The following is a 144,179-nucleotide window of genomic DNA, read 5'->3' as shown; positions in this document are numbered from 1 at the left end:
ATTTTTTCCAGTCAAGGACATGACTTGGATGAGTTTGATTCAGAATAATTACAGAATTCCCTTTCAAGCAGAGCTGGGAACAAAATACTCTTTTCATCTAAGGGGGGATCACCTGATGGAGATGACATGGCCAACGGTTAAATTAACCTGAACTGTTTCATATTTCTCCAAAAACCCTCTTTACCTCCTCTCTGACCCCTCTTTCTCTTCCCTTTTTATCTACGAAGCCAAAGCTGAGAGCAGGCAGAGTTCACATTCAATTTGATTCAATATATTTAATTCCATCTCTTCTGTCTCTGTTGTTTTTCTCTGTGCCTTCTCTTCCCTCAGCCCCCTCTCTCTGTCCAGACCCAGATCAGAGGTGGGACCGTCCACGTCAGGCCTTATGACTTTTAAAACTGAATTGTACAACTAATTTAGTTCAGAGCTGGGGGGGGCTATAACTTGGTTGAGATTGAGAGTCATAACAGTTCTAAATCATGGAGACAACCAAGGAACAACACATTACATGAGCATTCTTATTCCATCAAGGGATTATTGATAATGTCCAAAATAACTGGGCACAGACACAGAGGTGGGGGCTATAGTTTAGAAAAGAGGGAAAGAGAAGGGGGAATGGAGAGAAAGGGAGGGCGAGGTAGAGAGAGAGAGGAAGGGGATGGAAAGAGTGGGAGAGAAGAGAGTTGAAGAGAGATAAAAGGACAGATGGGAGAGTGTGGTAGAGAGGGAGAAAAAGGGAGTGAGAGAAGAGGGCCGTAAATAGAAAGAGCGGTGGAGAGGAGGAAAGGTTAGAGAAACAAAGGAAAGTAGAGGAGGATAGTTGAGAAGAGAGCAGCATGAAGCTAAATAGAGAGAAAGAGAGAGAAAGAAAGGGATAAATAGCAGCTTTTGTTCTGAGGCCTTTTAGAGGAAATCAATGATACTCTGTCGCCATGACTCACAAAGTCACTCCACAAGAGACCCTCCGAGAGGGAGAGAGAGACAGAGACAGAGACAGAGAGAGAGAGAGACAGAGAGAGACAGCGAGAGAGAGGGGGGGGAAGAGAGAGTTATGGGTGTAACTATACACCTATTTGTACCAAATTGTGGGAACCCGAATGAACACATAAAACAATTATGTGCAAAATAAAAACACTAGGCCTAAAGGCTACACTTCATTGTATGCCTAGAGTAAATCTGAGCTGAAAAACATTTCAGGCTATTCCGTTACAACTAGAGCCTATGTGCACGTTGTAATCAAACTTCATATCTTAATTGGCACATTTCAAATTATAATTTTGTGAGGCGTAGGTGTGAACGAGTTCTGTACAATGGCAAGTAGTGGGGTCGATAAACCAGGAGGATTCTCCATCATTGTTTAAATCTCCAGTTTGGGAAAGTTTTTAGCTTCGCAGTAAATTACAGAGAGTATGTCGCCCCTACTCAATAATAATAGGCGATGCAACTGCCAACACCTCAAACATGTTGACATATTTATGCCGACATCATCCCAGTATTCCTACTACCAACAGAAATGCCCAAAAATGTCAAACACAACTTTGTCTCCCCTCTGCATTCAAGCAGCCCTTTGTGTGACCGCAAAACCACAACACATACCGAACCGTGGGTTTGGTGAACCATTGCACCCCTAGTGTGTGTGTGTCAGAGAGAGAGAGAGAGTGAACGCTTTAAAGTTTGTGGCATTTGCCCTTCATGTCACACCCTGGTCTGTTTCACCTGTCTTTGATTGTCTCCACCCCCCTCCAGGTATCGCCCATGTTCCCAATTATTCCCTGTGTATTTATACCTGTGTTCTCTGTTTGTCTGTGCCAGTTCATCTTGTTTGTCAAGTCAACCAGCGTTTTTGTGTCAGCGCCTGCTTTTCCCCAGTCTCGCTTTTCTCGTTCTCCTGGTTTTTGACACTTGCCTGTCCTGTCCCTGCCCACCTGACCACTCTGCCTGCCTCTGACCCTGAGCCTGTCGTCCTGTACCTTTGCCCCACCTCTGGATTACAGACCTCTGCAGGCCTGACCCTGATTATGCCTGCAGTTCTGTACCTTTGCCCCTGTTGCTGTAATAAACATTGTTACTTCAACACGGTCTGCATCTGGGTCTTACCTTGATACCTGATAGTACGAATTGGCCATGACTGACCCAGCACACCCGGGCCAGCTGAGCAATGCCATCTCCACCCAGGGAGCCACCATCGGTATGCACAAGGAATTGCTTCGTGGCCTTGTGGAGGGGGTCCAAACATTGGCTGAACACCATGACCAGGTGTTGGACAGTTTGCTGGAGCAATTCCACAGGTTGTCTGGGAGGCCGCCAACCACGGTGGAAACCCCACAGCGCAGTCTCATCGGTCACTCTACCTTCTCGGGAGCCACACTTACCTCTTTCGCTCGCACGCCTATGGATCCCACCTTGCCTCAGAGTCATCCCGGAAGCTCCCGATGGTCTCGTTGCCAGGAGAATCCGAGGCTTCCTGACCTGCCGCGAGGGCTGCCCGAAGACGGCCGAGTCACCGCTTCCTGAGCCTATGCCACTAGGCAGAGCTGGGTTGTCGCCAGCGGAACGGCAATACAGGATCGACACGAAGAGTTGTCTGTATTGCGGGACTCTTGGTCATTTCGTGTCCTCTTGTCCATTAAAGAAACCAGGCTCACTGGTAGGAGCAAGGACGGGCCATTTGAGCCTGGTGGGCATTTGGAGAACGTTCCTGCTTTCCCTACTCGCACCCCTTTTCATGACATTCTGCTGTGAGGAGACCAGTCCAAATCTCTCCGGGTTGTCATTGACTTTGGGACTGACAAGAGCTTTTTGGACGCTACCTTGGCATCAGAGCTGAACATCCCCACTCAGCCCTTCTCCGTTCCCATGGACGGTAGAGCACTGGATGGGTGCTCTATAGGCCGAGGCACCCACAACACCACTCCCATCAACCTACAGGTGTCATGGAACCACAGCGAGAATATCCAGTTCCTGCTCATCAAATCCCCTCTGATTCCCGTGGTATTGGGATTCTCCTGGCTCCAACAACACAATCCCCTCATTAACTTGTCTACTGATGCCATCATGGGCTGGACCCCGTTCTGCCATGCCCATTGCCTGAAGTCAGCACAACCTGTCTCCAAGAGGTGTTCAGAAAGGCCCGGGCCACGTATCTTCCGCCGCACCGACCCTATGACTGTGGGATTGACCTTCTCCCTAGCACCATGCCGCTGTACTCCTGTCGGGACCGGAGACCAAGGCTATGGATACCTATATTGGGGACTCCCTAGCTGCTGGATTTATCTGTCCCTCATCCTCTCCCTGCCGCCGCAGGGTTCGTCTGTGTGGAGATAAAGAACAAGACCCTGCGACCGTGCATTGACTACCAGGGATTCAATGACATTACATTTGAGAACCGTTACCCCACTACCTCATCTCCTCGGCCTTCGAGCCGCTCCAGGGGGCCACTGTGTTTTCCAAGCTGGATTTACTGAAGGCCTACCACCTGTTGCAGATACGAGAGGGGGATGAGTGGAAGACCGACCACCTTCAACACAGCCAGTAGCCACTAGGAGAATTGGGTCATGCCCTTTGGCCTCACCAACACCCCTGCTGTGTTCCAGGCTCTGGTGAATGATGTTCTCCACAACATGTTGAACCAGTTCGTCTTCGTCTACATTGATGACATCCTCATCTTCTCCCACTCCCCTCAAGAACACTTCCTCCATCTCTGGCAGGTCTTTCAATGCCACTTGGAGAATCAGCAGTTTGTGAAGATGGAGAAGTGCGAGTTTCTTCGCTCCACCATTGCCTTTCTGGGTTACATCATCTCTGCTGGGAGTGTTCAGATGGATCCCGGGAAGGTGAGAGCAGTGATGGATTGGCCTCAGCCTATGACCAGGGTGCAGCTGCAAAGTTTCCTGGGGTTTCAACTTTTATCGCCATTTTATCCGGGGTTACAGCACCCTGGCTTCCTCCGTCAGCATTTACCTCGCCCAAGGTTCGATTCATGTAGTCTCCAGCTGCTGACCGGGCATTTCGGAACCTTAAACATCGCTTCACAACAGCTCCCATCCTGGTTCATCCTGACCCATCTCGTCAGTTCGTGGTGGAGGCCAATACTTCGGATGTCGGAGTGGGGGCTGTCCTGTCCCAACATTCTGCCCTTAACCTCAAGCTACATCCGTGCACCTTTCATCGCTTCAACGCCACAGAAAGGAACTACGATGTGGGGAATCGTGAGCTTCTCACTGTGAAGATGGCGTTGGAGGAATGGAGGTACTGGTTGGAGGGGGGTGGAACATCCATTCATCGTGTGGATGAATGGACCTTTCATCGCTTCAACGCTAAAACCTACACACTATTTTTGTTTGTTTATTTGGCTAGCTAAGTTAACATTGTTTTGTTCTTTTTGTTTCTCTGCCTGCAAACACGCTGGATGATTCCGAATCCATTGAAGAGCTTGAACGATTTATTGACGAGAGATACTTACGAACTCAAAGAAACATGTCGCTGGTTTCGGAGGATTCAAGCATTGTGAAGGACAACAAACCCAATCAACAAAACAAACCAAAGTCAAGTTGGCCAAGCGGTATCAACGATGAAACCAAAACAACCCCAAGGAAGGTGCACGTGGCAAGTGGTTTACTGATATGGATGTTGGCTTGTTAAAATCCATCAATGAAAGGCTTGCCAAACTTGATATCTTGGATATATTACGAGAGGACATCAATACATTATGTGCCAGTCTAGAATTCAGCCAATGTCAGATGATCTAAGGAAAGAGAACACAGAGCTGAAGGTTACTGTAGACTCTATTCAAGGCAAGGTGGAGGTGGTGCTAAGGGAAAACTACTAAAAGAAACATTGCTTGATGTACAGTGTTGATCAAGTCGGGACAATCTAATATTTTCAGGGATACCGGAGAATGACAACAGCAGAGGCTGTGAGGACACTGTCCAAGACTTTGTCAATTCAACTGAACCTGCCCACTGATGTTGTGCATAATGTCACTTTCTCCAGAGTCCTCTGGAGCCTGTGGCTTCTGGAAATAGGCCATGGGCTATCATTGCATGTTTTGACAAATTTAAGCAAAAGGAAATGACGAAGAGCAGGGGCAGAGAAAGAAGCACTGATTTTGGAATGAATGATCACTTCCCCACCAAGATCAATGAAAGGATAAACATTTTTTTTTATCCCATCATGAAGGAAAAGCGTTGTCTGAATCAACGAGTCTCCATGGTGATGGATAAACTTTACATCAACGGTCAATTGTATCGGGAATCTAGAGTAACTCCCTGGCTATTTTAATTCAATGTTCAAATCTGAGTTTGTGTTGTAGTGTATCATGACAACTTCAACTATCACCAATACATGCTCTATTGATCTCCACTTGACAAGGAAAGGGTTGCATATACCTCAGGCTAATGTATGTGGCCTTACTGTTACGAATCGCTTTTGGCCCGACAGTCTAGGGGGGGGGATGGTAATGAGACCCGTAACATAACTCAGGCAAATTATAATAGTGGCAAAGTAAAAGTGTGAACGAAATAACCAGGACAACAGAAATCACCATCAAACTCAAGGTTTATTTGAAAACACACAGTAATGGGGGGGGGGGGGGGGGGGGAGCAGGAAAAGGGGCTGAGCTGGACCCAAGGAAAGAAACAATAAGCATCCAAAACACCCCTAAGCTAGACTAGCCTATTTTAACAGCAGCTAACTAACTAACCAAAAATACAGTGGGTGGTCCGCCCAGTTCTAACTAGTGTATTTAGCAAAGTCCACCTACGGGTAGTGTATGCCCATGGGCGACATGTCTTGGTTCCCCCTTTTCCCACCAGCAAACACCATAACCAAAAACAATACTCACAGGTGATGAAAGTGCTATGGAGGTGCTCAAACAAAAGAAAGGTTAATACACAGCGAGTGAAACACAGCGACCTACAGACATGGCATTTACAGAGAGATTGAGCTCTAGAGCAAACAACTGACAGGGTTTTTAAACCAAGGGAAAGGAACTGTGATAGGGTAGGAAACAGGAGGAGGTGTGTCTTCTGATTGATGATTGGATTGGTGACTGATTGGGGAGTGATGATTTTCACCTGTGAGGGGAGAAGGAGAGAAAAGAACACAGGATACACACACACACACACAGGATACACACACAGGATACTGGTATCCGTAACACTAACAAAATACATGAGTTTTTTAACTTGGTCAACATAAATAATATTCATATTTTGGCTCTGACCGAAACGCATTTAGATGCATCTGTAAATGATGGGCAAATTAACATTCAAGGATATAGTCTACTTAGAAGAGACGGGAATAGGAATGGTGGGGGTGCAGTACTGTACATTCAGAATCATATACCGTAATTTCTGGACTATTAAGCGCACCTGAATATAAACCGCACCCACTGAATTATTAAAAAATATGTATTTTGTACATAAATAAGCCGCACATGTCTATAAGCCGCAGGTGCCTACCGGTACAAAAATAAATAGGCTTTAACGAAACACGGCTTGTAACAAAAATAAATAGGCTATAATGTTAAGGATATGGCAGACATATGCCCCCTTTGGAGAGATTGGGTACCCCTAGTAAACTGAAAAAAAAATCTGTCAAAAATTGCTAATATATGCATATAATAATTATTATTGGATAGAAAACACTCTAAAGCTTCTAAAACTGTTGGAATTATGTCTGTAAGTATAGCAGAACTCACAGGGCAGGCATTCTTCCAAACTAGTTTTTGTGGTCATGAAAGTTGGAGCACCCCCACCCTTCCCAACCAGTTATGATTCTGATGACTTTCTATCTCTTCCGCTAGACGTCCTCTTTCAGTAGAGCTTTGAATCGTTCAAATCCCGCGAGAATTGACCCTATGGGAGTGAAGTTAGTGCGTGCCACGAGAAAATAGGTTGTGCGTTGTGGCGTGAATTGGTCCCAGCCATTCCTTTGTTCCAGCACTCAAGAGAAGGGCAGACGATGGCCGATTGAATTGAAGTTTGTTTTGTGTGTCTAAAACATCATAAAGCTTGCTTCTGCACTTAGTTTGACCTGTTTAGTCGACATATAATATGTAATTTTGAAGTTTTGATGCGCAACTTTTCCGGACCAGAGGACATTTTGGGTGCATTTCAGCTGATGTTATTAGCAGTAGCTAATACAAAGACGCAAGACTTGAAACCAAACGATGTATTGGGTAAGTATGAACCCTTCCAGAACATTCTGAACGAAGACCATTGAAGGTAAGGGAATATTTATGCTTAAATCTGTGTTTCTGTTGACTCCAACATTACGTAGAAATGTAGCTTGTATCTGAGCGCCGTCTCAGCATATTGAATAGTGTGCGATTTCTGTAACGTTAAAAATAAATCTAACAAAGCGGTTGCATAAAGAAGCAGTGTATCTTTCTAACCATATGTAGAACATGTATATTTAGTCAAAGTTTATGATGTCTATTTACGTTATCTTGCCGCGCTACCTAGATTTCCTGCGGACATTTTTGAGTAATTTCTGAACGTGAACTCACTGTAAATGGACATTTATGGATATAAATGGCATATTATTGAAAAAAAAAATGTACTGTGTAACATGTCCTATTACTGTCATCTGATGAAGATTTTCAAAAGGTTAGTGAACGATTTATTTTTTAATCCTGCGTTTGTTGATTGCATGTTTTGGCTATTCAAATGAGCTGTGTCTGGTGGTGGTTTGACATATATATGTGCTATGTTTTCGCCGTAAAACATTTTAGAAATCTGACTTGCTGGCTAGATGAACAAGGTGTTTATCTTTCATTTGAGCTATTGGACTTGTTAATGTGTGGAGGTTAAATATTTTTAAGAATATTTTTGCGTTCCATGTGCCACCGTTTCAGCTGAACGTGGGAGGGTTGATCCCCAATTGGGAACCAATATCTTAGACAGGTTAACGAAACACGGCTTGTAACAAGAATTAAAACAGTAGCCTACCAAGAAAGTCATTGGTCACTATCTTCCTCCTCCTGTGCACTGAAACCACTGAAGTCATCTCCTTCGGCGTCGGAGTTAAATAGCCTCAGGTCAACGATGTTGGATCGTTTTCATCGTCGTCACTTTCATCCGCTGAGCTCATGCTGCCCCTTCAACACGCAGCAGTCCAGCCTTTCGAAACCCGTTGATGATAGTGGATTTTTTGATAATGCTCCATGCTGTCAGGACCCACTGGCAGACTTGACCATAAGATGCTCTTTGCCTGCGGCCCGTTTTAGTGTAGGATTTCTCCCCACTTGTCATCCAAGCCTCCCACTGAACAAGGAGCGCCACCTTAAATGCACGATTTACAATGATGTCGAGTGGCTGCAAATACTTTGGGCCATCTGCTTTTCTTCCCTCTGAAAGCTTTTGTTGTCTTTCTGCACTGAGTCAGTTCCTCACGCTGCTGTTTCCAACGTCTTATCATCGACTCATTAAGGGCAAGCTCCCATGCAGCAGCTCTATTTCCTTTTCCAACAGCCAGATCGATCGCCTTCAACTTGAAAGCTGCATCATATGCATTGCTCTGTGTCTTTGCCATGATGAGGGTGACAAAATTACTACCGTAATCAGAATGATGGGTAGTTTGAGCGCGCTCGATTTACGTCACATTTTGTGACGGTGCTCAGTTTTTTGGCGGCATGAATCTTGTGAAAGCGGGAAAAATCCATCCAAATCCAAATCAACTAAGTTTGGTCATTGTTCAAACACATGCATTGATCTGATCTTCTGTAATATACCATTGCAATGTTTAAAAGCCAGATCAATGCCAGTGGGCTAGACAGACCATAATATTGTGACCATAACCATGAACACCAAGGTTCCAAAGAAACCCCCTAGGATTGTGGTCAAGAGACATTTTAAAACATTTAATCATGAGCTATTTTTAAATGATTTGGCTGCTGTCCCATTGGAGCTGATTTATCGAGAGGATGATTTAAATCACGCTACAGAATGTTTTATTGATTTGCTCACTGAGGTAATGGACCACCATGTCCCAGTAAGAAAGAGTTGTTGGGGCTTGTCCATCTCCATGGATTGATGATGAACTGGGTGAGGCTTTTTCTCAAAGAAATATGTCAAAAGTCTTAGCAGCCAAATCAGAACTAGAAATTGATGAACAGAATTATAGAACATTACGTAATTATGCAGTTAAATTGAATCGTAAGAAAAAAAACGTTATTTTACCAAAATGCTTTTATTGATTGTAAAAATGATTCTAAAAAGGTATGGAATACAGTTAAGGGCCTACTTGGTACATTTATCTCATCATGCCCATCTAGTGTAGAGGTTGGCGGGAGAACAATAACAAAACAAGCTGATATTGCCAATCATTTTGCAGAATTTTTTACAAAGAAAATTCATTTACTGAGCATTAATGCAAACATACATTCTTTCAAACAAGCTATTGTCCAAAGGATTGATGATCATATTATGAGCAACAAGCCCTGTTCTTTTAGTCTACAAATGGTGTCAGTAGAGGAGGTGTTAAACCTATTGAAGTCATTACCCAATGGTAAATCTACAGGTTATGATCTTATGGGCAATGTTTTACTTCGCTCTGCTGCTCCCCAGATTGCAGCTCCACTGAAATATATATTTAATTGGTCACTGGAAAAGGGGATGTTTGCAAATGTATGGAACCATGAGAAACTGTGTCCTATTCCGAAAGACAGCAAAGAACCCATTACTCCTGCCAATTAGTCTACTCCCTTCACTAAGGAAGATATTGGAGGGTATTGTCAGTAGACAAATATGAGTACATGGAAAAGAATGATCTGATTACAGTCAATCAGCATGCTTATCGCAAAAAACATTCCACTACCACTGCATTGGTTGACATGACTGACCAGTGGCTCAATGCTATGGATAATGACAGATTTGTGGGTGTATTATTTTTAGATTTTAGTCCAGCATTTGATTTAGTGGATCATGAAATCATTTTGACTAAATTAATGCTTTATGGTTTTAAGGAGGTAGCATTGAATTGGGTATAGTCATATCTAACTGACAGGAAACAGTCCGCCTATATCAATGGTTCATTTAATTCCCCTCATGCTTTAAACTGTGGAATACCACAGGGCAGTTGCCTTGGGCCTCTTCTTTATTTAATATATACCAACGACCTTCCTTATGCCTTATCTGTAACTCAAGCTACTATATTTGCAGATGATACTACAATTTATACAGCAAGACAATCGGTTCAACAGGTACAGCAAGCTTTACAAGAAGGTTTGGAGAATATCATGGAGTTGGTTTGCCGGAACTAACTTGTTTTAAACACCAAGAAAACCAAAGTTATGTTGGTCTGTTCCACTAAGAAAAGGCCAACAGAGCATGGGATACAATTAAGTATGAGGGGAGTACAAATTGAGGAAGTGGCAGAAACCAAACTACTGGGAGTGCAGCCAGAAAACTGCCTATCATGGTCGTCTCAAATTACTAATCTATATAAAAAATAATAAAAAATAAACAGCATGCATGAGCAGAAGGATAGCTAAATATTTACCAGGAAAGATTCTTAAGCAAATAACACAAGCATTAATTGAGTCAGGTGAACTACTGTTCTGTGGTCTGTGGAAATGCATCAATCAGTAAGTGAAATTAGGAGGCTGCAGATTGCACAGAACAAAGCAGCAAGGATTGTTTTAAGGTGGAGATATGGTTCTTCTGTTGTAGTCATGGACAATGTTCTTGGTTGGTCATCAATGAACAAGATAATTGAAAAAACATGCTTATTTTGTTTCATAATATGCGCCATTTAAAACGGACAAACTCTATTCACAACGGTATTCAGTTGGTAAGAGACAGACATTCAGTAAATACTAGGAATAGATTGTCCACTATCTATGTGTTATCCAGACAGAAAAGAGAAATAGGCAAAATAACATTTCGATTTAGAGCAATAACGAAATTGAATAATTTAACTGAGGAAACCAGAAACCTCTCAATATATAAATTTAAACAATACTTTAAAGCCATTTAAATATAATACATAGAAATGTTGTGTTTGACTATAGTAGATGAAGAATCAATATCTTTTTAGACTGAGTATTTATCGGGTAAATATGTTAGTGTATTATGTCTGTTTGTAACACTGTGTTTATATGTGAAAATGTGATCGTATTATAAATTGTATTTTAATGTTTAAGGACTCTTGGAAGATTAATCCAAATGAGGACTAAAAGAGATCTAAATAAAAATCAATTCAAACCACAAGAACCTGGAGTATCTCCTCACCACCAACCGCCTCAACTCCAGGCAAGCCAGATGGGCCCTGCTGTTCACACGATTCAACTTCATGGGATCCAAGAATGTCAAGCCGGATGCATCATCCCGTCGCATTTGTGCAACAGCGCTTTTGATGGCCTGCTACGGTCCCTGATGTGTTCGCATTTGCTGCCGCTTGCACTGTGTGCACAGAACAAGACTCCTCTGCCAGCTCCGGCTGGTCTCCTCCAACCTCTGCCTGTCCCCACCGTCCCCGGTCTCACATCTCCCTGGACATTGTAACAGGTCTTCCCTCGTCTGATGGCTACACCACCATCCTGACCGTGGTGGATCTGTTTTCCAAAGCCGCCCACTTCATTCCTCTCCGCAAACTACCCCCTGCCAAAAAGATGGCCCAGCTCATGGTGCGGCACGTTTTCCGGATCTAGGGACTGCCCGTAGACATGGTCTCCTACTGGGGTCCTCAATTCTCGTCCCACCCTCATTGGGTTGTCGGCCAGCCTGTCCTCCGGGTTCCACACACAGTTCAACGGCCAGTCGGAGCTAGCTAACCAGGACCTCGAAACTACCCTGTGCAGCCTGGTCTCCGCCAACCCCACCACCTGGAGCCAGTAGCTTGTGTGGGTCAAATACACCTGCAACACCCTTCCCTGCTCTGCCACGGACCTATCAGCCTCCACTCTTCCCTGAGCAGGAAGAGGAGGTCGGCATCCCTTCTGCCCAGCTGTTTGTCCGCCGCTGTCATCATACCTGGCGGAGAGCCCAGTCGGCCCTCCTCAAGACCAACTCCAGGTATCGACGACAAGCGGATTGCCATCTGACCCCGGCTTCCCGGTATTGTCTCGGGCAGAAGGTATAGCTGTCCACCCGGGATCTGCCCCTCCGGCTGGAGTCTCGAAACTGTCCCCCTGGTTTATCGGCACTTTCTCCATCTCCAAGATCATTAGCCTCTCTGCTGTTCGCCTTCTGTTGCCACGTGCCCTTCGTTTTCATCCTACATTCCATGTGTCTAGAATTAAGCATTTGTCTCACGGCCCTTTGTCTTCTATTTCAAGGCCCACCCCTCCTCCCCATGTCGTCGATGGCCATCCGGCATACACAGTGAGACACCTCCTGAGGGTTCGACCCCGTGGCAGGGGTTTCCAGTACCTGGTTGATTGAGAGGGTTATGGCCCAGAGGAGAAGTGCTAGAGACATCCTGGACCTAGCCCTCATTGCCGACTCGGCACCCCGGTCAACCAGGTATGCTCCCAGGTAGGACACCCGGTGATTGTCTCCACCCCCCTCCAGGTGTCGCCCATATTCCCCGGTGTATTTATACCTGTGTTCTCTGTTTATCTGTGCCAGTTTGTCTTATTTGTCGAGTCAACCAGCATTTTTGTGTCAGTTCCTGCTTTTCCCCAGTCTCTCTTTTCTTGTTCTCCTGGTTTTTGACCCTTGCCTGTCCTGACCCTGTACCCGCCAGTCTGACCACTCTGCCTGCCCCTGAGCCTGCCTGCCGTCCTGTACCTTTGCCCCACCTCTGGATTACTGACCTCTGCCTGACCTGATCATGAGCCTGCTTGCCATCCTGTACCTTTGTCCCTGTTGCTGTAATAAACATTGTTAATTCGACACTGCATCTGGGTCTTACCTTCATACCAGATACATCAGTCTGTGACGTTATCTATTTGCTCACTCATCTCATCTCATCTAATTGGCCCATCCCAGAGAGTTCATTAGCAAGTCAAAACCAGCTCTAAACGGCAGCACTTAGCACACATCACATTAGTCATTCAATTACTTATATATTTGTTTATGTCTTCTAAATTTATACAAGTGATCCTTTCTGAGAATGGTAGCTTATTGTGAGAGCTGTCCTGAAAGTGCTGAAAACATTTACACATCATAGGCTGGCTGTTTGTGTAAATAATTGATCAATCAATCAATTAAGCATTCAAACCATCTAATTTTCCTTTGAGGGTCCTGAGAGGTGAGTGTCAGTGTTCCCTCAGTCATTGTTGTTTAGAATGGAACGTTACAACTGGCTGATTGCACTGAGCCTTTTTCTAGAGCTGCTATGTTAGAAAACAAGGTATAGTATTACCATTTAAAGAATAGTATCTACTTGTGAACATCAAGGTCAGACTGCATAGTGTGTGTGTGCGCTGATTGATTGCTTTTATTTGACAGTTAAAAAAAATACATACTCACAGTACATTTTTAGACTAGGATAACAAAGTAAATTACTTATTTCCATTGTGGTCCCTTAAAGTGCATGGTGTAATACACAGTGTGTGTGACTCGTGAGAATCATGTGATTAACAACTGATGGGGTTGCCATGTCGTCAAACATTGAAAATTGATGCCTTTCTGTAGATTTCCCCCTTCACTTCAAAGAGGGAGCTATCCAATCTGAGCAGCAGAAAATAGTAGCTAACTACATTTGTTTATCTAAACCAAAATCTAGATAGCTTTCATAATATGCTGGCTAGCTTCTTATGGAGGTGGTCCCTGCACAGGGACAGCTCAGCGGAAATTTCAGAGTGCCACCTATAGTACTTGAGTATAGTACTCAATAAATCTCAAACTTTCATAAAAATACACATGCAAGGTACTGAATTAAAGCTACACTCGTTGTGAATCTAGCCACCAAGTCAGATTTGTAAAATGCTTTTCGGCTAAAGCATGAGAAGCTATTATCTGATAGCATGCACCCCCCAAAATACCAGCACGACACGTAAACAACAGATTTTGCGGTAGCCGGCGCTACCCAAAACGCAGAAATAAAATATAAAACATTCATTACCTTGGACGAGCTTCTTTGTTGGCACTCCTTTATGTCCCATAAACATCACAATTGGGTCTTTTTCCCGATTAATTCCGTCATTGTATACCCAAAATGTAATTTGCTGAAGGCCAGTCTGATGCTGCAAAAAGCCCATTTACAAGACGCAACGTCACTTTTTAAAATTACAAAAGTCGCCTATAAACTTTTACAAATCACTTCAAACGACTTTTCTAAACCAACTTTAGGTATTAATAAACGTTAATGATGTATCAAATTGATCACGGGGCGATCTGTATTCGATAGCTGCAAGTCTGGAAATCATCGTCCATTTTTTCAGTTTCACAACATACTGTGGTGCGCCTCAAGAAAGGAGGGGCTTATTCGTGTTGTAACCAAGGATAAATCAGAAAATGACAGCAATGGCGACATCGTGTGGAAGCTGTAGGCGTTTACAGGGGGTCCTCATTTATTTTAGGTCGCCTTTAACAATACATTGAATGGCGGACGAATATTTTTGTTTTTGTTTTTGGTAAACAGTTTTACCAGGGATTTTTACTCCTAAACACGTTCTGTTATAGCCACAGACCCGATTTAACCAGTTTTAGAAACTTCAGAGTGTTTTCTATCCACACATACTTATCATATGCATATACTATATTCCTGGCATGAGTAGCAGGACTTTGAAATGTTGCGCGATTTTTAACAAAAAGCTGCGAAAATTCGCATCATCCATAACAGGCTAGACATTCTAAAGCATTTCAATGTAATTAGGCAGCTGCTCTCTGCCGATGTGATTTGTAACGTTGCAAGCTAGTGTTAGCTTTGTTAGGTTACATTAGCTAACCAATAGCTAACGTTAACTCACTTTGGTACATTGCGCTGGTCCGTACAATTGACCTTATTTTAGCGGCCAAAAAACGTAACACTTCCAGATCAACTGTAATATCATTGTAAAGCACAATTACTCCCCTTTCCAACAAAATCAGTGATGAGACCTTCATGATGCCCATCTTTGCATGATTCAAGAAGGCAATGAGCTCTGTGGGTTCTTCTTTAAAATGGCAGGTGGTGAAGCGAAACCTATTGCGTGATAGTGAGAAGGAGAGATGTCGTGTGGGAAAAAAGCTTTTTTCACTCGATCTGTCCAACTTATCACCTTATCACCTCAAAAATGTAAATAAAACACTATAAAGAGTTTATATAATGTGTCATTACATACCTATTTGAAGGTTTGTGTCAAATTTGAATCGGGTTTTAGGGAAGTGCTAAAGTGATCTTCAGAAGTAAACAGCAGCGTTTGAGAGTCTGTTGAATCTGACAATTAATCTTAATGGTTGTACAGTCGTCTCAAATAAAACTGTGAAGGACCTCGGCGTTACTCTGGACCCTGATCTCTCTTTTGAAGAACATATCAAGACCATTTCAAGGACAGCTTTTTTCCATCTACGTAACATTGCAAAAATCAGAAACTTTCTGTCCAAAAATGATGCAGAAAAATTAATCCATGCTTTTGTCACTTCTAGGTTAGACTACTGCAATGCTCTACTTTCCGGCTACCCGGATAAAGCACTAAATAAACTTCAGTTAGTGCTAAATACGGCTGCTAGAATCCTGACTAGAACCAAAAAATTTGATCATATTACTCCAGTGCTAGCCTCTCTACACTGGCTTCCTTGCTGTCTTTGCCTGGCCGGTTCCTCTCTTTCCACTGGGATTCTCTGCCTCTAACCCTATTACAGTGGCTGAGTCACTGGCTTTACTGGGGCTCTCTCATGCCGTCCCTGGAGGGGGTGCGTCACCTGAGTGGGTTGAGTCACTGATGTGGTCATCCTGTCTGGGTTGGCGCCCCCCCCCCCCTTGGGTTGTGCCGTGGCGGAGGTCTTTGTGGGCTATACTCAGCCTTGTCTCAGGATGGTAAGTTGGTGGTTGAAGATATCCCTCTAGTGGTGTGGGGGCTGTGCTTTGGCAAAGTGGGTGGGGTTATATCCTTCCTGTTTGGCCCTGTCCGGGGGTGTCCTCGGAGTGGGCCACAGTGTCTCCTGACCCCTCCTGTCTCAGCCTCCAGTATTTATGCTGCAGTAGTTTATGTGTCGGGGGGCTAGGGTCAGTTTGTTATATCTGGAGTACTTCTCCTGTCCTATTTGGTGTCCTGTGTGAATCTAAGTGTGCGTTCTCTAATTCTCTCCTTCTCTCTTTCTCTCTCTCGGAGGACCTGAGCCCTAGGACCATGCCCCAGGACTACCTGACATGATGACTCCTTGCTGTCCCCAGTCCACCTGGCTGTGCTGCTGCTCCAGTTTCAACTGTTCTGCCTTATTATTATTCGACCATGCTGGTCATTTCTGAACGTTTGAACATCTTGGCCATGTTCTGTTATAATCTCCACCCGGCACAGCCAGAAGAGGACTGGCCATCCCACATATGCTCTCTCTAATTCTCTCTTTCTTTCTCTCTCTCGGAGGACCTGAGCCCTAGGACTATGCCCCAGGAATACCTGACATGATGACTCCTTGCTGTCCCCAGTCCACCTGACTGTGCTGCTGCTCCAGTTTCAACTATTCTGCCTTATTATTATTCGACCATGCTGGTCATTTATGAACATTTGAACATCTTGACCATGTTTTGTTATAATCTCCACCCGGCACAGCCAGAAGAGGACTGGCCACCCCACATAGCCTGGTTCCTCTCTAGGTTTCTTCCTAGGTTTTGGCCTTTCTAGGGAGTTTTTCCTAGCCACCGTGCTTCTACACCTGCATTGCTTGCTGTTTGGGGTTTTAGGCTGGGTTTCTGTACAGCACTTTGAGATATCAGCTGATGTACGAAGGGCTATATAAATACATTTGATTTGATTTGATAGCTTGCAGTGATGACGCAAAAAATGACTCGGTATCCCCATTACCCTGTCCCTTTCTTGTTTTTAAACGGCGAGAGAAGTGCTACACCTAGTGGAGAGAGGCTGTAAGACAGAATTAGATGCTTCATGCGTGCTGTACGTTACGTCATGACACGTCACAATTTAACGTACAACGTCAGAGGGGGTCAGTTTTTTCAACTTTTGTCCAATAATATTGAGCCATTACCATGTCAATCAACACTTGAATAGAAATGTAGTTCACACCCCAGATTTTGATGTCAACACTGTCGCTACAGTCCTATTAGTTTTCATTGCAGCCTCGTTTGAATGTCGCTATTGTGCAAATTTGTAGCAAACTAACTACCTCAGAGGCTAACATGACTGTTCTATTTAGAGTCTAATCCCATCAACATCTGCAGAGGCATCAACATCAAGCTCAGCACCCGGAATTAGTGTAAGTCACCTTCTAAAATCTTACTAAAATCTACTAAATCTGTCCATGACTCCATGATGAGCAAATACATTTAATGGAGCCAGACATAAACATGATCCATGCGTGTCTTGTTGTCATAATTAGTGTGTTTACAAGTAGGCTACAGCTTCTACAGTACATTCGTTATCTCTGTATTATGGAGGCTTAGTTGAATGGTCATGCAAGGCTTGAAGTCTAAATTGGAGAAAAATAAGTATTAGTAAGGAGGGGATGGTGTGGGTGACTGACTGGGGTGGTGTCACGCCCTGGTCTTAGTATTTTGTGTTTTCTTTATTATTTTGATCAGGCCAGGGTGTGACATGGGTTAATTATGTGGTGTGTTTTGTCTTGTTTTTTTTGTAGGTATTGGGATTGTGGTATAGTGGGGTTATCTAGAAAAGTCTATGGTTGCCTGAAGTCGTTCTCAATCAGAGGCAGGTGTTTATCGTTGTCTCTGATTGGGAACCATATTTAGGCAGCCATATTCTTTGAGTGTTTAGTGGGTGATTGTTCCTGTCTCTGTGTTTGTTTGCACCAGATAGGCTCAGTCATTTGTTTTTTTCTTTTCACTTGTTTTGGAAGAGAAGAGAACGAGCGCCATTCTCCTTGCGGAGATGGTGCTAAATACATCAACACGGTCGGTCCCTGGGATTGGGCTGGCTAACACGATTAGGTTTGCTTGGAAGGAAAAGGAGATGGAGCCTTTAGGACGGGAATCTTTTGGAAGGATAATATTGATGGGGATTCTAAAGCTGACGGTGAAGGACGTGTTTTGTTTCCAAGGCAACTCGTTGGAGGGAGCATACGACGTGGCACTATATACAGAGGCAAAACACGATGATATCCTGAGAAGGGCAAGAGCAGTGGGAGGTGAGAGGCCGATGTGCCACTACGAAATAACAAGCCTGGCGAAGAATAATTTTAGGGTTGTAACTGTCAACATTTACAACCCTTACGTTAAGGACGAAGAGGTGAGGGCTTTTCTGGGGAGATATATGGATAACGTCTCCTCAGCAAGGCACCTCAAAGACTCCCTTGGGTTTTGGAATGGGAGGAGAGGTTTCCAGGCCCTCCTCAGAGAGGACCCAAAGGGACATGGTGGCTACCTCCATCCTCCTGCTATGTTCTCCCTAGGGGCTGACAGGGGGACGTTGTTTTATGCACGTCAGCCCCCATTTTGCAGACGCTGTATGGCCTACGGTCACATATTCGCCTCATGCAGTACAAGAAAATGCAGATTTTGTGCATCTGAGGATCATGAGGCGAGGGATTGTGACAAGCCTAAGACGTGCCATTGGTGTGGCTCGTCAGCACACCTGTGGTGGGGGTGCCCGGCCCGTCAGCGGTCATATGCGTCTGCGGCTGGGGGGGAGCAGGGGCGGGGGATGGGGGAAGAAGAGGAGGGGAAGGAAGCACGCCTCATGATCAGAGTACAGGTCCAGAGGGGAAGGCCACAAGGAAGGAGGAGGAGCAAGAAGCGGCGGAAGGAAGAGAGAAGGAAACGGAAGGCACGGGAGTAGGAGAACCAGGAAAAGCGGCGGAAGACGGCAACCGAGTGGAGGAGCATGAGAGAGAAGAAAGCGATGGAGGAGTGGTGGAGAAGGAGACGGTGGAAGAGCAAGTGGACTGGGGGGAATGTGCCCTGGTGGAAGAGATGAGGGGTATGGTGGAGGAGCTGGCGGGGGGGGGGGTTGGTATCTCTCCACTGCCGTCATCACCAAAGAAGAGAATGAAGAGGAGGGAGCGATTGGCCGACAGTGAGAGGGAGGGGATGGCCAAGAGAGTGATGGGGGTGGGAGAAACCTCTGGGTTGCTGCTGGTTTCAAAGGCTCTCAATATCTGTTGGGTGGGGACACACCTAACAGGACTCAGGACTGGGTACAGGAGGAGGTGGGGAGTTTTTTGTTTGGGGACTCAGCCTCCCCGAATTTTTTCCAATCCAGCTGCAGCACTGGGGAGGGGGAGGATTGTGGGGGTAGACCCAGGGTGCAGGGCACCCCGGAGCCAAACACTATTCCTGCATCCTGGGTTGGTGAGATGGAGGAAGAGGGGGGATGTTGGGAGTACAGATGGTGTCATCACCGGTAGATATGGAGCAGGGGAGCATCGGGTGAGTCTCCTGTTTTTGTTTTTTTCTGTCTGGGTTTAGAATTTGAGTGTATTACATGTTTTTATTTTATTCTTTCATGGGGTCTGATTTTACTTTTGTTAGTTTAAATGTAAGGGGTTTACGGGATTGTGTTAAGAGGAGGGCGGTTTTTAGTTATTTGGAGGGTGTGGGGTTTGATTTTTGTTTTTTACAGGAGGTTCACCTGAGGGATGGAGGGGATGTTAATAGGTTTAAGAGGGAGTGGGACAAGGGGAGTCGGTTTGGGGTGTTGGGGGGGTGCACTCATCGGGGGTAGGGATTTTGTGTGGGCACAGGGAGGTTAAAGTGGAGGATTCTTTTGTGGTAATGCAGGGGAGGGTTATAGGGGTGGATGTCACGATAAGGGATTGTAATTTTAGATTAGTGGTGGTGTATGGACCACAGGTGGTGGCAGACAGGAGGGAGATGGTGGACTGTCTGACGCCCCTGTGTGTCACAAATAGGAAATTAGTGATAGGGGGGGATTTTAATACAGATTTAGGAAGAGGGGGGGATAGCAGTGCAGGCACCATTGCCAGGCTAATGGCTTGCCATGGTCTGGTAGATGGTGGTCTGCACACTACTCCGAAAATGGACGGTCCTACATGGCGCAACTCCAGGGGGGTTGAGCGGAGGCTCGACTATATTTTGGGTAAGTTGTCTGGGCGGCTGTTGCCTGTTTTCTTTTCGGATCACAACGGGGTGCTCCTGCAGGTGGGGTCGCCAGTCTGCCTCTTTGGTAGGGGGTACTGGAAGCTAGATCGGGATGTGCTGGAGGAGCAGGCTTTTGTTGACGGGTTTTATGGTTTCTTTTGGAGGCTTGAGGGTCTCCGGTCCATGTGCGAGGGGGTGTTAGAGTGGTGGGAATTAGTTAAGGTGAGGATTAGGGCTTTTATAATAGGGTATTGCAAGAGGAAAAAAAGGGAGGAGAGGAGGGAGGTGGATCGTATCCAAAGGTTAATTGAACTTGAGTACGAGGCAGGCAACCTCGGCGGGTCGTTTGACTGGGAGAGATCCGCAACCCTAAAGGCGCAGCTCAGGGAGTTGCAGGAGCGGAAGGCTCGAGCTTTCCTGGAGCGTGCGCATAGTGGCTTTCTAGAACACAATGAGACTTGTTCTGCTATGTTCTTTAAGTCGGTTAGGGCCAGACAGAGTAGGAAGGTAATGCATGGCGTTAGGGAAGAAAATGGTAGTATAGTTAGAGAACCAGAGGATATGGTCAGGGTGACAACTGATCATTTCCAAGGTTTATTTAAGGAAAGGGAAATAGATGTAGAGCAGGGAAATGTGTTTTTAGAACACTTGTCCAGGCGGTTGCCGGAGGACATTAGAGAAGTGATGGAGGCCCAGATCTCACTAGAAGAGGTTGAGAGCGCTCTTAGGAGGATGGGAAAAGGGAAGGTGCCTGGGATAGATGGGCTGCCGGCTGAGTTTTATCTCAAGTTTTGGGGTATACTTGGACCAGTGGTCCTCGAAGTCTTGAAGGCCATCCTTGAGACGGGGGTCCCGGGGGGATCAATGGCTGTTGGTGTGCTGTCACTTTTATATAAGAAGGGGGAAGTAACAGACCTTGGCAACTGGCGGCCGTTGACCATGCTGTGTGTAGATTACAAGCTACTTGCAAAGGTTTTAGCAGACCGGTTGCGCACAGCCCTTCCCTACGTCGTCCATGAGGATCAGACGTGCGGGGTAGAGGGCCGCTCTATTAGATGGAACCTACAGTTAATCAGGGACTCCATCGCTTGGGTTGAAGATAGAGGACTGCCTTTAATGGTAGTAGCGCTAGATCAGGCGAAAGCCTTTGATCGTGTGAATAGATCATTTTTATTCAGAGTGTTAGGTCGATTAGGATTTGGGGAGAAGTTCATAGGATGGATTCGTACATTATATGTCGGAGCGGGGTGCCGAGTTAGTGTAAATAGTCACTTGGGTGACGTTTTTGACCTCTCGTCTGGGGTCAGGCAGGGGTGCCCACTCTCGGCTCTCCTCTTCGTTCTGTACATGGAGCCTCTGGGGGCTGCCATTAGGGCAGACACAGGGGTGGAAGGCTTGTTGATCCCTGGAAGTGGTGGGCTGCGTGTTAAGATGACGCAGTACGCCGACGACACTTCCTTGCTGCTGTGCAAGGACTCGTGCCTGACAAGGTCCCTTGCCATCTTTGGGGATTTCACCCGAGCGTCGGGAGCAGTTCTGAACCATGCAAAGTCTTCCGTCAAGTTTTTCGGAAGATGGCGCGGTAGAACGGATGTGCCCGGGGGGTTATCTCTCTGTGAGGGGGCCCTGAGGATTCTCGGGGTCCATTTTGAGACCTCCGGCTCAGCGACGCTAAACTGGAACATGCGTATCGCAGTGGTACAGAGGAAGCTAGCAATGTGGAAGGCTAGGTATTTGTCTTTTATGGGCAAAGTCCTGGTTCTAAAGGTGGATGTGTTGCCGTCTCTTTTGTATTTGGCGTACATCTACCCATTGCCGGCTAGTCTGAGGAGGCCTCTAGTGAGGCTTGTGTTTCAGTTCATGTGGAGTGGCAGGTGCGAGTGGGTCGCCAGGGCACGCATGCTTTGTCCCATCGGGGAGGGAGGTAGGGGGGTACCACATTTCCCCCTCAAGCTGGACGCAATTTTTGTTTCTTTCTTGTTAACGGAGCTTGCTCATCCAGTGATACACCCGTCCGGTTACCTCCTGCGGGTGTTCTTCTCGTATCAGGCGAGAAGCGTAATGGTGTGGTCTAACACGGGTCCTCGGGCGGAACAGCTGCCGTGGCACTTTGGTCATGCGGCCAAGTGGCTGCGTGAGCACCCTGAGGTTGAAGTTGCCCGAGTAGGTTTAGATCACAGGCACCTGTACGAGGAGGTCAGAAAGGCAGGGAGTCCGGCGCCTGTAGTGGGCATCTCGGAAGTGGTCTGGGAGGGAGTGCAGGCGCGGGGTCTGGACAACAGGCTCAAGGACCTGAATTGGTTGAGCCTCCATAAGTGCTTGCCGGTATGTTCCATCATGTACCGGTATAGTTTGGTGCAATCCCCCACCTGTCCAAGATATTCTTGTGGCAGGGAGGAGACTGTGCGCCATGTCTTTTGGGACTGTGCCTTTGCCGGAGTAGTATGGGCTAGGGCACGGGTGTTGTTAGGTTTGGTAAGGGGGGATTTTGTATTGACGTGGGCCAGGTTAGAGAGAGGTGTAGGGAGAGCGAGAGGGACGGATAGGGACAGGTTTCTGCTCTGGCTTCTCATGAGTCTCTTTAAACGGGGGCTGTGGGAAGCCACGCAGAACATGGTGAAGACAGGGAGAGATTGGGGGGTGGAAGGGATAGTGAGGAGGGTGGAAGGAGATTTGAGGGGGAGGATGAAGAGGGAGGAGAGGAAGTGGGGGCAGCATGCTGCCCGGGAGAGGTGGAAGGGGGGTTTAGGGCTGGGTGTCATTTAGATTTGTAAGGGGATAGATTAGGGACGGGGAGATAGGGAAAGGTAGTTTGTAGGATGACGGGGAGGGAAGATGCTCCCCTGAGGTTTTGTTTGGGGTTTTTGTTTTGTTTAAATTAAAATACCACTATTTGAGTTTGTATGGAAATTATGAGTTGTACAGAATGAATGGTATTGATGATAATAAATTATTTTTATTAAAAAATAATTTAAAAAATAGGGCTGTTTTTGGTTTTCCACGTTTATTGTTTTGTAGTGTTCATGTATCTGTTTTTATTAAACATGAATCAATATAAAAATAAATAAATAAGGCTGTTTAGTTTTTCACGTTATTGTTTGTGTTTATCTTTCTATTAAACATGAATTGAAATAACCATGCTGCATTTTGGTCCTCCTCTCCTTCACCGGAAGAAAACTAACAGGTGAGCATTGCGTGTGAAGCTTAGTATGCATGCTGTATTGACATGAGGGGGATGGGTGGATATAGTACGTTATTTGAGTGTGTATTGATGAGGGCAAAGTGGTACAATGTTGGCTAATCACTGACTACTGTGTGTCCTACAGATTAACCCTGCTACTGATGACGATGACCTTGACTCAGCTTTTGTAGTACAGCGCCTGTAGACCCATTGGATGAAAGCTTCCAGCCTGGAATAAGCTCAAGCTTAAATAACATCATCTGACTTTGAAACAAGCCAGGACAGCCAACATGTATGCATAAAAGCCCCTATATCCTCTTGAGAAAACAAATTTACCAATACACTAAATTGTCTGCAAGACAAGTGCTCCTCAAACTTTTCACACCCTTGCAGTCAGTTATTTGGCATGGTGAGAGGGGCTGTTAGAGTATACTCTTCTAGCCTAATCATTCTATTGTTGGCAGTGCTTGTCTACTCAACAGCACAACTGTAGGTGCTCGTACACAACAATACACGACTAGACTGTCTACAAGTCAAGCACGCCTCAAACTTTTCACGTCTTTGCTAACAGCCCATATCAATGCCCCATTAGTGTAACAAAACAGTTTAAAAAAAAAGTCAACAAAAAAAAGTCTACTGTACCCATTTTTGCTTACAAACAAGGTTTATTATGTAGTTACACATCATCATGATCACTCTGTCTTTCCAGGAGACTTCCAGTACAAACAAATCTTCTGCAAGCGGTCAATGTAGTGGGTGGTGAAGAAAGTGTATGAGAGGCTTGTCCACCTTGGCTGTGGTGTGAAGAAAGGACTAGACGGTTGTCTACAAGGAGCAAGCGTCACGGCCCCCCAAACTCAACATCCCCTGCCAACATTGACACAGGGCCAAAGCTTGCTAAACCAGCTGCCGTTACCCATCACAAGATGAGGTTAACCAGCTGAATAACATTCTGGAACCTGCCTGGAACATTCAAGTAATACAACGTCCATATTCAGAGTCATGTTTTAGCATAACATACAATGAACTAGTATGCTCACAACTGCGTTGTGGTATAGCTATTGCTAGCTGCTGTACATAAAGTACCAGTCAAAAGTTTGGACACACTTACTCATTCAAGGGTTTTTATTTTTGACTATTTTCTACATCTACAAACTATGAAATAATACATTTGGAATCATGTAGTAACCCGAAAAGTGTTAAACAAGCAGCAACCCTTTTGCCTTTGACAGCTTGGCACACTTAGCATTCTTTCAACCAGCTTCACCTGGAAATTTTCCAACAGTCTTGAAGGAGTACCAACAAATGTTGCAGACTTGGATGCTTTTCCTTCACTCTACGGTCCAACTCACCCCAAACCATCTCAACTGGGTTGAGGTCAGGTGACTGTGGAGACCAGGTCATCTGAATTGAATTCTAAATAAATCAGACAGTGTCACCAGCAAAGCACCCCCACACCACCTCCTCCATGCTTCACGGTGGGAACCACACATGCGGAGACCAGCCGTTCACCTTCTCTGCATCTCACAAGACATGGAGGTTGGAAACAAAAATCTCAAATTTGGACTCATCAAACTAAAGGACAGATTTACACCGGTCTAATGTCCATTGCACGTGTTTCTTGGCCCAAGCAAGTCTCTTCTTATTGGTGTCCTTTAGTGGTTTCTTTGCAGCAATTTTACCATGAATGCCTGATTCACGCAATCGCCTCTGAACAGTTGATGTATTTAATATTTAATATCGGATCCCAGCAGGCGACCCAAAAAAAAGGTGCTGCAGAAGGGGCAGACGGAGCTGTCTTCTGGTCAGGCTCCGTAGATGGTAAAATCGCCCACTGCTCCCGAGTATACTACCGGCCAATGTCCAATCTCTTGACAACAAGGTAGACGAAATTCGTGCAAGGGTTGCCTCCCAGAGAGACATCAGAGATTGTAAAATTCTCTGTTTCACGGAAACATGGCTCACTCGGGATAAGTTATCAGAGTCAGTACAGCCACCTGGTTTCTTCACGCATCGTTCCGACAGAAACAAACATCTCTCTGGTAAGAAGGGCGGGAGTGTAAGCCTTATGATTAACGAGTCGTGGTCCTTTTGTTCACCCGACCTAGAATTCCTTACAATCAAATACTGACCGCATTATCTACCAAGATAATTCTCTTCCATTACAATCACAGCCGTGTATATCCCCCCCGTGCATTTATTGTAGCTGGGGATTTTAACAAGGCAAATCTGAAAACAAGGCTCCCTAAAATTTATCAGCATAACAAATGCGCAACCCAGGCTGGCAAAATTCTGGATCATTGTTACTCTAACTTCCGCAACGCATACAAAGCCCTCCCTCGCCCTCCTTTTGGCAAATCTGACCATGACTCCATTTTGTTGCTCCCAGCCTATAGACAGAAACTAAAACAGGAAACGTCCCATGCTCAGGTCTGTTCAACGCTGGTCCGAACAATCTGATTGCACGCTTCAAAATTGCTTCGATCACGTGGACTGGGATATGTTCCGGATAGCGTCGGACAACGGTGAGCGAGTTTATTAGCAAGTGCATTGGTGATGTCGTACCCACAGCGACTATTAAAACCTTCCCCAACCAGAAACCATGGATTGATGGCAGCATTCACGCAAAAAAGTGTGAACCACTACTTTTAATCAGGGCAAGGCGACCGGAAACATGACCGAATACAAACAGTGTAGCTATTCTAAGTCTCCGTATAAATGCACCTGCACTGTGATAGTCTCAGAGGTCCGTCAAAAGCGCAGAGAGCATCATGAAGAACAAGGAACACACCAGGCAGGTCCGAGATACTGTTGTGAAGAAGTTTAAAGCCGGATTTGGATACAAAAAGATTTCCCAAGCTTTAAACATCCCAAGGAGCACTGTGCAAGCGATAATATTGAAATGGAAGGAGTATCAGACCACTGCAAATCTACCAAGACCTGGCCGTCCCTCTAAACTTTCAGCTCATACAAGGAGAAGACTGATCAGAGATGCAGCCAAGAGGCCCATGATCACTCTGGATGAACTGCAGAGATCTACAGATGAGGTGGGAGAGTCTGTCCATAGAGCAACAATCAGTCGTATATTGCACAAATCTGGCCTTTATGGAAGAGTGGCAAGAAGAAAGCCATTTCTTAAAGATATCCATAAAAAGTGTCGTTTAAAGTTTGCCACAAGCCACCTGGGAGACACACCAAACATGTGGAAGAAGGTGCTCTGGTCAGATGAAACCAAAATTGAACTTTTTGGCAACAATGCAAAATGTTATGTTTGGCGTAAAAGCAACACAGCTGAACACACCATCCCCACTGTCAAACATGGTGGTGGCAGCATCATGGTTTGGGCCTGCTTTTCTTCAGCAGGGACAGGGAAGATGGTTAAAATTGATGGGAAGATGGATGGAACCAAATACAGGACCATTCTGGAAGAAAACCTGATGGAGTCTGCAAGAGACCTGAGACTGGGACGGAGATTTGTCTTCCAACAAGACAATGATCCAAAACATAAAGCAAAATCTACAATGGAATGGTTCAAAAATAAACATATCCAGGTGTTAGAATGGCCAAGTCAAAGTCCAGACCTGAATCCAATCGAGAATCTGTGGAAAGAACTGAAAACTGCTGTTCACAAATGCTCTCCATCCAACCTCACTGAGCTTGAGCTGTTTTGCAAGGAGGAATGGGAAAAAATGTCAGTCTCTCGATGTGCAAAACTGATAGAGACATACCCCAAGCGACTTACAGCTGTAATCGCAGCAAAAGGTGGCGCTACAAAGTATTAACTTAAGGGGGCTGAATCATTTTGCACACCCAATTTTTCAGTTTTTGATTTGTTCAAGTTTGAAATATCCAATAAATGTCGTTCCATTTCATGATTGTGTCCCACTTGTTGTTGATTCTTCACAAAAAAATACAGTTTTATATCTTTATGTTTGAAGCCTGAAATGTGGCAAAAGGTCGCAAAGTTCAAGGGGGCCGAATACTTTCGCAAGGCACTTTAATTTGATATAATTCGGCGTTGTCGTGACCGCTATTTCCGGTGGATTTCTGAACATAAAGTGACAAACAAACGGAGGTATTTTGGGTATAAAAATTATTTTTATGGAACAAAAGAAACATTTGCTGTCTAACTGGGAGTCTCGTCAGTGAAAACATCCGAAGATCATCAAAGGTAAACGGTTAATTTGATTTCTGATTTTCGTGACCAAGCTTCCTGCTGCTAGCTGGACATAATGCTATGCTAGGCTATCGATAAACTTACACAAACGCTTGTCTTGCTTTGGCTGTAAAGCATAATTTCAAAATCTGAGATGACGGGGTGATTAACAAAAGGCTAAGCTGTGTGTCACTTTCATGAATATGAATATTTTCTAGTATTGTTTTTTGACCGTTGCGCTATGCTAATTAGTGTAGTTGATGACAATTCTCCCGGATCCGGGATGGGTAGTTCCAAGAGTTAACTAACTTGCCAAGTTAAATAAAGGTTAAATAAAATAAAATAGTACCACTCTCATTTTGAAAAGCCTGCCTTCTAGGATGGGAACAAGGAAGTATTACTTCCGTCAGGCAGTAGTCTTTACAAAGCCAAGGCAAATGGCTCAACCTAAATATCCTGCAATGTCCAAGCAGATAGGAATATAGTGGAGTAAAATGCCTCTATTGAACAAGGACAACCATACTTACTCATGAGACCATGAGACATTCATGACTATAACATTTTCTGACAAGATAGAACTGCCAAAGGGGACGGAGTTGCAATCAACTGCAGGGATAGCCTGCAGAGTTCTGTCTTACTATCCAGTTCTGTGCCCATACAATTTGAGCTTGCTATAGACCACCCACTGCCCCCAGCTGTGCCCTGAACACCATATGCGAATTGATTGACCCCCCATCTATCTTCAGAGCTTGTGCTGCTAGGTGATCTAAACTGGGACATGCTTAACCTCTCTAGGGTATGTGGGACGCTAGCGTCCCATCTGGCCAACATCCAGTGAGGTTGCAGAGCGCCAAATCCAATTACAGAAATGCTCATTATAAAAATTCAGAAAACAAAACATATTTTACATAGGTTTAAAGATTAACTTCTTGTTAAACCAACCACAGTGTCATATTTATAAAATGCTTTTCGGTGAAAGCATACCAAGCCCAGAACATACCTAGCCCAGAACATAGCCCAGTTGACAAATTATTACAAACAATAACCAGCCAAGCAGAAGCGTTACAAAACTCAGGAATAGAGATAAAATTAATCCCTTACCTTTGATGATCTTCATATGGTGGCACTCAGAAGACATTAATTTAATCAATAAATGTTCCTTTTGTTCGATGAAGTCTTTTATATCCAAAAACCTCAGTTTTGTTAGGCCGTTTTCTTTCAGTAATCCACAGGCTCAAACTCAATCAAAACAATCAGACAGAAAATCGAAATTGTATCCGTAAAGTTCATAGAAACATGTCAAACGATGTTTATATTCAATCCTCAGGTTGTTTTTTAGCCTAAATGATCTATAATATTTCAACCGGACAATAACGTCGTCAATATAAAAGGTAAACAAGAAATGCACATGCGCCTGAAAAAACTCTGCGTCACGTTAGGGTCCACTCGTTCAGACTGGTCTTACTCCCTCATTTATAAGAATACAAGCCTGAAATGATTTCTAAAGATGCTTGACATCTAGTGGAAGGCATAGGAACTGTTAAATGGAGTCCTAAGTCAATGGATACTGTAATGGCATTGAATAGAAAACTACAAAAACAAAACAAAAACTACTTCCTGAATGGATTTTTCTCAGGTTTTCTCCTGCTAAATCAGTTCTGTTATACTCACAGACATTATTTTAACATTTTTGGAAACTTCAGAGTGTTTTCTATCCAAATCTAACAGTTATATGCATATATCTTCTGCAGCAGGCCGTTTAATTTGGGAATGCTTTTCATTCAAAATTCTGAATGCTGCCCCCTACCCTAGAGAGGTTAACACCCCGGCCATCCTACAATCTAAGCTTGATGCTCTCAATCTCACACAAATTATCAATGAACCCACCAGGTACAAACCCAAATCCGTAAACACGGGCACCCTCATATCATCCTAACCAACCTGCCCTCCAAATACACCTCTGCTGTCTTCAACCAGGATCTCAGCAATAACTGCCTCGTTGCCTGCGTCCGTAATGGGTCTGTGGTCAAGGGACCACCCCTCATCACTGTCAAACGCTCCCTAAAACACTTCAGCGAGCAGGCATTTCTAATCAACCTGGCCCGGGTATCCTGGAAGGATATTGACCTCATTCCTTCAGTAGAGGATGCCTTTAAAACTGTTTTCCTGGGGGCCTCCCGGGTGGCGCTGTGGTTAAGGATGCTGTACTGCAGCGCCAGCTGTGCCACCAGAGACTCTGGGTTCGCGCCCAGGCGAACCGCGACCGGGAGGTCCGTGGGGCGACGCACAATTGGCCTAGTGTCATCTGGGTTAGGGAGGGTTTGCCAGGTGCACAGCGTTTCCTCCGACACATTGGTGCGGCTGGCTTGCAGGTTGGATGCGCGCTGTGTTAAGAAGCAGTGAGGCTTGGTTGGGTTGTGTATCGGAGGATGCATGACTTTCAACCTTCGTCTCTCCCGAGCCCGTATGGGAGTTGTAGCGATGAGACAAGATAGTAGCTACTAACAATTGGATACTACGAAATTGGGGTAAAAAAAATAATTTAAAAGGGCTTTCCTCACCATCTTAAATAAGCATGCCCCTTTCAAAAAATGTAGAACCAGGAACAGATATAGCCCTTGGTTCACTCCAGACCTGACTGCCCTTGACCAGCACAAACACATCCTGTGGCGTACTGCATTAACATGGAATAGCCCCCTCGATATGCAACTTTTCAGGGAAGTTAGGAACCAATATCAGGAAAGGCAGTTAGGAAAGCAAAGGCTAGCTTTTTCAAACAGAAATTTGCATCCTGTAACACTAACTCCAAAAAGTTCTGGGACACTGTAAAGTCTATGGAGATTAAGAGCACCTCCTCCCAGATGCCCACTGCACTGAGGCTAGGGGAGGGTCTGGGTGGGTGTCTGTCCGCGGTGGCGGCTCTGGCGCAGGACGTGGACCCCACTCCACCATAGTCCTTGTCTGCCTCTTAGCCCGACTCTGTGGCCTCTTTAGAGTGGCGACCCTCGCCGCCGACCTCGGACTGGCCATGCTCTCCACCTGGCTACCCCGACCTCGGTCAACAACCCTGCACCCCTCACTGCAACTTGCCCAAGCCTCCCCATTTCTCCTTCACCCAAATCCAGATAGCTGATGTTCTGAAAGAGCTGCAAAATCTGGACCCCTACAAATCAGCAGGGCTAGACAATCTGGACCCTCTCTTCCTAAAATTATCCGCCAAAATTGTTGCAACCCCTATTACTAGCTTGTTCAACCTCTCTTTCGTGTCGTCTGAGATCCCCAAAGATTGGAAAGCTGCTGTGGTCATCCCCCTCTTCAAAGGGGGAGACACTCTAGACCCAAACTGCTACAGACCTATATCTATCCTACCCTGCCTTTCTAAGGTATTTGAAAGCCAAGTTAACAAACAGATAGCCAACCATTTCGAATCCCATCGTACCTTCTCCACTATGCAATCTGGTTTCCGAGCTGGTCACGGGTACACCTCAGCCATGCTCAAAGTCCTAAACGATATCACAACCGCCATCAATAAGAGACAATACTGTGCAGCTGTCTTCATCACCCTGGCCAAGGCTTTTGACTCTGTCAATCACCATATTCTTGGTGATCGGCAGACTCAACACCCTCAAATGACTGCCTCACCTGGTTCACCAACTACTTCTCTGACAGAGTTCAGTGTGTCAAATCGGAGGGTCTGTTGTCCGGACCTCTGACAGTCTCTATGGGGGTGCCACATGGTTCAATCCTCGGGCCGACTAATTTCTCTGTATACATCAATGATGTCGCTCTTGCGGTTGGTGATTCTCTGATCCACCTCTACGCAGACGACACCATTCTGTATACTTCTGGTCTGTCACGTTCTGACCTTAGTTCTTTTGTTATGTCTTTGTTTTAGTTGGGTGCATTTTCTATGTTAGTTTTTCTATGATTTGCTATTTCTGTGTTTGGCCTGGTATGGTTCTCAATCAGAGGCAGCTGTCAATTGTTTTCCCTGATTGAGAACCATATTTAGGGAGCCTGTTTTCTATTGTGTTTCGTGGGTGATTGTTTTCTGTTGTGTGTCTGCACCAGCCAGAACTGTTTTCGGTCGTTTCTCTTTGGTATTTTTGTTATTTCCGTGTTCATTTTAATAAATATGGACACATATCACGCTGCGCCTTGGTCCTCACCTTCTTCCACCAACAACGGCCATTACAGAATCACCGACCACCAAAGGACCAAGCAGCATGGTAAGGAGCAGAGCTATCTGGAGGAGGTTACAACATGGGATGAAATAGAGAGGTGGTCCGTCGACCCAGAGAGAGTGCCGGAGCCCGCCTGGGATTCTCTGGAACAATGTGAGGAGGGATACCGGAGAATGGAGTTGGCACGGCGGTCAAGGAAGCCCGAGAGGCAGCCCCAAAAATGTCTTGGTGGGAGGCACACGGGGAGTGTGGCTAAGTCAGGTAGGAGACCTGAGCCAACTCCTCGTACTTATCGTGGAGAGAGGTGGACCAGGCAGGCACCGTGTTATGCCGCGAGGCGCACGGTGTCCCCGATGCGCAGGCATAACCCGGTGCGGTACATAGCAGCGCCTCGTATCGGCTGGGCTAGAGTGGGCATCGAGCCAGGTGCCATGAAGCCGGCTCAGTGCATCTGGTCTCCAGTACATCTCCTCGGGCCGGGGTACATGGCACCAGCCCTACGCATGGTGTCCCTGGTTTGCTAGCACAGCCCAGTGCGGGCTATTCCACCTCGCCGCACTGGCCTGGCTACAGGGAGTATTCAGCCAGGTAGGGTTGGGCAGGCTCGGTGCTCGAGAGCTCCAGTGCGCCTTCATTTTAATAAATATGGACACATACCACGCTGCATCTTGGTCCTCACCTTCTTCCACCAACGGCCGTTTCATGGTCCATCTTTATACACTGTGTTATCTAACCTTCAGATGAGCTTCAATGCCATACAACTCTCCTTCCGTGGCCAACTGCTCTTAAATGCAAGCTCTTCAACCGATCGCTGCCCACACCTACCCACCTGTCCAGCATCACTACTCTGGAAGGTTCTGACTTAGAATATGTGGACAACTACAAATACCTAGGTGTCTGGTTAGACTGTAAACTCTCCTTCCAGACTCACATTAAGTATCTCCAATCCAAAATTAAATCTAGAATCTGCTTCCTATTTCGCAACAAAGCATCCTTCACTCATGTTGCCAAACATACCCTCGTAAGCTGGAGATTCTTATCTCCCTCACTAGCTTTAGGCACCAGCTGTCAGAGCAGCTCCCAGATCACTGCACCTGTACATAGCCAACTACCTCATCACCTGTAGCCATCCAACTACCTCATCACCATATTGTTATTTATTTTGCTCCTTTGCACCCCAGTACCGCTACTTGCACACTCATCTTCTGCACATCACCCCAGTGTTTAATTTGCCATACTGTAATAATTTCGCCACTATGGCGTATTTATTGCCTCACCCCCCACATCCTACCTTGTTTGCAACACTGTATATGGACTTTCTCTATTGTATTATCGTGTAAGGGTTTTCCTGTGGTGAAGGAGAAGCGGACCAAAACGCAGCGTGGTTATATTGATTCATGTTTAATAAAGAAAAATAAACACGAACACTACAAAACAATAAACGTGGAAAACCAAAAACAGCCCTATCTGGTGCAAAACACAGACAGGAACAATCACCCACAAACCCACAGTGAAACCCAGGCTACCTAAGTATGATTCTCAATCAGAGACTAATGACTAATGACTAATAACTAATGACACCTGCCTCTAATTGAGAACAATACTAGGCCGAAACATAGAAAAACAAACAGACTGCCCACCCAACTCACGCCCTGACCATACTAAATAAATACTAAACAAAGGAAATAAAGGTCAGACGTGACAGTACACCCCCCCCAAAGGTGCGGACTCCGGCCGCAAAACCTTAACCTATAGGGGAGGGTCTGGGTGGGCGTCTGTCCGCGGTGGCGGCTCTGGCGCGGGACGCGCACCCTACTCCACCATTGTCTTAGTCCGCCTTATTGTCTGCTTCCGTGGCCTCCTAACCACGGCGACCCCTCTAAATGACCCCACTGGACAGAGGGGCGGAAGCTCGGGACAGAGGGGCAGAAGCTCGGGGCTGAGGGGCTCTGGCGCCTCTGGGCTGAGGGGCTCTGGCGCCTCTGGGCTGAGGGGCTCTGGCGCCTCTGGGCTGAGGGGCTCTGGCGCCTCTGGGCTGAGGGGCTCTGGCGCCTCTGGGCTGAGGGGCTCTGGCGCCTCTGGGCTGAGGGGCTCTGGCGGCCCCTGGCTGACTGGCGGCACTGGCGGCCCCTGGCTGACTGGCGGCCCCTGGCGGCCCCTGGCTGACTGGCGGCACTGGCGGCCCCTGGCTGACGGGCGGCACTGGCGGCGCTGGGCAGACGGGCGGCTCAGGCGGCGCTGGGCAGACGGGCGGCTCAGGCGGCGCTGGGCAGACGGGCGGCTCAGGCGGCGCTGGGCAGACGGGCGGCTCAGGCGGCGCTGGGCAGACGGGCGGCTCAGGCGGCGCTGGGCAGACGGGCGGCTCAGGCGGCGCTGGGCAGACGGGCGGCTCAGGCGGCGCTGGGCAGACGGGTGGCTCAGATGGCGCTGGGCAGACGGGAAGCTCCGGCAATGCTGGAGAGGAAGACTCTGGCAGCGCTGGAGAGGCGGGAGACTCCGACAGCGCTGGAGAGGAGGAAGGCTCCGGCAGCGCTGGACAGGCGGGAGCCTCTGTAAGGATGAGCCGGAGAGACAGCCTGGTGCGGGGGGCTGCCACCGAAGGGCTGGTACGTGGAGGTGCGTGGAGGTGGTGACGGATAGACCGGACCGCACTGGAGCTCTTGAGCACCGAGCCTGCCCAACCTTACCCGGTTGAATGGTCCCGGTCGCCCTGCCAGTGCGGCGAGGTGGAATAGCCCGCACTGGGCTATGCAGGCGAACCGGGGACACCGTGCGCAAGGCTGGTGCCATGTAAGCCGGCCCAAGGAGACGCACTGGAGACCAGATGCGTAGAGCCGGCTTCATGGCACTTGGCTCGATGCCCACTCTAGCCCGGCCGATACGCGGAGCTGGAATGTACCGCACCGGGCTATGCACCAGCACTGGGGACACCGTGCGCTTCACAGCATAACACGGTGCCTGCCCGGTCTCTCCAGCCCCCCGGTAAGCACAGGAAGTTGGCGCAGGTCTCCTACCTGGCTTCACCACACTTCCTGTGTGTGTCCCCCCCAATAAATTTTTTGGGCTGACTCTCTGGCTTCCATCCACACCGCCGTGCTGCCTCCTCATACCAGCGCCTCTCCGGCTTCGCCGCCTCCAGCTCTTCTTTGGGGCGGCGATATTCTCCAGGCTGTGCCCAGGGTCCTTTACCATCCAACTCATCCTCCCATGTCCATTCCTCTTTTCGCTGCTGTTGCCCGTTACCGCGCTGCTTGGTCCTGTTGTGGTGGGTGATTCTGTAAGGGTTTTCCTGTGGTGAAGGAGAAGCAGACCAAAACGCAGCGTGGTTATATTGATTCATGTTTAATAAAGAAAGATGAACACTACAAAACAATAAACGTGGCAAACCAAAAACAGCCCTATCTGGTGCAAAACACAGAGACAGGAACAATCACTCACAAACACACAGTGAAACCCAGGCTACCTAAGTATGATTCTCAATCAGAGACAACTAATGACACCTGCCTCTGATTGAGAACCATACTAGGCCGAAACATAGAAATACCCCAAAACATAGAAAAACAAACATAGACTGCCCACCCAACTCATGCCCTGACCATACTAAATAAATACAAAACAAAGGAAATAAAGGTCAGAACGTGACCTTTACATCAGTATGTTTGTTTATTCCATGTGTAACTCTGTATTGTTGTTTGTGTCGCACTACTTTGTTTTATCTTGGCCAGGTCGCAGTTGTAAATGAGAACTTGTTCTCAACTAGCCTACCTGGTTAAATAAAGGTGAAATAATTCATTTTTTAAATCATGCAATCGCCTTATCACTAAGGCCTTATCACTAAGGCCTTATCACTAAGGCCACAATAATTTCTATGAAACATGACTCATGTAATGAGTGCGTTGAGAGTCGGGGAGCAAGTACAGGGAGCAAGTGTTAATAAATAAACAAATAATAAACACAAACAACACACTGAAATGAAACAGAGCCAATAACTCCAGAGGAAAGAACCAAGGGGAGCGACAGATATAGGGAAGATAATTCAAGGAGGTGATGGAGTCCAGGTGAGTGTCATGAGGCGCTGGTGCGCGAGATGATGGTGACAGGTGTGTGGGATAATCAGCAGCCTGATGACCTAGAGGCCGGAGAGGGAGTATACGTGTGTAACGGCTTTCGTCGTCTGAAGAAGAGGAAGAGGAATCATCGGACCAAAGTGCAGCGTGGTAAGTGTTCATGCTTTTATTTTAACTGAACACTATAACAAAAATAACAAAGAGAATAACCGAATCAGTCCTGGAAGGTGCAAAACACTAAACAGAAATTAACTACCCACAAAAACCATGTGGGAAAAAGCTACCTAATAAGTATGGTTCCCAATCAGAGACAACGATAGACGGCCAAAACAAAGAAATACAAAAACATAGAAAAGGGAACATAGAATGCCCACCCAAATCACACCCTGACCAAACCAAAATAGAGACACAAAAAGCTCTAAGGTCAGGGTGTGACAACGTGACAACTTCATTGATTTTTAGATCAGACAGCAGGATCAATCGACCAATCACGTCGTTGGTTGAAATCTCATGGCATGAATATAAAAAAATACAGCTATTCTTGCCATTCTCCTTAGACCTCTCATCAACGACCTGTTTTCGCCCACAGGACTACCACTGACTGGATGTTTTTTGGGAAATGGCAAGCATGAAAAGCCCAGGAGGCCGTCCGTTTCTGAGATACTGGAACCGGCGCGCCAGGCACCGATGATCATATCGTGCTCAAAGTCGCTTGGTTACCTGTTTCGCCCATTCTAACATTAAATCGAACAGTAACTGAATGCCTCGATGCCTGGGTGCCTGCTTCATATAGTAAGCCACGGCCACATGACATCACTCACTGTCTGTAGAAGCGAACCATTTTCGTGAACGGGGTGGTGTACCACTGAGTGTATATCTGCTGGCCCCAGTGGTTTCAATTCATGTGGCCTTGTTTAGAGAGAGAGAGGCGGTTTTGGTACATAGCTAGTATAGGGCTGACCTACCTATATATGTATATGCTGATTCTGTGTGGCCTTCCCCTGTAGAGATTTTATACAACCCTACTACAGCCTATCACTCTGATACATGCTGATTACTGACATCCTTAATCCACAAATGAACACCCTTCCTCTCTTTCCCTCCCCTCTCCCATCTTCCTCCTCCTCTACCTCCTCTCTCCCTTCTTCCTCCTCCCTTGTTGGAGGAAACCGAGGGGCCCTGGTAACCTCTGATTGATGCCTGGTGTTCCCACGGGGAAGATAATAAATGTGGGAACCGGAGCCAGTTGAAGTGGAGCACCTCCCCAAAGAAGGGAATGGATTGGTTTTAATTAGCCAACTTTAATGGGGCAGGAGGGAGAGAAAGTGGGATGAGGGAGAGGGAGAGTGATGGAGAGAGACATAGGGAGAGAGAGAGAGATACAGGCTTTAAGTCTCTTTGTGGCAGGTTTAGTATTGAACTCACTAGTACGTGAACTCTACTCTACTACAGAAGCATATATCAAAGGAATTGCCTGTGGAAACCTGCTTGTCGAGCAACAACACAGTACTCAGTCATTAAAACTAGCTTTCCTTGGCTTCGCTCACACTGAAGATTTATTTGGCAAAAATACCCCAGCTACTGTAGTTGTGTGAAATGAAGTAAAATAATGTTTCCTAAGGCCCTATATAGCTGTGAGCCACTCGGTTTCAAACTAACCTAGATTGATGTTGGTGTTGGGGAACAGGGTTGCATAAGCAGTGTTAAATACCTGAAGCCTGCAACCATTAAATAATCCATCTAGTGTAATGCTGCCTCCCAGGCACTCCCAGTCCCCCTCTGTCTCTTCTCCAGTCTCCACCACACTGGTCTAACAGCCACACTGACTGACCAAACATATAAACCTACCAAGACAGTTACTGGCAACTTTAACATGCTGCCAACTTTTTGCCACCTTTTCTTTCTGTCTGAAAGGTAGGGGGCCTGGACAAAGGCCGGCCAGGGGCCGTATGCAGCCCACGACCTGATTCAATACGTCCGCGAAATCAGATCAAGGAATTTGCCATAGTAAAGTTTTGAAAAACGTATTTGTTATTCAAATTAGTGATGGGTTATTCGCTCTAAGTGTCAAGCCAACTCACTCAGTCACACACTTTAGCAGCCGAGGAGAGAGAGGAAGGACAGCTGTGAAAACAACAGCTGGGAAATGAGTCGGAAGTACAGTAGCATTTGGATGCATTTTAATAATGTAAACAATGTTAGAGCATAGTGATAGTGGTGGAGCCAGCACCTCCACACGTGGAGATGTAGCCACTCAGTCAAGTAGACCTACTCCGCGACCCACAGCAACGCAGTCTTCTATGGACCAGTTTATGCCAAAGTCTATGTCTGTAGAAAAACAAGGCCAAATTGATATTGCATTGGCTAAAATGATTGCCACTGATTTCCAGCCATTTTCGATCGTGGAGGATAGAGGTTTTAAAAATTATAGCAATAGTCTAAATTCAATGTACACAATTCCAAGCAGGAAAACCCTTTCAAAATCCCTTATTCCACAACTGTACGAGAGCACACAGGCTTCAGTGTGGGAAAGAGTCCAAAAAGCTACTGCAGTTTGCCTTACCACTGACTGCTGGACATCAAGAGCAACCACGTCTTACATGTTGGTTATATGTCACTTCATTGAAGATTTTTCAATGTCTAGCTGTCTTCTGGACTGCTTTAAGTTCAGCGACAGACACACCTCAGAGAACTTGGCAGAGGAACTGTTGAGAGTGGCCAGAGAATGGCAAGTAGACGGAAAAGTGGTCTGACAATGCAGCTAACATAACCAAAGCCATGACAATTTTAAAATGAACCCATCATCCATGTCTTGCCCACACAATCAACCTGATTCTAAGAGATGCTCTGAAGGTGATGAAGCCCCCTGTGGACAAAGTGAAAGCAGCTGTAGAATACTTCCACAGGAGCACAGTAGGTGCTGTAAAACTAAAGTCTACACAATGAAAGATGGGGACGCCTGAGCTGAGGCTTAAACAAGACTGCACTACAAGGTAGAATTCAACATTTTATATGTTGAAGCGGTTTCTTGAGTCAAAGGATGCCATCATCTCTACCCTGGCCATCGTCAATGCACCTGTTGACGCTCTGACCCAAGAGGAATGGGAGGTGGTTGAGGAGGTGTGCAGAGTCCTGGAACCTTTTGAGCAGGTCCCTGTGGAGATCAGTGGAGAGAGGTACAGTAAGCAGTTATTACTACCTCATTATTTAATCCAGTATTATATATGTACAGTTGAAGTCGGAAGTTTACATACAATTTAGCCAAATACAGTTAAACTCAGTTTTTCACAATTCCTGACATTTAATCTGAGTAAAAATTCCCTGTCTTAGGTCAATTAGGATCACCACTTATTTTAAGAATGTGAAATGTCAGAATAATAGTAGAGATAATAGTAGAGAGAATTATTTATTTAAGCTTTTTATTTATTTCAACACATTCCCACTGGGACAGAAGTTTACATACACTCAGTTAGTATTTGGTAGCATTGCCTTTAAATTGTTTAACTTGGGTCAAACGTTTCAGGTAGCCTTCCACAAGCTTCCCAGAATAAATTGGGTGGATTTTGGCCCATTTCTTCTGACAGAGCTGGTGTAACTGAGTCCGTTTGTAGGCCTCCTTGCTCTCACATGCTTTTTCAGTTGTGCCCACAAAGTTTCTCTAGGAATGAGGTCAGGGCTTTGTGATGGCCACTCCAATAACTTGACTTTGTTGTCATTGAGCCATTTTGCCACAACTTTGGAAGTATGCTTGGGCTCATTGTCCATTTGGAAGACCCATTTGCGACCAAACTTTAACTGATGTCTTGAGATGTTGCTTCAATATATCAACATAATTTTCCTACCTCATGATGTCATCTATTTTGTGAAGTGCACCAGACCCTCCTGCAGCAAAGCACCCCCACAACATGATGCTGCCATCCCCGTGCTTCACGGTTGGGATGGTGTTCACCGGCTTGCAAGCACCCCCCTTTTTCCTCCAAACATAACGATGGTCATTATGGCCAAACAGTTATATTTCTGTTTCATCAGACCAGAGGACATTTGTCCAAAAAGTACGATCTTTGTCCCCATGTGCAGTTGCAAACCGTATTCTGTTTTTTTTTATGGCGGTTTTGGAGCAGTGGCTTCTTCCTTGCTGAGCGGCCTTTTCAGGTTATGTCGACATATGACTCGTTTTACTGTGGATATAGATACTTTTGTACTTATTTCCTCCAGCATCTTCACAAGGTCCTTTGCTGTTGTTCTGGGATTGATTTACACTTTTCACACCAAAGTACGTTCATCTATAGGAGACAGAACACGTCACCTTCCTGAGTGGTATAACGGCTGCATGGTCCCATGGTGTTTATACTTGGGTACTATACTATACTTGTACAGATGAACGTGGTACCTTCAGGCATTTGGAAATTACTCCCAAGGATGAACCAGACTTGTGGAGGTCTACAATTTTTTTTGAGGTCTTGGCTGATTTCTTTTGATTTTCCCATGATGTCAAGCAAAGAGGCACTGTGTTTGAATGTAGGTCTTGAAATACATCCACAGGTACACCTCCAATTGACTCAAATGATGTCAGTTAGCCTATCAGAAGCTTCCAAAGCCATGATATCATTTTCTGGAATTTTCCAAGCTGTTCAAAGGCACAGTCAACTTAGTGTATGTACACTTCTAACCCAATGGAATTGTGATACAGTGAAATAATCTGTCTGTAAACAATGACTTGTGTCATGCACAAAGTAGATGTCCTAACCGACTTGCCAAAACTATAGTTTGTTAACAAGAAATGTGTGGAGTGGTTGAAAAGTTTGTTTTAATAACTCCAACCTAAGTGTATGTAAACTTCCAACTTCAACTGTATATGAGCAGTATATGAGAATGTAGTATCAGTAGACAAAACATGAACCTGTTGAACTAATAAGTTACTGTTCTCTCTTTTCAGCTATGTGATAGGCTCAAAAATGATACTCCTGTGTAAAGGTCTGCAGCGAATCATAGCCAGCCGCCACAGAGAAGCAAATGTAACCACAGGACATGTGACAGAGTTGATGGACACCCTATGTTCATCAATGGACAGAAAGTTCCACAGAATGGAATATAATCAGAAACTGCTGCACTTGACCCCAGGTTTAAGAAGTTAGACTTCAGTGATGCCAGAGCGATTGATGAGGCTCTTCAAAGAATAACCTCAGCTGCAGGTAGGGACAGCCCCAGCAGTCAGCTGGCTCAGGCACCAGGGCAACAGGAAGAAGAGGGATCTGATGGAGCAGAAGCACCAGCAGTAGTGCCACAAACGTCTGCTTTTTGGATGCTGTTCGACGAGAGAGCAACTGGGGATGCAGCACAAATAAATTCCTCAGCAGATCTCATAATGGAGGTCTGATCCTATTTGGAGGAGCCCCTCCTGCAGATCCTCTGAGCTGGTGGAATAATAAGGCCTCTGTGTACCCACGGCTTACTAAAGTCATGACAGGGAGACTCTGTATAGTGGCCACATCAGTTCCCTCTGAGAGGGTCTTCTCAAAAACTGAACAAATAATTACTGAGAGAAGAAACCGCATCAGCCCCTCAAAAGTGAGGCCGCTTGCATTTCTGAATGCAAATCTCTCATAAAAGCAACATATGGTCGGCATTGCTGTGTGCTTCTGGTTATAACATGGTGTTGTGACGTTGTATTAGTTAATGTGACGACTGTTGCTCATCGAATGATTACAAGTTTCTAATTGCGTGATTAACTGAATCAAGCAATTATTAACTCATTAACCTGGGGCACCATGGGAAAACTAGTTTTTAATTGAGTTTCTATTTCCCAAATTAACTCAAAGAATATCAGAATATCGATTTTACAACAGCCGCTAATTTACCAGTTACCTCTACCAATCTAGTTCTGAACGTCGTATAGCCCGTGAATCTGCATGGACCCGGGTCTCACCAATGAGTTCGTACCACACCAATCTTAGTTGAATATTTACTTACTAAAAAGCTAAAATTATGATAAAAGATGCACATAGACAAAACACATTATAGGCTATTGATTAGAACTTAGTATAACGGGCCAACACACTATGGCGCGTGTTACCCACAATGAGGATTTCAAAAGAGAGAGAAAATAAAGAGAAATATACATTTGGGTGAATTTGTCAGCTATGCTATTCTAACCCTAGCCTTTCCCCAAACTGCCACTCTTATGGGTCAGAATTAAATGATGTAATTACGTGGGGATGATTTCCAAGGATTCTCTGCGTGGACCGTTCCGCTGTTCGATGACGCACTTCTCCTGCGCACCTCCCTGCTCGTCCTCCCGATGTCAGTGTCCTTTTTGGCTTAGGAGTCTGTTCCCTCACCCTTTTCTCTGGAAGGGGTCTTCTGAGGACAGACAGCTCTGTAGCTCAGAGCTCACAGCATAGGAATGAAACCCTTTAGATACCACGATTCGATGGGAGATGGAGGCTAGGTGGTTCGACTTGAATTCACCCGCTTAGACACAGCTACTCATCTGTAACTTGGGTAGAAAAGTTTGTCTTCAAACTTGCGTTGCGTTCTGGGTTCGTTGGCTTTTTTAGACCTTGCTGCAGCTGGGGTCACGTAGTCCTGTCGTAGATTCTATACTCACAGGTTTTATACCCTTGGGTCAGAAGTGGGCGTAACCGCCTTTAGGGCAATTCTCTGGGCGTACCAAGTTAATGAGGCAAGGTCTAAGGCTCAGCTCACCAAAAAGAGACAGCTCTTTTGGCTCCCAAACGGTTCTTTAAAAAATATATGTTTTGTATTTTTCAAGTCAAACAGTCTGCAATAGTTTGACTTTGATTGGTGTTAAAACAATTATAATTAAATTATTACATGAAATCATACTCTACCTTAACCACAATGTATTTAAAAATGCATTGGTTTGTTATGAAAAAGGATGCTATTAAACATTTGCATTTAAAGTATAACTTTTTAATGTATGTAAACAAAGTGCATATAAATCTCATTGAAAAGAGCCGGAATGCCCATCACTAATTCAAATTAAAAGCCCATTGAATACTCGCCTTTGTGTAATGATCCCACCGCTTGTGTGACATTTATTTTGAAGGCACCTACAAATAACAACTGCACTAGAACAGACAGTAACTGACAGGCTGACACAAAAGTCACAGTTATAAATAATAGTTAGCTAGAAATTGCGCAAAAATAGTTTTCAAGGAAAAGGAAAGTAGACAATGAATGTAGGATGTTCCAGCAAGAGTGGACATTGAAATATGTCTTTATTGAGGTATCAGGGAAAGCTGTGTGCAAAGAGATTATTGCAGTCTTGAAATACTTCAACTTGTCCCGACACTTCCAAACGAAGCATACAGAGAACTGTAGGAATATGTCTTCTGAGCAGCGGGCAAGTGCATCGAAAGAGTTGCTTTCTCAGTTGCAAAAGCAGCCAAGACTTTTCACAAAACTGCATTCATCAAACGACGGAATTGCGAGAGCCAGCTATGTACTGTCCCACAAAATTGCTAAACATAACAAGACATTCGCTGAGAGCGAATTCATTAAATAATTTCTAATTGACTCTGCAGCAATACTTTGCCCCAACAATAAAGAGCTGTTTGGAAATGTTTCCCTGTCAAGACGAATAGTGACACGGCGTGTTGAGGACATCGCAGAGAATATGGAACAACAGTTGAAAGACAAGGTAACGGATTTCTCCTTGGCCCTGGATGAGAGCAGTGATGCTCGTGACAAGGTGGAGTTGTTGATATTATTACGAGGCATAACCCCATACTCTGAAATTATGGAGGCTTGCTTTAGTGCAGTCAACGAAGAGCAAAACCACAGGGAAATGTTTATTGAAGGAGGTTAATATGTGTGTGGCAAAGCTGGGACTGAGTTTTGAAAAGTTATCCAGTGTGACCACTGATGGGTGCCCAAACTTGACAGAAAAAAACATTGGCCTTTTGAAAAGGATGAAGTAGCTGAGCTGAACCCAGATCAGAAAATAATTTTCCTGCGTTGCATTACTCATCAGGAGGTGCTCTGTAAATGTGTTCTGAAAATGAGTCATGTTGTGGACACAGTCACTAAAGTGGTAAACTTCATAAGAGCTAAATATTTAAACCACAGACAGTTTGTCTCACAGTTGGAAGTTGCAAATCTCCCCTACCACACAAACGTGAGATGGCTGAGTTTGGGGAAGGTTCTTAAAATGGTGTGGGACCTGAAGTCGGAGATTGCTGAGTTTGGGGAAGGTTCTTAAAATGGTGTGGGACCTGAAGTAGGAGATTGCAGAGTTTTTGCAAATGAAAGGAAAATATGTGGATTTCCCTCAACTGCAAGATAAAGAATGGTTGGCTGATTTTGCCTTCACCGTGGACATCATGGCCCTCGTGAATTAAATTAATTCCAAACTACAAGGGAAGGGCCCTTTTGCACATCAGATGTACAGCCTTGTCAAAGCCTTCAAGGGAAATTGACTCCTCCTGACCCGCCAAGTAGAAGTCAACAATCTCAACCACCTTCTGACACTACTAATTTGTTCCTTTTCAGAGGACTAGCGGGAGAAGTATACATCTCTGCTGTGTGCTTTGAATGGTGAGTTTTCTCTCGTTTTGAGGACTTCAAAGTGTTGGAACATTTAATGCTGTTGGTTTCCTCTCCTTTCACCTTCAATGTGCATAACGCTCCCACTTACCTGCAACTTGAGCTTATCAATCTTCAGTCTGGTGCAGTGATTGGAGAACTACTCAAAACAATGTCACTGACGAGGTTCTATGCATCTCTCGATAAATAAAACTTTCCAAAGATTAGGGGTCATGCTCAGAAGATGTTTGTACTGTTTGGGTCAACCTATGTATGTGAACAGACATTTTCAGTGACGAAATATAACAAGTCAAGGCACAGATCATCTCTTACTGACTCTCACCTCTCAGCAATCCTGCTCATAGCGACGTCAGAAACTATACCTGACTTCACTGCTCTAGTCAATGTCAATCAGAGACTTCACTCCTCACACTGATTGAGTAGTTTAAATGTAATGTTGAGCTCTCTCTTTCTTGTGTTTTTGTGCATACCCGCTAACAAGAGTTCTGTCCGTGGTGCTGTATGTGCAGTGTACTTTCCCTCCGTGTAGTCCATTGCATGTTTAATAATGACTACCAAGAGGAGAACATGGATATGGTTTATTTCTGTGCATGTTAAAAAAGTAAAATAAGTAGTATGTATGTAATATGATTCTGGCCCGCAATGGCAAAAATATATTCTAATGTGGCCCTCCATGGAAAATACATACAATCATCATACAATCATCAAACCAGGTGGATAGGCTAGGGCCTGGGGAGGTACAGGGAGGCTAGAGGCTGTGTGTGGTCAATCAGACCAGGCCTGACCTGGTTTTACTGACCACACACAGCCTCTAGACTCCCTGTACCTCTCTAGGCTCTAGCCTATCTACCTAGTCTGACTGACTGATCACACGCAGCCAATAGGACAACCTATGAGGCGTCTCAAATGGCACCCTATTCCCCAGTGCACTACTTAAAAAATGATATATATATTTATTTTTACCCCATTTTTCTCCCCAATTTCGTGGTATGCAATTGTCTCAACGCTACAACTCCCATACGGGCTCGGGAGAGACGAAGGTCGAGAGCCATGCGTCCTCCGAAACACAACCCAACCAAGCCGTACTGCTTCTTAACACAGTGCACATCCAACCCGGAAACCAGCCGCACCAATGTGTCGGAGGAAACACTGTACACCTAGCGACCTGGTCAGCGTGCATTGTGCCCGGCCCGCCACAGGAGTCACTAGTGCGCGATGAGACAAGGATATCTCTACCGGCCAAGCCCTCCCAAACCCGGACGATGCTAGGCCAATTGTGCGTCACCCCATGGACCTCCCGGTCGCGGCCGGGTGCGACAGAGCCTGGGCTTGAACCCAGAGCCTCTGGTGGCCCAGCCTTAGAGAGAGAGGCCGCACCTGTGCACTACTTTTTAAATGTAGTGCACTATGGGGAATATGGTGCCATTTAGGACAGACGGTAGACAGTCAGAACTCTCTTCTGCAGATCAGTGATACAGGGAACAATACAAGCACAGTCTCTTACTAACAGAGGTGTTCTGCTTCTGTTGCTTTCTCGCTGTCCATCTTTCTTTTTGGTTTGTCGGCTCACACTCTCTCATGTAATCGCTGTCTCCCTCTCTAGACTGCATTTCCAGCCCTGCGGTGTGATGTGAATACCAGAGTTGATGATAGTGTGAGTGACAGTGTTAAGTGGTTGCAAATGCAACCATGGTTACGCCAGTCTCCTCTTCTCACTGAGAGTCCCTCATGATCTCCCAATCCCAGCCCACTACAGCACTATGACCACTAGAGGCCAAACAATAAATCAGTTTAGCGATATTTTTGGCCAATATTGGCCTTATATACATATGTATCGGCATTCACTTATAAAAACGCTGATATTATATTAACAAATGAACAAACAAATGTGCTAATCTTGTCTTTATTTTTGGCCTGAAGGGGGCGCTCCAAGCTTACTACACGCCTCTCAGTAGGATTGTCACTAGTTACCGCAGTCATAAACTCTGTCTATTTCTACAATTTATTTTCATTCATGTGATTTTTAAACCTAACCTTAACACTAATATTAACCATACTGTTAACCTTATGCCTAACCTTAAATTAAGACCCAAAAGTAAGTGTTTGTTTTCATGAATTTTTACGATATAGACAATTTTGACTTTGTGGCCGGATGTTCTGGTGTTCAGGGGAAATGGAAAGAGAGCCTGTGACACGACTTCCACTGTGGACGTTATCAAGGTGACAACTTTGGCGACACTCCATTTTAACTCCTCCCCTAACAGTTATTTTCCCTTCTTGTCAAGAACAGTATGTAGAGCAGTGGTTCTCAACTGGTTTTTCTTCGGGACCCAAATTGAACCAGGTTGTCTCAGTCGCTATCCAATATTTTTATTTTATTTTATTTTATTTCACCTTTATTTAACCAGGTAGGCAAGTTGAGAACAAGTTCTCATTTACAATTTCAACCTGGCCAAGATAAAGCAAAGCAGTTCGACACATACAACAACACAGAATTACACATGGAGTAAAACAAACATACAGTCAATAATACAGTAGAAAAATAAGTCTATAAACGATGTGAGCAAATGAGGTGAGATAAGGGAGGTAAAGGCAAAAAAAAGGCCATGGTGGCGAAGTAAATACAATATAGCAAGTAAAACACTGGAATGGTAGATTTGCAGTGGAAGAATGTGCAAAGTAGAAATAGACATAATGGGGTGCAAAGGAGCAAAATAAATAAATACAGTAGGGGAAGAGGTAGTGTCACGCCCTGACCTTAGATATCTCTGTTTTCTATATAATTTGGTTAGGTCAGGGTGTGACTAGGTTGGGTACTCTAGTGTTGTATGTCTAGTGTTTTGTATGTTTAGGGTTTTGTATGTCTAGGGTTGTTGTAGGTCTAGGGGGTTTTGTCTTTCTATGTTGGCCATAAAGATCATCAAGGACAACAACCACCCGAGCCACTGCCTGTTCACCCCGCTATCATCCAGAAGGCGAGGTCAGTACAGGTGCATCAAAGCTGGGACCGAGAGACTGAAAAACAGCTTCTATCTCAAGGCCATCAGACTGTTAAACAGCCACCACTAACATTGAGTGGCTGCTGCCAACACACTGACTCAACTCCAGCCACTTTAATAATGGGAATTTATGTAAAATATATCACTAGCCACTTTAAACAATGCTACTTAATATAATGTTTACATACCCTACATTATTCATCTCATATGTCTACGTATATACTGTACTCTATATCATCTACTGCATCTTTATGTAATACATGTATCACTAGCCACTTTAAACTATGCCACTTTGTTTACATACTCATCTCATATGTATATACTGTACTCGATACCATCTACTGCATCTTGCCTATGCCGTTCTGTGACATCACTCATTCACATATCTTTATGTACATATTCTTTATCCCTTTACACTTGTGTGTATAAGGTAGTAGTTTTGGAATTGTTAGTTAGATTACTCGTTGGTTATTACTGCATTGTCGGAACTAGAAGCACAAGCATTTCGCTACACTCGCATTAACATCTGCTAACCATGTGTATGTGACTAGATTAGATTAGATTTGATATGGTTCCCAATCAGAGACAGCTGTTTATCGTTGTCTCTGATTGGGGATCATATTTAGGCAGCCCTGTTTCCCACTTTCTGGTGTGGGTTCTTGTCTACAGTTAGGTGCCTGTGTGCACACTGGTCGCCAGCCAACGAACCTGGTCGCAACCCACCAGTTGAGAATCACTGATGTAGAGGATCTAGTATCAGGTGTTTATTTTACGCTTTCTATGTTAGGTTAGACTCTCAGTGATTGAACATCATAAGTACTGCCAGCAGACAGAAGATCACAACGTGAGAAGCAAATACTGTTTTGCAAGCACATTTGAAAAATGTATTAATCAAAACAACTCAAATTTGCAATGTACACTTTACCCAAACAAGTAACGTTAGCCATGTCCTTGTCACTTTTCCTCCCTTGGGTAAATGCATACGTGGAGTGTGTCTGGAAGTGGGTGTGTCAACAGAAGTTGGAGGATCAGCAGCGATAGGCGTTACACCAGCGTTCTGTAATTGGTTAGACTGTTTTGATTGAGCGTGTTTTTATTGGTCAGTTCCTGAAAGTGTGAAACAAGACTGGGAGGGGTAACAGCCGCTTTATTCTTGATAGAAAATCATACTATGCCATTTTAATGTTAACAAAACACATAACAAACACCTCTCTTATAGCTTATACAGTATATGAAAATAAATGTTGATGTCAGTTATTAGTCTTCCAGTTTTTCACGTATTACCAATAATAATTACTCTTGTATAATTGGGCAGCAAACAGTCTACTGTTTTTTTCCATTTACCAATAAATCTGTTTTATTATAACTTATGGCATCTATATATTTTACTATCAGATGATGATAATAAAATTGTTTGGCTCAATATAATTACTCTTAGACTTGTGCAGCAAACCAGCTTAGAATGAAGAGTATTCAAGGACAAAGGTTAACAATAAAAGCCATCACTAATATAACTCCCACCAGAAAACCACTGTACACAACAGATGAAAAGAAAATAGCAAATTAACTTAATGACGTCTACATCAAATTTGACATCACTCCTCTGCCAAGTGTGTTAACATGGTCAACACCAGTCAGGGTCACTGTCTTTTAGATACCTGTACATTCCCACACGGTTCCACCTCGGTGGAAGATGGCAATCATCACCCGTCTTCCTCAGAAGCCTTCTCCCAAAGATAAGACTTTTGACCTGTTGCTCTGACCTCCATTGTAATGAAGTGTATTGAAAATATCATTCAGTCAGACTAAACACACTGTTGGACCTGTATCAGTTGGCTAACAAATACAAATGTGGCACAGATTAAGCAATCCTCAGTATAGTGCATCTCATCCTGCAACATCTGGAGAACCCCAAGGCCTATCTATGCTCTACTGCTATTTGTGGATTTTAGTTCAGTATTTAACGTTGAAATTACTTTTATTTTCATATATAGGCAATAAGTGAGGTGTTTGTTGTGTGTTTTGTTAACATTCAAATGGCACAGTATTATTCTCTATCAAGAACAGAGTGCATTTTAGCACCCAGTCTTGGTTCACACGGTGGGGAACTGACCAATTAAAACGTGGAAACTAAAAACAACACGCACAATCAAAACGGTCTGTTGATCCTCCTACTTCTGTTGACACGCCCACTTCTAGACGGAACGTATGCAATTACCCATACTTAGAGCTAGCCAGCAAATTGGCTAGTTACATAAACTAGCTGTGCAGGATAAGCGGTCATACGTATCATAGTGTAGCGTTGAACAACTTCAGAGGAGAATAGAAAAGGCGTTAATAAGAGAGAAAGAGCAAAGACAGGTAGGTTTATGTTGTGGCTCTGCCTAGTTTACGTTACAAACTAATTCCTGTCCACTCTGTCTTCTACCATTTGATGTTTAGCTAATGATGCTTAGCCAGAGATGTACCTATGGAGGTGAATGGGAGAAAAAGGAAAAGACTGAGAGAGCAGGAATCAGGCACGTGCATAGATGGTCTTTCTGGGCACCTGCCCTTTTGCCCTCCTATAAGAAAAGTGCCCTTTAAGATTGGTGGCGTTTAACTTTTTTTATTTCACTTAGTCCATTTTCTCTCTTATTTGAGTTCACCTTCAAACCAGCTCATTGCTAATTTTTGAATCTTGAAACTCCCTCCTCCTTCGCACCAACCCGTGCGCGTACTGTACTTCTCCTTGTTACTTGTCCTGCAGGCAGAAGCTATCGGCGCCGAACGGTAGTGTAGGCTACTAGTGGCTCCCTTTTGATTTGCCTGTCATCTCACGGTCAGGAACAGGGAAGGCTTCAATTCGACTGTCAGTAGGCCTAAAAGGCAGATAACAACTCCAATCACAGGTAAAGACTAGTTAGATTGTTTCAACAGAATAGCAAGATAATTAGCTGCATTACATAATCTATACTGAACAAAATTACAAATGCAACATATAGAGTAAAGGTTTCATGAGTTGAATTAAAAGATCTGAGCCATTTTCCATAAGCAGACAGAGCTTATTTCTCTCAAATGTTGTGCAGAAATGTGTTTAGTGAGCATTCCTCCTTTGCCAAGATAATCCATCCACCTGACAGGTGTGGCATATCAAGAAGCTGATTAAACATGATCATTACACAGGTGCACCTTGTGCTGGGGACAAAAGGCCACTCTAAAATGTGCAGTTTTGTCACACAACACAATGCCACAGATGTCAACATTTTTGAGGGTGCATGCAATTGACATGCTGACTGCAGGAATGTCCACCAGAGCTGTTGCGAGAGAATTTAATGTTAATTTCTCTACCATAAGCCGCTGTCATTTTTGAGAATTTGGCAGTACATCCAACTGGTCTCACAACCACGGACCATGTGTAACCACACCAGCCCTTGACCTCCACATCCAGCTTCTTCACCTGTGGGATCATCTGAGACCAGCCACCCAGACAGCTGATGAAACTGTGGCTTTGCATAACTGAAGAATTTCTGCACAAACTGTCAGAAAACGCCTCAGGGAAGCTCGTCATCCTCACCAGGGTCTTGACCTGACTGCAGTTCGGTGTCGTAACTGACTTAAGTGGCAAATGCTCACTTTCGATGGCCATTGGCATCACTTAGTGTGCTCTTTATGAATTAATCCCAGTTTCAACTGTACCGGGCAAATGGCAGACATGTGGGTGAGCAGTTTTCTGTTGTCAATGTTGGGAACAAAGTGCTTCATGGTGCGGTTATAGTACGGGCAGGCATAAGCTACAGGCAACAAAAAAATACATTTTATCGATGTCAATTTGAATGCACAGAGATACCGTGACGAGATCCTGAGGCCCATTGTTGTGCCGTTCATCTGTCGCCGTCACCTCATGTTTCAGCATTATAATGCATGGCTCCATGTCACAAGGATCTGTACATAATTCCTGGAAGCTGAAAATGTCCCAGTTCTTCCGTGGCCTGCATACTCACCAGACATGTCACCCATTGAGCATGTTTGGGATGCTCTGGATGTACGACAGCATGTTCCAGTTCCCGCCAATATCCAGAAACTTCGCACAGCCATTAAAGAGTGGGACAACATGCCATAGGCCACAATCAAGTCTGATCAACTCTATGTGAAGGAGATGTGTTGTGCTGCATGATGCAAATGGTTGTCACACCAGATACTGACTGGTTTTCTGATCCATGCCCCTACCTTGTTCTGTAAGGTATCTGTGACCAAGTGATGTATATCTGTATTCCCAGTCATGTGAAATCCATAGATTAGGGCCTAATGAATTTATTTCAATTGACTGATTTCCTTATATGAACTGTAACTCAGTAATATCTTTGAAATTGTTGCATGTTGCGTTTTATATTTTTGTTCAGTGTAGATTCGCTATGATCAGCTGATAGCCCACCCCTCTTTGCCCTCTCTGAGCATTAAGTTAGGCTATACGCTTGCTAGAAAGGAGAGTTAATTCAGGACGTGAGTAAAGTTAGTAATAAGGAAGTGAGAGTGAAATGTGGTGTGGAGAGATGCAGAAGGAGGATGAGTAATTGTAGCTATGGGCTCAGGTTGATAGATGGTTGACTTTTGCCAACACTCCCTGGCCAGGACTGGGTGAGTAAATTTGTTTTGGGGGAAAGGTGTGTGTGTGTGTGTTAAGACTTTAGCTGTAATTGAAGTGATAAAGCACAGTCTGTGCATTTCAATCACAATCCTCTTCTGTTTGTTTTGTGCAGTGTCCAGCACATTACTGTTATGTATTCATAAAGCGTGCATGCATGCTTATGGGTGTTTGTGCAAAATAAAGCATATGCTTGTGTGTCAAGCTAGATTGGCTTCTAGGGTTACTATGGTTACAGCTTCACCCTAGAATAACCCCCATTCCCATGGAAAAGTCTGTATGAAACGGTGCATGTGCGTGTGATGCTTTCAGGTGTATTATCAGCTACAGAGGATGACTGGGTTGGCCACATGCTCTGGCTCTGTCAGCTCTCTCCTATTATGGAAGTCTGGCCTTATTATGTGATACTGAGAGGTTGGGGGAGATGTCAGTGATACTGATAGATGTTAGATGCATCAGTGCACTCACTCATACTGTTTCTCTTGACTGTTGTCTTGTTTACCAGTGAGTCTGCGTTATCTGTCTCTGAATGTTTTCACCAGAACACCATTTTTGTATTGATAACAGATGAACAGGAAGGCATACATCTCTAATAAAAGTCTAATTGTAATGGCAGTTAAGAACAGAAACAGCCTCTTGTGTTTGAGCACCATTGTTTCAGCCTGTGAACTAACAAGTTGCTCTTCTGGTTAATGAATAGGTCTTTATGTTGGCTAGGCCTTCTAAGTCAATAAATTCACCTTATTAGCGTAACATAAGTATGCTATGGGCTATGCAGAACATGGTCAGGTCCACTCGGGTCAGTAAGCTGTAGTTACATAGACCCGATGACAATCAAACAGGATCCAGCTCAGACCCGAGGGACAAGTTTGAATTTCAAACACAAACCCGATCTGTTCGGGTCTCGGGTATATCGTGTCCACCCGGAACCGTGAACAGCTCTACAGTGTATGTGTGTGAAGTAAACCTGCTCTTACCCTGCCACCCTCTTTGTGCCTATAGGTCCCTGAGAGAGTGACACACCTGTGGAACGAACCACCATGGCGCAGGAGAGTGGGTATGGCTTTACTGAAGCCCTCATCTCCCAGGGCACTCAACAGAAGAGACCAGCAGTAAGAACACCCTTCTGCCTACAGAACACCCACCTACCTACCCACCAGGGGTTCCGTTAGGAAAATTTGGCGCCGGACATTTGACCGGCAACATTTTAATTTACCTGACATTTGAGAAATTTACCGGACCCATATGCATTGGGTATGTAACCTGATTAGGGCATCCAACCACAGTGCTCAGAATGACAAATCACATTTTGTTTATGGTAATTAAATGTTAAATGGACATGCAAGTCCAGGATGCAACGATGTGCGGATCTTCTTACTGAATTCAGATGTGCACTTCGAAGATGTTAGAATAACTGTCCACATGTACTTTTCCTCAGCCAACAAGACGAGTAACAAACAGAAAATCACTAGCCTATGTCAATCTACTATACCCCATAGTACAAACGTTTACCTATTCTATTGGTCAGCTTGTCGAGAAATAATTTTCCTATTCCAAACAGACTGGGACAGTTGTGGGATGATAGATCCCCAATTCATACAACCAGTAGGCTACGTAAAAAATAAAAATAAATGATACTTTAAAAGGCAATGAGTGATGAAACCGATCAGAACGTTTAGCTTAAAATGTTGAAAAACAATTATTTATTCACATAATAAGCGCAGCAAAGCAGTAGGTTACGTGCAACGTTTCGTTCCAGAATGCAATTAGTGGGAAACCGCCTATTGTCAAAAGCGCAATGCACATGCGAGTGGTTTCATGTAACAGAGATGAACATTTCCTTAAACATTTAGAAAGGGGGGTGATCTAATATACAACAACTAGCATGGGTTGTGCCTTTGGCTACTGGACAATAAAAAAAAGTTCATATAAAACAATTGCCTCCACGGATATGGTCTGAATTTTGACGAGGTGGGACAGTTGCGTCCCACTTGGGCAAAAAACAGGGAAAATGCAGCGCGGCAAATTATTATTTTTTTTATATAAAATACAACCTTCATTAAATCACACATGTAAGATACTCAATTAAAGCTGCACTCGTTGTGAATCCAGCCAACATGTCAGATTTTAAAAATGCTTTTCGGCGAAAGCATAAGAAGCTATTATCTGATTATCGCACCAGCAGTAAACAAAGGGGGTAGCATATTTCAACCCTGCAGGCGCTACACAAATGCAGAAATAAAATATAAAACATGCATTACCTTTGACAAGCTTCTTTTGTTGGCACTCCAATATGTCCCATAAACATCACAATTGGTCCTTTTGTTCGATTAATTCCGTCCATATATATCCAAAATGTCCATTTATAAAGCTCGTTTGATCCGGAAAAAAACACCTTCCAAAAAACGCAACGTCACTACAAAATATTTCAAAAGTTGCCTATAAACTTTGCCAAAATATTTCAAACTACTTTTGTAATACAACTTTAGGTATTTTTAAACGTTAATAATCGATCAAATTGTAGACTGGTCTTTCTGTGTTCAATACAGGAATGAAAACAAACCAGAGAACTCAATGAACAGACAGACCTAAAAAAAAAAAAAAATTCTGAACGGTTAGTCCTCGGGGTTTTGCCTGCTACATAAGTTCTGTTATACTCACAGACATGATTCAAACAGTTTTAGAAACTTCAGTGTTTTCTACCCAAATCTATGAATAATATGCGTATCTTATATTCTTGGCATGAGTAGCAGGAAGTTGAAATTGGGCACGCTATTTATCCAAAAGTGAAAATTCTGCCCCCTAGCCCCAAGAGGTTAATTAAAGCAAGGTAAGACATGCCTCATAATGTAGTAAAACGATTAAGTAGGCTGTTTTCAAAATGCATACGGCCTCCATCTCATTGAAAGTGGTGTGTGACACGCTGATGAGGCCTGCCTTCCGTTGCAAATGCATTTGCTGTTTTGAGATGTATGACGCTACAAGCTTGGCACACTTCTCCCATTCTTTTCCGCAGATCATCTCAAGCCCTGTCAGGTTGGATGGGCAGTGTCGCTGCACAGCTATTTTCAGGCATCTCCAGAGACGTATGATCGAGTTCAGATCCGGGCTCTAGCTGGGCCATTCAAGGACATTCAGAGACTTGTCCCAGGCGGCAAACTCTATGAAGAGTCTTGGTGGTTCCAAACTTCTTCCATTTTTAAGAATGATGGAGGCCACTGTGTTTTTTGGGACCTTCAATGCTGCAGACATTTTTTGGTACCTTTCCCCAGATCTGTGCCTCGACACAATTCTGTCTTGGAGCTCTACGGACAATTACTTCAACCTCATGGCTTGGTTTTTGCTTTGACATGCACTGGCAACTGTGGGACCTTATATTGACAGCTGTGCCATGTACATTGCAAAATAGTTGGGGAGATTTTCGATGTACCGATTACATGGTTTATGAATTGACACGCAAAAGTCATATATATATATTTGGTTTGGAGAGTTGCTTTCAACATGTCAGCACTTTAGATTTTTTCACAATGTGTTCTTACTGTAGTGAAAACTTACTGGCTCATTTATCAGTGTCATACTGCAGGCTCTCTATTAAAGTGGATTGTCCCTGGCCCTGCTCAGCCTGTGGAGGATTTGCTAATATTTGAAAAGGCCTACCTGTGATTGGCTGGAGGAATGAGAGGAAGGAATATATGTACATCAGTGGAGGCTGCTGAAAGGAGTATGGCTCATAATGATGGCTGGAACGGCGCAAATGGAATGGCATCAAGCACACAGAAACCATGTGTTTGATATCATTCCGCTCCAGCCATTACCACTAGCCTGTCCTCCCCAATTAAGGTGCCAACAACCTCCTGTGATATACATGCATAATGATCTGCATGTCATTGTGTCACCTTCTGTCTCCCTCACTCTCATAAAACACACACACACCACTCTCTCCCACAAACACACACTACTCCCAACTTTTAAAATTATAGGCACCAAACAGAATTGAAGGAGCACCATAAATGAATTATTCCTTTTGAAATACCCCTCATGAGTAGCAGACTCTTTTCCTTTCTTCCTGTGCCAATTCAATTTGCCTAAACCTACTGTCAAGTTACCAGGTTGTTAGCTAGCTGGGTAATATGACTGAACAATGTTGTCTGTTACCAAACTCCTAATCAGCGACCCAGGATGAGTGTAAAAGGCCCGTGACATGGTTTATGAAATTATAGCAAATGTGCGCGAATCCTGATAGGTAGAATGAAAGGCGTCTCTGGTAATATGGGTCATATTGTTGTCACTGGTTAGATTAGAGACAAGATGTTTTCTCTGCTCCATTTTCCCTCTCTGGCACTCAGAGGCTACATGTCAGGGAACTTTTAAAGTCGACTCAGAAATTATTATTATTAAATTATTAAATTATACAATGTATCACTTGCTCGCTGCTCCAATGTAACAAATATACAACTCTAACAACATAAGACTCGTCTGGGTCTGCATCCCCGCTCGCATCACAGTTAAATTATATATTTTTTTAAACAAAGTGAAGTGGATATTATTGCCTGCTGATTCAAGAGACTATTGGCTGTTGCTTAAATTCAACTGAATTCATAAACAAAACTGACTTGAGAAACATTTTAGAACAGGCGCACGCAGGTTCTTTAGATCGGTCGGGCTGAAAAAATCGCTAGTATTGTATGCTAAAATCTTCGTATCATGACATTTTGGTAACGTTATATTACCGTGGTACCGGTAAGCAAGCCTTTGTCTGTTACACATGCGCACACACATAGCACAATACTTGTGTTTTGCGAGTAGACAGAATAATAATGGATTTGGTCTCACTGATAGGGATGTCATGTAAACGCATTCTACTGCCACTAGTTTGAAAGTCACCGCTCAAAAGTCCTATACAGTGACAATCCGGTTTGTGTTAGACATGTTGACATGTTTATGACATGTTGATATAAGATCATGTGTTTGTGCCGGACAATATAAGAACAATACCAAATATGAAGCATGTTGACTCAGAGTTGATGCTGTCGTCAATTTACATGGTGATTTTGTGTGTATGTTAATGCCATATCCCTGCATTCTCTCCCTGTTAGTTGTCGTGGGGGTCGAAGATCAAGAAGAAGCTGAAGACTGTAGCTCCCTACCTCGGCAAATTCAGACCATCTGTAGGACAATGTTGCCACCAGTGTACCCCTGACAGCCTGGTAAGTAGGGGGATGGAGAGCGAGGTGGGTACTTAAGCAATAAGGCCCGAGGAGGAGTAGTAGTGCGTTGCTAGGTAACAACATAAACAATGGTACTTTTTATGAATGTACAGGCCATGTGTATGTTGTCTCCAGTAGACGCTGCTGAGGGGAGAACGTTTCATAATAATGTCCGGAACGGAGCAAATGGCATCAAACACCTGGAAACCATTTGTTTTATGTTATTGATACCATTCCATTAAGTCCGCGCCAGTCATTACCACAAGCCCGTTCTCCCAAATGAAGGTGCCACCAACCTCCTGTTTTCGTCTCGTATATCATGGGCAGGATAGGCTCTAACAATGGGAATTCCAAACCACCCGTTGTATAATTAAGCAATACGACCTCAGGGGGTTGTGGTATATGTCTAATATTCCACAGCTAAGGGCTGTTCTTAAGGACGACGCAACGCAGAGTGCCTGAACACGGCCTTTATCCGTGGTATATTGACCATATACCACAAACCCCTGAGGTGGCCTATTGCTATTATAAAGTGGTTACCAACGTAATTAGAAGACTAAGTAGTTATTTTTTGTCATAGCCATTGTAGATGGTCTGATATACTGTAGCTTTCGGCCAATCAGCATTCAGGGCTCGAACCACCGAGTTTATAAAGTAGATTGTGTCTCAATAGTGTCTTCCTCCATTTTAACACCTAACTACTGTTTTCAGACTAATGCAAATCAAAGATGACGTAGCAGATTAAATCCAAGATGGTGTAGCAGTGTCTGTCTTTATCCCATGTAAATACCCGGCTTTTTATTTTCTTGTATACATTTTAATCTCACTTTCTGTTTACTTTATATACACTGCTCAAAAAAATAAAGGGAACACTAAAATAACACATCCTAGAACTGAATGAATGAAATATTCTTATTAAATACTTTTTTCTTTACATAGTTGAATGTGCTGACAACAAAATCACACAAATGATCAATGGAAATCAAATTTATCAACCCATGGAGGTCTGGATTTGGAGTCACACTCAAAATTAAAGTGGAAAACCACACTACAGGCTGATCCAACTTTGATGTAATGACCTTAAAACAAGTCAAAATGAGGCTCAGTAGTGTGTGTGGCCTCCACGTGCCTGTATGACCTCCCTACAACGCCTGGGCATGCTCCTGATGAGGTGGCGGATGGTCTCCTGAGGGATCTCCTCCCAGACCTGGACTAAAGCATCCGCCAACTCCTGGACAGTCTGTGGTGCAACGTGGCGTTGGTGGATGGAGCGAGACATGATGTTCCAGATGTGCTCAGTTGGATTCAGGTCTGGGGAACGGGCGGGCCAGTCTATAGCATCAATGCTTTCCTCTTGCAGGAACTGCTGACACACTCCAGCGACATGAGGTCTAGCATTGTCTTGCATTAGAAGGAACCCAGGGCCAACCGCACCTCACAAGGGGTCTGAGGATCTCATCTCGGTACCTAATGGCAGTCAGGCTACCTCTGGCGAGCACATGGAGGGCTGTGCGGCCCCCTAAAGAAATGCCACCCCACACCATGACTGACCCACTGCCAAACCGGTCATGCTGGAGGATGTTGCAGGCAGCAGAACGTTCTCCACGGCGTCTCCAGACTCTGTCACGTCTGTCACATGTGCTCAGTGTGAACCTGCTTTCACCTGTGCAGAGCACAGGGCGCCAGTGGCGAATTTGCCAATCTTGGTGTTCTCTGGCAAATGCCAAACGTCCTGCACGGTGTTGGGCTGTAAGCACAACCCCACCTGTGAACGTCGGGCCCTCATACCACCCTCATGGAGTCTGTTTCTGACCGTTTGAGCAGACACATGCACATTTGTGGCCTGCTGAAGGTCATTTTGCAGGGCTCTGGCAGTGCTCCTCCTGCTCTTTCTTGCGCAAAGGCGGAGGTAGCGGTCCTGCTGCTGGGTTGTTGCCCTCCTACGGCCTCCTCCACGTCTCCTGATGTACTGGCCTGTCTCCTGGTAGCGCCTCCATGCTCTGGACACTAAGCTGACAGACACAGCAAACCTTCTTGCCACAGCTCGCATTGATGTGCCATCCTGGATGAGCTGCACTACCTGAGCTACTTGTGTGGGTTGTAGACTCCGTCTCATGCTACCACTAGAGTGAAAGCACCGCCAGCATTCAAAAGTGACCAAAACATCAGCCAGGAAGCATAGCAACTGAGAAGTGGTCTGTGGTCACCACCTGCAGAACCACTCCTTTATTGGGGTTGTCTTGCTAATTGCCTATAATTTCCACCTGTTGTCTATTCCATTTGCACAACAGCATGTGAAATTTATTGTCAATCAGTGTTGCTTCCTAAGTGGACAGTTTGATTTCACAGAAGTGTGATTGACTTGGAGTTACATTTGTGTTGTTTAAGTGTTCCCTTTATTTTTTTGAGCAGGGTACTTTCCTGCAACCCGCCTCACCCATCTGCTATTTTTCTTCCTTATAACTAGCTACTAGTCTTTGTTAGCCACTGCTAGCGATCTTCACCTTTTAGCTCGGACACCGCCAGCTTTAGCTCGGACAATACATGCCAGTCTGCACAGCGCGATATCAACCCCAGAGCATATCGAACTGATTCCCCCTACCACATCACCGGATTCCTGCCTCTCTGGGTCATTACACCGGATCATTGCAGCTAGCTAGCTGCTACCGAGTGGCTACTGTTAGCTAACGAAGCAAGCACCAGTTAGCCTTGAGTTAGCCACGAGCTAGGCCCATATACCAGCTAATTCTAGGGCTACAATACCTCTTTTGCCAATTGGCCTGGACGCTTTGTTGTCGATACGGAACCCCGCCGATCCATCACAACTGGTCTGCCGACGTGGTCACCCAATGTGGTCTCAACTGGCTTTTCCGTTGCGATGTCGCCGAAGACCCTTCTTCTTACCCCGGCCCGCTAGCTTTCTAAGCGCTATGTCTCCCACTCACCTAGCATAGTACTGACTACTGAATGGCTCCCTGACTAACCTATTGCTGTTCTTTGGACCCTATGATCACTCGGCTACACAGCTGATACCCCCTGGACTGTTACAATAATACGGTACCCCATTTTGTTTAAATGTTGGCCCCAGCCTCGAATTCAGGTTCTGTATGTACCTAACTGACCTGCTCTGCCCATTCATCACCATTTACCCGTTGTTGTCTTAGCTCTCCCGATCAACACCTATGACTGCTTTATGCCTCCCTCGGCTAGTCCTTATTGTTTCAGTCCCACTCACCTTACCTTAGATATATATTTTGTCCCACCCCCCACATATGCGGAGTCCTCACCTGGCTTAACTGGTCCCACCAGAGACGAAACCTCTCATCGTCACTCAACGCCTAGGTTTACTCACATCCTACCATACCCTTGTCTGTACATTATGCCCTGAATCTTTTCTACAACGCCCAGAAATCTTCTCCTTTTATTCCCTGTTCCCATTGCACTAGACGACCAGTTCTTATAGCCTTTAGCCGTACCCTTATCCTACTCCTACTCTGTTCCTCTGGTGATGTAGAGCTTAACCCAGGCCCTGTAGACCCCAGTACCACTCCTATTCCCCAGGCGCTATCATTTGTTGACTTCTGTAACCGTAAAGGCCTTGGTTTCATGCATGTTAACATCAGAAGCCTCATCCCTAAGTTTGTTTTATTCACTGCTTTAGTACACTCCGCCAACCCTGATGTCCTAGCTGTGTCTGAATCCTGGCTTAGGCAGGCCACCAAAAATTATGAAATTTCCATCCCGAACTACAACATTGCAGAGTTCAGAGTTCTGTCATGCTATCCAGGTCTGTACCCAAACCAGTTCGAGCTTCTACTTCTAAAAATCCACCTTTCCAGAAACAAAGTCTCTCACTGTTGCTGCCTGCTATAGACCCCCCTTAGCCCCAGGGATGCCCTGGACTCCATATGCGAATTGATTGCCCCTCATTTATCTTCAGAGTTCATACTGTTGGATGACCTAAACTGGGATATGCTTAACACCCCGTCCGTCCTACAATCTAAGCTAGATGCCCTCAATCGCACAGAAATTATCAAGGAACCTACCAGGTACAACCCCAAATCCATAAACGCTGGCACCCTCATATCATTCTGACCAACCTGCCTTCTAAATACACCTCTGCTGTCTTCAACCAGGATCTCAGCGACCACTGCATCATTGCCTTTGTCCGTAATGGGTCTGCGGTCAAACGACCACTCCTCTTCACTGTCAAACCCTGAAACACTTCAGCGAGCAGTCCTTTCTAATCGCCCTGGCCCAGGTATCCTGGAAGGATATTGACCTCATCCCGTCTGTCACGTAGAGTATCCCAGAAGGCTATACTGGAAAACCTAACCTCTATCAAAATAAAAAGATGGCGGAGCCGCAAATGTTCTTCTGTGCAAGGGTGTTTATTTACTAAGTGATTCCAGAACAAAAACAACAGTACTGCCATCAAACGTATACCTTATGGGACAGCTAAAAACAATGCTGCCACATTCACAGCTCAATCCAAAATGGCCTTCCCGTGAACTGAAAGAGAGGCTCCTTTTGTAGTGCTAGCCCCTCCCTTCAGAACAATTAACACCAATGAATTAAGCAATTACCTATACAAACCTACATTCTCCATTTAACTAAACATACTAAAGTATATACATTGCAACATGTTTATGAAACAATATCACAACATAACAGTTACAAAATGACATCACTACTGACAGTGTCTTTCAATATGCACATTTACATTAATGAGCCATTTGGGACAGGCACTACATAGTCAGCCCAATTCCCTTAGCTCGGGTCCTTATCCAGCATACCCGGAAGCTACAGAGATAGAGGAACAAAACAAACAAACAACGCACTCATCCACAACATAGATAAGTATAATACATAATACTTATATTACAAATGAACACTGACAAGTGTGAAATGTATGCACTATGACAGAAGTTAACTTGTGTGTCGACCCACATTGTTAACTTATCTTATAACGGAGCAGGGAGGAGTGATGAATGTGTGCGTGCGTTAAAGAACCAAATGCTTCCCGCGGCCAGTGACAGACTTCTACGTCACACCGTCAGTAGAGGACACCTGGTTATTCTTTAAATAAGCATGCCCCCATTTTTTTTAAATGTAGAACCAGACTTGACTGTCCTTGGCCAGCACAAAAACATCCTGTGGCGGACTGCATTAGCGTCGAATAGCCCCCACGATATGCAACTTTTCAGGGAAGTTAAGAACCAATATACACAGTCCGTTTGAAAAAGCTAGCTTTTGCTTTCCTAACAGAATTTTGCATTCTGTAGCACAAATTCCCAAAAGTTTTGGGACACTAAAGTCCATGGAGAATAAGAGCACCTCCTCCCAGCTGCCCACTGCACTGAGGCTAGGAAACACTGTCACCACCGATTAAATCCACAATAACTGGGAATTTCAATAAGCATTTTTCTACAGCTGGCCTTGCTTTCCACCTGGCTACCCCGACCCTAGCCAACAGCTCTGCACCCCCCGCAGCAACTTGCCCCCCCCCCCCCACTTCTCCTTCACCCAAATCCAGATAGCTGATGTTCTGAAAGAGCTGCAAAATCTGGACCCCTACAAATCAGCTGGGCTAAACAATCTGTACTCTCTCTTTTTAAAATGATCCGCCGCAATTGTTGCAACCCCTATTACTAACCTATTCAACCTCGTTCGTTTCATCTGAGATCACTAAAGATTGGAAAGCTGCCTCGGTCATCCCCCTTTCAAAGGGGGAGACACTAGACCCAAACTGTTATAGACCTATATCCATCCTGCCCTGCCTTTCTAAAGCCAGATCACCGACCATTTAAAAAAATATATATATATATATTTATATAGCCCATCGTACATCAGCTGATATCTCAAAGTGCTGTACAGAAACCCAGCCTAAAACCCCAAACAGCAAGCAATGCAGGTGTAGAAGCACGGTGGCTAGGAAAAACTCCCTAGAAAGGCCAAAACCTAGGAAGAAACCTAGAGAGGAACCAGGCTTTGTGGGGTGGCCAGTCCTCTTCTGGCTGTGCCGGGTGGAGATTATAACAGAACTTGGCCAAGATGTTCAAATGTTCATAAATGACCAGCATGGTCAAATAATAATAATTTTGAATCCCACTGTACCTTCTCCACTATGCAATCTGGTTTCTGAGCTGGTCATGGGTGTATCTCAGCCACTCTCAAGGTCCTAAACCATATCATAACCGCCATCGATAAAAGACAGTACTGTGCAGCCTATGGGGGTGCCACTCCACTCTATGCCACTCTATGGGGGTGCCGCAGGGTTCAATTCTCAGGCCGACTCTTTTGTGTATATATATCAATGAAGTCGCTCTTGCTCCTGGTGATTCTCTGATCCACCTCTACGCAGACAACACCATTCTGTATACTTTTGGCCCTTCTTTGGACACTGTTAATAAACCTCCAGATGAGCTTCAATGCCATACAACTCTCCTTCCGTGGCCTCCAACAGCTCTTAAATGCTAGTAATACTAAATGCATGCTTTTTATCCGATTGGTGCCTGAACCCGCCCGCCCGACTAGCATCACTACCCTGGACGGTTCTGACTGAGAATATGTGGACAACTACACATACCTAGGTGTCTGGCTAGACTGAACTCTCCTTCCAGACTCACATTAAGCGTCTCCAATCCAAAATTGAATGTAGAATCGGCTTCCTATTTCGCAACAAAGCCTCTTTCACTCATGCTGCTAAACATACCCTCGTAATACTGACTGTCCTACCAATCCTTGACTTCGGCGATGTCATTTACAAAATAGCCTCCAACACTCTACTCAGCAAATTAGATGTTGTCTATCACAGTGCCATCCGTTTTGTCACCAAAGCTACATATACTACCCACCACTGCGACCTGTATGCTCTAGTCTGCTGGCTCTCGCTTCATATTCGTCGCCAAACCCACTGGCTCCAGGTCATCTATAAGTCTTTGCTAGGTAAAGTCCCGCCTTATTTCAGCTCACTGGTCACCATAGCAACATCCACCCATAGCACACGCTCCAGCAGGTTTATTTCACTGGTCATCCCCAAAGCCAACTTCTTTGGCGGCCTTTCCTTCCAGTTCTCTGTTGCCAATGACTGGAACGAATTGCAAAAATCACTGAAGCTGGAGACTCATATCTCCCTCCCTAACTTTAAGCATCAGCTGTCAGAGCAGCTTACCGATCACTGCACCTGTACACAGCCCATCTGGAAATAGCCCATCCAACTACCTCATCCCCCAAATGTATTTATTTTTGCTCTTTTTGCACCCCAGTATCTCTACTTGCACATCATCTGCACATCTATCACTCCAGGGTTAATGCTAAATTGTAATTATTTCGCCGCTATGGCTTATTTATTGCTTTACCTCCCTGATCTTACTACATTTGCACACACACAGATTTTTCTATTGTGTTATTGACTGTACATTTGTTTAACTCTGTTTTTGTCGCACTGCTTTGCTTTATCTTGGCCACGTCGCAGTTGTAAATGAGAACTTGTTCTCAGCTGGCCTACCTGGTTAAATAAAGGTGAAATAAAAAAATTATGCAGATGGAAGAGAGAGAGCCACTTCAGTCTTTTGAGGTGTGCCCAGAGAGCGAGCCTATGGAGGGGTTGCCCAGAGAGCGAGCCTATGGAGGGGTTGCCCAGAGAGCGAGCCTATGGAGGGGTTGCCCAGAGAGCGAGCCTATGGAAGGGCTGCCCAGAGAGCGAGCCTATGGAGGGGCTGCCCAGGAGAGCGAGCCTATGGAGGGGCTGCCCAGAGAGCGAGCCTATGGAGGGGCTGCCCAGAGAGCGAGCCTATGGAGGGGCTGCCCAGAGAGCGAGCCTATGGAGGGGCTGCCCAGAGAGCCCTTTCTGTGTTTGCAAGCTTTGCCGCATGAGGGTGGCAGAACAGAACGCCCGCAAAAACCGCCTCTATTTACATGTTGCTTATTTCACTCTACTTTTGGATTATAATTGAATGAATGTATGAATGTCCTGCTTAATATATTGTTTGTCATCATTGCAAATCAATTACATTATACTTAAACACAAACTTCAACCATCAAAATTGCTATTTGGCTAGCTTTTGCTACAGCTTATAATAATGAGTGTTAGCATTCTAGCTAACAACTGCTGCATACAAAATATAATCTTAGCGACTGTTCAAGCTAGAATCAAAACATTATTGTAAGCGTATGAGAACCCAAAAAACGTATTAAGTTTAAAGTAATAAAAACGTAAATCTAAATGTTGAATGGCCGCAAATGGTGATGGCTTTCTTACTGCCGCCAAGAGTGACGTCAGTGTGTCGTGTACTGGAAAAGGGTCTATAGAGAGGCTATTGAGGTGTACCCATAGAGATGGGGTTGACCTGACACACAAAGCACATTTAGCAAACGCAGTCATGTCCTAATAAAAGGCCCCATTTAAATGAAGTCCTTAGAGGACGTTTACTGTTCACATCAGTCAATCTCTGCAGCAGTGATGGCTGGAGGCACTTTAAATCAGGATGGGTTCATAGTAATGGAATGGTGTCAATCACATCAAACATGTTTCATACCATTCCATCACTCAATTCCAGCCATTATTATGAGGTGTGTTGTCGTCTTTGGACTGGTCTAACCAACTAGGTTGTGTGTGTGTGTGTGTGTGTGTGCGTACACTTGCGTTTCAGGGCAAGAAGCTGGGACAGACCATACCCTCTCTGGGCTTCCATAATCTACTGAGTGTCAATGAGACCCACACCAGGTAGACGTAACACATATATTACACACACACACAGACCTCCACGGCCTTACACTGCATGCAAATACACAATGATGTGATGTTTCCTGGGTGTTGTAGGTATCGTGGTTGGCTGGTGAGGAGAGTGTGCTGTGTGCTGTTGGTCAGAGGCTGCAGGGTCTACCCTAGTCCTGCTACTGACAGAGTGGAGCGAGTCTCCCAAAGCAACAGGTGTGTGTGTTGTATTGTTGCATGCAAAGGTACAGTTAACGCTTCGAACACACCGACGGCATCATTGCATTTTGGTACACCAGAAGTACATTCATTTCCAATGAAACACTGAGTTTGCTGTGCAGCATTGTGCTGCAGAGGCAGTTGCAGTGCTTTCGGTGTGGTGCAGATGTTGGATTTATTGAACGTATGTGTTAAACTATGTGTAGACGGCTTGACAGAAATGGTAGCAGAAGGTGAATGTTAAACTATGTGTAGACGGCTTGACAGAAATGGTAGCAGAAGGTGAATGTTAAACTATGTGTAGACGGCTTGACAGAAATGGTAGCAGAAGGTGAATGTTAAACTATGTGTAGACGGCTTGACAGAAATGGTAGCAGAAGGTGAATGTTAAACTATGTGTAGACGGCTTGACAGAAATGGTAGCAGAAGGTGAATGTTAAACTTTTGTTGCACACATATCCAGATGATGCTGCATACTATTTTGCGCATTGACGCTGTCGGTGTGTTCGAAGCGTAAATGTTTAACTTGCAAGCTCTACCCAACAGTACAGTTATCACTAAAAAAATAGTATAGCAAAAATGGATCGCTCCTACAGACATATAACAAATGGATCGCTATGTATCAAAACTCTCTCTCTCTGGAAAAAAACAAGACCACATTAATTGAAAACCACTGGGACCAGCAGATACTTACATGCCAGTTTTAGGTACACCACCCCATTCACGAAAATGGTTTGCTCCTACGTACAGTGAGTCAATGTTAGAATAGGCAAAACGAGTGGCTTAAGCGACTTTGACCGTGGTATGATCGTCGGTGCCAGGCGTGCCAGATCCAGTAACTCAAACGAATGCCCTCCTTGGCCTTCCTTCATTTACTAAGAAGGGTGCGACAAAGAAAAAACATCCAGTCAGCGGCAGTCCTGTGGGCCAAAACAGCTTGTTGGGAGGTCAAAGGAGAATGGCAAAAATCAGACAAGCTAACAGGTGGGCCACAAACGGATAAATAACGGTGCAGTACAACATTTGTGGGCAGAACGGCATCTCGTAATGCATAACATGTCGATCCTCGTCACGGATGGTCTATTGCAGCAGACGACCACATCGGGTTACACTCCTATCAGCTAAAAACTAGACAAATCGGTTCTAGTAGGCACACGATCACCAACACTGGACAATTGAGAGGAAAAACATTGCCTAGTCCGACGAATCTTGGTTTCTGTTGCGTCATGCTGGATGACAGTCACGATTTGGCGTAAGACGCATTAGTCCATGGCCCCATCCTGGTTCGTACAGGCTGGTAGTGTACTTGTGTGGGGAATGTTTTCATGGCACACGATAGGTCCCTTGATACCAATTGAGCGACGAACATTTCCGACACCTTGTAGAATCCTTGTCCTGAATAATTCAGGTTGTTCTGGAGGCAGAGGGGGTCCGACCCAGTACTAGATGGGTGTACCTTATAAACTGTCCGGTGAGTGTATAAATGTGAACGGGAGTAATAGTGGCCAATAGCAGGATAAAATGGATAGATAATGGCAATCAATGAACAGCATCATAGTGGAAATAATAAATAGAATCATTAAGGATTTTAGCAGGAGTGTAGGTGTGAGGGTGAGTAGTAGTTGTTAGCCTTTTATGGTCAGGGGATAAAAACTGTAAGAGTCTGTCGTTCTGAGCTTTGATGCACCAGTACCATCTGCCGGACGGGAGCATGGCGAACAGTCCATGTCTCGGGTGGCTGGAGTCTTTAGCCATTTTCTGGCCTTTCTCAGACACCCCCTTGTATGTACGTCCTTGATGGCTGGGAGCTCACCCAAGCTCACCCCAAGTGGATATGTGTGTACGAGTGCGTGCATACGCGTTTGTGCACATGTTAAGTAAAATGGCTGTTTTGTCCTGTTGCCTATCCCAACGTGTGTGTGTGTTTCAGGGTTCAGAAGGCTCTCTCCTCACCAGACATAGCACCAACAGGGGGAGACACCTGGGGTTCACTCACCCACCTTACCCCCTACATCCCCCTCATCAACACCTGCATCTCTCCACAGCTTCTACGGTGGGTCTGTCTGTCCGGCAGTGGATGCGTCCCAAAAGGCCCATAGAGCCTTATCAAAAGTAGAGAATAGGGTGCCATTTGGGATTAACTCTGTCTGTTCCATAAATCTTGGAATTTGTTTTTGGAATACCATTGTCATTGAAATCCTGTCTTGGAGTTAATTTGACCTGTCTTCTGAATTTCACTGGCTTTCAGATTCTGTAGATGGTGGATATAATGTAGTCCTGGATGGAATTGAAAATTCTCTTTTCAATTTCATCCCCAGTAGATATACTCGGTCATTGGAATTCTATTGTGGTTGTCTTTAAAAATCTGTCTACTTCTCTCCACCCACGCTCTCTCCCCCCACAACTTCCATCTAATTTCCAGCCAGTGTCATCTGACCCTCTTTATCTCCTCTCTCTTTCTACCCCTCCCCCTCCGGGTAAATCCATTTGAATTAATTTACTTTTTCATAGCATCCCTTTTGATTTCAACAAAACTTTCCATGTTTGTCCATTGTAGAAGTGCTCTAAAGGTGACTTTTTGGACATTCAGGCTATAAATGTCTTCATCACTGGAAAATCTAAAAGTTTGATATAATTTAAAAGCTTACAAACAGGGTTGTCAAACTACAAAGAACTGATTAAAGTGATTAAATTCAAATGGGTTTACCCTGTGCTTTCTCCATATCAGTGTCATCTTTCCCTCACAAACACTATCTTTAGAATTAGAGCACTCCTGAGAGCTCTGTAAAGCACTTTGTGACAACTGCTGAGGTTGAAAGGGGTTTATAAAATAAATTAAGAATTCATTGATTGAGCTCACATACAGCTATATTTTTATGGTTTGTCTCTCTCTAGGCTGAGTGTTGCTGAAGGGGTTTGTTTCTCTCCAGGCTGGGTGTTGCTGAAGGTGTTTTTCTCTCTCCAGGCTGGTAGGCTGAGTGTTGCTGAAGGGGTTTCTCTCTCTCTAGGCTGGGTGTTGCTGAAGGTGTTTTTCTCTCTCCAGGCTGGGTGTTGCTGAAGGTGTTTTTCTCTCTCCAGGCTGGTAGGCTGAGTGTTGCTGAAGGGGTTTTTCTCTCTCCAGGCTGGGTGTTGCTGAAGGTGTTTTTCTCTCTCCAGGCTGGTAGGCTGAGTGTTGCTGAAGGGGTTTCTCTCTCTCTAGGCTGGGTGTTGCTGAAGGTGTTTTTCTCTCTCCAGGCTGGTAGGCTGAGTGTTGCTGAAGGGGTTTCTCTCTCTCCAGGCTGGTAGGCTGAGTGTTGCTGAAGGGGTTTCTCTCTCTCCAGGCTGGTAGGCTGAGTGTTGCTGAAGGGGTTTGTTTCTCTCCAGGATGGGTGTTGCTGAAGGGGTTTCTCTCTCTCTCCAGGCTGGTAGGCTGAGTGTTGCTGAAGGGGTTTCTCTCTCTCTCCAGGCTGGTAGGCTGAGTGTTGCTGAAGGGGTTTCTCTCTCTCCAGGCTGGTAGGCTGAGTGTTGCTGAAGGGGTTTATCTCTCTCTCTCCAGGCTGGTAGGCTGAGTGTTGCTGAAGGGGTTTCTCTCTCTCCAGGCTGGTAGGCTGAGTGTTGCTGAAGGGGTTTTATCTCTCTCTCTCCAGGCTGGTAGGCTGGGTGTTGCTGAAGGGGTTTATCTCTCTCTCCAAGCTGGTAGGCTGGGTGTTGCTGAAGGTGTTTGTCTCTCTCTAGGCTGGGTGTTGCTGAAGGTGTTTGTCTCTCTCCAGGCTGGGTGTTGCTGAAGGTGTTTGTCTCTCTCCAGGCTGGGTGTTGCTGAAGGCGTTTGTCTCTCTCTAGGCTGGGTGTTGCTGAAGGCGTTTGTCTCTCTCCAGGCTGGTAGGCTGAGTGTTGCTGAAGGGGTTTCTCTCTCTCTCCAGGCTGGTAGGCTGAGTGTTGCTGAAGGGGTTTCTCTCTCTCCAGGCTGGTAGGCTGAGTGTTGCTGAAGGGGTTTCTCTCTCTCTCCAGGCTGGTCGGCTGGGTGTTGCTGAAGGGGTTTTTCTCTCTCTCCAGGCTGGGTGTTGCTGAAGGGGTTTCTCTCTCTCTAGGCTGGGTGTTGCTGAAGGTGTTTGTCTCTCTCTAGGCTGGTAGGCTGAGTGTTGCTGAAGGGGTTTTTCTCTCTCTCCAGGCTGGGTGTTGCTGAAGGCGTTTGTCTCTCTCTAGGCTGGGTGTTGCTGAAGGTGTTTGTCTCTCTCCAGGCTGGTAGGCTGAGTGTTGCTGAAGGGGTTTCTCTCTCTCTCCAGGCTGGTAGGCTGGGTGTTGCTGAAGGGGTTTCTCTCTCTCCAGGCTGGTAGGCTGAGTGTTGCTGAAGGGGTTTCTCACTCTCTCCAGGCTGGTCGGCTGGGTGTTGCTGAAGGGGTTTTTCCTCTCTCTCCAGGCTGGGTGTTGCTGAAGGGGTTTCTCTCTCTCTAGGCTGGGTGTTGCTGAAGGTGTTTGTCTCTCTCCAGGCTGGTAGGCTGAGTGTTGCTGAAGGGGTTTTTCTCTCTCTCCAGGCTGGGTGTTGCTGAAGGCATTTGTCTCTCTCTAGGCTGGGTGTTGCTGAAGGTGTTTGTCTCTCTCCAGGCTGGTAGGCTGAGTGTTGCTGAAGGGGTTTCTCTCTCTCTCCAGGCTGGTAGGCTGAGTGTTGCTGAAGGGGTTTCTCACTCTCTCCAGGCTGGTAGGCTGAGTGTTGCTGAAGGGGTTTCTCTCTCTCCAGGCTGGTAGGCTGAGTGTTGCTGAAGGGGTTTCTCTCTCTCCAGGCTGGTAGGCTGAGTGTTGCTGAAGGGGTTTCTCTCTCTCCAGGCTGGTAGGCTGAGTGTTGCTGAAGGGGTTTCTCTCTCTCTCCAGGCTGGTCGGCTGGGTGTTGCTGAAGGGGTTTTTCTCTCTCTCCAGGCTGGGTGTTGCTGAAGGGGTTTCTCTCTCTCTAGGCTGGGTGTTGCTGAAGGTGTTTGTCTCTCTCTAGGCTGGTAGGCTGAGTGTTGCTGAAGGGGTTTTTCTCTCTCTCCAGGCTGGGTGTTGCTGAAGGCGTTTGTCTCTCTCTAGGCTGGGTGTTGCTGAAGGTGTTTGTCTCTCTCCAGGCTGGTAGGCTGAGTGTTGCTGAAGGGGTTTCTCTCTCTCTCCAGGCTGGTAGGCTGGGTGTTGCTGAAGGGGTTTCTCTCTCTCCAGGCTGGTAGGCTGAGTGTTGCTGAAGGGGTTTCTCACTCTCTCCAGGCTGGTCGGCTGGGTGTTGCTGAAGGGGTTTTTCCTCTCTCTCCAGGCTGGGTGTTGCTGAAGGGGTTTCTCTCTCTCTAGGCTGGGTGTTGCTGAAGGTGTTTGTCTCTCTCCAGGCTGGTAGGCTGAGTGTTGCTGAAGGGGTTTTTCTCTCTCTCCAGGCTGGGTGTTGCTGAAGGCATTTGTCTCTCTCTAGGCTGGGTGTTGCTGAAGGTGTTTGTCTCTCTCCAGGCTGGTAGGCTGAGTGTTGCTGAAGGGGTTTCTCTCTCTCTCCAGGCTGGTAGGCTGAGTGTTGCTGAAGGGGTTTCTCACTCTCTCCAGGCTGGTAGGCTGAGTGTTGCTGAAGGGGTTTCTCTCTCTCCAGGCTGGTAGGCTGAGTGTTGCTGAAGGGGTTTCTCTCTCTCCAGGCTGGTAGGCTGAGTGTTGCTGAAGGGGTTTCTCACTCTCCAGGCTGATCGGCTGGGTGTTGCTGAAGGGGTTTTTCTCTCTCACTCACTCCAGGCTGGTCGGCTGGGTGTTGCTGAAGGTGTTTGGGTCAGTGTTCTGCAGTGTTCAGGTCAACCTGAACCACATGGCTCCCCTGCACAGAGCCTCAAAGCAGGTACTCACTCACACAAGCACACACTGTCATACAGACATTTTCATATGTACCCCATAGGTATGAGGGTCTTTCTTTGCCTGGTTACCCAAACTCCTTGCTCCGGCCAAATGCTACGCCCATGGACGTCAGAGGCCGGATCTGAGTACCTCCGACTATTTCTAGAACTCAAAGACATTTGAACCTTTCTTAGTGGTCCTAGAAACTGATGCATTGGGCCAGAGCCAGAACGCACATGGGTAAAACTGCGTTTTGAAAATTCGTAATTGCTGTTGATACTCTGATTAGAGATGATCCAATCACTGATGACTTTATTTTGAACAACACCCCTTATTTTGACGTCACCACAAACGACTTCAACGATGGCAGTCTGACTGAAGTATGTAGTTGAACATAGAGCAGCGGAATAATTCAGTTTGAGTCGTCAGACAAGGTCGTTCTAGGGCTCTATATTAAATCAATAGTGATGGGGCTCCCGAGTGGCGCAGCGGTCTAAGGCACATCTGTCACTACAGACCCTGGTTCGAATCCAGGCTGTATCACAACCGGCCGTGATTGGGAGTCCCATAGGGTGGCGCACAATTGGCCCAGCGTCGTCCGGGTTTGGACCAGTGTAGTCCGTCATTGTAAATAAGTATTTGTTCTTAACTGACATGGCTAGTTAAATAAAGGTTAAAGTAAATATAAACAATTTATTAAATGGCGCTATAACCATAGTAAAATACATGTTTTGAAGCTAATTTACTGCAATTCTACATATTTTAACAAGACTCATGACATATTTTAGGTGTACCTATAGGCTATTTAAGGATATTTTACCCCTCAAATAAAGGTTGCATCCCCCTAGGAAATTTTGGCGAACGCACACAGACATTTTGATCGAAGTGTAAGAAGATATGTAGGTGTGTGTGTGTGTGTGTGTGTGTGTAGAAGGTCGATTGGAGGAATGAATGTGTGTAATGCGTTTTGTTTTTCAGGGTGCGTCACTGGTGTATGTGTGTGTGCCTCAGAGTATCGTGGACTATGCTCTCATCCCACTGGTTCTCTTCTGTCACAACCTGAGAGTGCCATACACACTCTGTCACCTACAGACACACAACAACTGGTTTAGGTACGCGCGTGCGCAGACACACACAGACAGTCAGTGATTGACAAAAAGACAACCTGGTATGGCAGTTTGGCTGCTCTACTCTTCCTGTAACCTGACTGGTATAACCTGTTCCTATAGGTCAGTCCTGCAGAGACTTGGCGTTGTCCTCCTCCCACCAGATCCAATCACAGAACAGGAAGCAGAGACCGACAACCTCTACTCATCAGTCATGACCTCCGTAAGTCTGTCTCCATCAACAAGTGGATTCGAGAGACCTTCGTACTTCAGGGGAAGGGGAGAAATGGAATTTGGGTAAAACACACACACGTGCGCCATCTTTATTGCACTCCTTGGCATGCTGATGACAGAACTTCAACCCGAACCCAGCCTGGCTCCATCTCAAGCTCCGTCCCCCACTGTCAGCCTCATTTCCATCCCACACTCCAGCTCCATCCCCCACTATCAGACCCATCTCCATTCCACACTCCAGCTCCATCCCCCACTGTCAGCCCCATCTCCATCCACCACTCCGGCTCCATCCCCCACTGTAAGCCCCATCTCCGGCTCCATCCCCCACTGTCAGCCCCATCTCCGGCTCCATCCCCTACTGTCAGCCCCATTTCCATCCCACACTCCAGCTCCATCCCCCACTGTCTGCACCATCTCCATCCACCACTCCGGCTCCATCCCCCACTGTCAGCACCATCTCCATCCACCACTCCGGCTCCATCCCCCACTGTCAGCCCCATCTCCATCCACCACTCCGGCTCCATCCCCCACTGTCAGCACCATCTCCATCCACCACTCCGGCTCCATCCCCCACTGTCAGCACCATCTCCATCCACCACTCCGGCTCCATCCCCCACTGTCAGCACCATCTCCATCCACCACTTCGGCTCCATCCCCCACTGTCAGCACCATCTCCATCCACCACTCCGGCTCCATCCCCCACTGTCAGCCCCATCTCCATCCCCACTGTCAGCCCCATCTCCATCCACCACTCCGGCTCCATCCCCCACTGTCAGCACCATCTCCATCCACCACTCCGGCTCCATCCCCCACTGTCAGCACCATCTCCATCCACCACTCCGGCTCCATCCCCCACTGTCAGCACCATCTCCATCCACCACTCCGGCTCCATCCCCCACTGTCAGCCCCATCTCCATCCACCACTCCGGCTCCATCCCCCACTGTCAGCCCCATCTCCACCCCCCACTGTCAGCCCCATCTCCGGCTCCACCCCCCACTGTCAGCCCCATCTCCGGCTCCACCCCCCACTGTCAGCCCCATCTCCGGCTCCACGCCCCACTGTCAGCCCCATCTCCGGCTCCACGCCCCACTGTCAGCCCCATCTCCGGCTCCACACCCCACTGTCAGCCCCATCTCCGGCTCCACACCCCACTGTCAGCCCCATCTCCGGCTCCACACCCCACTGTCAGCCCCATCTCCGGCTCCATCCCCCACTGTCAGCCCCATCTCCATCCCACACTCTGGCTCCATCCCCCACTGTCAGCCCCGGCTCCATCCCACACTCTGGCTCCATCCCCCACTGTCAGCCCCGGCTCCATCCCACTCCAGCTCTGGTTCTATTCCCATTAACAGCAAGTCTGAATCTCACTAGAGAATCTGTGGCATCTGTGTTGGCTGGAGAGGAGAGAGGAGGAGGAAGTAAGGGAAAAAGGGAGGGAGGCAGTTGTGTGTGTGTATTTCTATTGGCTGTGCATCATTGTTAATAGACCTGCTAGTTTATTGAGTTCATTTCACAGGGCTGCTCTTCTGCTGGTCAATAGTAATTTAATTCACTCTGTATGAGAAGCAAAAACACAACTTGAGGCTCTGGCGGCATCTAGCTACTGCAGCTCATCCTATAGTATCACTGGTCCGTCCTGCTGTGTGTGTGTGTATGTGCGCACACACACACACACACGTATGTATATATACTAGAGGTCGACCTATTATGATTTTTCAACGCCGATACCGATTATTGGAGGACCAAAAAAGCAGATACCGATCAATCGGCCATTTTATTTTTTGTTGTTGTAATAATGACATTTACAGCGATACTGAATGAACACTTATTTTAACTTAATATAATACATCAATAAAAATCTATTTAGCCTCAAATAAATAATAAAACATGTTCAATTTTGTTTAAATAATGCAAAAACAAAGTGTTGGAGAAGTAAAAGTGCAATATGTGCCATGTAAAAAAGCTAACGTTTGAGTTCCTTGCTCAGAACATGAGAACATATGTGTTAGAGGAATTCTAAATTCCTATATGTTTTGTAGCCAAAACCAAATTAACACTCTCTCTATTTCGTGATAAGTTGGAAGTTTATCATTTATGCATGAAATAGATCGAGACCAGTCTTAAAAGTCAGGTAGCAGCGTTTAATTCAAGAGAGTACTGGGTACATACACATTTTACCACAGGTTATAAACTGAAAATGACGTCAGCGTTTCCTAAATGTTCTATCTATTCATGACACCGGTAGAGAGGCCCTATAGTTCTCGAGCCTTCCCTCCTCTCCTAAAGCCAAGGTCAGTCACTGTAAATCAGCATTCTAGACAGTCTGGAGATAGTCCGTCCGTGCCATCTGGAGATAGTTCATTCATTTGTACAAAGGAACAGACCGTCATTGTTACTAAACTCCTGACTATATATTATATACAATTGGGAATGGGAGCAAGAGAGAATTCATATATGTACAGTACATAATAGCATTTGGACTAGTCAGTCCTGATTGAAATGTATACATAATTAGTCATCATTGATAAAAATTCCCTTAACAATATGAAAGCTGGTGATTCCTTTTAACATGAGACTTCAATATTCCAAGGTAAGAGGTTTTAGGTTGTAGTTAATATAGTATTTATTGGACTATTTCTCTCCATACCATTTGTATTTCATATACCTTTGACTATTGGATGTTCTTATAGACACTATAGTATTGCCAGTGTAACAGTATAGCTTCCGTCCCTCTCCTCGCCCCTACCTGGGCTCGAACCACAACAGCCACACTTCAAGCAGCGTTACCCATCGTTCCACAAAAGCCGCGGCCCTTGCAGATCAAGGGGAATATCTACTCCAAGTCATAGAGCGAGTGATGTTTGAAACGCTATTAGCGCACACCCCGCTAACTAGCTAGCCATTTCACATCGGTTACACCAGCCATTAAGGTGATTAGCTTGGAGTCATAAACAGCGCTGTGCTTGCGAAGAGCTGCTGGCAAAACGCAAGAAAGTGCTGTTTGAATGAATGCTTACGAGCCTGCTGCTGCCTACCATCGCTCAGTCAGACTGCTCTATCAAATCATAGACTTAATTATAATAACACACAGAAATGGCCTTAGTTTCCGGGTTCGACCATATTAATGACCTATCATCTCGAGAACAAAACGTTTATTTCAGTGAAATACGGAACCGTTCGGTATTTTATCTAACGGGTGGCATCCCTAAGTCTAAATATTCTTGTTACATTGCACAACCTTCAATGTTATGTCATAATTACGTATAAATCTGGCAAATTAGTTCGCAATGAGTTAGTTCGCAATGAGTTAGTTCGCAGTTCGCAAACTGTTGCATATACCCTGACTCTGCGTGCAAATACTTATTTTCCACCATAATTTGCAAATAAATTCATAAAAAATCCTACAATGTGATTTTCTGGATTTTTTTTCTCATTTTGTCTGTCATAGTTGAAGTGTACCTATGATGAAAATGACAGGCCTCTCTCATCTTTTTAATGGGGAGAACTTGCACAATTGGTGGCTGACTAAATACTTTTTTGCCCTACTGTATATATATCTTTTTTTTTATAAAAATAAAGAAAATCGGCGCCCAAAAATACAGATTTTCGATTGTTATGAAAACAACTTGAAATCGGCCCTAATTAATCGTCTGACCTTTAATATATACACACACAGTTGAAGTCAGAAGTTTACATACACTTAGATTGGAGTCATTAAAACTTGTTTTTCAACCACTCCACAAATTTCTTGTTAACAAACTATAGTTTTGGCAAGTCGGCTAGGACATCTACTTTGTGCATGATGCAAGTAATTTTTCCAACAATTCTTAACAGACAAGTTATTTCACTTATAATTCAATGTATCATAATTGCAGTGGGTCAGAAGTTTACATACACTAAGTTGACTGTGCCTTTAAACAGCTTAGAAAATACCAGAAAATGATGTCATGGTTTAGAAGCTTCTGATAGGCTAATTAACATCATTTGAATAAATTGGAGGTGTACCTGTGGATGTATTTCAAGGCCTACCTTCAAACTCAGTGCCTCTTCGCTTGACATCATGGGAAAATCAAAAGAAATCAGCCAAGACCTCAGAAAAAATTGTAGACCTCCACAAGTCTGGTCCTTGGGAGCAATTTCCAAATGCCTGAAGGTACCACGTTCATCTGTACAAACAATAGTACGCAAGTATAAACACCATGGGACTACCCAGCCGTCATACCGCTCAGGAAGGAGACACATTCTATCCCCTAGAGATGAACGTACTTTGGTGCAAAAAGTGCAAATCAATACCAAAACAACAGCAAAGGACCGTGTGAAGATGCTGGAGGAAACAGGTACAAAAGTATCTATATCCACGGTAAAACGAGTCCTATATCGACATAACCTGAAAGGCTGCTCAGCAAGGAAGAAGCCACTGCTCCAAAACCGCCATAAAAAAGCCAGACTACAGTTTGCAACTGCACATGGGGAGAAAGATCGTACTTTTTGGAGAAATGTCCTCTGGTCTGATGAAACAAAAAAATAACTTTTTGGCCATAATGACCATCGCTATGTTTGGAGGAAAAAGGGGGATGCTTGCAAGCCGAAGAACACCATCCCAACCGTGAACCACGGGGTGGTAGCATCATGTTGTGGTGCTTTGCTGCAAGTGGGACTGGTGCACTTCACAACATAGATGGCATCATGAGGTAGGAAAATTATGTGGATATATTGAAGCAACATCTCAAGACATCAGTCAGGAAGTTAAAGCTTGGTCGCAAAAGGTTCTTCCAAATGGACATTGACCCCAAGCATACTTCCAAAGTTGTGGGAAAATGGCTTAAGGACAACAAAGTCAAGGTATTGGAGTGGCCATCACAAAGCCCTGACCTCAATCATAGAGAGAATTTGTGGGCTGAACTGAAAAAGCGCGTTCGAGCAAGGAGGCCTAAAAACCTGACTCGGTTACACCAGCTCTGTCTGGAGGAATGAGCCAAAATTCATCCAACTTATTGTGGGAAGCTTGTGGGAGGCTACCAGAAACGTTTGACCCAATTTAAAGGCAATACACTCAATTAGCATTTGGTAGCATGTGAACTTCTGACGCACTGGGAATGTGATGAAAGAAATAATAGCTGAAACAAATCATTCTCTCTCCTATTATTCTGACATTTCACATTCTTAAAATCAAGTTGTGATCCTAACTGACCTAAGACAGGGAATTTTTTCTAGGATTAAATGTCATAAATTGTGTAAGTAAACTAACGACTTCAACTGTGTATGTATGTACATATATCTCACACATTCATAATCCACTTGTCTGTCCTGCTATATACCTCTTTCTCTGTTCATCATCCCCTCTTTCCTTATCATCCTTGCCTTTTCAACCTCTCAGTAGGGACAGATGCTTTGGACTGGAGGCATCGACTACTCTTAGCTCTTGTCACGTTCTGACCTTTATTTCCTTTGATTTGTCATTATTTAGTATGGTCAGGGCGTGAGTTGGGGTGGGCAGTCTGTTTGTTTTTCTATGATTTGGGTATTTCTATGTTTCGGTCTAGTATGGTTCTCAATCAGAGGCAGGTGTCATTAGTTGTCTCTGATTGAGAATCATACTTAGGTAGCCTGGGTTTCACTGTGTGTTTGTGGGTGATTGTTCCTGTCTCTGTGTTTGCACCAGATAGGACTGTTTAGGTTTTCGCACATTTATTGTTTTGTTAGTTTATTCATGTATAGTTCCTTTATTAAAGAACATGAATAACCACCACGCTGCATTTTGGTCCGCCTCTCCTTCACCACAAGAAAACCGTTACAGCTCTCCTATTTCTCTATCCTCTCTTCTCCTTCTCTGGTCCCCCACCCCTCTTATTGGAGGTTGTCATTACGTTATGGTGGGTCATTAATCAGATTATTGCATTCCAAAACATGTTTTTCTCCAACTGCTCCCCACCCCCTCTCTCTCTTTGTGTGTAGTTGGTTGGTGAGTTGCTGTGTGAAGGCCAGGTACTGAGTGTGTGTGTGTCAGGAGAGAGTTGGCGAGGAGGGCAATGGTTGGCACGCATCAGACTGGCTGTGAGGGAGGGAGTGGTGCCTGACGTCCACCTGGTTCCAGTGGGCATCTCCTATGACTGTGTTCCCAACACCAGCACACCGGTACAGTATACACAACAATAGGAACACCTACCTAATACCTAACAGCTTCAATTTGTTGGGGTATGGACTCTACAGGGTGTCGAACGCATTCCACAGGGAGGCTGGCCCATGTTGACCCACAGGAAACTGTTGAGCATGATAAACCCAGCAGCGGTGCAGTTCTTGACACGCTCAAACCAGTGTGCTTGGCACCTACTAACATACCCTGTTCAAAGGCCCTTCAATCTTTTGTCTTGCCCATTCACCCTCTGAATGGCACACATACACAGTCCATGTCTCAATTGTCTCTAGGCTTAAAAATCCTTCTTTAACCTGTCTCCTCCCCTTCATCTACAATGATTGAAGTGGATTTAACAGGTGACCTGGATTCACCTGGTCAGTCTGTAATGGAAAGAGCAGGGGTTACTAATGTTTTGTACACTCAGTGTATAGCCTACATGTAACTGCCAAAATAAAGGAAGCACCAACATAAAGTGTGTTAATAAGGCATTGGGCACCACAAGCCAGAACAACTTCAATGCACCTTGGTACAGTGCCTTTCGGAAAGTATTCTGACCCCTTGACTTTTTCCACATTTTGTTATGTTACATTAAAACAATTATTATCGTCAATCGGCACACAATACCCCATAATGACAAAGCAAAAACAGATTTTTAGAAATTGTTGCTAATTTATGAAAAATAAAAAACTGATATCATATTTACATAACTACTCGAACCCTTTACTCAGTACTTTGTTGAAGCACCTTTGACAGTGATTACAGCCTAGAGTCTTCTTGGGTATGACTCTACAAACCTGGCACAACATTATTTGGGGAGTTTCTCCCAGTCTTCTCTGCAGACCCTCAAGCTCGGTCAGGCTGGATGGGAAGCTTTGCTGCACAGCTATTTTCAGGTCTCCAGAAATGTTTGATCGGGTTCAAGTCCGGGCTCTGGCTTTGTCACTCAAGGACATTGAGACTTGTCCCGAAGCCACTTCTGCGTTGGCTGTGTGCTTAGGGTCGTTGTCCTGTTGAAAGGTGAACACCTGTGCCCCAGTCTGAGGTCCTAACCTGCTCCAGATTGCTTTTCATCAAGGATCTCTCTGTGCTTTTCTCCGTTCATCTTTGCCTCGATCCTGACTAGTCTACTGGTCCCTGACACTGAAAAACATCCCCACAGCATGATGCTGCCACCCATGCTTCACCGTAACAATGGTACCAGGGTTCCTCCAGACGGGACTCTTGGCATTCAATCATGTTCTGAGAGTCCTTTAGGTGCCTTTTGGCAAACTCCAAGCTGGCTGTCATGTGCCTTTTACTAAGGAGTATCTTCTGTCTGGCCACTCTACCATAAAGACCTGATTGGTGGAGTGCTGCAGAGATGGTTGTCCTTCTGGAAGGTTCTCACATCTCCACAGAGGAACTCTAGAGCTCTGTCAGAGTGACCATCAGGTTATTTGTCACCTCCCTGACCAAGGCCCTTCTCCCCCGATTGCTCAGTTTGGCCGGGCGGCCAGATCAAGGAAGAGTTTTGGTGGTTCCAAACTTCCATTTAAGATTGATGGATGCCACTGTGTTCTTGGGGACCTTCAATGCTGCAGACATTTGTTGGTACCCTTCCCCAGATCTGTGCCTCAACACAATCCTGTCCCGGAGCTCCACGGACAATTCCTTCGACCTCATGGCTTGGTTTTTGCTCTGACATGCACTGGCAACTGTGGGACCTTAAATAGACAGGTGTGTCTTTTTTTTTTTTTTTTATAAACATGTCCAATCAATTGAATTTATCACAGGTGGACTCCAATCAAGTTGTAGAAACATCTCAAGGATGATCAATGGAAACCGGATGCACCTGAGCTCAATTTCGAGTCTCATAGCAAAGGGTCTGAATATTTATGTAAATGAGCTATTTCAGTTTATTTTTTATATGTACCTTGGACACATTCTTAACCTGTTTTCGCTTTGTCATTATGGGTTACTCTGTGTAGATTGCTGAGGATTTTTATTTAATCCATTTTAGAATAAGGCTGTAATGTAACAAAATATGTAAAAAGTCAAGGGGTCTAAATACTTTCCGAAGGCACTGTATACATTCTACAAGTGTCTGGAACACTGTGGGAGAGATGTTTTGTTGATGGTGGTGGAAAGTGCTGTCTCAGGCGCCGCTCCAGAATCTCCCGTAAGTGGTCAGTTGGGTTGAGATCTGGTGACTGAGACAGACATGGCATGTGTTTTACATCATTTTCATGCTCCTCAAACCATTCAGTGACCATTCGTGCCCTGTGGATTGGTGCATTGTCATCCTATGGGAGTATAGCCATGGTAGCCGAAATAATGGCCTGCCCAGCATTTTTCTACATGACCCTAAGCTTGATGGGATGCTGAATTAACTCAAGAACCACATCTCTATCCCTCATTTATTTGAGTGTTCCCATTATTTTTGACAGTTACCTGTATAACACACACACATTATTCTTAAATTTCCCGGTAAAGCACCTCGGAGCCCCCCCACAGTGTTGCTTCTGTACTTGTTGGTTAGATGAAGGTGTTCCGTTGTGGGTGGGCTAATGTTCCCTCAACATCTTATTGTTCATTATTAATCTGACACACACACACGTCATCCTATTGTTAATTAAAATAGCCTTCTCATTTTTGTTATTGCTCCCCTAATCTTCCTCTTAATGGGAGAGCCCCATTATGGTATCATCATAACTCATCTGTGTGTGCTCATGTATTCTATATTTCTATTGTATCTGTACTTCCATTCTCCTAACTAATCGTTCCCTCAAGTATCCAAAGAATTTCCCACATCCCCATGAGGATAAAGGCTATTTTAAGCTTAGGGGTTAGGGTTACTATTAGGGCTAGGGTTACGGGTTAGGGTTATGGTAAGGATTAGGGAAAATAGGAATTTTAATGGAAATTAATTCTAGGTCCCCATGAGGATAACAATGTGTTTATGTATTCCATATCCCCCAGGTTGGTCTGCTGTCTACTCTGAGGTGTGTGTTCTCCTTGTTGTGCGGCAACCGACAGAGAAGTAGTGTGAGGATCCACTTCGCCCAGCCCTTCTCTCTGAAGGTATGTTTGGACCAGGAACTGATGGGTATGCTATTGTTGTTCCTTCATGGAGGACTGAGCTGCTTAGCTTAAAACTAACTCTCCAACAGACAGGGATTGTGAAACACTTTTGTCTTAGTATTTTTGAAGTCTAGTTGTGACTAGGGCTGAGGCGGTCATGAAATTTAGTCAGCCTGTGAATGTCAAGCAAATAACTGCCAGTCTCACGGTAATTGACCGTTAATTAACATAAAACACATTTAGCATCTTCCACACACAGGCTACAAGCCACTGATGCAGAACTTTGGAACATCTACATTTTAAAAAGTCTAATAGATCCATGTACACCAGCCTACACCATCACAATAAATCCGTTATTTATTTTAGACATGTCTATAGAAACATGAAATGAAGGAAATGTAGTATATTTCAGAAGAACAGAATAGCACACTCTGAGTTGTCCATATGTTAGGCCCTGATCAGGCTATGCCATATGGCTGTGGGCTACACTATTTAATTTAGCAGACAAGATTTGTCGTGTCGCTGACTGATTAAATTATAAGATATGCTATTTTATCAAATCGATTACCTGACATTTAATTGATTACGTGATTGAATTAAACCATGCAACAATTAAACCACTAATAACCTGGGGCACCACGGAGGCATTCATTTATATAGAGCGGTTATCTCCCGAATCCACTCTTTAAAAGATCTTCAGATCTTTTATATCAATAGCAGTCAATTATTAATCGTCAGCTCGATCGGTCTCATTCTGATTGTCGTAAATACTTGGCTATAAAGGTAGGAGGAGAGGGCGGGACTGAGACAGGTAATGGTGGACTGAACATAGTTATGTAGAGCACCTCAAGATGAAAAGGTAATATTCAATATCGGCAAGTTAGACTAAATATTAGCACAACACAATCTGGTGGGTGATAACCTTCAATCTGGATAATAACACAAAACAAATCTTAAGACTAGAGAAATGTATTGACAAATATTAAGAAAACACGAAACACACAAATATGACAGAGTTAAGACAGGGGAACCGATTTCAGAACGAAAACGTGACTTCTACAGACACAGACGATTTAATATTTTCACCACCGGGAATGGTAAAGGTTGAAACCGATCTGTTAAAATCAATAACTGACAAACTGGGTATACTTGAAATAGTCAGTAAGGATATAAGAGTTGAAGGCAAGCCTCGATGAGTGATGATAAAGCTGCGACCATTGGAGAAGGAAACAAATAAGCTAAAAGTGACAATCCATAAGATTGAAACCGAAGTGAACACCGTTCTGAGAGAAGCCTTACTTGACATAGACTAGATCCACGAGAGAGAATTTGGTACTTACAGGTATCCAAGAAGGAGAAGTTCCTGAATCTGTAGTTAGAGTTCCTCCTTACAGCGCTTCAGATTCCATGTGAAGCTATCGACAAAATCCAACTCAAATGTGTACACCACTTCGGACAAAGAGCAGAGGTATGAACGCCCAATCGTTGCCAAATTTGCTACAATTAAAGATAAAATAATGGTTAAAAGCCTGGGTAAAAGACTTGCTGGGACCAAAATTGGCATGAATGACCAGTTCCCGAAATAAATTACAGAATGGCATAAAGTTCTGTATCCATTTTCCAAGAAAAATAGATTAAAAGGGAAACGAGTCGCTCTCGTCGTTGATAAACTATATATTGATAACCAGCTGTTCAGAGACACAAGGACTAATCCATGGCTATTTAAAAAATTACGAAGTTCTTATAGACGAGGAAAATAATGAAACACAATTCTACCCCGGTTATGGATTGTAATAATACAATAAAAAAATATAGCTTTTCTATATATCTTCAAATACACTGCTCAAAAAAATAAAGGGAACACTTAAACAACACAATGTAACTCCAAATCAATCACACTTCTGTGAAATCAAACTGTCCACTTAGGAAGCAACACTGATTGACAATAAATTTCACATGCTGTTGTGCAAATGGAATAGACAACAGGTGGAAATTATAGACAATTAGCAAGACACCCCCAATAAAGGAGTGGTTCTGCAGGTGGTGGCCACAGACCACTTCTCAGTTCCTATGCTTCCTGGCTGATGTTTTGGTCACTTTTGAATGCTGGCGGTGCTTTCACTCTAGTGGTAGCATGAGACGGAGTCTACAACCCACACAAGTTGCTCAGGTAGTGCAGCTCATCCAGGATGGCACATCAATGTGAGCTGTGGCAAGAAGGTTTGCTGTGTCTGTCAGCGTATTGTCCAGAGCATGGAGGCGCTACCAGGAGACAGGCCAGTACATCAGGAGACCTGGAGGAGGCCGTAGGAGGGCAACAACCCAGCAGCCGGGCCGCTACCTCCGCCTTTGTGCAAGGAGGAGCAGGAGGAGCACTGCCAGAGCCCTGCAAAATGACCTCCAGCAGGCCACAAATGTGCATGTGCCTGCTCAAACGGTCAGAAACAAACTCCATGAGGGTGGTATGAGGGCCCGACGTCCACAGGTGGGGGTTGTGCTCACAGCCCAACACCGTGCAGGACATTTGGCATTTGCCAGAGAACACCAAGATTGGCAAATTCGCCACTGGCGCCCTGTGCTCTTCACAGATGAAAGCAGGTACACACTGAGCACATGTGACAGACGTGACAGAGTCTGGAGATGCCATGGAGAACGTTCTGCTGCCTGCATGACCGGTTTGGCGGTGGGTCAGTCATGGTGTGGGGTGGCATTTCTTTGGGGGGCCTCCATGTGCTCGCCAGAGGTAGCCTGACTGCCATTAGGTACCGAGATGTGAGATCCTCAGACCCCTTGTGAGACCATATGCTGGTGCGGTTGGCCCTGGGTTCCTCTTAATGCAAGACAATGCTAGACCTCATGTGGCTGGAGTGTGTCAGCAGTTCCTGCAAGAGGAAGGCATTGATGCTATGGACTGGCTCGCCCGTTCCCCAGACCTGAATGCAATTGAGCACATCTGGGACATCATGTCTCGCTCCATCCACCAATGCCACGTTGCACCACAGACTGTCCAGGATGCTTTAGTCCAGGTCTGGGAGGAGATCCCTCAGGAGACCATCCGCCACCTCATCAGGACCATGCCCAGGCTTTGTAGGGAGGTCATACAGGCACGTGGAGGCCACACACACTACTGAGCCTCATTTTGACTTGTTTTAAGGACATTACATCAAAGTTGGATCAGCCTGTAGTGTGGTTTTCCACTTTAATTTTGAGTGTGACTCCAAATCCAGACCTCCATGGGTTGATAAATTTGATTTCCATTGATAATTTTTGTGTGATTTTGTTGTCAGCACATTCAACTATGTAAAGAAAAAAGTATTTAATAAGAATATTTCATTCATTCAGATCTAGGATGTGTTATTTTAGTGTTCCCTTTATTTTTTTGAGCAGTGTATATATAGAGTACATGGAACATAAGGTTGAATATATTATTATAGACCTGCTAGATCTACTGTCTCTTTTATATTATGACATTTCAGCTAGATCTACTGTCTTTATTATATTACAACAGACCAGCTGTATCTACTGTCTCCATTTCACTTTGGCCATTGTTGTGGGCCTGCCCTCCCCTCAACAGCCTCAAATAGGCTATTTCATGTGGGTTGGGGTGGGGCGGCAGACACGCATCTCGCATTTCATTACATTTTTAGATATTGCTTCTAAATTTAATAGAAATCACAAATAATATTTTATATTATTCATTTCAAACAAGGGCATTAACATCGGAAGAACTTACCAGTCCAAAACGATGTCCTCTCCGTTCAAAGAAATATTCCTCCGCTTGGGAATCGCTAAATGAATCGTCCTACAACAATCTCTGTCTCACTTTTCTGATCAATTTCTTCTAAAATTGTGTGTACATCTGTATATCTAGACTTAGACTTAGCTTTCCCTGACTTAGTCGCCATACTGATTTGATATATTAACAGCTGAATCTGCGCGTTTACCAAACAATGCTGTGCGTAATATGCGTAGCTCCTTCCGGTATAAAACTTCAATAGCGAATGACTTTCTTTACGCTGGAGTTTACTACATGGGTTGGTGTTCCAACACATAACCATTGCATATTGCCGTTTACCTCAGCTCATTGGCTATCTACCCAGCTAGATGTCAAGACGATCAGTGGTCATTGGGTTAAAATACCGTCAATCAACGAAACAGTGGTCATATCATTGGTGCACAGTGATGTCATTACCTGTTGTCTTCAAATCGGTTTCTTTCAGTCAATTACGTCCCGCAAAATGGCCCATCATGCTTGGTTGTGTTACAAACAAACCAGTTGATTGCAATGAAACCAAACATGACTGGAAAAGTCACGTTTTGTGTGGGTATTTACCCTCGAATGGGTCGTCGTCAAATGGAATGAGACGGAATTCACGACACAAGCGGTTCACAAAATGTTTTGTGTTAGGCTGTAAAAACGGATTTTATCAAACAAAAGATCATTCATTGTGTAACAATGAGCATTGGGATTGCAAACAGAGGAAGATCGTCAAAGGTAAACTATTTATTTTAATGCAGTTTGTGATTTTGTTATGCCTGTGCTGGTTGAAATAGTTGTTTTTTTAAATGGGGCTCTATCCTCGGATAATCACATCGTATTCTTTCGCAGTAAATCCTTTTTTAAATCTGACAACGCAGTTGGATTAGCAAGATTCTAGGCTTTCGATACATGTGAGACACTTGTATTTTCATGAATGTTTAATATGACTATTTATGTAGCGATCACCGTATGTTGTGGAATTTCAGCCCGCTACCGGGTTCCGTGCTCAGAGAGGTTAACAAAGGAAATTGAAGGACTAACAGTACAGTTAGATAGCAATTAAAACTGTACCATAGACCCAAAGAATAAGTTGGAGGAAAAACAAAAAGAAATGGAGGAACTAATTCAAGAAAGATCCAGTGTAATATATTATAAAAAATTAAGCGAACTGGATGGAATATGTGGGAAAATGCACCAAATTATTTTTTTATCTTCAATATAGAAATGCTACCAAAAATGTATGGAGTAACGCATGATTCACCAAATTATATTTTGAAAGAGGAAGTAAAATACTTTAAGAATGTTTTAGTTTCAGTCTCCTCCATCTCCACTAACTGAAACTAATTGTATGGATATTTTTCCTAATAATAATAATAATAATAATAATAATAATAATAATAATAATAATAATGTCAAATTAACATCTGTACAGAAAGACATGTGAAGGCCAAATTACAGAGGAGGAACTTCTTTATGCAATTAAAGCCTTTAAGGCTGGGAAAACTCCAGGGCTGGATGGCATACCTGTGGAAGTATACAACACTTATTTGATATACTCAGAGGACCATTATTAGAATGTTTTAACCACTCCTATAGAAATGGTAGATTATCAAACACGCAACAAGGTCTGATATCATTATTACTGAAACAGGACACAAGTGGTATGTGTGTGTATATATAAAGTTCCAGTTCATTTAAAAAATTGGAGACCTCTTACACTTCAGTGTTGTGATGCAAAAATCCTAGCAAAATGCTTGGTGCATAGAATTAATAAAGTATTGTCAGATATTATTCATCCTAATCAGACAGGTTTTTTACATGGATGATACATTGGAGATAATATAGTAGTAGGGCTGTTCAGAACAAGTGTCGAGTCTAGTGTACTGTTGTGGTTGGGGCGCGCGACATGAAAGCTCGCTCCACTTTGTTTTTGTCCGGTATTGAACACAGTTTATCCCGTCTTAAATTTGAGCGATTATTTACGTTTAAAAATACATAAAGTTGGATTAGGAAAGTTGTTTGGATCAAGTTTACATGTAACTTATTAGATACTTTGTAGTCATGTTGCACGAGTTGGAACCGGTGTATTTTCTGAATCAAAAGCGCCAAATAAATGGACATTTTGGGGATATAACGACGGAATTTATCGAATAAAAGGACCATTTGTGATGTTTAATGGACATATTGGAGTGCCAACAGAAGAAGCTCTTCAAAGGTAAGGTATAAATTATAGCATTATTTCAGACTTTTGTGTCGCACCTCATGTGTTTGTTTGATGGGGTGCTGTCCTCAGATGCATGGTTTGCTTTCGCCGTAAAGCCCTTTTGAAATCTGACACGGTGGTTGGATTAACAAGAAGTTCATCTTTAAACCGATGTATAACACTTGTATGAGTCATGAATTATTATTATGAGTATTTCTGGTTTTGAATTTGGCGCACTGCTATTTCACTGGGTGTTGTCAAATCAATCCCGTTAACTTCTTGATGCACCCATCCCGCGGGATGATTTTCGTCAACATCCACTGAATTGCAGAGCGCCAAATTCAAATTAAATTACTAAAAAATATGTAATTTTCATGAAATCACAAGTGCAATATAGCAAAACACAGCTTAGCTTGTTAATCCACCTGGCGTGTCAGATTTCAAAAATGCTTTTCGGCGAAAGCATACCAAGCCTTTATGTAAGGACATCTCTCTCAGCAGACAAAACATTACAAACACCTAGCAGCCAAGTAGATTGAGTTTGAGTTTATTTTATTTTTACAGGGACAGTGCACATTAATCAACGTTTCAGTAAAAGTGCCGGTTTTAGCCAGCCGGCTAATTTTCAACCGCAGTCCCTGGGCAGGTTATTAAAAACAATTAAAATATAGACAATCATTGAGCAGTGAGCACACGCAGAGCAACGTAGGACAAGCAAGACGTAGCATACAGACATAGAACAAAAAGCAGCAAGACAAAATTCATAAAAGCAACAGTGTTTCCACACCTCACAAGCTACAGACAACAGACAACATGGAAAGCGGCAATACACAGCTAGGGATTATGATCACAAATCTGATTGCCCTTTAGCCATGTATTCATACATTTTGTGAAAGTGTGATAGGTGGTGCAGTTATATGTGTCTGATGGCAGTGTATTCCAGACAAGGGAAGCTCTCACAGAGAAAGCGGATTTACTAAAGGTGCTTTTCCTTAAGGGAACTATACAGTCACCTCTCATGGCAGACCTTGTGGATCTGCTGCCATATGTTTGGTCACGAAAGTCAGAAAAGCAATAAAATGAATCACTTACCTTTGATGATATTTTGATGTTTGCACTCACGAGATTCCCAGGTACACAATAAATGTTCCTTTTGTTCCATAAAGATGATTTTTATATCCAAAATACCTCTCTCTGGTTGGAGCGTTATGTTAAGAAATCCTACAGGCTTGAGCGGTCATGACCGGGCAGACAAATTCCAAATAGTATCTGTAAAGTTCATAGAAACATGTCAAATGTTTTTTATAATCAATCCTCAGGTTGATTTTACAATATATAATCGATAATATTTCAACCAGACTGTAGCTTCTTCAATGGGAGAGAGAAAATGTCTGCTCCAAGCTGTTGCGCATGCAAAACGCTGCTGGCACCCAGCCATCCAATGACGCGATGTGATCTTTCTAGCTCATTTTTCTAAATGAAAGCCTGAAACTATGTCTGAAGACTGTTCACAACATGTGGAAGCCATAGGAAAAGGAATCTGGTTGATATCCCTTTAAATGGAGCGAAGGCAGGCAATGGAACAGAGGTTTCAGGAAAAACAGCACTTCCGGTTGGATTTTCCTCAGGTTTTCGCCTGCAATATCAGTTCAGTTATACTCAGACAACATTTTGACAGTTTTGGAAACTTTAGAGTGTGTTCTATCCTAATCTGAGAATTATATGCATATTCTAGATTCTGGGCCTGAGAAATAGGCAGTTTCATTTGGGTACGTTTTTCATCCAAACATCAAAATACTGCCCCATACACTCAACAGGTTAACCACTCTGGGATAGGATGATTGCGTCCCACCTGGCCAATAGCCAGGGAAGATGCAGAGTGCCAAATTCAAATAAAATACTATAAAAAAATCAAACATTCATGAAATCACACAAACTACACGTGTTGTGAATCCAGCCAACATGTCAGATTTCAAAAAGGCTTTTCGGTGAAAGCAAACGATGCTATTATCTGAGGGTAGCACCTCCGTATACAAAGAGAGAGAACATATTTCAACCCTGCAAGCAGAAATAAAAATGTAAATCATGCCTTACCTTTGAGCTTCTTTTGTTTGCAGTCCAATATGTCCCATAAACATCACAAATGGTCCTTTTGTTCGATTAATTCCGTCCATATATATCCAAAATGTCCATTTATGTGGCGCGTTTTATCCAGAAAAACACAGGTTCCAACTTGCCCAACGTCACTACAAAATATCTCAAAAGTTACCTGTAAACTTTGCCAAAACATTTCAAACTACTTTTGTAATACAACTTTAGGTATTTTTTTTAAGTAAATAATCTATAAAATTGAAGGCGGGATGGTCTGTGTTCAATACAAAAAGAAAACAAACTGACGCTACTTTTCTGGTCACGCGCATCAATCCAACAGTCCACTTCAAGTGACTCTCATTCAAGATGGCCGTACTTCTTCATTACACAAAGGAAAAACCTCAACCAATTTCTAAAGACTGACATCTAGTGGAAGCGATAGGAACTGCAAGTACCTTAGAAATCTAGGTCCACATAGAAAACCCATTGAAAAGAGTGACCTCAACAACAACAACATTTCCTGGATGGTTTGTTCTCGGGGATTCTCCTGCCAAATAAGTTATCTTATGCTCAGACATAATTTTAACAGTTTTAGAAACTTTAGAGTTTTCTATCCAAATCTACCAATTATATGCATATCCTAGCTTCTGGGCCTGAGTATCAGGCAGTTTACTTTGGGCACACTTTCATCCGGATGTGAAAATAGTGCCCTTTAGCCTTAAGAATTAAGGGATTAGAAATCCATGGCTTAAAAACTAAGGTGTCATTGTACGCTGATTCATGTTTTCTTTTAAAAACACAATTAGAATCTTTCCACGGCCTCATAGAGGATCTAGATACTTTTGCTATCGTCTCTGGATTAAAACCAAATTATAAGTGTACTATTACGTATTGGATCTCAAAAAAATGCTAATTTTACATTACCGTGTAGTTTACCAATTAAATGGTCTCACTAAAGGCATCAGTCATACAAAAGTTATACTTAAATCCAAACCGGTTTTCTATTAAATTGGTAGGAATGTCTCATCCTATGTTCAAGAATGGCCTTTTTCCCTTTATTCAGATTACACCTGCTCACTTTCGGTTGTTTGAAAAGGAAATCATCTCAAATATCGTTATTTTTTTAAACAAGCCTTAGAAAGTTGGTTGCAATTTCAGTTAAATCCACCTGAAAAGACACAACAAATATTGTGGTTAAACTCAAATATACTAATTGATTAAAAAAATATATATTTTTCGAAGAAATTATTTAAAAAATGTGTTATAGTGAATGATATCATAAATAGGACTGGTGGAGTTATGTCACACATGCAGCTAACACAGACATGGAAATATCTGCTCTACCCAAAATTACAACCAACTAATTGCAGCACTACCACAAAAATGGAAGAGGCAAGTAGAAGGGGAAAAAAGTAAGGAACTGGTATGTCGGCCCTGTATTAAAGAACACAAATGGTTAAAGAAAAGTGTGATAAATAAAAACATACCAATTGAGCTTGCTGTCATTGCAGGTAATCTCAACGCTGTGCGAAACAGAAAGACATCCTCTTCCCTCATGTGGTACCCTTCCTGCAGTATCACTTCTTCTTTCGTGAATAACTGTTCAAAGTTCATACCAAGTTGCCGTAATCAGCTCGCACTGTATTCTGGCTGGTCTAGTTGAAATTCACCATTCCAGCGTAATGATCGCCACTTCCACGTTGAAATTCACCATTCCAGCGTAATGATCAGCACTTCCACGTTGAAATTCACCATTCCAGCGTAATGATCGCCACTTCCACGTTGAAATTCACCATTCCAGCGTAGTGATCGCCACTTCCACGTTGAAATTCACCATTCCAACGTAGTGATCGCCACTTCCACGTTGAAATTCACCATTCCAGCGTAGTGATCGCCACTTCCACGTTGAAATTCACCATTCCAGCGTAGTGATCGCCACTTCCACGTTGAAATTCACCATTCCAGCGTAGTGATCGCCACTTCCACGTTGAAATTCATCATTCCAGCGTAGTGATCGCCACTTCCACGTTGAAATTCACCATTCCAGCGTAGTGATCGCCACTTCCACGTTGAAATTCACCATTCCAGCGTAGTGATCGCCACTTCCACGTTGAAATTCGCCCTTTTAAACATTTGGACACCAGTCCTCACGTCGTCGGGAACTAAATTGTCCCAGTCCCAGACACCAACTGATCTGAGATCATATTCTTTATTTACCAACAGACACTTTCAACTGGTTGAGAAAGGGAAATATTGTTCCATTCCTCAACCTTTTGATGTTACCATACTCTCTCCTTGTTAACAAAGGGCTTTCCAAGAGTCCATCCTGTAGAGTGGAGAGAAGGGGGAAATGTATTTATGGGGGGTCATAAAACCCACCCAACAGGGCAACGTCATGACAATGTTTAGATGTTATACCTTCTAAGCCTGCATGGTGCGACTCTAATGATGTTTTGAAAAAAGGCATGAGCTCTGATTTGTTTTTTTTTTGCTCAGGCTGTACACACTTCATCAGACTCTCATTCACAGTTTGACAAGCATTTGATAATGCCTCAAATTTCCTTGCTGCATCCCCTTTGTGGTCGAAATGCCCACGAAAAAAATCTGTGCCCTTGGGCTGAATATAATAATTATGATTCCCTTCTCCCGGCTGCGTGCCGAGGCATCTCACTCGTATGGCTCTTCAGTCATGTGGTACATGTCTTTCTCACAGGCTACAAGTGAAGACAGACACATCGGGGACGCAACTGTGCGCGTCCTTATCCAATTCCGAGGCGCATATTGGAAGAACTGTCCACATTTACTTTTTGTCAACCAACAAGAGGAGTAGGCGTAACAAACAGCAAAAGCACTAGTCTATATACTATCCCCATAGTACAAAAAACCTATTCCGTATGAGAAATAAATATTCCAAACATAGCCCGGGACAGTTGTGGAATGCCCTAGATCCCAAATTAATACAAACACTAGCATAAAAAAAAACAATTTAAAGCAATGAGCCTGACGAAACAGAAGAGAACATTTAGCTTAAAATGTTGTTAAACTATTAGGCTATTTCTTCACATTATAAGCGCAGCAATGCGCAAATGGCAGTAGGCTATAAGCGCAAATGTTCCATTAGCAGGAAAACAGCATTCTCAAAAGTGACCACAGATGCGATGATGCATTAAATTATTTTATTATAAAGGTGAATTATTATGGTGAAAATTATCTTCCCCCAAACTTGACACTCACGCACTGCATGTGTTTGCCAGTTAGGCTCTACACCTGTTATAAAGCTGATTAATGTGCTTCATTTTAAGAAGTTATTTGGCCACTGTCATTGCCAACAAAGGGTATATAACAAAGTATTGAGAAACTTTTGTTATTGACCAAATACTTATTTTCCACCATAATTTTGCAAATAAATGTATTAAAAATCCTGCAATGTGATTTTCTGGATTTTTTTCCCTCATTTTGTCTGTCATAGTTGAAGTGTACCTATGATGAAAATTACAGGCCTCTCATCTTTTTAAGTGGGAGAACTTGCACAATTGGTGGCTGACTAAATACTTTTTTGCCCCACTGTATATGTGTGGAATTAGTTTAGATTTAAAATGATCCATTATCATGCACCTGTCTTGAAACGGGGCATCGGGAAAAATACATGTCATCTATGCACTTAAATAGCAAATGGAGGACACTTTTCCATTGGTTTATTTTCACACCAGTCAGGTAGGCTCTACTCCTGTTGTAAAGAGAAGCAATGTGCTAAATATTAGGAAAGTTGATAAATAAAGTAAGCCTAGCCTGAAGAAATCTGATGGGATTGTCCTCTTTTTAATAGAGGCCATCACTCTGTTTTCTTGCGCAATTGCATAGCCTATAGAAATGTTGCTCAACATGAGCTCATGGGCTCTCAAAGTGTTTGATTCGATTTTTGATTACGTTTGCATTGACGTCAGAGTGATTAGAGGGACAGTGGAGTGCTGAGTACCAGGCAGTTAGCAAGTTTGGTGGGCTACTAATGACCATCAGCAGCATCAGAGCTTGGAGAAGCCTAATTACCCAGGTGGAATTTGACTGCCGTCATGACTCGTGACCGCCGTTGTGGCAGTAATGCGGTCACCGTAACAGCCCTAGTTGTTACTGAGTGTGCGCGTGTGTGACTTTTCTCTCTGCTGTGTGTGTGTGTGTGTGTGCGTGCGTAGGAGATGTGTGACACAGGGAAGTGTCGTGTGGATGGAGGGCGCCCTCTACAAGATCTCCTGCTCCCTACCATTCTACACAACAGGTGTGTGCCTGCGCTTGCGTAACATCTTATCTCAATATTTGCTGTTCAGTCCTCACTTCTTTTGAGAGAGGACGATGGGAAAAGGAGAGAGTTGAAAGGGGTTATTAGCAGTGGGGACTGAAGATGGATGGAGAAAGAGGTTGTTGAGTCAATCTGTCTGGCTTTACTTGGTTTATTAGGTCTGTTTAAAGTCTCTATTGTTCACAGCTCAAATGGTAAACACACAGCAGTGAACAGGAGAGCTGGCCAAACCAAGCTGGGAACCTGGTGGGATATACACACACTTTTGATCTGACTCACAAAAACACACTCATTCAAAGTACCTAACTGATGCTCAAACACCCTGCAGTCTCTACTCTCTAGGTTTTATGCTTCCTGTTGTCTATCTGGCATCGCTAATTGAGATCATTTCCTGTTTTGAAGGAGCTGATTTAGTGAAAGGTCTTCAGGCTGATATGTTTGTGCGCGCCCTTGCCCTTCCTCCAGGTCTGATGCGATATTTGGCCAGAGGACGATGTCATGGATCCTGCCCCCTCGTTATTTGCCTGAGCTCTGCCAATCGGAGAGAGACCTCAGCATTGCCCTCACCCTGCACCTCACCTACTGTGAGTTACACACACACACACAGAGAGATGCATACATAAGCGCGCACACACCCCCACCCTGCCCTTCATCTACTGTGAATCTATTGCCGTCCTAAATCAACCTCTAGTCCTAACCCCTAGACTCTTCTTGATTTCCCCCTTGTACATCAGAAAGGACCAGATCAGCTATACTGTACTAGTCTGGAGTTTCCATAATATCTTTGACACTACATCACTGTCCAACCCCCCTCTCTCTCTCTCACACCCTCTGTCTCCATCTCTTTGACATGTCATAATGCCAGTTCCAGTCTATTAACATGTAATATACCTGGTGTTTTTCCTCTTTTTAGCCACTATGTCCTGCATGGCTGTGATGTCCACTAGCCTGGTCTCCTGTCTTCTACTGCACAAACACCGCAAGGTAGTGTGTGTGAGAACTATTCTCCTGCCAGCCCTGTGGTGATATCACTGGGAACACACGCCATCTATGACCATAAACTCAGCATGGGGGGTTAAGTACTGGAGTCCCGTGTTTTTCTGCTTTAATGCTTATTGTTTCTGTGTATAGACGTTATTAGAGTCGCTGATGCTGACTTTCTACTCTCAAAGGGGCAAAGCCCTGTTCTTTCATTTTATTGGTCATTAGGTCATCTGCTCACCTCTTTTTCTCTCTCTCCACCCCCACCCTCCATCCAGGGTGTATGTCTGTCTGTGTTGTGTCGTGACGTGGCCTGGCTGCTGGAGGAGATATTGTTCAGGAACAGAGATGTGGGCTTTGGGGGCAGTCTGGTTGGGGTGGTCTACCACTCCCTCACCCTACTCACCCCTCACCTCACCCTCGCTGCCCATCCCAAAGACAGGTAGGTAGGTAGGTGTGTGTGTGTGTGACGGAGAGGGAATACCAACCATTTCTCTCCCTCCCTTCTAGGTCTGATCCCCTCATCGCTCCCCACCCCTCTCTCTCCGCCACTCTCTCTCTTTCCCGCCATTCCCAGATACTCACACACACCTTCATCCATGAGGCCGTCGGAGGTACGTCTGTGCAAATTCATTACCACATTCACAATCTTCATTTATTAGTTGTATTATTTATGATTCTTTTGTTTTTCCTACAATTGACTGTGTGTGTGTGCAGCGTGTGCGGTGTCGGCCATGCTGTGTGAGGTGGCAGGCTGCGGGGGCAGCAGCAGGATCAGGGGTGAAGAGATTAAAGGTGACGAGGTCAGAGGGGAGATGGAGTTTGACGTGGCACTGTGTCAGGATGAACTGACTGAGAGAGCCCTGCAACTCACACACTTACTGCCCCCGGGGTATATACCTGTGAGTACGTACACCCACAATGCCCCCCTGTGAACAATACCTGTGAATAGTACACATTCACACACACATACCTACTGTGCCTGGAAATACTATACTAGACACACAATGGACTGGCTGGGTGTGTGTGTGTCTTATTCAATGAATGTTTAATGGTGCAGCACAGCCATTCATCTAGCTCAGAGAGTGCAAGAGATTGTGTATGGAGTGTGTGCTCGAACTCTCTGTCCTCAAAGGCTTTTAATCAAAGACATAAATACTAGGCCTTTCTCTCTCTCGCTCCCTCCTTCTCTCCTTCCCGCTCCCTCCTTTGTCTGATTGCATCAGTTTTTATTTATTTCTATTTATTTCATCTGTTTCCTCACCCCCCACCCATCTGTTTCCTCACCCCCCTACACATCTGTTTTCTCACCCCCCCTACACATCTGTTTCCTCACCCCCCCACCCCTCCCATCTGTTTCCTCACCCACCACCCCTCCCATCTGTTTCCTCACCCCCCACCCCTCCCATCTGTTTCCTCACGCCCTCTACCCATCTGTTTCCTCACGCCCTCTACCCATCTGTTTCCTCACCCCCCTACCCGTCTGTTTTTCCTCACTCCCCCTACCCATCTGTTTTTCCTCACTCCCCCTACCCATCAGTTTTTCCTCACTCCCCATACCCATCAGTTTTTCCTCACTCTCCCTACCCATCTGTTTTTCATCACTCCATCTACCCATCAGTTTTTCCTCACTCCATCTACCCATCAGTTTTTCCTCACTCCCCCTACCCATCAATTTTTCCTCACTCCATCTACCCATCAATTTCTTCTCACTCCATCTACCCATCAGTTTTTCCTCACTCCCCCTACCCATCAATTTTTCCTCACTCCCCCTACCTATCAATTTTTCCTCACTCCACCTACCCATCAATTTTTTCTCACTCCCCTACCCATCTGTTATTCCTCACCCCCCCTACCCATCAGTGTTTCCTCACTCCTACCCATCAATTTTTCCTCACTCCCCCTACCCATCTGTTTTTCCTCACTCCCCCTACCTATCCATCTGTTTTTCCTCACCCCCCCTACCCATCAGTTTTTCCTCACTCTCCCTACCCATCTGTTTTTCCTCACCCCCCCTACCCATCTGTTTTTCCTCACTCCCCCTACCCATCTGTTTTTCCTCACTCCCCCTACCCATCTGTTTTTCCTCACTCCCCCTATCCATCTGTTTTTCCTCACTCTCCCTACCCATCTGTTTTTCCTCACTCCCCCTACCCATCTGTGTTTCCACATTGACTGATAACTGCCTGTCTGTCCACCAGTAGCAACGAAATATGCACAGATAATGCTCTGACTTGCCCCATTTTTCTGTCTTTCTTTCTCCATAGCCATGTCAGTCATCTCATGGCTTTGCTCTGGATGCAGTGGACACACTGGTTCGCTGTGGCATCCTTGTGATGGAAGAGGTTAAAAGTGCATCACACACAAACGTACATGTCTCACAACACACTTTCATCATTTCAACCCAGTGATTGGGCTTATGTCATTTATATCGTGTGTGTGTGTGTAGGTTCCTAGCGACACGCCGATCTGTGATTTCTGGAGGAAGGGTGCTCTGACCTGGAGTGCTTCAGATGACCATTCTGACTGTGAAGAAGGAGAGGCACGCTCCTTCAAGGTACACACACAGAACTACTAATCAACACAACTCAGTGACTAAAATCTATCTCTCTCATTCTCTTTGTAGTTGAGCCAGCCCAGCCAGTGTCCAGAACTGCTTTTCTTCCTGTGCAGTCTGATGGCTGGCTACCTGAGGGCCCTGTGCTGGGCTACAAAGGGGTTAGACCTCCTAGACACTCCGCTACCAGGTGTGTGTGTGTGTGTGTGTGTGTGTGTGTGTGTGTGCGCGTGTGTGTGCGTGGAACTCCTCTGAGTAGCTGTGTGTGTCTCACCCTGCAGAGGCTGTCTGTTTGGGCCAGATACACTCCCACCTGTGTTACACCGCCCAGAGGGATAGGGGACACTATGGTGAGACTGGAATTACACAATGACATACACACAGAATGCTTAATACTCATACTTCAAACATTTTCCTAATGAAAATCTCCTCTTTAATAACCAGCTTTTTTGTCTGAAGGTTACGCACATGACTCACCTTTCACAAACACTGGTTTGTTGTGTGTGTGTCACAGAGAGCTGCTCAGAGGAGGTGGCACGTGTGACAGTCAGGACGCTAACAGACCTGGGGGTGAGAAGCAGTCACTCTGTATATGATTAACATTTTATCAGTGACTCACTGGTCCTTGCACGTGTATCTAAATAGTGTTTGTGTGTCAGGTGCTGGTTGAGGATCAGCAGAGAGGATGTGTGTTCCTGGGAGTCAGTCCACTCTTCCAACAGACAGACAACAGACAGAAACTCCACAGCTTTGTATCCCAGTTCCTCTATGACTAACACACACACACCACAAGAGAACGACCAAGCAGTGAATGAGAGTAAAGTCTATATAGTGAAGCTCTATAATGTTTAGCCTGCTCTTATTGACTTTCATGTGTTTACATGATCAAGTCGTTGGAATTAAGTTTACATTTTACTGTTCTCATCAGGCAATTTTTTTGTTTAATCTCAATGTGTGTTTCAGTTTAGTAAAAGACTTTGCATGAGTCTATAATGGACCGGAACATTGGGTCTTGTTTCAGTTTAGATGTTGCCTTTGGCCAAAGATGTATAGTGATAACTTGGCTTGGAACAGTTCAAATTTTTTGACACACCAGAGAAATTGAGAGAAGATGTGTGTTTCTAGTGTTAATGATGCTGAATAGCTCAGTGGAAAGTGTCTAAGCAAGATTTTTTTTCAAATTATGCTCTTTGTTACGTTGATGTTATTAAACCTAGAAATGTTTTTATTTTCTGAATCCATCATTGCTCTGCTCTCACAAACCTGAAGCATCACACTCAATTAGAAGTGATAAGGGCCATAATGATTGAGAACAATCCCTATAAAACTAATGTGTGGGCAGCCATTCAGTTTATTGTTTGCCAAGTGTTCACATAATTAACAATGGTTTATGGACTAGAGGTCAGTTTAGATTAGAACTCTTGAGTCTTATCAAGTCTAGGCAGTATATTTCTATCATTCCTGTTCTTGGCAGTGTATATCTATAACTGTTCTAGGCCAGGGCTCTCCAACCCTATTTCTGGAGAGCTACCATCGTATAGGTTTTTACTCCAACCCTAAACTAGCAAACAGATATAATAAATTAAACTAAATAATTTCAAACCTTGCTTACATTTGTATATGATCACTGTTATGCATGGAAATACTTTAGAACAGATTTCCCAAAATGTTAATGTTTTTTATGTCCAATGAAAATTAAGAACATATACAGTACCAATCAAAAGTTAGGACACACCTCCTCATTCAAGGGTTTTTCTTTATTTTTACTATTTTCTACATTGTAGAATAATAGTGAAGACATCAAACTATGAAATAACACATGGAATCATGTAGTAACCAAAAAAGTGTTAAACAAATCAAAATATATTTTATAGATTCTTAAAAGTAGCCACCCTTTGCCTTGATGACAGTTTTGCACACTCTTGGCATTCTCAACCAGCTTCATGAGGTAGTCACCTGGAATGCATTTAATTTAACAGGTGTGCCTTAATTTGTGGAATTTCTTTCCTTAATGCATTTGAGCCAGTCAGTTGTGTTGTGACAAGGTAGAGGTGGTATACAGAAGAGTCCTATTTGGTAAAAGACCAAGTCCATATTATGGCAAGAACAGCTCAAATAAGCGAAGAGAAACAACAGTCCATCATTACTTTAAGACATGAAGGTCAGTCTGTACAGAAAATATCAAGAACTTTGAATGTTTCTTCAAGTGCAGTCGCAAAAACCATCAAGCACTATGATGAAACTGGCTCTCATGAGGACCGTCACAGGAAAGGAAGACCCAGAGTTATCTCTGCTGCAGAGGATAAGTTCATTAGAGTTACCAGCCTCAGATTGCAGCCCAAATAAATGCTTCACAGTGTTCAAGTAACAGACACATCAACTGTTCACATGAATCAGGCCTTCATGGTCGAATTGCTGCAAAGAAACCACTTCTAAAAAGGACACCAATAAGAAGAAGAGACTTAATTGGGCAAAGAAACACGACCAATGGACATTAGATTGGTGGACATCTGTTCTTTGTTCTGATGAGTCCAAATTTGTGATTTTTGGTTCCAACCGCCGTGTCTTTGTGAGACTCAGAGTATGTGAATGGATTATCTCCGCATGTGTGGTTCTCATCGTGAAGCATGGAGGAGGTGGTGTGGGGGTGCTTTGCTGGTAACACTGTCAGTGATTTATTATGAATTCAAGGCACACTGCACGCATTCTGCAGCGACATGCCATCCCATCTGGTTTGGGCTTAGTGGGACCATCATTTGTTTTTCAACAGGACAATGACCCAACACACCTCCAGGTTGTGTAAGGGCTATTTGACCAAGAAGGAGAGTGATTGAGTTCTGCATCAGATGACCTGGCCTCCACAATCACCCAACCTCAACACAATTGAGATGGTTTGGAATGAGTTGGACCGCAGAGTGAAGAAAAAGCAGCTAACAAGTGCTCAGCATGTGTGGGAACTCCTTCAAGACTGATCCGGGTAAAGTTGGTTAAGCGAAAGCTTTGCTCACTCTTGGCAATCATCAAGGCAAAGGGTGGCTATTTGAAGAATCTAAAATAGATTTACATTTTACTACATAATTACTACATGATTCCATATGTTATTTCAGAGTTTTGATGTCTTCACTATTATTCTACAATGTAGACAATAGTAAAAATAAAGAAAAACCCTTGAATGAGTGTGTTCAAAAGTTTGACTGATAATAAATAAATATATATATATATATATATATTTATTATATTTCTAGCATGCCTATTCTAGGCAGTGTACTTTATGTTGGTTGTAGGCAGTGTATTTCTATCATGCTTGTTCAAGGTAGTGCGTTTCTAACATCGCTGTTCTAGACAGTATATTTTATATCTGTCTTGATGTGCTGAATCAGAGCCCAGGAGAGTATGAACAACCAGGGGATGAGGAGGGGGGGTCACTGAATAACAAAGAGAGAGCAATCAATACTTAACCTGGGAGAAGAGTGGCTGGACAGCAAAAACATGGGAAGATGAGTTGAGGTCAAATAATTCACCCTTAAATACTGTAGAAGACAACATGTGCAAGAAACATTTGAACAGATGGAAATAAGTCAAATCAGTTGTCTTGTAAAGCAACAATATAGCATGCAGACTATTTCAAGAGATGGCAGAGATAAGATACCGTTGTCTGAATGTCTTATGACACACTACTACCACCTTGTGTTGGTCTGAACAAATGGCAGCATTTGTAATCAGAGATGTGACAGGCTGGCTGTGCATTTTACCTCTATTGCCCTTGAATAATCAATAGCCTTCAGCTCTCTCTTTCGGTCTCGCACTTTGCATTTAGATTAAGTGGGTATCTCTGGGGTGTGTTTGACACAGTAAACACTTGTGTTTGTGTAAGTGCCACAGGAGAGGCCACTGTCTGATGGTGAGACTAACCAGGTATAATGTTTCCAATACAGAATATGTATCTACCGTAAAGCATTGAGCTGCAGTGGACCAAGATATTTTAATATTTCCAAGGTCATACATATGTCTGATTGAATCATGGAGACCAAAGCCACCATCTCCATACAGAGAAGTTGAGCTGCCCAGAACAGCTGACTCAGAGCAATACCTTTCCAGCTGCCACACTGCCTCATGGTAAGCAGCTGCTATTACTGCACACACTGGAATCTTATCTGTGCCCACATCTAACCTCATACACTCAGTTGTCTGTTTTATTAGGTACACCACCCCATTCATGAAAATGGTTCACACCTACAGACAGTGAATCATGTGACTGTGGCTTGCTATATAAAGTAGAATCCATGCCCTGAAGAATTCTGTCTGTTCTGGAGGCAAAGGGGGGTTCAACCCGGTACTGCACTGATCATAAATAAAACGCGACATATAGAAAGTTTTGGTCCCATGTTTCATGAGTTGAAATAAAAAATCCCAGAAATTATCCATAAGCACAAAAAGCGTATCTCACAAATTTGTTTCCCTCCCTGTTAGTGAGCATTTCTCCTTTGCCAAGATTATCCATCCACCTGATAGGTGCGGCATGTCAAGAAGCTGAATGAACAGCATTATCATTACACGGGGGCACCTTGTGCTGGGGACAATAAAAGGCCACTAAAATGTGCAGTCACACAACACAATGCCACAGATGTCTCAAGTTTTGTGGGGGCATGCTAACTGCAGGAATGTCCACCAGTGCTGTTTCTAGAAAATTAAATGTGCATTTCTATACCATAAGCCACCTCTAACGTTGTTTTGGAGAATTTGACAGTATGTCCAACAGGCCTCACAACCTCAGACCACGTATTACCATGCCAGCCGAGGGCCTCCACTTCTGGCTTCTTCACCTGCAGTATCATCTGAGACCAGCCACCCGAACAGCTGATGAAACTGGGGGTTTGCGCAACCAAAGAATTTCTGCACAAACTGTCAACCCTTCTCAGGTAAGCTCATCTGTGTACTTGTCGTCCTCACCAGGGTCTTGACATGACTGCAGTTTGGCGTCATAACTGACTTTAGTAGGCAAATGCTCACCTTCAATTGCCACTGACACGCTGGAGAAGTGTGCTCTTCACGAATGAATCCCGGTTTTGACTGTACCGGGCAGATGACAGACAGCATGTCAAATCAAATTGTATTTGTCATACACGTGTTTAGCAGATGTTATAAACGGGTGTAGCGAAAAAATGCTTGTGTTTCTAGCTCTAACAGTGCAGTAATATCTAACAATTTCACAACAATACACACATCTAAAGTCAAGGAATGGAATTAAGAATATATAAATATTTGGGCGAGCAATGTCAGAGCGGAATAGACTAAGATACAGTAGAATAGGATTGAATACAATATATACATATGAAATGGGTAAGGCAAAATATGTCAACATTAATAAAGTCACTGGTGTTCCATTTATTAAAGTGGCCAGTGATTCCAAGTCTGTAAACTCAGCAAAAAAAGAAACGTCCTCACTGCGTTTATTTTCAGCAAACTTAACATGTGTAAATAGTTGTATGAACATAACAAGATTCAACAACTGAGACATAAACTGAACAAGTTCCACAGACATGTGACTAACATAAATTGAATAATGTGACCCTGAACAAAGGGCGGTCAAAATCAAAAGTAACAGTCAGTATCTGGTGTGGCCACCAGCTGCATTAAGTACTGCAGTGCATTTCCTCCTCATGGACTGCACCAGATTTGCCAGTTCCACCCCACTCTTCCACCAAGGCCCTTGCCCTCACCCTCCGATCCAACAGGTCCCAGATGTGCTCAATGGGATTGACATCCGTGCTCTTCGCTGGTGAATGGCAGAACACTGGCATTCCTGTCTTGCAGGAAATCACGCACAGAACAAGCAGTATGGCTGGTGACATTGATATATTGGAGGGTCATGTCAGGATGAGCCTGCAGGAAGGGTACCACATGAGGGAGAAGGATATCTTCCCTGTAACGCACAGCGTTGAGATTTCCTGCAATGACAACAAGCTCAGTCTGATGCTGTGACACACCGCCCCAGACCATGACGGATCCTCCACCTCCAAATCGATCCCGCTCCAGAGTACAGGCCTCGGTGTAACGCTCATTCCTTCGACGATAAACGCGAATCTGACTATCACCCCTGGTGAGACAAAACCGTGACTCGTCAATAAAGAGCACTTTTTGCCAGTCCTGTCTGGTCCAGCGACGGTGAGTTTGTGCCCATAGGTGACGTTGTTGCCGGTGATGTCTGGTGAGGACCTGCCTACAAGCCCTCAGTCCAGCCTCCCTCAGCCTATTGCGGACAGTCTGAGCACTGATGGAGGGATTGTGCAACTCGGGCAGTTGTTGTTGCCATCCTGTACCTGTCCCGCAGGTGTGTATTACGGATGTACCGATCCTGTGCAGATGTTGTTACACGTGGTCTGCCACTGCGAGGACAATCAGCTGTCCGTCCTGTCTCCCTGTAGCGCTGTCTTAGGCGTCTCACAGTACAGACATTGCAATTTATTGCCCTGGCCATATCTGCAGTCCTCATGCCTCTTTGCAGCATGCCTAAGGCACGTTCACGCAGATGAGCAGGGACTCTGGGCATCTTTCTTTTGGTGTTTTTCAGAGTCAGTAGAAAGGCCTCTTTAGTGTCCTAAGTTTCCAGAACTGTGACCTTAGTAGGTAATTATCTGCAAGCTGTTAGTGTCTTAACGACTGTTCCACAGGTGCATGTTCATTCATGGTTTATGGTTCATTGAACAAGCATGGGAAACTGTGTATAAACCCTTTACAATGAAGATCTGTTAAGTTATTTGGATTTTTACTTTTTCTTTGAAATTTTCTTTGAAAGACAGGGTCCTGAAAAAGGGACATTTCTTTTTTTGCTGAGTTTATATAGGGCAGCAGCCTCTGTGCTAGTGATGGCTATTTAACAGTCTGATGGCCTTGAGATAAAAGCTGTTTTTCAGTCTCTCGGTCCCAGCTTTGACATACCTGTACTGATCTCGCCTTCTGGATGATAGCAGAGTGTCCTTGATCTTTTGGGCTTTCCTGTGACATCGGGTGTTGTAGGTGTCCTGGAGGGTTCATGTGTGGGCAAGCGGTATGCTGATGTCAACGTTGTGAACAGAAGGGTGGCGGTGATGTTATGGTATGGGCAGGCATAAGCTGCGGACAACAAACATTTTATCGATGGCAATTTTTGATTGCATAGAGATACTGTGACAACATGATAATGCACGGCCCCACGTCACAAGGACCTGTACACAATTCCTGGAAGCAGAAAATGTCCCAGTTCTTCCATGGCCTGCATACTCACCAGACATGTCACCCATTGAGCCTGTTCGGGATGCTCTGGATCGACTTGTACAACAGCGTGTTCCAGTTCCTGCCAATATCCAGCAACTTCAGACAGCCATTAAAGAGTGGGACAACATTCCACAGGCCACAATCAACAGCCTGATCAACTCTATGCGAAGGAGTTGTGTTGCGCTGCATGAGGCAAATGGTGGTCACGCCCGATACTGACTGGTTTTCAGTTCCATACCCCTACCTTTTTTTTAAGGTATCTGTGACCAACAGTTGCCTGTCTGTATTCCCAGTCATATGAAATCCATAGATTAGGGCCTAATGAATGTATTTCAATTGACTGATTTCCTTCAAGTTCATTTAACTCAGTAAAATCTTTGAAGTTGTTGCATTTTGTGTTTTATTTTGTTCAGTATAGCTTGGTGTACCTAAATAAACTGACCACTGAGTATGTATATCTATTGTCAAAGAAATATAACAGTGATATGAGTCATAATGACCCACATGAATATTTATCATAATTATTAATGGTAGTCCTGCTTAATCTAATTGTCTAGGTAAAAATATATTCTTCATGACACTTTGCATCACAAATGGCATCCTATTCCCTATATAGTGCACTACTTTTGGTCTGTGGTCATGTAGGTAATAGGGTGCCATTTGGGATGGAAACATTGTTATAGCACACTTGACTTCTGTAAAGACTCGTCATGCATTTAGCCATGCGAGTGGTATTTTAGTATGACAACAGATGTTTTGTATAAGAATGATCACCAAACACACACAGAGCTTGAATTGAAGTAATCTAGTCGAATCTACAAGAATTCCACAAAATATATGCAACATGAGTTAGATTGACAGAATTTACACACAAAACATTGCTTGGATTTGTGACCTGATTTACAGTACAGTAGAATAATGCCACTTCGGTCCAAAAGAGAGCTGAATCTATCAATCATAATGATTGGTTGATTAAAAAAAGAGCTGACCAATGGGCTGGCTGCTTCAGGAGTCATAGGTTAGACAACATTGTTGCTATTACCCCCCAGCTGGTCTATCTGACACTCAACCACGTCACCTCTCTGAAACACACACATATACAGGAACACTTCATTATGGTGCAGGAGCTTCACAATACTTATGAGTTCCTATTCTATTAGAGGAACAGGAGCTCAAGCAGTAGAACATTTTAGGTGCCAGTAGTCAACTCTGGTGAGTTCTTGCTGAAGTCTAGCACTGAGGACCACAACAGACAACACTTGTAACGCTTGTGCCCAATCCCAAATTAACCCCTTGTCCCTATCCTGTGGAACTGGTGTATACATTACGCAGCCAGCAACATATACTCTACGTTGCACAACCAAAATTTGCTAATACAATCTAGTCAATGAAAAGTAGCTGGTTTTTACCGATATCATATAAATCAGGTCAAACGTCTTGTAAATCGTCTCATTATTGCACTTTGGACCGAAGATCAATAAACTCGCCTTGCTAGTTTGTCTACAGAACAGATATGCACAGAAGTGCACTTCCTGGTCAGTGTTTGTAGTTTAGTTTACTGGATACTGTCACTCAGTGCTCACAGTATGTGAGATGAAAGGTCAATGCTCTCTAGCATGTGCATCATAAGTAACACTTACAATTGATTATCTGAACAATTTCTATAGATAATCTGCATACATTTCTGCGAACGAGACGATAAGTAATTGCTATGTATAAACTACAATTCCCATGATTACATTTAAAGAACGTTGATAAATCAGGTGATCAACCAGAGGGAGGCTTCGTTCTGTCTGTCAGCTTGCTGTCTCTTTCCCTCTAGACGTCGGAAGGACAGCAATGTGTGCCCGGTAAGCCTACCGATTCATATATTTAGCTGTTTTCCGTGCAAAGATTTGGTCAGAAAATGTACTTTGTGAAATACATGTGTGCAGGATCAATTGTTATCTGGTATGAATGAGCGAACTAACTTCTTGAGCCGTGGCTTTGTTCGACAAGATTGCATGCATATTTAAATCCACTTGATCAATTCGCAAGGACTGTCTATTTTTTTTTACAGACAGGCTGATTAGCAAGATAGTTGCAATTTTGCATTCAAGTAGCTGCGAACTAGCTTTTTATTACAGCCCAGTTTGTCTTGGCCTATAGCAAAAAATATAATCTGCCATTTTCACTTTCTGTTCCTAGATCGTGTTCCTTGTTTTTGGAGATATAATAGTCTCCCCACATGACATGTTATTCTTGTGACAAAGGCATAAATCTCCACATTACAGGAAAGGGAGGGTGCGAGAAAGGTAACACTGGTCTTTAGAACACCCCTTCCATTTCAATCTGAAGGCATTGTTCGTTCTATGGCGAGATACGTAAATACTGAGTCGGACTCATATGGTCTGCAACTAAACATAAAGTGGATCTCAAAGGTCTCTCTGTTCCTTGTGCGTTGTGGATGAATTGGGCAGGTAAAAGCGATGTCCCCTTGACTATGTGTGCCTTTAGAGATAACCAGGGAGTCTTAACAGGCCGAGTGTATACGAGTCTTGCAGGTTAACTAGAGGCCAAAGGTTTCTCTGCAAGACAGACTTTGACACAGTCTCAGTGAAATCGCTAACCCTGCAGCAGAGAATACCAGACAGGAAAGCAAAGCAATACATTATCTCACCTTTCTCTGCAGTCAAAACAGCTCACTGTATTATTCTGAGTTGGTAACCAGAGATCCAGTGTGTACTATAATGATTTCCAACTCCTTGTCATTCATTATCATGCTTAACAATGTTTGGCTTGACAATGACAGCAATTGGGTTGACAAGGTCACATACAAATCTGGGACCAGGTTTGTGAGTTGGACCTTCAAGACCAGTAATATTGAGCTGTAATTAATGTTTCTCTCTATAGTCAGAAGTGTAAAGTACTAAGGTAAAAATACTTTAAAGTACTACTTAATTAAGTAGTTTTTGGGGGGCATCTTTATATTTTTGACCACTTTTACTCCACTACATTCTAATGAAAATAATGTAATTTTACTCCATACATTTTCCCTGAGTATTAGCTACATTTCGAATGCTTAGCAGGACAGTTCAGACTTAATCAAGAGAACATCCCAGGTCATCCCTACTGTCTCTGGTCTGGTGGACTCACTAAACACACATGCTTTGTTTGTAAATGTCTGAGTTTTGGAGTGTCCCCTGGCTATCCCTAAAATAATCAAACAAAAACATTGTGCCCTCTGGTTTGCTTAATATAAGGAATGTGAAATTATTTGTATTTTTACTTTTGGTACTTTAGTATATTTTACAAATTACATTTTTACATTTGATACTTAAGTATATTTCAAACAAAATACTTTTACTCAATTAGTATTACTTGAGTCATTTTTCTATTAAGGTATCTTTACTTTTACTCAAGTATGACAATTGGGTACTTTTTCCATCACTTTCTATAGTGTCCAGCCCATCGAGTGGACCACTGACTGTAAGAGCCAGAAGTGAGTATTAAGTGTGTGTGTGTGTGTGTGTGTGTGTGTGTGTGTGTGTGAGATCTAACTGTGTGTGTTCTCTCCAGTTATGATGGAATAGTCTTGGTGACGCAGAGTTATGACACGCTGCCCAAGGAGCTGCAATGTCTGAAAGCACCTCTGCTGGACTACAGCTCTGTGAGTCACACAACAGCATATAGAATATAGCCCTACTTTTTTTCTTCTCCCCTCTCATTTTTCCTCCTTCGTCTCTCTCCTTTCTCCCTTTCTCTTCTAGGTGGACTGTGGTCTTGGAGATGAGGTGGTGGTGTTGAAGGTTCCGGGGTTGCCTGGTAACCGCTTGGTGTTTGCGTCCACCGGGCCTGTTAACCGGGACTACGATGATGTCAGACGCTTCAGTGACGCAGCTGTTAATGGCATCAAGAGGTCAGTCAACACCACACACACAAATGGTATCAAGAGGTGTGGGTGTGTGTGTGGCTCTCACATTCATTACCATATACTGTATGGGTGTTTCTTCAGGGCCATGAAAGCAGGCATGCAGCGCCCCCTTTTGGTCTGTCCTCGCCATAGCAGCTATGACAGGAGCACCCTGGTGGCTGCCCTAGGTGCCCTGCACGCCCTCTACATGGTGAGAACTATCCTATGAAAAACTGAATAGATACCAACCAGTACACTGATTAATGCTCCCATAGTTGTTTTTTATTGTGCAACGTTTCGACCCGAAGGACTTTGTCAGGCACTCCTGTGCCCATAAAGCCCTAGACCCTTATTCAAAAAAACTTTGCACACATATGGAGCTCTAGAAAATCAATTCTCTTGCACCAAATATGGTGCTGACATTTATTCTCTCTTTTTATCCCTCTCTCTCTTTTTCCATCTCCTCTCTCTCAGCCTCTGGAAGTGAGGGAGGCGTCTGTGAAGCCTAGCCAGTATAAGGTGTGTGTTCTGGGGCTGTGGGTGGACCAGGAGGCCCAGGGGAAGGAGTTAGTGGATCTGGCCTCTGCTCTGGAGAGTGGACGGTGGGTCACACACACACATTTTCACAACTTAGTGATCCCTCTTATGGGGAGAGGTTTTTAAATGTATTAGATCTGAAAAATCAATATTTTTTTCCCGCTGACTACCCCATCTCTCTCTCCCTCTTTCTCCAGGCTGGCTTGCCGCGACATAGGAGGGTCCGATCCTGAGAGGATGGCTGCTCCTCGTGTAGCTGAGTACATCCAGGCCCTCTTTAAGGACAGCCCAGTGCAGGTGAGAGATGATTTTCTCAGACATCTGAAAAGGTGATTTATATCTCCCAAAAAGACAGCAACAACAAAGTGATTTTGTGATTCAGGTGCTTTTTTTATTAGTTAAAAAAGCTGATCTGTTTCGACCTCAATCGGTCTTTGTCAAAGGTTTGTTGCAGTCTTTTTGGGAGATGCAATCACCTTTAATTTTGGGGAATATGACTTTACCCAGATGAGCTCTCCATTCTTTACCAGCCTTTAATAGTGCCAGCATATCTAAACTCTACTTGTCTCATGTATTTCACTAATATGTTAATGTGATGAAGCTGAACCACCCTGTCTTTCTCAGGTAGATGTGGTGAGTGATCTGAAGGTGCTGGAGAAGGAGTACCCTTGCCTCGCTGCTGTCAACCGCTGTGCCAATGGTAAGTGTGTGTGTCAGACCTGAGTTCAAATACCTCAATTACTTTTACATACATTCACAGTAAGTATTCAGATCTCTTATTTGAATAGTAGTTTAATATTTGAAAATACTCAAATACAGTCCCATTTAAAAATAGTATTTGAAAATGCTCTCAATTTTTGATATTCTATCTGTTTTTTTTATTACAAATAACCATTCAAATACTCAAATAAAAGTACTTGTTTTGGGCTGTTTATTTGAAAATACTCAAATACACAGAGAATAGTATTTTAAATACCAGATACTCAAATTCACATGTATTTGAACCTAGGTCTGGTGTGTCTGTTTTTCATCCGTGTGTTTGTCTCTTATAGCTGTGCCTCGTCACCAGGCCAGAGTGATCAAGCTGCAGTACTGTGGAGAAGGACCAGTCCAACACACACTGATGCTGGTCGGCAAGGTGAGAGTGAGAGTGTGGAAGAGGGGAAGATGATGGTGGCGATAAAGGAGGTGGGGTGTTCTCATGTCATGAACATGTTTTTGGATGTAACATGTTTGTGTGTGTTTCTCTCAGGGCATCACCTATGACACCGGTGGAGCTGACATCAAGGCTGGTGGCTTCATGGCTGGCATGCACAGAGACAAGTGTGGTGCTGCTGCCGTGGCTGGGTTCTTCCAGGTTCAACAACTAGAACTTTGACACTATTTAGTTATCACTAGAGGATGGTAGTTAGAGATGTTTCATAGTCCCTCAAATAGTCTGCTACTCCTGCTAACATGTAGCTCTGTTCTGCCCTGTCAGGTCCTGGCCAAACTCAAGCCCAAGCATCTGAAGGTGGTCGGTGCCATGGCGATGGTCAGGAACAGCGTGGGCTCAGGTCAGTGTGATGACATAGGGGTAGGGGTTTCACAAATAGAATCTTATATGAAAATCTATTTTTATTATTCTATTTCTATAGTTTCACCTAATGAGTGTACAGTTGGCGTCTTCCCTCTCTCCTATCTCTCTCTGTGTGTTGTCTCTCTGACTGAATGAGGGTTTAAGGGTTGTGTTGTGGTTCTCTTCTTTCAGACTGCTACGTAGCTGATGAGTTGGTGGTGTCCCGTGCGGGTCGCAGAGTTCGTGTGGGGAACACAGACGCTGAGGGACGCATGGTGATGGTCGACCTGCTCTGTGAAATGAAGGAGAAAGTGAGAATACACAACTCTATTCCCTCTTCTCTCCATCTCTCCCTCTGTTTCTCCTGTCCAACCCATTCTGTCACCTTAATCTCACCTCTTTCTGTCAAAAACTGACTGACTGTCAGTCCATGACTTTATACGCCTTCCAGGTCCAGGGGCAAGACCTTTAATGTGTGCGTATATCTGTTTAAGTCCCAAAACAGGTGTCACTGGATATGTTTGCATGCGACATTCTAGGGGATAGCTGTTGATGACAATGTAAAATTAGGTGTAAAGTTTCATTTCTTGGCAGGGTGTTTCGTCAAGTGTAATAATACCCTCTATCTCCTCTCTTTCCAGGCGGTATGTGAGGTGTCTCCTCAGCTGTTTACCATCGCCACTCTGACAGGACACGCCATCAGAGCCATGGGACCAAACTACTCTGTGAGGACGGGACCATTTACACACAGTACTCTACCATACACACAGTACAATACAACACACAGGCCATGGTGACAATTTTGTTTGATTAAACTTTGTCCCCTTTTAGATCATCATGGACAACGGAGCTGCCCAACGCTCTGGCACTGCCCGGCAGTGGCAGAAAGGTGAGACGCTCTGCACATGCATACATATACAGTGGGGCAAAAAAGTATTTAGTCAGCCACCAATTGTGCAAGTTCTCCCACTTAAAAAGGTGAGAGAGGCCTGTAATTTTCATCATAGGTACACTTCAACTATGACAGACAAAATGAGAAAACAAAATCTAGAAAATCACATTGTAGGATTTTTTTAATTAATTTATTTGCAAATTATGGTGGAAAATAAGTATTTGGTCAATAACAAAAGTTTATCTCAATACTTTGTTGGCAATGACAGAGGTAAAATGTTTTCTGTAAGTCTTCACAAGGTTTTTTGTTGCTGGTATTTTGGCCCATTCCTCCATGCAGATCTCCTCTAGAGCAGTGATGTTTTGGGGCTGTTGCTGGGCAACACGGACTTTAAACTCCCTCCAAAGATTTTCTATGGGGTTGATCTGGAGACTGGCTAGGCCACTCCAGGACCTTGTAATGCTTCTTACGAAGCCACCCACCCCTTCGTTGCCCGGGCGGTGTGTTTGGGATCATTGTCATGCTGAAAGACCCAGCCACGTTTCATCTTCAATGCCCTTGCTGATGGAAGGAGGTTTTCACTCAATCTCACGATACATGGCCCCATTCATTCTTTCCTTTACAGGTGTCTTTTATACTGATAACAAGTTCAAACAGGTTCCATTAATACAGGTAACGAGTGGAGGACAGAGGAGCCTCTTAAAGAAGAAGTTACTGGTCTGTGAGAGCCAGAAATCTTGCTTGTTTGTAGGTGACCAAATACTTATTTTCCACCATAATTTGCAAATAAATTCATAAAAAATCCTACAATGTGATTTTCAGGATTTTCTTTCTCACATTTTGTCTGTCATAGTTGAAGTGTACCTATGATGAAAATTACAGGCCTCATCTTTTTAAGTGGGAGAACTTGCACAATTGGTGGCTGACTAAATACTTTTTTGCCCCACTGTACATACATTCAAACCAGGGTTTACAGGTCTGAATGTGGGTTTTCTGGGTTGGACATGGTTTAACCTGTTAGTCCTATTTCTTTCTCTCTCTGTGTAGCGGGAGAGGTGCTGGGTGATCTGTTTGAGGTGTCCAGTATCAGGCGTGAGGACTATGACTTCCATAAGGGGAAGTCTGAGTACGAGGAGATTCTGCAGAGCAACAACCTGCCATCCTCTGCTACTCCCCGCGGACATCAGACCCCCGCTGCCTTCCTCATCATGGCCTCTGGGCTGGACAAGGTACACACACATCCCACACCACACAGACACACAATGCTCCAGCTCTTTTCACAGCTCTAGATCGAACATAATCTGTGTTTGTTTGTTTGTTTCCCTCCATTAGTATGGTGTGGACTCTGGCAGTCCTCTGCCATACTCTCACATCGACATTGCTGGCTCCAGCGGCCCCTTCCCCGGTGTACCCACCGGAGCGCCAGTCCTTGCCATGGCTACCAACTACATCCTGCCCAGCGCCTAGCAACCCAACTACACCCTGCCCAGTGCTTAGCAACCTTGTGATATAAGAATGTGTAGAATGTACCCTACTCTGTCCTGAGTTATATCACATATAACCGTCCTAATATGGTAGTGCCAGTACAATTTGATATATTACACAAAGAATAAGAACAGACATCCATCAATGGTGTGATATTGGCAGTTAATTTCAAACATTCCAAGAGCTCAGGTTGTTGTTCGATAGATTCTGTTTCTAAGATCATGCAAATATATATCCATCCAACCTTAAGTGTCCCAAATGTTTTACCCCCATGTCTAACATGAGTCACTGTATTGAATACTCTCAGGGGAGAAATGACATGCTCTGTTCATCCATCCATTTTATACACGTGAAACTTGAGCTGAGTGGCAAGTCAAATGGTTGTGTGCTTCAATAAAATAATCAATTTTCTATGTTTACTTATTTCAATAACCAATGTTAACATCTGTAGGGCCAGGAATTGTGGAATGGCAGGTATATAGAGGTAGGCCACCAATCATAGACAACTTTTTTTAAATATATATATTATATATATATATATATATGAGTTGTCTATTTGGGGAAATCCATTTTTAACCAATTGTATGCTGAATATGGAAGCTATAGTTTCTCTTAATTCAAATGTATTACATTTGTCATGTTGCATGGACTGTTTGCAACAAAACATATGAATTTATGACAAAGTCACACAAAAAAATGCCAACTGGGAAAGCTCAGACAAACCTAATGCAGCAGCGCATAGACAGTTGCATATCACTCAAACAAATGGGTTAAAGTAATAAATATGAGTCAAATAAAGTAAAACCAGAGAACATGTATGCATAGCTACGGTCGAAATATCGGAGTCATTTTACTGTTTTGAAAATTAAGCTGGAGAACATTTGGCGCCATCGAACGTCCTTATTTTGAAAATAGGTTGTAACATATACCATTTTGGATCAACGTATGCGTATGAACAAGTGCCTAAAACTATATCAAAGAGATTATTGTGCCTCAATTTCTTCAGTGGGAGGAGCCGAAGGCGTCCATTATTAAACGGAAATGACGAATGACGCTTAAAACGACACGTTAGCGCGCGTTCGTGATCCACAGACCGTTTCCCCTCCAACTAGAGAAGAGAGAACTCTTGTCGCATTTTGAGGAGCGAGGAAGGGAACTCTTTTTTACTTTTTTTTTTTATCCAAGCCTGCATTTTTAGACTGCAGGACCAAAGTTGAAGGAGAAGGTCTCAGGAAATAATTTTGTATTTCTACTACATACAAACAGACTCGACAATGTTTGAGGCTCGCTTGGTACAGGGATCCATCCTGAAGAAGGTTTTGGAGGCTCTGAAGGACCTGATCACGGAGGCCTGTTGGGACGTGAGCTCGTCGGGTATCTCTCTTCAGAGTATGGACTCGTCCCACGTCTCCCTAGTTCAGCTCACTCTCCGCAGCGACGGATTCGACTCCTACCGTTGTGACCGCAACCTCGCAATGGGAGTCAATCTTAGCAGGTTAGTGGAATGGATTTTGAGTATGACAGCATGATTGTCAAGGGTAGTTACTTTGCCTAGAGAACAATAATGTCGTTAGTTTAGCAGGGAGGTAACAAGTTTAAGATTTTTCATTGTCGCTAGTAAGCTAAGTTAACCATGTTCTTGTGGCTTTAGTATTCTACTTTGTACTGTGGTGAGGACATTTTAGACGTTCAAGTCTCTTGCAACGCCTCGTGTTATTTTCAGAAGTTAAAAGTTTGTAGACTGTTTTTCCTGGAAAACTGATATATCGACCGGTTGCAGCGTAACATGCCGCCTTTTGAAAGTGACGTCACTTGAGCGCTAAATCGCTGGTTGAAGGTTGGCGGGAATTTCGCGAACCCGCCAAGTTCAGGTGACGTCAGTCACTATTGTTTGAAGTTGGCTAAATGGAGCATACGATGAGGTTTACCAGCTATATGAAATCACTTTGTATATTATCTCATGTTAGACGGTCACCATGTTAGAGTTGCGTAAATTCGAATCTGGTATCAGGATAAATAAGTCACCGATTGTGTACTATGTATTTTTTATTAGCTAAGTAATAAATGGCAAATGCAACTTTCGTATATACGGGCCCACTGTATGTAAGCAGTATTCTTTATACTGTGATAGACAGTTCCAACCCGTCTGTTGGCCTATCACAGTAGAGACTGGGCGTGGTTTAAACTTGCTCAGCCTATTGCAGGTGCTCAGGCGGGTCCCCGCCTCTTAGCGCTTCTGTTGATAGATGTAACTGTTGCTGTGAAGAACATCCATGCGCTCATGCTCCATACCGTTATCTCGCACCTGGCTCCTGTTATCTAACAAAAGACCGCTTGTTCTGCAACCCCATGCTACTCTGTATTTTTCCATCATGAGAAAGGCCCGTGGCCCTGTAACTGTTAACAATGTTTCAAGTCAGCTATGTTGCATAACACATACATACATCCACACAAGCCAACAGCAGATAATATTCAATCATATGGCTATAATGTAAAACAGGATCCAACAATCATAAATGCTGATGTATAATTTAACCACTAACGTCCGTGCAGTGTCATGACGGCCTAACCAAAGTTGCATTTGATTGACATACACAGCCTATGGAAAGAGCAGGTTTAAATATGCTAATAAAAATATTGCCGTATAAACAAAGCATATCAAATCAATTTTCATATTTTGTGCTTCAGCAAGTTTTTTTTGAGTGAAATTATGACTGGTCTACCACTCTCCCTCCTAGTATGTCAAAGATCCTGAAGTGTGCTGGGAATGAGGACATCATCACTCTCAGAGCAGAGGACAACGCAGACACACTCGCCCTAGTCTTCGAGACACTCAGTGAGTACCTTTATCCATCAAGCAATATCTATACTTATACAGTAGGGATATTTCATTTTGCAGCTGGAATGATAGATTGCTAGATCTATCGAGAGAGTTGTACCTGTAGTAGGACGACTTGGATTCTCAGGACCCATGGTAAAACCCTTGATATCATATATGCTTGGTCATGTATTTAATGTTTAATTAGATGTCAGTGTTAACCTGTTCTTCTCTTAGACCAGGAGAAGGTGTCGGACTATGAGATGAAGTTGATGGATCTCGATGTAGAACAGTTGGGAATCCCAGTAAGTGTTCTCCCAATATTCCATGAAGTAAAAGTTCTAAGCTTCTCTTTAGAGTGTGCTATTTGAACCATACTTGTGGCAGTAGCGTTAGTCACTTGTCACCAGACCATGCCATGTTGGTTGTCACGTTCTCACCCCTCTCTTACCCTCTAGGAGCAGGAGTACAGCTGTGTGGTCAAGATGCCATCGGGGGAGTTTGCCCGTATCTGCCGTGACCTGTCTCAGATTGGTGACGCCGTCATGATCTCTTGCGCCAAGGATGGCGTTAAGTTCTCGGCCACGGGAGAGCTGGGCACTGGCAACGTCAAACTGTCCCAAACCAGCAACGTGGACAAGGAGGAGGAAGCGGTACGTATGGGGAGGAGACCTGGGTCTGTATCCCAAATGATTCCCTATTTAGTGCCCTATATAATTTGATCTCTGGGGTGAAGTGTGAGAAACTGCATATCAGATGGACAATGAACATGTCAACCAGAATGGCCATCGGCTCGGTAAAGGTTGTTCTCTTGGACAGCAGATTTGCAGTTTTGTCTGGGATCACTGGAAGCTTCGATGTTGAATTAAATATATTCTCTCCCATTCCTTCCTCTTAGGTGAGTATTGAGATGAACGAGCCAGTCCAGCTGATCTTTGCTCTCAACTACCTCAACTTCTTCACCAAGGCCACACCCCTTTCCAAGACAGTCATCCTCAGCATGTCTGCAGACATCCCCCTAGGTAGGTAACCTGCTCCTGCCCTCTAACCCTAACCTCTACCCCATACACACAGCCTATCAGGTACTGTACATTGTTTTCTGATGTCTGACTGATCTTTTCTTTGACAGTGGTGGAGTACAAGATAGCTGACATGGGCCATGTCAAGTACTACCTGGCGCCCAAGATTGACGAGGAGGCTTCCTAAACCTCCCTAGTCCAAACTTCCAGTGGGGGGGTTCATGTTCCTTCCTGTGGGTGGGGAGGAGGATCTTGTTGGCGGGTGGGAAAGGGATGGCTGGCTGACTTTGTCTGCGTCATGGCATCGCTATTGCGTTTTAGTTTTATCTGGATACGTTTGTTTATCAGCAGTTTGACTGATCCAGTCATTTTTATATATATATATACTGGATAGACAATGGTGGTAGGATCTACTAATGTCCTTTTCTGGGACTAGGGTTCTTATTCTAGCTCAAGTACTTTTTAGTTGATCATCTTACCTGGCCAGCTGTCTGTGAGGAAGATCAACAGAACTCCATGCTCCCCTTGTTCCCTCTTCTGTTTGGAAAACAAATGCTCATTCCAGTTTGTAGATATGTCTGTATATATGTTCTGTGGTCATGTTCACCACTCCAACTTTTTTTTCTTGAACCCCAATAAATAAATAATTTGATTCTGATTTACAATATGTATTTTCTATCTGCTACCACAAGGTGGTGCCCATGACTATAAAATAATCAGAACTTTCTCAGTGCCATTTCATTTGCAGTTTTCCTGGGCATGGATGGACTAGTTTGACCAATTACTTGCAATGGAGAATCTTGTTTGAACACATTTTTATTCCAGTATTGGGGTTGGTCTGTGTCCCTGAAAAATAATATATGCCTCTTAACATACTCTTGTTTTTAAGGGAAACTTTATCCAGATTAATTTACCAATGTATTTAGACAATTGGTGCCTGTTTTAATAAGGATCTGCCCTTCATTTTTTTTGCGTAAAACGACATACCCAAATCTTTGTCTGATGCAAGAGGCCGTAACATTAGTCCAGGCCAGGTACAATTTTGATTTTGGCCACTAGATGGCAAGTGTGCCAAGTTTTAAACTGATCTGATGAAACATTGCATTTCTGTTCAAAATGTATCAAGACTGCCCAAATGTGCCTAATTTGTTTATTAATAACTTCATGTTGAAAATTGTGCACTCTAAAACAATAGCATGGTGTTCTTTCACTGTAATAGCTACTGTAAATTGTACAGTGCAGTTAGATTAACAATCATTTTAAGCTTTCTGCCAATATCAGATATGTCCTGGGAAATGTTCGTGTTACTTACAACCTCATGCTAATCACATTCGCCTAGGTTAGCTCAACCATCCCCTGGGGGACCCAATGATCCTGCTAGTTCCCACTAACCATATAGGGTCTGGTATTTCTTCAATCCCCTAATCCCCCTACCGATTGGGGTAATGTGAGTTGATCACAGATATGTGGTTTCTACCTAGTCTTAAAATGCTTCTTTGGTTTGACAATGACAGTTGTCAAGGGCACACAGATCTGGGACCAGGCTATTTATAGCAATCAAAATCCAAGCTTTTTACAATCAAAATAATTTTGACTGCTGTAAATAGTAGCCTGGGCCCAGATCTGTTTGCCCTTGACAACTGTCATTGTCAAACCAAACTGTTTGGCATTATGGCACAACCACTGGCACTCATGCTATAAGTGAATAGGCTATGTCCTCTAGCAATTCTCTCTATGGGCCTAGCCAACACAGCTTTGTCAGTCTGGGTTTTCTAAACCCTAATCCCATCGGTACATCTGGCTTCAGATGTATACTCAATTTTAGCACTTCACTGGGTTCAACCAGCCCAAAAGCAACAAAGGGGAGGGCTGGATTATAATCTCACTAGATTGCATTTCTACATTATCCCTTTCCCAGCTACCACAGGCTCTCTCAAAACTAATCTGCTGAGCTGCATTGAGTTAGTATCCACAGCAACCAGGGGAGAAATGTGTTTTTTTTTTCCCCTCAATCTTAATTTCAAGTTAAATCATCACGGGTTCTGTGACCAATTTCTACTGAAGGTAAAAATAACTACTGCCTCAGGTTGCTCCAGGCTTCCATCCTTCCCCCTTCTCTGGTTACAAATCTAGGTGGACTTCTGATTAATTCTATAAAGTAATTAGTTGATGTGAGTGGTTAATGAAATATTGAGGCAGCTATGACGGTTTAACTGGACACTTCCATTTATCAGTCTTCCTCTGGTGACAGGTCTGTCTGCGTAGCCCCTGCATTTGTCTTAAATAGTTATTTCTGCCCAAGCATTCTAATAATTTAAAAGTACATTAACAAGCATTACTGCTGCGCAGTCTAACAATTCACCCCTTCACATCTCTTGAGCCAGACAATTCATAAAGTTAGCCTATAGAGTTTGCTTTCTCTGATTTACATGTTTAGTATACAGTTAGCTTTTCTCTCTGGCCTGGAGTGCCCTTTCTGTCTATTCAGCCTTTTCTGCTCATTACTCTACCGCACTTATCTCTCTAATCCATTCCTTTCTCGTTCCCTCTGCTTTTTCTGTCTGGTCTGTAAACTGCTTTTTAGAGGACTGGGATTTGCGCCAGAGACAGGGTGAGACGCCGCCTCTCTCTCTGAGCCCCCTCCCCTCAGATGCAAAAGGAGATTATCCAGTACTGAGAATACTTAGGCTTGCGTGTCAATCGTCTCTATCGCTCTCTCCCCTCACATGAAAAAATAGTATAGTACACTACGGTATAAATACGATAGTATACACTAGTGTTTTTGCTGTATTATTCAATGTAGTGTTGCGGACATGATTGTAGTATTTACTGTAGTATTTACTCTTATGTTTTTGTTTAGTTCTTTTTGTAATATACATGTGGTCTTTCTCCTTAAAGGAAACCTACTGGACAAATACTAAAAGAGCAAATATTCCATAGCCTGTAGGTATTTAGGACTGGAGTCTGTACAGATAGTTAAGAGCTGCTCTTTTCTATAACCTGGAGATGGACACAACAAACTTTGGGACTGGTAGGGACATCTCAAGGTATCATGCCTTCTTCTATCCCTCTTCTCAGTGTAGCTGTCTGGTTGAAGATCAGGTTTGCAAGGGGGAGGGGTGGTGGAGTTCACCTTTTGTCTTCCTCGATTTGATTTTTTTTTTTTAATAATGAATAAAAAAATGTAAAGAGGATAATAAAATAGAGGAGATGGGGTTAGGTTTAAGAGGTATGGTTGGGAATAGGATACAAACCCAGTTTAGGGTATGGTTGGGGAGGGGGTGAATAACTTTATTAAAAATAGAAAGTAGGGGATGGAAACTTGTTTTTCAGGATACTGGTGGTATGTGTGGTTGTGGTTGATGTTTTTTGTGTTTCCATCGTTCAGAATGACAATGCCCCTGTGGCCAAAGCGAGGTCCATACAGAAATGATTTGTTGAGATCAGTGTGGAAGAACTTGCCTGGACTCCACAGAGCCCTGACCTCAACCCCATCGAACACCTTTGGGATGAATTGGAAAGCCAACTGTGAGCCAGGCCTAATCATCCATTATTTCCTGACCTCATTAATGTTCCAATGGCTGAATGGAAGCAAGTCCCCCCAGGAATGTTCCAACATCTAGTGGAAAGCCTTCCCAGAAGACTGGAGACTGGCTGTTATAGCAGCCTCCAGTCACTTATAGGTGACACAAATTGGGATATTAGGGAGGGGATTGGCCAGGGTAAATGCAAATTAAATACTGCGGTATATACTATAGTAATTACTGTAGTGTTTTTGCGGTCTATAGTATACTGTAGTACAACACATGAACGAGGGATACTACATTGTGGAGTCTAGTGTTGTACAGTGTACAACAGAATTCTATAGTAAGTTCTATAGTTTTCTCTGAGGCAGAGGGAAATGAGTTAATACAGAGCTGTGTTAGACTCTTCTCAATGAGTGTGGGTCACCCAGACCGAGACAGAGAAACGACAGAGTTAGATGAAGATACATGGAGATAGTAAAAGTCAGGGGATCGCTAATGGAGAGAAGGAGGAGAGCAAGTCACTTTGGTCTTACTCTGTGAGTCTAGGTATACCTAGGTGGGTACAGCGCAAAGACTACATTTATGAATGGACAAAGCCATCGATCACGTGACACCATTCATTCGTATCTGAAGACTCAATAGCGCATTTGAAGCCCAGGGCTGCGTTTCAAACTCATAAAAGACACTCTTATTAATTATCCTCGTCTTATGCCCTTGGGGGAATCACTGCGGCCATATTTGTCGGCGGTCCAAATGATTAGCCAAGCAAGGGAAGTTTGCAACGTAAGCCCCTCAGCCCTCGTTTTCAGTAATTATGTTTTTGTTTGATTAGCTTTTGGAAATGGTAAAAAATAAAACATTTTCCTACTTCAGAAGTTCCAGCTAGGCAGGTTAACGTTAGTTAGCTAATTCATTTGCTAGCTATCATACAGTAGGCGTGTATGAATAATTATATATTTAATATAAGTAGACATGCAATCATAATTGACTGTAGCGCATATAAAGCACCCACAAGCTACCAGTGGCTGAAAACACAATCGTCGTGGGATGAATGAGGACGAATATCCGGGCAAATGTGGTCCATTTAAAATTCCTTCCTTCCTCCCTCTTTTTTTTTTTTTTTTTTTTATAATAACAAATCAATACATAAAGCACATGAGGGAACACAAGCATGCATAGATTACAAACAATAGACAATCGAGCTAGGGGGTACAATATCACATTACAATTACACAAGGACCTTAAGGGACATGCATATACTTACAATTCTAATAGCTTTTTTTGTTAGTAGAGCATTTAACCGTCTTAATACAGTTCAATTTATTTTTGTAGGGTACGAAAATGTGGTTTTCTGTTTGTAAATTTAAATTTGTGTATATGAAATTTGGCCAAAAGAATAATGAAATTAATTACATAAAATGTTTCAGCTTATTTCTATTGTATGTAAAGAATCCAAACAGTACATCTCTCCACAATAGTGTAAAATCTTCATAAATGTGTTCAATAATAAACCTACTGATGTCTTGCCACAGTTTTCTTACATGCATACAATGCCAAAAAAGATGCAAAACTGTTTCTGGGTGGTCATTACAAAAGGAGCAATTTGAGTTGATGTTTTCCTTAAACTTCTTCATATAGTGGTTGGCAGGATAATATTTATGAGTAATTTTAAAGGAAACTTCCTTAATTTTGTTAACAAGTAGGTATGTGTGTGGCAACATCCAAACTTTTTTCCAACAGATATTATCAATAAATCTATTCCAATAAGGCATGACATAAGGTATAGAAACACGGTTTGTATCGCTCTGTTGTTGAATGGACCAAAAATATCTTTCCTACTGATGAGTCAACAGGGTCAATAGAAGGTAGGCTCTGAGGGTCAGGTCTTGACATGTTCCTGAATAATAAAGCAACACCTGAGGGAATGGCATCTAAAACAATTGCAAAATCTTTAGGTGTTACAGGGACCTTGTAAAGTGATAAGAATTCTTTATAACTGAGTAAAAGACCCTCTGCATTTATTCCATATATTCCATTTATAATATCTGTGTGGAGAAAAATTGTGTTTATAAATTAAGGACCATGACAAGAAAACCTGCCGATGAAAAGCAGAAAGTTTCACTGGAACTTTGTCAATATTATAATTGCAAAACAACATGACGTTAAGGCCACCAAAAGTAGAGAAGACATGATGAGGAATAAAATTCCAGATAGAAGTGGGTCTTCTTAGGAATTGTTTTATCCAATTGATCTTAAAAGTATTATTTAAAGTAGTGAAGTCCAGAAAATTCAGTCCACCATTCTCTTAAGTGTTCATTACAACAGTTTTCCTAATGTAATGGGTACGGTTTCTCCAAAGAAAGTTGAAAAGCATCAGGTCTATCTCCTTGCTTATTTTACTGTCAAGATATAAAGACAGAGCACCATATGTTAGTCTAGAGATACCTTCAGCCTTGGTTATTAGGACTCTACCTTTTAAAGATAAGTCCCTCTGTAGCCATTGATTTAGTTTCTTCTGGGTTTTTTTAATAAGAGGGTTAAAATTTAGTAAGCCTCTAGACTTCTGATCCTTTGTAATGGTTATGCCTAAATATGTAAGTTCTTATTTTACTGGAATACCATAATATGAAGGTGTCATACAATCTTTGACAGCTATAAGTTCATAGCTTAATGTTAAGATATAGACCATACGCTTTGGAAAAGGATTGTATCACATTGATCGATATGGGAATTTGGTTAGCGTCTTTCAGAAAAAGTGTAGTATCGTCAGCCAGCTGGCTTATAATAATTTATTTACCAGCTATGGAAATACCTTGTACAGGACTATTATTTAAAGAATTTGCAAGAAGTTGGGTGATTCATAAAAACAGGTACGGAGAGATAGGACAACCTTGCCTAATTCCTCTCTTTAACTCAAATCTAGGTGAGGTGCCATATTTCAATTTGATAGAGCTGTTACCATTTGCATAGAGAGTCTTAATAGCCTTACAGAAAAAATCCCCAAAGCCAAGTCTCTCAAGGGAGTGGAAGAGGAACTGATGCTCTACTGTGTCAAATGCTTTATAAAAATCTAAAAATAATATGAAGCTATCCTCGGTTATTAGGTCTGAGTAGTCAAGTACGTCTAATACTAGTCTGACATTGTTAGAAATATGTCTGTTCCTCATGAAGCCAGACTGTTTTATCAATGATTGCATCCAGGACTTCTTTAATTATTTTTGCAAGTAGTGAGGCTAATATCTTATAGTCATTATTAAGAAGACAAATTGGACACCAGTTATCGATGAGCAGCACTTATTTTTTAGGTTTAGGTATCAGTGTTATTAACCCCTGACTCATTGTAGGAGAGAGAACTGTTTTTAATACTCTCTAAAAAGACTTAAAATAGGAAGGGAGCTACTTGTTCAGAAAATCATTTGTAGAATTCTGATGTAATTCCATCAACACCTGGTGATTTATTGTTCTTTAGATGTTTGATATACTCTATAATCTCTTCAACTTTGATGGGTTCATCACACTGTTTAGATTCTATATCACTGATAGAGTGAACATTATTCAGTGAGTTAAAAAACATATCTGTGGATTCCTGACAGTACGTAGAGCTATACAATTTTCTGTAAAAATTGCTGCAGTATTTAGCGATACATTTTTGGTCATCTGTAATAACACCATCGATGTTTAACTTATGGATAGTGTTATTTTTAGAGTGAAATTTCTCAAGTCTAAAGAAATAGGATGAATTCTGTTCTCCCTCCTCCATCCATTTTTCCCTAGATCTAATAAAGGCTCCTTCTGCTTTTAATTTATATGTATTATCCAGTTTATTTTGTAACTCAATTAGTTCCATCTTCTCCTCCCCCAAGAGGTCGGCTGGGGACCTCTGAGAAAGGGAAGTTATCTTAATGATCACCTTTTCCTCCTCAGCTCTTCTGGTCTTAGCAAGATTACTACCATATTTTCTAAGATATTTGGACACCTCAAATTGAAAGAGCTCCCAGTTTTTGCAATAAGATTTTTCTTCAGAAGCCCTTTCCCAAAAGTGTGAGAGCAGATCTTTAACCTCAAATGTAACTATATCATTATTTAATAATGAGCTATTTAGCTTCCAGTAGGATGATGCTCTACCAAGGTTCGTATCAGGGGTAAATATTTTGATATCAATGTAAATGGCCCTATGGTCTGTGAGGGGAGTAGTACAAATATTTGTAGTAACACACTCACTATCAATACATTTGGATATAAGCCAAAAAATCTATTCTGGATTGTCTGGAGCCTGTTTTGTTAGTCCAAGTGAATGATCTTTCGGCCGGAAACCTCTCTCTCCATATGGTAATGGTTTGGTAAGATCAAACTTTTCCATAAAAAGTATTAAACCCAAATTCTGATTGGTTGGCCTACCTGGGGGCCATCTATCAGTTGAATTATCTATTGTAATGTTAAAGTCCCCTCCTATCAATAATAACGAATTGGGACATTTATGAAGTATATGTTTCTCTATAGATTCAAGCAACTCATCATTCTCATGTTTGGTGTTGAACCCGTAGAAGTTTACAGTAATGAGTGTAATGTCATTGTAACTCATCATTCTCATGTTTGGTGTTGAACCAGTAGAAGTTTACAGTAATGAGCGTAATGTCATTGTAACTCATCATTCTCATGTTTGGTGTTGTACCCGTAGAAGTTTACAGTAATGAGCGTAATGTCATTGTAACTGATCACAAGACAAATAAAGTGACCAAAGGGGTCACATTCCGAGTGTAGAATATTACCACCAAAGGTATTTTTCATTGTAGTGACACCAGCGGAGCGTTCAGATCCATGGGAAAGCCAAATATCGTTGCCCCACTGTGACCGCCAGAAGTTGGCATCAGCCAAAATTGAGTGAGACTCTTGAAAAAAGCAAAAATCTGTTCAAAATTGTTTAGCAAATAAAAATAAGGCCTTGCGCTTCACATTGTTTCGTAACCCCCTAGCATTAAGAGATAATATAGACAAAGACAAAACAACAAAGATTATATAAAAGTATAAACTGTAGTAGGATGAGTCAAAGACGTAGGAGCAGTGAACGTAAACGATAAGGAACCGAGATCTGCACCATTTAAGTCAATTTAAAGTGAAAATAGCTTATTCCATAACCTTTGAGCTAGACGTTATCTGGCTTTGAAATTCAACTCAACTGGAAATGATGTTCAAGACCAAACCAAGGGTTATTGTAGTAAGAGAGACTAAAAACCCTCTTTAGTGTAATCAGGAACTATTCTGAGAAATAAAACAACAAATAATAATTTAAATAAAAGGGTACCTACTATTTTAAGTACATATGAAAACTGATCATAAAATAACTGAATAACAAAATGTTTTACATATAAACGTTCCTAAGACCTTTTTTGGAAATAAGTATTAATAACTAAATAGAACAATAACTGTGTAAAGTCAGAGCAGACCTGTATGCCATTTAAAACTGTATCTTAGTTACTGTATACATAAAACATAAATTCAGCTTTCAATCTTCTTCGTAAGTTTGTAAACAAAATAGGTCTTCTGGTCATACAAGAACAAACTAATACATTTAAATACCTGAGTATTCCTGTAAAATAGTCACCTGATGCTTGTTAGGTAAACCACATAAGGAAAATGAGAATACCATGGCTGAAACCATCAACCTGTTCCTTCTGATGAGATTTTAGGGAGGAATATGGATTTCTGAACCGTTGATGAAACCTCGTCCTCCGACGAAGTAAGCATCCTTCCCCTCACTTCGTGCTATCTTGATCGTTGGCCACAACTTGTTCCTTCTTTCTATGTCTTCCGGGCTGAGATGCTCAGTGAAACGCATACCATGGCTCTGAAGGAAGGCGTTCTTCCTAGCAGCTTTCCAGACAGCATCCCTGTAGAATCTGGTAGTGAATAAGATGATGATACCCCTGGGTCTTGAATCATTTTGCTGTTGCTTCTTGCCGAGCGATGCACAACGTCGATGGTATCACCAACTTTGTTCTTCTCTGCAGGCAAAACGTCTTGGCAGATACGGATAGCCTCTCCTCGCACATCTTCATTCTCCACCTCTGGCAAGCCATAGAGTCTCAGGTTCCATCTTCTTGTGTATCGTTCCAAATCAGTGAGACGTCTATGGTAGACATTGTTATTCTTTTCCACCCTTTCCACATTTTTTTCAACTTTTGCCACTCTCGTTTTCACATCCTTAATTTCACCACATGCAAACTCCACAGTCTGTTTCAAGCCTTCGATAACCATGGCGTTCGCGCCTACCATTTTCTCAATGGCGTCACACCTGGAGTTGATGAGTAAGGAGAGGGTAGCCACGATGTCAGAGTTCATGTTGGGTTTTTTGGAGGGTGGAGGTTTGCACGGAGTAACCGGTAAATAGGGGAATTCGTCATCGTCATCTTCAACAGCATTCGAAAGCATGATATTATCCATAGGCCAAGCGTAGTTATGGCAGTTGTCTATAAGCACGTTTCTCTCTTGTTGATTAGCAATAGAACGGCTAACTTCTTCCTTTCTTTTTTTGTCACGACTTTGCCTGGACATGCTGAAATAAATGATCCAATTATCATTCCAGTCACAGGAAAGGTCTTATATCTTGAACAAATAAAAATAATAATGACTAAACTTTTTTTTTTTTTCACAATCTTTCTGAAGTTTGGTACGGAGCTCTGTAAAAAAGCGTCTGTTCAAGCAGCCATCTTGGCACCTCCTCTCTATCAAATCTTCCTTCCTCCCTCGCCCCTTGACCTGCAAGTGTAAACTCGTCAGATATCATGATACGTCATCAGAAGTGTCCACTTCATTTGAGAGGGTGTGTCTGTTAAGTGTTTGGAATGCAGCCCAGGAAGTTGGTTAAAATGGCGTCTCGTGGGAGATTTATGTAGACCTCACATGCAAAGTTTGAGCTACTCGATCAAGTGACCTTTGAGGGTAGCTCAGTGCTGCTCCTCAAATTGAAGACTGACCGGGGTACTGCAGGCTGATATTAGCTACTAAATTATCCTTATAATTTCTTCTGTGTGATTTAAAAATAATCTCTTCAAGGACATACATCTGGTGTTATAGAAGTAATATTGGTACCATGATTTCCTTAAAATGTGTATTTATTTACATGAAGATTGACCACAAAGATCGCCATTTCCCCTTCATTATAATGGTGATCCTATTCTCCCTCCAGAGTTAGTCCTATAGATATATTGACGTGTGCAAGGAAGACTGGTCGCACAAGTCAAGGACACACCAGTTACACCTGTATCCATTTAGAATATGTCAGTTACATCTGTATCCATTTAGAATACGTCAGATACACCTGTATCCATTTAGAATACATCAGATACACCTGTATCCATTTAGAATACATCAGTTACACCTGTATCCATTTAGAATACGTCAGTTACACCTGTATCCATTTAGAATACATCAGATACACCTGTATCCATTTAGAATACGTCAGTTACACCTGTATCCATTTAGAATACGTCAGTTACACCTGTATCCATTTAGAATACGTCAGTTACACCTGTATCCATTTAGAATACATCAGTTACACCTGTATCCATTTAGAATACGTCAGTTACACCTGTATCCATTTAGAATACATCAGATACACCTGTATCCATTTAGAATACGTCAGTTACACCTGTATCCATTTAGAATACGTCAGTTACACCTGTATCCATTTAGAATACGTCAGTTACACCTGTATCCATTTAGAATATGTCAGTTACACCTGTATCCATTTAGAATACGTCAGTTACACCTGTATCCATTTAGAATACGTCAGTTACACCTGTATCCATTTAGAATACGTCAGTTACACCTGTATCCATTTAGAATACGTCAGTTACACCTGTATCCATTTAGAATACGTCAGTTACACCTGTATCCATTTAGGACCTGCCAGTTACACATGTAGCCATTCATTCATGCCTATATACACTGAGTATACCAAACATTAGGAACACTTTCCTAATATTGAGTTGCACCCCCCGCCCTCAGAACAGCTCTTACAACAGCCTCAATTCGGCGGGGCAAGGACTCCGCAAGGTGTCGAAAGCGTTTCATAGGGACGCTGGCCCATGTTGACTCCACTGCTTCCCACCGTTGTGTCAAGTTGGCTGGATGTCCTTTGGATGGTGGACCGTTCTTGATACACATGGGAAACTGTTGGTTGTGAAAAACACAACAAGTCTTGACACAAACCGGTGAGCCTGGCACCTACTACCATACCCTGTTCAAAGGCACTTCAATCTTTTGTCTTGCCCATTCACCCTCTGAACGGCACATAACTTGAACTTGAACTTGTGTATTCACTAAATGTGGCCCGGCACTGCGGAAATCCAACACACATGGATTAACATATGAATTGCATGTCGTCTGTGTCCGCTTTCTGTCATTCATATTTCATAACTGAGGAAGAGAGAAAGGAGAGGATAAAAGAGAGTGGAGAAGGGATAGACAGAGGAAAGGAGAAAAAACAGAGGGTACAGAGGTTTTAGTTCAACTAGGCATCGAGTGGAATAAACTCAAGTAAGAGTAGATTGAATGGAAATGTGTGTGTGTGTGTGTGTGTGTGTGTGTGTGTGTGTGTGTGTGTCTTTAGGATACAGTGGTGTTGGATAGCCAGAACCTGGTTATTTTTATCCCACCAAAGGCAGGGTCCACAGAGTGCAAAAGCACTTTAGAGTTCCATGTGTGTATGAGTGACTTGATTCACAGACTACTGTTCAACACACACACACACACATAGGTCTCCCACTCTTTTCTCTCCTCATCCCTCCTCACAGTTCCATCTCGGTCCCTCTGTCCAGGCATCCTTCGCCCCGCTACTTAGCAACCGTTTCCAAGGCTACAACGTGTCTCCCTCCATCGCCCCCACCCCATCTCCAAGATAAGCTGTGTTTTGTGTCTCTGGGCTGTGTTTTGTTCCATCCACTTCCTAAAGCTCCACCATGAAGGCTTTAATAAAGGCTAAACGTATTGGTTTACAGGGGTCCTAAAACTCCAAATCAAATAGCTAAGTGGTCTGTCTTATGACCATATTAATAAAACAGCTCCATATGTTAGCTTAGTAGATGTCACCGTCTACAGGATTAGACTAGTAGGGGTTAATGAGAAGAAAACATTGTATTGAATTTACATCTTATTCCCTTTAAATGGAATACTGCACATATCAGAAACAATCAATGATTGCAAAGCTTTTAAGAATATCCATTGCAGGAACAGAGGGACATTTATATGGATGAATGAGGTGCACTGTCCTATAGCACTGCTCTGTGTTTTAATAGTAAGATCAGAGAGCTTTAGAGAAACTATAGATTAAGGCATATAATGGACTGTGTGAGAATGTGTGTGTGTTACTGTGTGTGGTTGTCCTCAAATCCCAGTTTCCAGAAAGAATTTCCAGGAAATCTGTGGGGTAATAGGATGGAGAGACATCACACACACACACCAATATAAGTGCTCTGTGTAAAGAGCCAGGTCATATAACAGCTATATAGATCAAATCAAATTTTATTTGTCACATGCGCTGAATACAACAGGTGTAGACTTTTCTGTGAAATGCTTACTTGCGAGTCCTTTCCCAACAATGTAGAGACAAAATGTTTTTTTGCGAACATTAAAAAAGGAAACAGTAACACAATAAAATAACAATAACGAGGCTATATACAAGGAGTACCGGTACTGAGTCAATGTGCAGGGGTATGAGGTAGTTGAGGTAATTGAGGTAATATGTACAGTTGAAGTCGGAAGTTTACATACACTTATGTTGGAGTCATTAAAACTTATTTTTCAACCACTCCACAAATTTCTTGTTAACAAACTATAGTTTTGGCAAGTCAGTTAGCACATCTACTTTGTGCATTTTTAAAACAATTGTTTACAGACAGATTATTTCACTTAAAATTCACTGTATCACAATTCCAGTGGGTCAGAAGTTTACATACACTAAGTTGACTGTGCCTTTAAACAGCTTAGAAAATACCAGAAAATGATGTCATGGCTTTAGAAGCTTCTGATTGACATCATTTGACATAATTTGAGCCAATTTGAGCCATTTGGAGGTGTACCTGTGGATGTATTTCAAGGCCTACCTTCAAACTCAGTGCCTCAAAAGAAATCAGCCAAGACCTCAGAAAATAAATTGTAGACCTCCACAAGTCTGGTTCATCATTGGGAGCAATTTCCAAACGCCTGAAGGTACCACGTTCATCTGTACAAACAATAGTATGCAAGTATAAACTCCATGGGACCACGCAGCCGCCATACCACTCAGGAAGGAGACTTTGGTGCGAAAGGTGCAAATCAATCCCAGAACAACAGCAAAGGACTGTGTGAAGATGCTGGAGGAAACAGGTACAAAATTATCTACAGTAAAACGATTCCAATACCAACATAACCTGAAAGGCCGCTCAGCAAGGAAGAAGCCACTGCTCCAAAACCTCCATTAAAAAAAGCCAGACTACGGTTTGCAACTGCACATGGGGACAAAGATCGTACTTTTTGGAGAAATGTCCTCTGTTCTGATGAAACAAAAATAGAACTGTTTGGCCATAATGACCATCATTATGTTTGTGGCAGCATCATGTTGTGGGGGTGCTTCGCTGCAGGAGGGAATGGTGCACTTCACAAAATAGATGGCATCATGAGGGACGACAATTATGTGGATATATTGAAGCAACATCTCAAGACATCAGTCAGGAAGTTAAAGCTTGGTCGCAAATGGGTCTTCCAAATGGACATTAACCCCAAGCATACTTCCAAAGTTGTGGAAAAATGGCTTAGGGACAACAAAGTCAAGGTATTGGAGTGGCCATCACAAAGCCCTGACCTCAATCCTACTGAAAATTTGTGAGCTGAACTGAAAAAGCGCTTGCGAGCAAGGAGGCCTAAAAAACCTGACTCGGTTACACCAGCTCTGTCAGGAGGAATGGGCCAAAATTCACCCAACTTATTGTGGGAAGCTTGTGGAAGGCTACCAGAAACGTTTGACCCAAGTTAAACAATTTAAAGGCAATGCTACCAAATACTAATTGAGTGTATGTAAACTTCTGACCCACTGGGAATGTGATGAAAGAAATAAAAGCTGAAATAAATCATTCTCTCTACTATTATTCTGACATTTCACATTCTTGAAATAAAGTGGTGATCCTAACTGACCTAAAATGGGGATTTTTATTAGGATTAAATGTCAGGAATTGTGAAAAACTGAGTTTAAATGTAGTTGGCTAAGGTGTATGTAAACTTCCAACTTCAACTGTACATGTAGGTAAGGGTTAAGGTGACTAGGCAATCAGAATAGATCATAAACAGAGTAGCAGCAGTGTATGTGAAGTGTGAAAGAGTGGGAAAGTGTGTGTGTGTGTGTTATGTCAATATACGTGTGTGTGGTTTGTGTGTGTGTGAGGGTATGTAGTTGTATGTAGTCTATGTGTGTGTGTTGTGTCAGTGTAGTATGTGTGAGTGTGTGGGTAGAGTTCAGTGAATTTGTATAGCACTGGTGCAAGAGAGTCAGTTGAAATAAAAAGGGGATCAATGTAAATAGTCAGGGTAGCAGTTTGATTAACGGTTCAGCTGGTTTATGGCTTGGGGGTAGAAGATGTTCAGGAGCCTTTTGGTCCAAGACTTGGTGCTCCCATACCTCTTGCCGTGCGATAGCAGAGAGAACAGAATCACAGAGTAGATGATAACATCCGTGTCTAACATCTATAGACAACAGAAAACAAGGCTGCTGGCTACAGTCAGACATGAATGCAAATGTTTGAGCTAAAGAAAAGCTATTTATATCACCTCTAAAAATAGCTACAAGTGGTAAACGGTGATCTGACCATGTGTGTGTGTGTGTGTGTGTGTGTGTGTGTGTGTGTGTTAGTACAGTACCTGTGTGTCTGTTTTCTGTTTGATGGTGGAATAGAGAATGTCATCTATATTTTTCGTAGCTGTCTATTTACCAACACAAACCGAGGCTAGCACTAAGGCTGCACTCAACAAGCTGAATACAGCCATAAGCCAACCAAAAAATGCTCTTCCGGAGGCGGTGACCCTAGTGGCCTGTGAGTTTAATGCAGTGAAACTGAAATCCGTCTTTTCTCCACACACAGAAATGCATACAAAGCTCTCCCTCTCCCTCCATTTGGCAAAACCATAACTCTATCCTCCTGATTTCTTCTTACAAGCAAAAACTCAAACAGAAAGTACCAGTGATGTGCTCAATATGGTAGTGGTTCGATGAAGTGGATGCTAAGCTACAGAACTGTTTTGCTAGCACAGACTGGAATATGTTCTGGCATTCATCTGATGGCATTGAGGAGTTTACCACATCGGTCACCAGCTTCATTAATAAGTGTATTGTCCCCAAAGTGACAGTACATCAATGGAGGCTCCTCAGAGGCGCAAGGGGAGGACCATCCTCAGTGAATTTCATAAAAAATTAAAATAGTGAAACATTAAAAAAGTTATCCTTTTAAGATAAAACTGTACTAAATATATTCACATCACCAAATAATTGATTAAAACACACTGTTTTGCAACGAAAGTCTAAAGTAGCCTCAACAGACAGCATCCCTCCTCCTCTGGGTACATTGACTTCAATACAAAATCTAGGAGATTCTCGCCCCCTTCCATAGACTTAGTAATTATGACAACTCCCGGAGGACGTCCTCCAACCTCTTGAAATATGAACATGTTGGACATATTGTCCAGCCAAACAAAGCATCAGAGAATGAATCTAGTACTGAAAGCATAAGCTACAGCTAGTTAGCACTGCAGTGCATAAAATGTGGTGAGTAGTTGACTCAAAGAGAGAGAAAGACGATAGTTGAACAGTTTTGAACAAATACATTTTTCAAAAATAAAGGAGAAACAAGAGAGTTTTCTTGTTGTATTTTCTTTCACTTTCACTTGCAGCTAGCTAGTTTTGCCTACTCAAACATCCTGCTCAAACAGGGAGGGATGCCATGTTAGCGAGCTGGCTATGGCTATCCAACACTGGAACTTTTCCAAGTCAAGGTAAGCTTTTGGTTTTATAAATGTATTGCCACCAGGGCCCACCAGTGTAACTGCTAAACTGCTTGCTATCTCTACACAGTACTGCACGATTGTAGCAGGTTTACACTTTATTTCTAGTAACTATGTTGACTGACATTAGCTAATATGGTGACAACGATGTAGGCTATGTGTAGCGGTTATTGGTATGATATAAAGGTTTGGCTTGGAAAGTTTGCTGACATCTGATGTGTTTTGCACTGAAGCCTTCAAGCGAAGGGCAAAGGTGACGGGAGGGAGCCCGTAGATGCGAAAAGGAATTAACGAGGAAAGTGATTATGCTGTTTTTATATGGCTGCTATGAAAGTGAACTATGTTTGCATGTGATCAGGGGTGTATTCATTCCATCGATTCTGTTGAAAAATGTTTCTTAAACAGAATTAAATGGAATGAAACGGGGATAAACATACCTGAATTTGTCCAATAGAAAACTCTCGTTTGCAACTGTTGGACTAATGATTACACCCTAGATCAGCTAGATTCAGGCAAGAGTGCACAAGGCGGTATTGAATGTGTCATTGTCTGTCACCTTGTAACAACCTCATTATGGATATAAGAAAAATTGGAGTACCATGTAGTAACCTAAACCTATCGAGGTTACAGATGAGATGGATGAATGAAATATGAATGACAGTCATCCAATATGCTGTAATAGAAATAAGGCCATGCTCATTAAAAAATGATTGTCTTCCCTCAACTTAAACGGCACCGACCGCCACTGCAGTACGTACATATCACAACCAGAAGCTATGGATTACAGACAACATCCATACTGAGCTAAAGGGTAGAGCTGCCGCTTTCAAGGAGCGGGACACTAATCCGGACGCTTATAAGAAATCCCGCTACAACATCGGACAAACCATCAAACAAGCAAAGTGTCAATACAGGACTAAGACTGAATCCTACCATGCCAGCTATGACGTTCGGATATGGCAGGCCTTGCAAACTATCACGGATTACAAAGGGAAACTCAGCCATGGGCTGCCCAGTGACGCAAGCCTACCAGACGAGCTAAATGCCTTCTATGCTCACTTCGAGGCAAGCAACACTGAACCATGCATGAGAGCACCAGCTATTCTGGATGACTGAGTGATCACGCTCTGTGTAGTTGATGTGAGTAAGACCTTTAAACAGGTTAACATTCACAAGGCCGCAGGGCCAGATGGATTGCCAGGGCCCCTACTCAGAGCATGCGCTGACCAGCTGGCAAGTGTCTTCACTGACATTTTCAACCTCTCCCTGACCCAGTCTGCAATAACCACATGTTTCAAGGAGACCACCATAGTCCCTGTGCCCAAGAATGCTAAGTTAACCTGTCTAAATGACTATCGTGCTGTAGCACTCATATCTGTAGCCATGAAATTATTTGAAAGGCTGTTGGCTCACATCAACACCATCATCCGAGACACCCTGGACCCACTCCAATTCGCATACCACACCAACATATCCACAGATGATGCCATCTTTACTCCACTCCACACTGCCCTTTCCCACCTGGACAAGAGGTACACCTATGTGAGAATGCTGTTCATTGACTACAGCTCAGTGTTCAACACCATAGTGCCCTCCAAACTCATCACTAAGCTATGGGCCCTGGGACTGAACATCTCCCTCTGCAACTGGATCCTGGAATTCCTGATGGGTCAGGATAACAACCTCTCCCTCAACGTCAGCAAGACAAAAGAGATCGTGGACTACAGGAAACGGAGGGCTGAGCATGCCCCCATTCACATAGACTGGGCTTAGTGGAGGGCACGACAATGCATCTTCCCTCTCAGTAAGCTGAATTGGCATGTGCCCTCAGATCCTCAAGAAGTTATACAACTGTACCATTTAGAGCATCTTGACTGGCTGCATCACAACGTGGTATGGCAACTACTCTGCATCAGAACGCAAGGCAGTGCATCACTGGGGCCGAGCTCCCTGCCATCCAGGACCTCTATACCAGGCGGGGTCAGAGGAAGGGCCTACAAATTGTCAAAGACTCCAACCACCCAAGTCATAGACTGTTCTCTCTGCTACTGCCCGGCAAGCAGTACCAATGCTTGCCCTGCTAGAGCTGCCACGGTCAACTGTAATTGCTGTTATTGTGAAGTGGAAACGTCTAGTAGCAACAACGGCTCAGTCGCAAAGTGGTAGGCCACACAAGCTCACAGAACGGGACCACCAAGTGCTGGAGCACATGGTGCGTAAAAATTGTCTGTCCTCAGTTGCAACACTCACTACCGAGTTCCAAACTGTCTGTGGAAGCAACGTCAGCACAATAGCTGTTCGTCGGAAGCTTCATGAAATGAGTTTCCATGGCCGAGCAGCCGCCCACAAGCCCAAACTCACCATGCGCAATGCCAAGCGTCGGCTGGAGTGGTGTAAAGCTCGCCGCCATTGGACTCTGGAGTAATGGAAACGTGTTCTCTGGAGTGATGATTCACACTTCATCATCTGGCAGTCCGACGGAAAAATCTGGGTGTGGCAGAACAGGAAAGCGCTACCTGCCCCAATGCATAATTCCAACTGCCCCAATGCATAATATCAACTGTCCCAATGCATAATTCCAACTGTCCCAATGCATAATATCAACTGTAAAGTTAGGTGGAGGAGGAATAATGGCGATGTTTTCCGTGGTTGTGTGTGACAGTTGTCTACAGTAAAAGATCCCTGTGTGTAATGAGTATTGACCCAAAGAAGACCACTGACACTGGGTAATATAGTGAAAAGAGAGAGAGAAAGCCACCTAATGAAGCCACTATGTAATTATCTGTTTCCGGTCTGTTGTGTGTGTGACCCTGAACATATCCCGAACTTCCATTGAGCTTAGTCCAAGTGCATGTGCTTCATAGCAGGAAATCAGTCGTGCCTGTGGACTTAATGATCATTACTAAAATAGGACAACATGGGATGGGATGACCTTCGCCCTTACTCACATGACCTCTCTTTATGGTTTCCTTCAATCAGATATTACTGCTTAACCACAGGACCTCTGTATTAGGGAGTAAAGTATATTCAGAGTAGATTATCTTCTGGCCTGTGGCTCATGCAGGCTGTTTGCATATCTTAACTCTTTATCATGCAATGCACACATCCAGAAAATGTCTGACCTGTTTGATTGCTATTTCACCCAGGTCTCTCTCTCACCCCTCTCTCCTGTCTATCTCTCCCCTACCTCCCCATCTCTCTCACCCCTCTCTCCTGTCTATCTCTCCCCTACCTCCCCATCTCTCTCACCCCTCTCTCCTGTCTATCTCTCCCCTACCTCCCCATCTCTCTCACCCCTCTCTCCTGTCTATCTCTACCCTACCTCCCCATCTCTCTCACCCCTCTCTCCTGTCTCTCTCCCCTACCTCCCCATCTCTCTCACCCCTTTCTCTCCTGTCTATCTCTCCCCTACCTCCCCATCTCTCTCACCCCTCTCTCCTGTCTATCTCTCCCCTACCTCCCCATCTCTCTCACCCCTCTCTCCTGTCTATCTCTCCCCTACCTCCCCATCTCTCTCACCCCTCTCTCCTGTCTATCTCTCCCCTACCTCCCCATCTCTCTCACCCCTCTCTCCTGTCTATCTCTCCCCTACCTCCCCATCTCTCTCACCCCTCTCTCCTGTCTATCTCTCCCCTACCTCCCCATCTCTCTCACCCCTCTCTCCTGTCTATCTCTCCCCTACCTCCCCATCTCTCTCACCCCTCTCTCCTGTCTATCTCTACCCTACCTCCCCATCTCTCTCACCCCTCTCTCCTGTCTATCTCTACCCTACCTCCCCATCTTTCTCACCCCTCTCTCCTGTCTATCTCTCCCATACCTCCCCATCTCTCTCACCCCTTTCTCTCCTGTCTATCTCTCCCCTACCTCCCCATCTCTCTCACCCCTCTCTCGTGTCTATCTCTCCCCTACCTCCCCATCTCTCTCACCCCTCTCTCCTGTCTATCTCTCCCCTACCTCCCCATCTCTCTCACCCCTCTCTCCTGTCTATCTCTCCCCTACCTCCCCATCTCTCTCACCCCTCTCTCTCCTGTCTATCTCTCCCCTACCTCCCCATCTCTCTCACCCATTTCTCTCCTGTCTATCTCTCCCCTACCTCCCCATCTCTCTCACCCCTCTCTCCTGTCTATCTCTCCCCTACCTCCCCATCTCTCTCACCCCTCTCTCCTGTCTATCTCTACCCTACCTCCCCATCTCTATGGACAATACCTTCGACCTCATGGCTTGGTTTTTGCTCTGACATGCACTGGCAACTGTGGGACCTTATATAGACAGGTGTGTGCCTTTCCAAATCATGTCCAATCAATTGAATTTACCACAGGTGAACTCCAGTCAAGTTGTAGAAACATCTCAAGGATGATCAATGGAAACAGGATGAGTCTCATAGCAAAGGGTCTGAATATTCATGCAAGCAAGGTACAGTGCCTTGCGAAAGTATTCGGCCCCCTTGAACTTTGCGACCTTTTGCCACATTTCAGGCTTCAAGCATAAAGATATAAAACTGTATTTTTTTGTGAAGAATCAACAACAAGTGGTACACAATCATGAAGTGGAACAACATTTATTGGATATTTCAAACTTTTTCAACAAACAAAAACTGAAAAATTGGGCGTGCAAAATTATTCAGCCCCTTTACTTTCAGTGCAGCAAACTCTCTCCAGAAGTTCAGTGAGGATCTCTGAATGATCCAATGTTGACCTAAATGGCTAATGATGATAAATACAATCCACCTGTGTGTAATCAAGTCTCCGTATAAATGCACCTGCACTGTGATAGTCTCAGAGGTCCGTTAAAAGCGCAGAGAGTATCATGAAGAACAAGGAACACACCAGGCAGGTCCGAGATACTGTTGTGAAGAAGTTTAAAGCCGGATTTGGATACAAAAAGATTTCCCAAGCTTTAAACATCCCAAGGAGCACTGTGCAAGCGATAATATTGAAATGGAAGGAGTATCAGACCACTGCAAATCTACCAAGACCTGGCCGTCCCTATAAACTTTCAGCTCATACAAGGAGAAGACTGATCAGAGATGCAGCCAAGAGGCCCATGATCACTCTGGATGAACTGCAGAGATCTACAGCTGAGGTGGGAGACTCTGGCCATAGGACAACAATCAGTCGTATATTGCACAAATCTGGCCTTTATGGAAGAGTGGCAAGAAGAAAGCCATTTCTTAAAGATATCCATAAAAAGTGTTGTTTAAAGTTTGCCACAAGCCACCTGGGAGACACACCAAACATGTGGAAGAAGGTGCTCTGGTCAGATGAAACCAAAATTGAACTTTTTGGCAACAATGCAAAACGTTATGTTTGGAGTAAAAGCAACACAGCTCATCACCCTGAACACCATCCCCACTGTCAAACATGGTGGTGGCAGCATCATGGTTTGGGCCTGCTTTTCTTCAGCAGGGACAGGGAAGATGGTTAAAATTGATGGGAAGATGGATGGAGCCAAATACAGGACCATTCTGGAAGAAAACCTGATGGAGTCTGCAAAAGACCTCAGACTGGGACGGAGATTTGTCTTCCAACAAGGCAATGATCCAAAACATAAAGCAAAATCTACAATGGAATGGTTCAAAAATAAACATATCCAGGTGTTAGAATGGCCAAGTCAAAGTCCAGACCTGAATCCAATCGAGAATCTGTGGAAAGAACTGAAAACTGCTGTTCACAAATGCTCTCCATCCAACCTCACTGAGCTCGAGCTGTTTTGCAAGGAGGAATGGGAAAAATGTCAGTCTCTCGATGTGCAAAACTGATAGAGACATACCCCAAGCGACTTACAGCTGTAATCGCAGCAAAAGATGGCGCTACAAAGTATTAACTTAAGGGGGCTGAATAATTTTGCACGCCCAATTTTTCAGTTTTTGATTTGTTAAAAAAGTTTGAAATATCCAGTAATATGTCATTCCACTTCATGATTGTGTCCCACTTGTTGTTGATTCTTCAAAAAAAAATACAGTTTTATATCTTTATGTTTGAAGCCTGAAATGTGGCAAAAGGTCGCAAAGTTCAAGGGGGCCGAATACTTTCGCAAGGCACTGTATTTCTGTTTTTTATTTTAATACATTTGCAAATGTACTAAAACCTGTTTTTGCTTTGTCATTATGGGGTTTTGTGTGTAGATTGCTGAGGATTATTTTTATTTTTTTTAATCCATTTAGAATAAGGGTGTAACGTAACAAAATGTGGAAAAAGTCAAGGGGTCTGAATACTTTCCAAAGGCACTGTATATATAAACATGTTTGTTTTTGTTTTAACAGGACAAATCTGAGGGGGTATGTGCCCCTGTTCCCACTATGGGCATGACGCCTCTGGTCACACCCACACGTGTGTGCAGACACACACACACACACACACACACACACACACACACCACAGTCCTCCCCAGAGGATTGGGCTTCTCCACATGATGAGATTGAATTGGATGCCTATTATGGTAAACAGTAGCCTAATGACAGAGAAGAGAATACAAATAATTCAGAAGAGGTGAACAATAATTCACCTTGGCTCAGTTAATTTTGTGGCATTTGATGCCATTCCATTATTTTGTGAGTTTTTCAAATTTCCTAAATGGCAACTATATTCAAATAATTAAATGAATTAGCATTTCTGTTTAGACTACATAGCCAATTCAAATCGAGCATGGAAAATTAAAACGAGTTCGAGGGAACACACAGCGCATCTAATTCCTCGCTCTCTATACCAGCCACCCCCCACTCTCTCTCGCTCACCACACTCCATCCACCTCTCTCAGAAAAGTCACAGACAGTGCCAGTGCCTGCTTTTGCATTCCCGTGGACAGGGAAGGGTCTGCTTTGAGAAGAGCGGGAGGACAGATTAATTAACCCTTTCAATCGGAGAACTCGGCTACAACATGCAGGTAAACAAACTCATCCATTCTATTATCATGGCTATATATGCTTTCATTTTTAGAAAGATTACCAAGCTTCTGAAATTGTGAGTCAATCCAAAACTACATGTTTCACGCCCTAACAATTCCGACGAGAAATTGCGATAAATCGTCGTGTTTCCAATCTTCCATCCTTTCGTCCACATGTCCTTCAGCAACACATTTCTCGCATGTTGAGCCAGAGCACAGTTCTGAGCGAATTTACGTAATTCTACAGTGTTATATGGCTTGGGATAGGGCACACACTTAGCGGGCACTGCACAGGGACCCCATCCTTCGGCTGCTTCCAGTGAGGTGTCACAGAGAATTATGTCTTCCACAGTGAATGGACTGTGTGTGTGTGTGTGTGTGTGTGTGTGTGTGTGTGTGTGTGTGTGTGTGTCTTCCACTTTTCCACTGTGACTAGAGCCCTATAGTCTGTCTGCCTGGGTCTATTGTGATTCGTGCATGTCTTTATATCTTTAAATAGTCTGTTTTATAGAAGACTTTAATGGGCGACTCTGTGAGAGTGTACTACTGTGTATTACATGCTACTGTCCTGTGTGTTACATGCTACTGTCCACAGTTTCACTTAATCCAGAATGAATGTATGGGAATTGGGAAATATGTGGGGTGATTGAGTGGAGAGAAACACATTGGTTTTACAATCCAAGTTGGGACCAAAACATTTATTCCCATTCAAAATCCTATTTAACCTTAACCTTAACACCAAACCTAGCCCTAACCCCTTAACCTAACTCTTAACTTAAATCTAACCTTAACCCCTAACCCTAAAACTAAACCTAACTCTAATTCCTAACCCTAATCCTAACCACTAAACCTATGGACCTTTGGAACCCAAAAGGATAATAAAGTTAGACCGCACGCGCGCGCGCGCACACACACACACACACACACACACACACACACACACACACACAGTCTTGTACAACTAACCTTGTGGGGACACACAATTCAGTCCCATTCAAAATCCTATTTTCACTAAACCTAACCCTAACCAGTAATCTTACCCTTACCCTTACCCTAACCCTAATCCTAAACCTAACCCTAACCCGTACTCTTACCCTTACCCTAACCCTAATCCTAAACCTAACCCTAGAACCTAATCCTAAACCTAACCCTAACCCGTACTCTTACCCTTACCCTAACCCTAATCCTAAACCTAACCCTAACCCGTACTCTTACCCTTACCCTAACCCTAATCCTAATCCTAACCCTAGCTCCTAATCCTAATCCTAACCCTAACCCTAATCCTAAACCTAACCCTAACCCGTACTCTTACCCTTACCCTAACCCTAATCCTAATCCTAACCCTAGCTCCTAATCCTAAACCTAACCCTAACCCGTACTCTTACCCTTACCCTAACCCTAATCCTAAACCTAACCCTAGAACCTAATCCTGACTGTTAACGTAATTTTAACCCTAACACTAATTCTAACCTTAACCCCAAACCCCTTAAGAAATAGCATTTGAACTAACATAATGTCCCTAGTTGGTCAAATGTGGGTTTGTTTACTATTCTTGTGGGGATTTCTAGTTAAACAGACCCTCACACAGGTATTGATTGACTGGAGTGACATGGTATAGGGACAGATTTACAGTAGCTAAGTGTTTTCATGGAGGTGAAGTTTCCATCTGGTATTCACCAGAGTGAATCAAACATAATTAAAATAGTAAACAAGATGACATGAAGAATAGGACAAGGATCAGTACTCTACACGAACAGAAAGACCAATTTATTTGATGAGGCGTTTATATAGCACACAAAGCATGTTTGTGGAAAAGCTTCAATTCTTGATTTGTATATGTTGAGCTCACACTGATCAACGTCTTCAATACATATTGATTACTGTTATGTCAGTACAAACACGCACGCACACACACACACACACACACACACACACACACACACACACACACACACACACACACACACACACACACACCTACACTCAAGTCCACATTAATCTGCCACCCTCCCACACACTCATGCTCTATGACAACCATGTGTTTTCTCACAGAGAGAGAGGCAGTCTCATATAAAAGACAAATAGCAGCTTTAGACCCCTCTCTCTCCTTCTCTTCCCCAATCGCTCTATTTTCCTCCATCCTTCTCTCTTTCTTTCCATCAGTCTCTCTCCATCCCCTTCCCTCTCGTTCGTAGACATGTTACCCATTGTCAGTGGTCTTCCTTGGGTCGATACTCATTAAACACACAGATCCTTTTCTCACACACACCCACACACAAACTGCTGTATTTAGGCTACACCTGGAGCAGAGAGAGAAAGAGAGAGATAGCGTAGGAGGACAGGAGAGAGAAGAGGAGTGGAGTGATTTACTCAGAAATTATCAATATCCACCTTCGTAACATGGATGACGCCTGAGTTTGAATGTGAAGCTAACTGAAGATGGCTAGTTGGAGTTGTAGTTGGCATCATACTATACCACTCTGGTCTCCTAGTCAGGTATTAATCAGTCCCTAAAAGGAGGAAAGGATGAATACCAGTAGTATTCAGAAATGTAAGCCTAAAGTCTTTAAAACGTTAGCAATACATAATGGGGGAGGAGAAGAGAGAAGGAAATAGGGGAGGAGAGGAGTAAATAGGGGAGGAGAAGAGGGGAGGAGAGGAGTAAATAGGGGAGGAGAAGAGAGGAGTAAATAGGGGAGGAGAGGAGGAAATAGGGGAGGAGGAAATAAGGGAGGAGAGGAGTCGAGGAAATGGGGGAGGAGAAGAGAGGAGGAAATAGGGGAGGAGAGGAGTAGAGGTGGGGAACAAGGGCAGAAGAGGGAGAGAGAGGCACACATACTCACAAACATACAGAAAGAAGGACAGAGTTAGAGAGATGGAGAGAGACATAGAGAGAATGTACCATGGTCTCTCTATCTCTCCAGCGTGGCCAGATAGGATGTTAATCACACATGACTTGTTAATGGAATCACCCGTCTGTGACGCTACAGACGAGGACTTCTCTTATCCACTCTCTGCTTCCCCTCCTCTCCGC

General features: G+C 43.7%; 3 protein-coding genes and 1 non-coding gene across 10 annotated transcripts; 3 read left to right on the top strand and 1 right to left on the bottom strand.

The window, feature by feature from the left end:
- Positions 1-49,431: 49,431 nt before the first annotated feature.
- Positions 49,432-99,483, top strand: gpat2 (glycerol-3-phosphate acyltransferase 2, mitochondrial). 6 transcript variants are annotated; one of them, XM_090190936.1, is made up of 24 exons: positions 49,432-49,619; positions 52,885-52,994; positions 56,979-57,089; positions 65,744-65,817; positions 65,914-66,024; positions 67,958-68,080; positions 71,737-71,836; positions 72,811-72,944; positions 73,062-73,161; positions 79,129-79,308; positions 82,268-82,369; positions 94,614-94,696; positions 94,904-94,963; positions 95,183-95,301; positions 95,631-95,701; positions 95,977-96,140; positions 96,209-96,312; positions 96,416-96,600; positions 97,966-98,043; positions 98,148-98,255; positions 98,325-98,445; positions 98,537-98,605; positions 98,770-98,825; positions 98,915-99,483. In XM_090190936.1, the coding sequence occupies exons 2-24, from the start codon at positions 52,923-52,925 to the stop codon at positions 99,029-99,031; spliced, it is 2,442 nt and encodes an 813-aa protein (XP_090047062.1). In that variant the 5' UTR covers positions 49,432-49,619; positions 52,885-52,922; the 3' UTR covers positions 99,032-99,483. The 6 variants fall into 6 exon arrangements, with proteins under 6 accessions (XP_090047062.1, XP_090047063.1, XP_090047065.1 ...); XM_090190937.1 differs by having other exon boundaries at positions 98,715-98,825; XM_090190939.1 differs by lacking the exon at positions 67,958-68,080.
- Positions 99,484-103,303: 3,820 nt separating this feature from the next.
- Positions 103,304-114,284, top strand: zgc:152830 (leucyl aminopeptidase family protein). 2 transcript variants are annotated; one of them, XM_021621840.3, is made up of 16 exons: positions 103,304-107,359; positions 108,949-108,990; positions 109,068-109,158; positions 109,259-109,407; positions 109,504-109,612; positions 109,876-110,003; positions 110,136-110,235; positions 110,563-110,638; positions 110,991-111,076; positions 111,191-111,295; positions 111,419-111,494; positions 111,689-111,807; positions 112,138-112,221; positions 112,328-112,385; positions 113,436-113,617; positions 113,721-114,284. In XM_021621840.3, exons 1-16 carry the CDS (start codon positions 107,349-107,351, stop codon positions 113,853-113,855), a joined length of 1,551 nt encoding a protein of 516 aa, XP_021477515.2. In that variant the 5' UTR covers positions 103,304-107,348; the 3' UTR covers positions 113,856-114,284. The 2 variants fall into 2 exon arrangements, with proteins under 2 accessions (XP_021477515.2, XP_021477516.2); XM_021621841.3 differs by lacking the exon at positions 108,949-108,990 and having other exon boundaries at positions 107,080-107,359.
- Positions 114,285-114,905: 621 nt separating this feature from the next.
- LOC110536211 (DNA sliding clamp PCNA) lies at positions 114,906-118,372 on the top strand. Its single transcript, XM_036936092.2, has 6 exons — positions 114,906-115,368; positions 116,612-116,709; positions 116,929-116,996; positions 117,150-117,344; positions 117,590-117,713; positions 117,821-118,372. The coding sequence occupies exons 1-6, from the start codon at positions 115,148-115,150 to the stop codon at positions 117,895-117,897; spliced, it is 783 nt and encodes a 260-aa protein (XP_036791987.1). The 5' UTR covers positions 114,906-115,147; the 3' UTR covers positions 117,898-118,372.
- Positions 118,373-120,588: 2,216 nt separating this feature from the next.
- Positions 120,589-120,645, bottom strand: LOC118937484 (U7 small nuclear RNA). The gene has a single exon (XR_005034823.1). It is a non-coding gene; the product is annotated as a U7 small nuclear RNA (small nuclear RNA).
- Positions 120,646-144,179: the final 23,534 nt, after the last annotated feature.

The sequence above is a fragment of the Oncorhynchus mykiss genome, chromosome 11 (genome assembly GCF_057628025.1).
Source record: "Oncorhynchus mykiss isolate SJ-2025 chromosome 11, ASM5762802v1, whole genome shotgun sequence".
NCBI lineage: Eukaryota > Metazoa > Chordata > Actinopteri > Salmoniformes > Salmonidae > Oncorhynchus > Oncorhynchus mykiss.
This window is presented reverse-complemented; position numbering and strand designations above follow the sequence as displayed.

Excerpts from the sequence above, each read along its gene's own strand:
- gpat2 (XM_090190936.1), top strand. The coding sequence starts at position 52,923 with ATGGCGCAGGAGAGTGGGTATGGCTTTACTGAAGCCCTCATCTCCCAG. Across the intron at positions 94,697-94,903 it reads CCTACCATTCTACACAACAG|CTCAAATGGTAAACACACAG; the intron begins GTGTGTGCCTGC and ends TATTGTTCACAG. Across the intron at positions 98,256-98,324 it reads GAGAGGCACGCTCCTTCAAG|TTGAGCCAGCCCAGCCAGTG; the intron begins GTACACACACAG and ends TTCTCTTTGTAG.
- zgc:152830 (XM_021621840.3), top strand. Across the intron at positions 111,808-112,137 it reads TCTGTGAAATGAAGGAGAAA|GCGGTATGTGAGGTGTCTCC; the intron begins GTGAGAATACAC and ends CTCTCTTTCCAG. Across the intron at positions 113,618-113,720 it reads TGGCCTCTGGGCTGGACAAG|TATGGTGTGGACTCTGGCAG; the intron begins GTACACACACAT and ends TCCCTCCATTAG.
- LOC110536211 (XM_036936092.2), top strand. The coding sequence starts at position 115,148 with ATGTTTGAGGCTCGCTTGGTACAGGGATCCATCCTGAAGAAGGTTTTG. Across the intron at positions 116,710-116,928 it reads CCTAGTCTTCGAGACACTCA|ACCAGGAGAAGGTGTCGGAC; the intron begins GTGAGTACCTTT and ends TTCTTCTCTTAG. Across the intron at positions 116,997-117,149 it reads TAGAACAGTTGGGAATCCCA|GAGCAGGAGTACAGCTGTGT; the intron begins GTAAGTGTTCTC and ends CTTACCCTCTAG.